Source organism: Carassius carassius, chromosome 9 (genome assembly GCF_963082965.1).
Source record: "Carassius carassius chromosome 9, fCarCar2.1, whole genome shotgun sequence".
Taxonomy (NCBI): domain Eukaryota; kingdom Metazoa; phylum Chordata; class Actinopteri; order Cypriniformes; family Cyprinidae; genus Carassius; species Carassius carassius.
Window position 1 is genome coordinate 9,365,236 of NC_081763.1, and position 121,896 is coordinate 9,487,131.

Here is a 121,896-nt window from a genome sequence, read left to right on the forward strand (position 1 = left end):
AGAGAGACGGAAGAGAGCCCTTCGTGGTCAGCAGCAGGGATTTCTGGTACAAATAAACAACGGAAGAAATCATCATTTTGGGACCATTTTGATTATACTATAAGCTTCCATGTATATTATAGACTTTATATAGTTCTTCTAGCCTCCTCATTTCCTGCTTGAACTTCTAAGCCAATTCTTCCCGCTCAAGATTTGAAGAGGAACAGCATAAACCTCCCATTGTTGGTTATAATTTATTGTGCATTCTTGCTCAATTCACAATACTGACTTTCATTCTGATGTTTTGAGGACATTATTTCTTTCAGATACAGTCTCAGACCCAACATTGAAAGGAACAGTTCAGCCAAAAATGAAAATCCTGTTGTGATTAGCTTCCTCAACTTCACAATGAACTCTGAAATAGACTACAGAAGTCATATGGAAGTCAAAAATGGGACACACATGCCATTTAACAGCACACACCATTCTGACATTTCTCACCATTCTCATGTTGTCTAAAATTACGTTTGATTTAAGATACAAATGATCAGTGAAAAACTCATTTGGGGTTTATTTCTCTAAAACCATGGCTTCCGTTTTTCACTCACCATTTGACAAGCATGATTTGAGAACATTTGGTCGTGAGAAATGTCAGAATGGCGTGCTGTAAATACTTGAAAAGTAGTGAGGAAAGTCAGATGGATTACTTATATGGTGTTTTTTGTGTCAGTTTAAAACTTGATAGCCACAATTACCATTAATTGTATGGATAGAGTGAGAGTAAATGCTGCGAGATTTGTTTTTTTTTGGGGGGGGGGTGAACTATACCCTTTGAAACCTTCCCCCGTTCCTTCTCTTCCACATTTGTTCTGCTTTGTTCTCTATCAAACACATTCTCTGATAAGCCCTGGAAGTCACCAGAGATAATGTGTCATTCCTTTCTCGTACACACACAATGTCGGCCCTCTCAGTTGACAAAATAGTTTCACATTCTCTATTATTTATTCATCGTTTGTCACTTTAGATTCACACACTTGTTGACTAATACCAAGCTAACACAGTGGTCTGTGACATTGTGCCGTCCAGCAACCCCACAGCTCCACATATCTGGGGGCGGATTTTTTGTATTTAGTCATTAGTGTGGGATTCAGTCCTATGAACAAAAGATGGAGGGATTATTGGGGAAATTTCGCTTTCCCACATTCAAAGCAGAGGATTACAGGAGCGGATGGCTGTGACTCATGAGAATGCCTTTTTTAAGAAGTTTATAAACCCCTCTTTAAAACACCTGAGGTTTATGAATTGTGTTTTTATAGTTGAATTGACTAGGCTATTTGTTCATTCGATGCTGTCAATCTACTGATCCGGACTTTATTTGTGTCATATGAATAACGTATTTAGACAAATATTTTGGTCTGTTTGAAGAAAAAAAAAAAGTACAATTTTGTCATGGTTCCAATATGTTAACCAAACTTATTATAGTCTCATAGAGTCGATTAATCGTCACATTAGGATATCAAATTATAAAATACTTAAAAACTGTTGTGAATGTGTATCATGTAATTACTCTCATAGGAAGAATCAGTCACGAATCTGAAGTTGTAGGCTGTCACAGTTAGTCGTTTCTAAGAAAAATGACTCACGGTTCGGTCAAGAGTCAGTTCAAGAGTCCGCTCTGAAGTCTGATTCAAACCGCCTCACTCACGAGTCACGAACGAGATCGAGGCTGCCTTGTAAATCTTTGACTGACTCATTAAAAAGAACCGGTTTCAAAGAGTCATTTGTTCGCCAGTCGGACATCACGGCTCGCTCTGTGTTCGTTGTTGCGCACAGGAAACTCTGACACGTGTTCTAGCGAGATGACATCTGATGAAAACGCGCGTGGACGCAGGTTGGTAAAGCTAGATTTTAAATTTGCATTGGAAATTTACATTTTTTTGTGTCTCATTTGCAGTTTAGTCATAGTCTGTAGTCTTATTGAATTTATCTTAATGGCCCGTATGTCGCTTTTGGAAGGAGAAAAGTCACGAACTATGGGAAAAATGCAGTGTAGGCCTACAATGTTTTTCTAAGATGCTGAAGACATCCATCCCCATGTTTACACATGGTCCTTCTCATTTTCTTTCTTTTTTTTTTTGGTAGTTTCCTCATAATCAGATCCAGACGCCAATGATTTGGCACTTAAGGCTGATTCAGCTCCAATGACCAAAAATATTTCTGACAGCTAGTTGTGCTTAGTTCGGGGAGACAACTAAGGGCGTCTGGCATAGTAGAGAGATCGAGTGTAAACATTCTGTAGAGGAATGGCATATACACATTTTGATCTAGAGTTTATTTGCTCAAAAGAAACAAGAAATCAATCAAAACAAAGATCCAAAGTGACTTAGGAAATTAATATAAATTCACATTACATTAGGGGTCGTAGATGGAGGAGAAATTCAGTGTTTAGACCGTTCTCATCCAAATATCCTGTTTTGTTTTTAAAAAAAGATGGCAGCTGTGAGATGAAAAACCTTTCAAAGTGGTTATAAAGATGCTTGAATGAAGCAGAAATAGGGCGGTTGGTAAGTTGTGGTTGGTGCGGAACGCTGGTAATTCTGGGATGACTGCATAAACTAGTTGGTAACGATATAAACACTACATCTATTTTCTAATGAAGTCACATCACTAAAAACGGACAATGTCCACAGGCTAGAAATGCTAAATGGCTGATAAAGAATGGACAAAAGTCTCTCTGTTGGTAAATTTTGAAGTGTCTAGATGGTTAAAAAAGAGGTGTTTTACGAAACCAGATGAGCGAGTCTTACACAAGACTTTTCATATTTGCTCTAAACCCCTTTAACGCCTTTCAGGGCCATTTGTAGGGTTCAAAAAAGTTACATTTATTGGGTTTCATGAAAGAAAGGTTGCAGACTTGAGGGATATGTGGCTTGATATTCCTAAACAACATTAACACCGATTGAAACCATGTTTTCCAGTGGATTACGCATCTGGTGGATCTTAGAAAACATATGATATAGTGTAAGAGTTGAGCCTTAAAAATATTTTCAAAACTAAGAAGTCAAGCCCACAATAATGCATAAGTAAGTACAGACTTTTCTCGAATAACATTTGGCATTCCAAACGAAAGTTTGGGAGGTCCGTGTTCATGTATTCCTGCCTTAAACAGCTGCTTACCTCATATTTTTCCAGAATCGCTCCATTACCCAGCTCCACCTTTAATATTAGGTGAGGGAGTGGATTTATTCATAGCTTGTGTCTCACTGTTATGTACGACAAGTCTTCACCCTTTATATGAACACCTGAACTCTGTTAAAAACCGTGTGATCGCCCATGGACTATGGACCAGGGCTCTATCCGGTCACAACAGCACTGCAGCAACAGGAAGTGAATTACTCTTCCTTTAATGGCTTTGTTGTTATTGGCTGACTCAAAGAGTGCCTCTGGAAATCATTAAAGCTCATGTAGTCTGAGTGAACTGTTCATTAACAAAGAAAAAAATAACTTTGTTGGTTTATTTTTTGGCGAGGCGAGGATAATGTGGGGAATTTCTGTAAAACACTCAAGCGGTGTACTCTCTCTGAACTCTTTTGCAGGACTTATTTGGCTTTAAGACTGGAATATTTCCCCTCCCTAGTGAGAGTGCACACACAGCAGTGTGTAACTGACAATGCACACTTTTAAAGTTAAACCCATTCAAATGCTTAATTTAGCTGTTTGTAATTGTTTCTAGTGGTGACAGTGGTTTTTTAACTTAACTTAAAAATTACATACATCATAGGAGGATAAATGTAGATTGTGGTCCATAGCCACAGTGAGCTAATGCATGCTAGCAGCTTATAACATAGAGACTAAATATATAAGCCCAAAAATAATGACCAAATTTAATCACATGCTAAATTAACATGCTTGAATCATAACTTACATCGTTTCATCGTCACCAATAAAGACAAAAGGAATATATGAAGATATTATTTCACAGTTCATTGGGAGCAGATGTGCTTTCCTGTGACTGCTGTCAAAAGTGTTTACATTTGTGAAGAGGCGAATTAGGAAATATACTCAGCTGGCAGACAGAACTGGAATGCTGATGTCATTCACATAATGTCTTTGTCAAACATGCTTTAAGATGGAATATAAACAAATTCCATTAGCCTGAGAATTACATTTCCTTTCAGTAAATACCATACCACAATAGACTCTATTTAGCACTGATGCTGTGACAAAGGAAAGAAATAGAACCAGTTGAACACACTATTGAATCGACAGGGCAAGTTGTCACATGTGAAAGTAGGACTAAATCTCAGAAACTTAGGGTTTTGAGTCAAAAGAATGGGTTTTATTTCTAGTTTTTTTTTTGCTTGTAAATGTCAGGTTGGGACAAGTTGTCATATTCTTTAATAACAGTATTGATAATTTTGCATTGTAGCGTATATATTTTTTGCCATTTCATTAATCGTTTTGTGGTTTGATCTGTGCTTAAAACAAAAAACGAAACACTAAATAGCCTATGAATGTTAATTTCTTGACAGATAATTACCAAAATGTTCAATTGCCAAAATTTTATGGTAACCCATACAGAAATTTAACATATAGTGCAGTTCCCATCAAAACGTCTGGCCACATGCCATGTTTATCATTTCAACATTTTTTGTGTATTTTCGAGTGGTTTTCAAGCTGATCTGGACTGTGTTAAGTTAATTGACCAGCTGGCCTCTGCTTATGTGCACATGTGAATGGTGATGACGGAGCTCCTTATACAAAATATGAGCCCAAGACTTTGGTCTTTCCTTCTCATCTTCCTCCAGACTCCAAAAGAGTCTCTAAATAGATGACCTATTTTTCCTATGAGCCACATCACTAAAACTCACTCTATATCTCCATATCAGTGATCCTCAACTGGCGGGTCACAGGTCTGCTCTCATGGGATTGGAGAAAGAAGCATAAAAACTATGCAGAATGCAAAACAATAAAATGCATTTAGCCATACAGCCACACATTGGGTTGCCACATTGTAACATGGACAGTACTGAAGCAAAACCATTCGGGAGCCACTGATCTAGTGCATCCTCACCCTAAATTTCCTTTTCTATATTACCCATAAGTCCTTTCCCAGCATGTCTGCTTTGTCCTTGGGGATTTAAATGGCAGCCAGACATGTTTAAATACGCAGACAAAAGTGGTCCTGTAGGATTTCCTGAGGAAAAAGAAAGAAATAGGGTCACTGAGTTTATTGTTTTCCATTTGCGTGGACTGGCATCTGTTGACCAAGTCTGTTTGTTGCTAAAAAGACACACTTTGCCTGAACCTGAACTCTCACCCTACACACTAACCACTTTTTTTCTCAAATGTAAGCTCGGTTGCACCGACACACCAACTCTTTACAACATGATCATTTGCCAACTGAAAGAGTCTCCATCCAAATATCCACTCACCCATGGAAAACTCATTTTTCTGATGGTGCCTCATTATATAAATCAAAAACAATAAGATTTTTGTTCTCTTATCTACAAGTTGCCAATGGCTATACCAACGAATCATTTGTATTCAAATCATCGTTGGGCAGTAATCAGTGAGCTCCTGGTGGAAACACAATGCACAGGTGTAACAGATGAACTTAGCAGAGAAGATGTGAAATATGTCACGTATGTGAAAGTTAACTTCTGTGAGCATGTAAGTGCTTCTCACCTCCAGTTCACGCTGAAGAACTGAAAAGCAATATTGTCCGTGATCCAACACATATGGTGTGATCTAAACATCCAGCTCAACTACATTTTGTTTGCAAATCCGAAGTTTTTTTGTGTGTAATATTGACCAGTAAAATGGACATGATTTGGATTTTGAGTTTACATTATTTTATATTGTGGGAAGATTGATTTGAGACATGGAACTAGCACAGCTATATATGAAATCTTTGAAAATCTAAAATGTTAAAATTATTAAGAGTATATTCTGTGGCTGAAGCATTTCTTACTCTATAGAGATTTTCGGAGAAATCATGATGGAAAAAGATTGCATGCTGGTTAACAACTTCTGCAAAAGCACAACGCAATGTTTATAAGGTGTCACAGACCCTTAGTTAGATGCTAAGTGCGATCACGTTCCACTAAATGCAACCTGTTACCGAGCGCAGTTCACACATTTGTGTTTGTGACATTGTTTCAAGCAAACATGAAGAACTGTTGAAACTGTGGTTTTGAGAGTGGAGAAGCTGTGACTTTCAGCACCCTTTCTGTGGCTAACTTTTTAGATGCTAAAGTTACAATTCTCAGGAACTATGACCGTGTTAACTATAGAAGAAAAAAAAAGCATAAGCAATTTTTATGTCATTTAACAAAACAAAGTCACTAAAACATTCATGACAGTATTAAAAATATACTAATCAGCATTTGGGAAATGCATTGGGGGGTGGGGTGGGGTGGGGGGTCAGAGGCTATCATTGTCTGACCTGATAGCACTAACAGTGAGGATCTCCATACACTGATGTTATCGAGTCTGTTATCAAGAACATCCTGTTATTCATCAGATTTGTTGTATTTCTTTTTTTTAGCTGTTGCTGATTTATGTTTCGACCTCTTGTTTAGGCTCATGCGCATGCAAGGCTATTTCCTCAAGACTCATTAGATGCTGTCCCATGCATTTCTACCAGAAGTACGCAGTTTTGCTTGGATTTTTTTTTATAAATGTTAATGGTGTTTGCTAAGGCTGAAATCACTTTGAACACATTAGCAACTGCAGCTATCCTCTGGGATCATGATGGGGGCTTTCACACAGGTAAACGCCACTCAGATTTTCTTCACATAATGTACAAAACTCAAATAAAAGAATGTTTCTTCATTTGAAGTGCTTGTAAATGCGCCTACACGTGGAGTTATTTATAAATATAGAATGCACTTTTATGCAGATGTGTTAGAGAGAGGTGTCAATGCTTTCACTACACATACTAAAAGCTAAATGTTGAAATTGCAATGAGAACCACACAGGTTCATTTCCTCTCAGTGTTAGTCTGGCATTAACCTCTGCACAGCCAGTAATTTAGTAGACCCGGGGATCCACCAGAGATTCATCTCTGTCTTTAACAGGGCAATTTCCCAAACCTCTCCACCCTTTCCATCCTTCTCACCCCTCTTTTGTTCTCTTCCCTTTTCTCGGCCCCTTGTGCTCTCCTCCTTTTTTGGCCTTGCGTCTGTTCTGTTGGTTTTGGGGGTTGGAGAGTGAGGCCTGTCATTATATCTCTAATGGTTCTGAGGAAACCAATCCCTGCTGCGTCCTTTATATTTGAGATGACTCTGAAACATATGGAGGCCTGGATGGGGACAGGAATCTCTTTTGAAAATGTAAAAAAAAAAATATATATATATATATTAGTAAATCTTTACTCACCAAATAAGACTTATTCCATTACTTGAAAAACAGAAGCTCCACATCACATACCTTTACCAGTAATGATGCCATAAAATAGACATAAATATAATCACCATGTTAAGACTGTGTCTTAAGAACTAGTCTGACTAACTAGTAAATAACCAAGTGCTTATCACTCTTACTTTTTAGATTCAAATGAGATCAGTCGATGTTTTTATATAACTGACTTTTAAAAAGTTATGACCATAGTCTTGCAGAAAAAATAGGTGTCTAACTTTTAAGACTAGTCTAAGCAGTTCATGCAACCGTCCACATGTCTTCTAAATTCACGACCGATTTTTTTGTGAAATCAGAATGAATTTTAAAGTTTAATGGTGCATCAATAGCACCAATAAATGGAAATGCACACATAATGACTGTTTTCCCAAATACTCCAGTTGTCTGAAACTGGTTGCTTTGAGTTTTCACTCTGCAGTTGTTGTTTTTTTTTCACAGTCAGCTGATGAGTGGTAAAATTACAGTTGTCTCTGCATGTTAAGCAGGTAAATTAAATAAAAAAATGTTTTAAAATGCACAATCTAACAAAATTTTTAATTATTTAACTTCTGATCTGGCCATATCTGAATATATGCTTCATAAGGGACATAACTTTTTTGTCTGTTCATTAACTATTATATGGCTTCAGAATATTTACTGTATATAGCACAGAATACCATTTTAATTACGGATGCAAATGATCTGATTTTTGCAGATATCTGATATGCCAATATTTTTCAACCCATTTTAAGACACCAAGTCTCTCCTGTGCAGAGATTATAAATTATTTTTCAGTTTGGTTAGTTTTTTAACAAAAACTTTGAATTAAATAAACAACAATGAAGTTCTTGTATAATGAAAGTGTAACGACTGGGTGAAGGAGTGGCAGGAAGCAAGTGTGAGATTAATGAGATTTAATGAAGACAATGAAACAATACAATACTGAGACACAAATAACGCTGGGAGGAATGCACAGTCCAAGATGGTGGTGATGAATGATGAATCCGGAAGGCGGAGGTGAGTTGGCAGCAGGAGAGGGTGACACAGGAACTGCGGGAAAGCGAGCCGAAGGTAAGTGGTGTTGCTTGGTGGTGGGTTGCGTAGAGTGGACGGGGTTCCGGGGAGACAGAAACACACAAGAAAGCAAAGCATAGGTCACAAACATGAAACAACGCTCTCACGAACACAAGACGCTAGACAAGCCAATATATAGGGATGAGTATTGAGTGACAGCTGTTGCTGATGACAATTAACGGAGACGCCCACAAACTAATCAGTGCTGACGCGTAACACACAGACTTCACCCACAAAGTGCAAAACCAAGAGATCACGGTTTACCAACCGTGACAGTACCCACCCCCCCCCACCTCTAAGAACGACTCTTGGAGTTCCTAGAAGGGCCTACCTGCTGATTGTAATCATCAATAAGGGAGTGATCCAGTATGTCCCTAGCAGGTACCCAACTCCTCTCCTCCAGACCGTAACCTTCCCAGTCCACCAAGTACTGGAATCCTCGTCCCCTACGTCTCGAGTCCAGAATACGATTCACCGAATAGGTCGGTTCCCCATCTACGAGACGTGGCAGCGGGGGAACCGGGGTAGGCGGATTAATAAGTGAATAAAACACGGGTTTAATTTTGGACACATGGAAGGCGGGATGTATCCTCCTGTACGCTGGAGGTAGTTTGAAGCGGGCTCTGGTCCAGGTGCGGTGGCACCTCTGGACAAATGCGTGAGCAGAGGGGACCACGACTTCCGATTCCAGACTAGGAAAAGCTGGTGGCTGGTAACCTAAGCTGCACTGAAATGGAGAGAGGCCCGTGGCTGACACTGGTAACGAATTGTGAGCATACTCCACCATAAAGAGTTGTTGGCTCCAGGAAGAAGGATTCTTGGAGACCAAACATCGCAACGTTCTCTCTAAATCTTGGTTGGCTCGCTCAGACTGCCCGTTACTCTGGGGATGATAACCCGAAGACAGACTAACCATTGCTCCTAGCAATTTACAAAATTCCTTCCAAAATTTGGGTATGAATTGGGATCCCCTGTCAGAAACCATGTCTACCGGGAGGCCATGAAACCGAAAGACGTGATCTAGGACAGTGACCACTGTCTCCTTGGCTGTAGGTAATTTGGGCAAAGGAATGAAATGTGCCGCCTTCGAGAACCGGTCCACTACGGTCAAAACGGCCGTCATTCCATTAGAGGGCGGTAACAAAATCTAGTGTGATACGTGTCCAGGGTCTCGAAGGGACAGACAGCGGTTGAAGAAGCCCATCAGGAGGCCGGTTAGACGACTTACCACTGGCGCAAACTGAGCAAGCCAAAACAAAATCTTGGACGTCACGAGCCATAAGTGGCCACCAGAATCGTTGTTTAACTAACCCCTTGGTTCGTCTTATCCCTGGATGACAAGCAACGTTAGAGCAGTGACCCCACTGAATAACTTCGGACCGTAACTCTTCCGGCACAAATAAACGATTCGGTGGGCAACCGGCCGGAGGCGTTACCTCTTCGAAGGCCATCATGACCTTCGATTCGACCTCCCATACGAGTGCTGAGACGACTATTTTCTTAGGTAAAATACACTCGGGAGTCACCGGGCGGTCGGAGGGATCAAAAAGACGTGACAAAGAATCGGGTTTGACATTCTTGGAACCCGGGCGGTACGAAAAAAAGTGCCCCCCGAGCCTGCCTGGAATTGAGTCTTTTGGCAGTTCTAATGTACTCTAAATTCTTGTGATTGGTCCAAACAATGAAAGGTAGCCCTGACCCTTCCAACCAGTGACGCTTCTCCTCTAAAGCTAATTTGACGGCCAACAATTCTCTGTTACCAATGTCATAATTGCGTTCAGCAGGAGATAAACGATGAGAGAAAAACGCGCAGGGATGCATCTTATCGTCCGAGGCAGCACGTTGGGAAAGAACTGCTCCTACCCCTGCCTCTGATGCATCGACCTCCACCACGAACTGCCATGTGGGATCAGGGGCTTCAAGGATGGAAGCCGAAACAAAGCGTCTCTTGAGGTTGGTAAATGCAGTCTCTGCTGCCTCCGACCACCTGAACGGAGTACTGGGGGAGGTCAAGGCCGTCAGAGGTGAGACTAGTTGGCTGAAATTACAAAATGAAACGTCGATAAAAATTGGCGAACCCCAGAAACCGCTGTAGGGCCTTACGGGAATCTGGAGATGGCCAATCTATCACAGCCTTAACTTTCTCAGGATCCATACGTATTCCCTCGGACAAGACGATATACCCTAGGAAGGGGACAGACTGTGCATGGAATACGCATTTCTCCGCCTTGACAAAAAGCCCATTCTCGAGAAATCTCTGGAGCACTCGTCTGACGTGTTGAACATGTTCCTGGAGAGATGAAGAAAAAAATCAGTATGTCATCCAGGTAAACATATATAAACTGATCTACCATGTCTCTCAACACGTCATTAACGAGTGCTTGGAAAAACCCTGGCAAGTTGGAGAGCCCGAACGGCATCACCAAATATTCAAAGTGCCCTCTACGGGTGTTAAAGGCGGTTTTCCATTCATCCCCCTTCCTGATGCAGACCAAATGATAAGCGTTACGTAAATCCAATTTTGTGAATACGGATGCTCCCTGTAACCTCTCGAAAGCTGAAGACATCAATGGTAACGGATAGGTGTTCTTTATTGTGATGTTGTTCAGCTCTCGGTAGTCAATACAAGGTCGCAAAGAACCATCCTTCCTACCCACAAAAAAGAATTCCGCCCCCGCTGGAGAAGAGGAAGGGCGGATGAACTTCGATGCCAAGGAATCAGAAATGTATTTCTCCATGGCCTCCCTCTCCGGAATAGAAAGAGAGTAAAGCTTGCCTTTAGGCGGAGACTTACCTGGCACTAAATCTATAGCACAGTCGTAGGGACGATGCGGAGGAAGAGAAGCAGCACGGGACTTACTGAAACACCTCCTTCAGGTCCAAGTACTCTGCGGGCACGTTTTGATAACACCATGGTCTCTTTCTGAAAGACAGAAACAGGCACAACAGGACAAGCAGAAACCAGACAAGACTCATGACAACTTCATGACACTCCACAAGGTGACTGTGTTGGAACCCCAATCCACTCGTGGATTATGTTTGATTAACCAGGGGTGACCTAAAACAATAGAAGCTACAGGGGAGTCCATGAGGTAAAAGGATATGGTTTCACTGTGGTTGCCTGAGGTGAGCAGAGTTATGGGTTCAGTGTAGTGGGTGACATGTGGCAGTTCCTGGCCATTGAGTGCGGTGACATGGATGGGATGAGACACAGGAAGAACTGGAAGGTTCAGGTGACATGCAAGGAGAGAGTCAATGAAATTACCTTCGGCCCCAGAGTCCAGAAGGGCGTGACAGTCGTGAGTGTGGTTCTCCCACCGCAGTTTCACCGGAAGGAGAGTCGATGATGTAGTTAATCCGAGCGTCCACCCGGAGTGCCAGGTCGATTAGGCCGTTGAGCATTGGGGGCAGCTCGAGGAGGTAGGTTTCCTTCTGAAAACGGTCGGCCAGCCCATGCAGGAATCGATCCCACTGCGCCGCCTCGTTCCACTAACACACGGCCGCCAGGGTGCGGAACTGAATGGAATAGTCCGCCACTGATGATTTTCCTTGTTTAAGGTCCGAGAGCTGGTGAGTGGCCTCCCTGCCGGCCGCGGCTCGATCGAAGACCCGTTTCATCTCTTCGGAGAGGGAGTGGTACGAGGCGCAACACGGATGTTGATTCTCCCTCACCGCCGTCCCCCATAAGGCGGCTCTGCCAGAGAGTAGGGTAAGAGCAAACGCAACCTTGGACTCCTCTGTTGCGAAGGTGTGGGGCTGCAATGCAAAATGCATGGAGCATTTGTTAAGGCAAGTCTTGCAAAAGTTTGGAAGTTGCGGCTCTGGCCGGAAGTGGTCCTGGGAGGTCTCCTGGGGGACGGGCGGCGCAGGCGGAGTGGTGGGCGCAGTGGGAGAGGTGAGTTGATGAATCCGCTGGGTGAGCTCGGACACCTGTGTCACCAGCGCTTGGATCACGCGTCCGGTGTTCACGATGCTCTCCTGCTGCTGATCCATACGGTTGACGCTGTGGTGAATGAATTCAGACAGTGAAGTGGCGCTCGCTGCTTCCATGTTTGGTGAGAGCGTTCTGTAACGACAAGGAGTGGCAGGAAGCAAGTGCGAGATTAATGAGATTTAATGAAGACAATGAAACAATACAATACTGAGACACAAATAACGCTGGGAGGAATGCACAGTCCAAGATGGTGGTGATGAATGATGAATCCAGAAGGCGGAGGTGAGTTGGCAGCAGGAGAGGGTGACACAGGAACTGCGGGGAAGCGAGCCGAAGGTAAGTGGTGTTGCTTGGTGGTGGGTTGCGTAGAGTGGACGGGGTTCCGGGGAGACACGGACATCCAACGCAGAAATACACAAGAAAGCAAAGCATAGGTCACAAACATGAAACAACGCTCTCACGAACACAAGACGCTAGACAAGCCAATATATAGGGATGAGTAATGAGTGACAGCTGTTGCTGATGACAATTAGCGGAGATGCACACAAACTAATCAGTGCTGACGCGTAACACACAGACTTCACCCACAAAGTGCAAAACCCAGAGATCACGGTTTACCAACCGTGACAGAAAGTGCATTGAAAATAAATATAAATCAACTATAAATCAATCGCTGCATTTGTCTAAACATTTGTAGAGGTCTAAAGCAAAATACTAGTAAAAATGCAGAAAATCTTTTAGAGCTCCTTATTTTTACATTTTCATAATACGTTTGAAGAATAAAAACATTACACATTAAGGAATAAATCTGTATATATAAAATTATTTAATTTCCCTGCGTCATGTGATTTTTTTCATTTTATTTTTTTATGTAAGCTATAGCTTCTGACTTTTAAAATCAAAGCATACTGTTGATTTTATGACATCAATTACTGTTTTATTTATTCAGAAACACAATCTAAATATTATTTGTGTATATTACTTTCATTTTACTACAAGTAGGCGCCCCCTACGTAAATAAACCAGAGGGGCATTAGGACCTGGGACCCTTCCGAGCCATTATCGGTTGATTCCGATATCATTCTGATAATATGTGCATCCCTAATTTTTACTGTTTTTTTTTTTACCTTGACAGCATCCATCCCCATTCACTTTCATTGTTTGAAAAACCTTTGACTTGCTTCAAAGCAATGAGAATTTCACAGTGAATTTTCTCATCCTTTTGTTACTCCGAAACAACGCTATAAATATCAAATACTCCTGAATTACTTCAGAAAACCCTTTCAAAGGCCTTTGCCTGTTTCTACAGATCCTGAGATGCTCTTATCTAAATTGCGTCTTATCCTCAATTGACAAAGCAGAAATCTAGAATGCATTGTGCTGTAGGAAAGATGAGTTTGCAGACTGATAAAATTCTTGTTTTGGATATGAGCTGTGTAATCGTACTGCCACAGGACACCGTGGGCCACATGGGTTGATCTTGACTTGGGTTTACTTCTTTTGATCTGTAGTGGAATGCAGCTGTCGTACCTTTGATCAGGTATTACAGGTCTTTGAATTCAGTTGGCTTTTTGTAATTGGTATTTTGAAAAAAACGGTCACCAATCTTTACCGGTTACATAATTTAGAGAAAGCAGTTATACTGTGTGTGTATATATATATATATATATATATATATATATATATATATATATATATGTATGTGTGTGTGTGTGTGTGTGTGTGTGTGTGTGTGTGTGTGTGTGTGTGTGTGTGTGTGTGAGTATGTGTGTGTGTGTGTGTGTGTGTGTGTGTGTGTGTGTGTGAGTATGTGTGTGTGTGTTTGTGTGTGTGTGTGTGTGTGTAATTAATATCTAATGTTAGACAACTAGTGTGAAAAATCCTACAGTTAGTATCAGATACTGAGGGAAATCAGTGATTCAGGAATAATATCTGTTGACATAATAATGTAGGCCACATTATTATGTTGCATTATGCTCTGAAATCGTGTCTGGACAGTTCTCCTGTCAGCAGTCATGACATGGCTATCATAAATAACCTCAGGCATGTCAAAACATAAAGCGATAGCCATAGTTGGGATTTTTATATCTAAACACTCTCAACCAAACCCTTCGTCTTCCACCGTATCTAATCAAGTCTTGTAATCAAATACACTTATCTTCACATTTTCTCTGAAGGAAAGTTGAAAACAAACCAACCATAGCCCCTTTGTTATTTTCCCACACTTACAGATGAACAAAAGATAGAAGCTTTTTTTTTTTTTTTTTACTTTTTTTTTTTTTTGTATATAAGTCCAGGCTCCACCCTCAAGGCAAAATAAAACTACATTTTTGAGCAAGGCAAAATAAAACTGACCTACATTGACTCTGATTATTTTTTTTCCTCTCTCTATGAAATTTATTTGTGTGTGTATATATATACAGTATACAGACCAAAAGTTTGGACAAAGTTTGGAGTTTTCTTTATTTTCATGACTATGAAAATTGTAGATTCACACTGAAGGCATCAAAACTATGAATTAACACATGTGGAATTATATACATGACAAAAAAAGTGTGAAACAACTGAAAATGTGTCATATTCGAGGTTCTTCACCTTTTGCCACCTTTTGCTTTGATTACTGCTTTGCACACTCTTGGCATTCTCTTGATGAGCTTCAAGAGGTAGTCACCTGAAATGCTCTTCCAACAGTCTTGAAGGAGTTCCCCAAGAGATGCTTAGCACTTGTTGGCCCTTTTGCCTTCTGTCTGCGGTCCAGCTCACCCCTAAACCATCTCGATTGGGTTCAGGTCCGGTGACTGTGGAGGCCAGGTCATCTGGCGCAGCCCCCCATCACTCTCCTTCTTGGTCAAATAGCCCTTGATGCCTTCAGTGTGATTCTACAATTTTCATAGTCATGAAAATAAAGAAAACTCTTTGAATGAGAAAGTGTGTCCAAACTTTTGGTCTGTACTGTGTATGTGTATATATATATATATATATATATATATATATATATATATATATAAATACAGTATATATTTACGGTATTTACTATAATATAACTTTAAATCTGTGTGGAAACATCATTTGTATGATGCTTCAGGGTGTAAAAATTTTATTTTACTTTGTTTTCTCTTTCGTTTTGTGCACTCTGTGCCCAGAGTAATTCTACTTGTGATGGGCTGTAGGTAAAAAAAGAAAGGTGCTGTTCTGCCTTTTCCACAAAAATACAGTCTCCTCCAATCTGTGGGGAGCAGCTGTGATTGTAGGCGAGTGGTGTGGAGGTCATAAGGTCAGAGGTTGTGGGGTTAAGGGGTGTTTTGGCCTGTGTTGGAGGAGCATGGTGGATGCTCAAGTGCGTGTGGATAGTCAAGATCTGACACAGCTCCTTTTTTGGGAAATGAGCAGCACACTCAGTTTTTCCCCATCACGTACTACGCCTGCCAGTTTGACATCACAGACCTCGTGCAACTTTAACAGCAGTTTATATTTTTATATTACACAGCATGAATATGACCATTTAGAATCAAACTCTCAGAAAAAGGCAAACAAGGGAAATTGGAGCACTGCATCCCACATTCAGTGCAGCGACTGTAATCTGGCCATTGTCACAAGGTATACTGTAGTTAGTGCTGGTTAATTAGCAGTGGTGAAGAACCAGCACACACAACCAATGGACATTATAATTAAACACAGTAGGAACAGGCACAAGTATATAAGGAAGCTGTGGTATTAAAATCACACAAGAATGACTCTCATGGGACTTTTCTAACCCTCTTTAATAATATAAAAGTTGCTTTCACAATCAGCCCACTGGTTAAAGCCTTGTGGTGTCAGGAGATATGGTCTAGTCAGGCCCATTATAATTAGACCATTTTGGCTGTTTTGAAGTTATCGTATTGGCTGGTATGTTGACATGCTTGTTAAACAGTTCAGAGTTTAGAAAATATAGTATAAAGTGTTCATTTGATTTCAGAAATCCTCTATTGTAATTTGTTATCATTAAATTGTATTATACATCACTGACTGTATCATCAGATATTACTATGGTCTGGTGCTACTTTAAATGGTTTACACTTTTACCAATATTTCTATTCTGTTTGTTTGTATATTCTATTTCTGTCTATATAAAGACTACTGTTTAAAAGTTTGGGGTTGGCAAAGTCTCTACCAAAGCTGCATTTATTGGATCAAATATACAGTACAAACAGTAATATTGTGAAATATTATTAGAATTTAAAAGAACCTAGTTGTCTATTTGAATATGTTAACATGTAAATTTAGCAAAAAGCTCAAAAGTACAGTATAATATCTTAAAGACTAGTTTAACAATTTTATTTTAATAAAAGAAAATGATTAACAAAAATATGACGAGTCAGTATATGTGAAAAGATTTGTAATGTGCAGTGTCTGAAAACGCTGTAAGTAAGAGTAAAATTCCCTGGCCAGTAAAACTGAAACTGATGCTGATGTGGATACAGATTGGAGATGAATATGGTTGATAAATAAATACCCTAATGTTAGTTCTGTTACATCTTATCATAATTGTGGCTGGTTGCTTTGGAGTATGTTCTCAGGGATTTCAGCTTATTACTATGAGGTTGTAAGGGCATCCTGGGTGATCGATAAGTGCTAAATCACAATTGTTTGTGGCCTATGCTCAGCTCAAAATGTTTACATTTTAAAAGACCACAAACTTTAGATAGGATGTCTATCTGTGTTACTATAAAGAAATTTGCACTAATGTGAAGAACTGATATTACCTTTTGCTTTCTCTGTAGTGGGAATGGGAAAGTTTGCGCCCACCTCTGCAGTGTCATTTTTAATGCCTTGGATTGGCCCTTTGACACTGTTGTGGTCAGCTGTTGGCTTCTGGGTTTGCTATGAGCAGAGCTGAGGGGAAGCAGCAGGATTTAACCAAGTGTGGTCAGGAGGAATGTAGTGCAGCGCCTGGGGCCCCGCTCAGGAATGCTGACCACTAAGAAGGACACTTAAAGAGTAACTGTGGGAAAAAAAGAGCTGTGTTTAAAATCTCATTCTAACACCTTTTATGTTCAAAGGGACAGTAAAGACATTTATAATGTTACAAAAGATTTCCATTTCAAAGAAATGATTTTGAACTTCTTATTTTTTGTAGAATCCTGAGAGAGAGAGAGAAACGTATCATGGGTTTCATGATAATATTATAGGGGTCATATGATACTTTTTTAAAGATCATGATTTTGTGTATTTGGTGTAACAGAATATGCTGACATGCTTTAATGTAAAAAAAAAACACATTATCTTTCAAATACTGTATTGTAGGTCCTCTATGCCCTGTCTCTCTCAAACTGTCTTTTTCTACAAAGTCCCTCCTTCGGACAAGCGCAGTCTGCTCTGATTGGCCAGCTGACCCAGTGCATTGTGATTGGCCGAACACTGCAAGCACTCATCTTGTAACGCCCCTTTCCAAAATCGCGAGCTTCATTCTTTCAAAATAAATGTAAAGACAGTTGATAAAGTCCTTAGTTTTACCATCATTTCAAGCCTGAAAGAGGAACAGAGTCACGTGACAGACACAGTGATGAAGCTCGAATGGGTTTGCAGTACACAAGCCACAGACAGTTAAGAGAGCTGACTCCACTGTGTGACTCTCTCTCTCTCTCTCTCTCTCTCTCTCAGTAGCAAATACTTAAACTAATAACATACTGAAGGAGCTGATTCAGAAGTGCCAGATTGTCGTAGCAAAGTCAGAATGACCTCCCCTCCTAGATTCATGAAACGAATGTCCATAAAATGCGTTGCTGTTGTGTTGTAATCTTAAAGATACTTAAATGCTTCTGCTTTCGTCTAGATACACACAGCATCTCCCTGACATGACTGCTTCAACACTTCACTGCGGTTACTGAAACCACACTTTCTTTCTTTGCGTGAACATTTGAGTGGCATTACGCAAATATTTCCACATAGTATCGTCGACATGTGGGTGGGGGCGTGTTTCAACGAGCCGTTTTAGGGGGCCGTGGCAGAGTCTTAACTTTGATAAAGAACAGCTCTTTGAGTTTGACTTAAGACTTTAGTCTCTGCAACTACAGATCTTCTTTATGCACCAAGAGCTTGTAACACTCCAAAGAGAAAGCAAAAATGTTTAATTGCATCATATGACCCCTTTAAGCAGCAATGTTTTCAGCTATGATAATAATAAAAAATGTTCTTGAGCAGCAAATCAGCATGATTACTGAAGGATTGTGTGACACTACATTTTACTGTATATTACAATAGAAAACTATTATTTTAAAGTGTGTTACATTTCACTCTGTTACTTTTTACTTTATTTTTCTGACCAAATAAATGCACCAAGTAAATTAACTTTTTCACTAACAATTTCATCATAAAAAAAAATGTTTCCCTGCAGGTAAAAAATTTGACATTGCATAATTTATGTTTTATTAACAAGGTTCGGGAGGAGCATGTTCAGATGATCAGTTCTTATATACTATATATTGAAATTGAATGTGAGCTTGTTAAAAGAGTGCAAAGTAGATATTTAATTAATATACTTTTGTGTATTTCTGTCCCCATTAATGACAAGGATTGTCTAGCCAAACTGCTTTATTTGTGCTTCATGCATGAAGTCATGAAGGAAGTGAGTAAATGACAAAACCTTCATTTTTGTGTGAACTGTTACTTAAATTTCTTGTCATGCAGGTTCAGGAATCTTCTCAGATTTCTGAAACCAACGGATCCAAACATAGATAACTCAAATCCACAGAGCTCAAATAATATGTATCTACTATAATAAGTAGACCACCATCACTGTGCTCTACAGCACACTTTACCACCAGCCAACCCTGGAGCAAAGGCTCACCCATATTTAAAATATTTTTGCAGCTCTTGAAAGAAATGGCCCTGAAACTCAGACTTTCAACACAATAGGAGTGAGTGTTTGTGTATCCGAGGCAGTTTTTCATTCTGGCAGGCAAACAGGCCCAGGCTGCTAGTTTTGCTGCGGTTGCTTTTTGCCAAGGCCTGGGAAGCCCATGGAAGGATGTGTTTGGGGGCGGATGGAGAGAGAAGAAAGAAAGAGTAATAGTGCAAAAGAGAAATGGAATGAGACAAAAAGAGAGCAGTGCTGCCAAGGAAAGCTTCCAAACTCATTGGTCATTTTTCTCAAGACTTTGATGTAATTCCTCCATGTTTTCAGGGTTTAAGACATGCGCCCATGTCCACATGAATCAGGCTTGGCCAAGTAAAACAATCCTCAAATCATTTGTCATCTCAATCCCAATGATTGTTTCCAAGACCGAATGATAAGCACCGGCAGCAACAACAGTAGTAAAGAGCTACTGGCTGCCATCTACTAGTTAAACTGACTTCTTTGTTTTACATTTTGTGTTTTGCAACCTTTTCAAAGTGAAATGTCCAGTAAGTGGAGTTGAAAGGACGTTCAGTTTTATCCAAAACAGATGAACTTGAATCTGGTGATGTTTTATTACAAAGGTTGTTGTACCTATCGCGGCAGTTTGTAAGTGAAATGTCTGGTCAGTGTGACTGAAAGGTTAATGCTCTATCGTTACAACCTACAGTAGACTAAACCCTACTGAAAACCTGACCGAAAGTGTTAATAAAAGTAAATGTGAGAGTCCTGAAGCAAACATGCAATTTCTGCATTCTGCATCGCAAGTGCAAAACCGGGTGAGCTACCGAGTGAATTTAATTCAGAAGTGCCATACAGTAGTATTGTGCAAGGGGGCATGCAGAAAAAAGTTCTAATCTGTCCCTGTAATCATAATTTGTGTCGAAGAATAAATATTTTTAGTGTTAACAGCTACAATGTGTTCATTTCAGCTGAAAAATGAAGTGAACTGTTCTTAAAGTAATGGCTCAGATCCCTCCTTCAATAGAAGTTTATGGAAACCTTTCTTCATTTTATCATCTGCTTATCACATAAATATTGTAACTGTGATCTCTTAGAAAGGCAATAGTGCAACTCTATTACACTGCTCAGTAAGCGGAGTGATTTGCATGTCCATTGCACTTATGGTGCAAGATGAGTTGCTTAGCAACACTAGTTACAATTTGTTGAAAATTGCATCATCCGTATCAAAGAGTTTCCTTTGAACAAATTATCCATATTGCCTTAAATTTACAGTTATTCTCCTGATTCAGAGATTATTCACATTTCCAGTATTTAATTGGAAATCAAGTGATTTATATGCTGCCATAAAAGTGTGCAATAATAATACATTTAGCTTAAAACCTAGTGTACCTTAAAATACTAATATTCCCTTTGTGATATTTTGAAGACGGTTTAGTGTAGCTATGACTTGGACTGTCTACAAATAATGCAGGATGAGTAACTTTAATAATGCTAAACTTCAATAACTCCCTAAGGTTAGGGGAATGTGCCAATGATGAAAACCATATCCTTAAGAAGAGTTGTGGTCGCATTTGCATGTTTTTCAACAATTGTGTGAAAGTTGTGGGTTTCATTTGTTCTTCTGGGGTGAACATGATGAAATTCCCATCTAATATGCAGCTACCTAGAATGCTTCAGATCATGTACAAAACACAATGAAGACACTGTGTGGTATACCCTGCCTTCATAAATCTGCCATGTGGAACAGTGAAAAGCTGCTGTGGACAATTAAAGCCCAACTAAACACTTCAAAACAAACTTTCTTTTTCTATCTCACTGCCAAATCAAGCCACACAGTTCGCTATCTGAAACTACTGCGCAGCAATCATTTCGACATAAGTGGGAATACTTGGGAGTGAGATATTTTGGCATATGCCCACTCGTCATAATTTACTTCTTGAGAAACTGCCAACTCTTTCATATCTTCCCATTCTTCCCTATTACTCTTCTTCCAGGTAAATGTTTACTGTAAAGTGAATGTCCTCAAGGAACTAATTTGACCTAATTTAGCCTTTAAAAAGTGCTAATATTGACAGTATGCTGTGATCATCAGTGTGATGTTTTATTCAGTCAATTAGAACAAATATATTTAACTGAATTAAATCTTTGAAAATAAAGTTGCATGATTATTGTATCAAAAGAAAAGTATATAAAATATATATAGAGAGAGTACTGTATATATAGTATGTTACATACAATAGCATATACATCTGTATATATATGTATATGTTTATGTAATCCAGTGCCTTCAGCAGTTAGCCTATTTGTGGCCCGTATTTCTGTGGAATAAACTAGCAATGCCACTCTTTCATGATTTAATTATTCTTTTGAGTAAGTTCTCTCTTTCCGGTGAATTGGCCAAGCGCGATTGCATAATGGTGGATTGGCATTTGTTTGCATTATGAATAGTTGTGTAGGCTGAGCAAGCCTAAGAAAAAGCCACCAAATTGGACAAAAATGCCCTTGCACCAATAAACAATCTATTATGGCTGTCGCAAATTAAGTGAAAATTAAATGAAAAGTGTTCTCATAAAATTTTTATATCGCATTCTTTTTATGCTTTTTTACAGTGTTGCACATTATAAACCAATCACACACAATTCTGTTGAGTTAATGAAGGCAGTGGCCAATTTGAGTCGTTTAGATGAGTCATCGCTAAAACGCTGGAGTTTTTTTTTAGTGCGCACGCTCGCTGACTGAATTCTGAATCAGAAACAACTAAGTGCAGATGTACATATTATCTAAGAGATTTATTTTTACAGTGTAGAAAGCTTCATCGATTTTCGAGAGTGCTTAAACTGTACGTTTTGATAATTTCATTTCCTAGTTTGAGTGAAATAATGAGAAATTAAAAGACAACCCGTTTATTTGTTTTATGTGTACAAACAGAATATGAGATTGCAGCTAGATTTCTCATGTTTTTATATGGTTTACAAATCAGTTTATAGTTGCAAATTTTCTTTCGCACACATGGGTGGCGTTGAAATTTGGGGAAGTTGTGGCCTAGTGGTTAGAGAGTTTGACTCCTAACCCTAGGGTTGTGGGTTCGAGTCTCAGGCCAGCAATACCACGACTTAGGTGCCCTTGACACTGAACCCCCAACTGCTCCCCGGGCGCCGCAGCATAAACGGCTGCCCACTGCTCCGTGTGTGTGTTCATTGTGTGTGTGTGTGTGTGTGCACTTTGGATGAGTTAAATGCAGAGCGCAAATTCTGAGTATGTGTCACCATACTTGGCTGTATGTCACGTCACTTAAAACCCCTTTCATCTGATTGGTCAAATCACTCTGCCTTCAGTATGAGCTTTCATTCAGACAGAATAAGAGTCAGTACGATCGTAGTCTCGCGTAGCCAGAAGGTCTGGAATCTATCGCAGCTTTCACTGGCAAAGGCCGTTGAGGCTGTTTGTAAATGCGACTGCTTTCTTCTTTTGTGAGGGGGTTTGACACCATTGGCATCTTTGTTTCCAGGCGGAACATTAAAGAACGTGACACACGCATCTTGCAGAAATCCTGTAGAATTCAACCAATCCTATGACGACTTCAACACTCCTGAAGTGTTTCCACTTTTGTGTCCCATACGCAACAGACTTTTAACCAACGGTTCTTGGGCATGACATCTGAGGCTGAGACTTGTACTGTCAAGTGTGGTATGAATATTGCTCTTCACACAACCCCCACTCACTGTTACCTGCGCATAACATGTGAAGCAGGAATATGTTGCTGGGCACATAATTTCTGCTGCTCTGAATTGCAAGCGACACCTTTAATGTGAGCTATACAGTAGGTCTATGCTGACAGATCAGGTGTGTTCGAACTTGCAGTAATTTGATCGGTCTGCGCAGTGCTGCTTTAAGTCTAACACATATTTTTAGGCTATAACATTGAATGGATATTGTATCACCCATTGATAAATGCAGTGCAAGTTCCCTCTCTCTGGATAAAAGTGGAAATACTAAATTGGTTGATGTTTCTTTAATCTTTGTATATTACTAATTATTATCACGAGAGAGTAATTGACTCCAAATAGAGCTTTAATGCTTCACCAAACTCAGCTCAGACCTTCAGGCTGATCTGACTCATGTTATCTTTTCTAACTGGTCTGACTTTTTGGGTTTCCCAAAAAATCCAATCGAGTTGGTGTAATTTGAGCAATGAAGACTGTAATACTTAATGCTGTCCACTAGAGGGGGTAACAAGATAAGAAATCTTTTCAGTCTTTTCTCTCTGTTACATCAGTTTAAAATACAAATAAATGCATGGATTTCATTAGTACTGACATGAATAGACCAGCTTCATTTTTAAGCTGTAAAACTACTTAAAACTCTCCATTTGGGCATTCTCAAGCAAGCCTATCTCAAAATTTGTTCACAAACTTTATACCCTGCTGAAACATCCAGTATAAAACTGTTATGAATTCCATGCAGGTCCAGACTTGGTTAGTGATGGTTTAGAGTTGGTGTAACTGGTGGACAAGGATAATGGAGCTGGATAACCAGCATGGTTTTCCAGTGTTAAGTGCAAAAAAAAGTTGTCTGTAAGCAATGTGTTTGGGTACTGGCATTGTTTTTACTGCGTATTTCTATTTATAACCGATCAATGATGCAGAAACCCTACAAGATTAAAACATGATTCATTGTAATATTACAACTTTGTACAGTAATTTTGTAATAGCTCCCTCTGTTGACAGGACATCTGAACATTTTAGTTGTTCTAGTAATGATTATATTATTAATCCAATTTAAATAAAGTTTTGAATCAATAGCATTCCCCTCTAGTGGACAGCATTAAGTATTACGGCCTTCATTGGTCATATAATGCCAAATCAGTGGGATTTATACAGTCTAACCAGATAGAAAAGGAGTTAGACAAGTCTGAAGTTCTGACTCTGATAACTAATAATAATGTTTAAATATACGTTGGCTTGCAAGCCTACATTCACTTGCATTCATAAATTTAAACTATTTATTTATTTTATTTAATATTTACAATTAGGCCTGTTTATTCATGTGTCATGTTTTTTTTTTTTACATACATTGACATATTTATCATTGTACTGTTCAGCCTATTATTGAGGTTTTACTTCCATGTCACTTTATTCCAAAGAAACTGAACTATTTGTACTGCATTTACACATGGGGCTTGCAATATCCATACAATGCTATAGCCAAGAAATCATTTCTCAGCGTATAGGCTTGTAGGCCTATAGTTCGCTTGCAAGTCGCAGCAGCAGTAAATATGTGCCCAGCATCATATTCCTGCTTCAAATGTTATGCAGGTAAAAATGAGTGGGGGTTTCATACGAGCAATATTCAGAAAATGTCTTCCATAGTTTAGTGAAAGATTACAGTCATCTACTTGAAAACACCTTTAAAATTAAAATAACGTGGAATTTCAACTAAAGACACTGACTAGATGAACATCCCGAGGAGCTTTATTACACTAATGTACAATCATTCCAATATGTTTTTTTTTTTGTTAGATGTACCAAGTGTGAATAAAGTCATCAAGTGTAATGTCATTTAGATGAAGGGGACACTTTTTTTATTTATTCAAGCAAATGTCATTTGAGGTCCTGAAATTCCCTGAACACATCACAGGGGCTAAAATGACCCTTACTACATAAATAAATAATGTCATTGAGCACAGAAAATAATTTTGAATCTCATTCTCTTTTGTTTTAATCCTAACAGCTGAATGTGCTTGCTTACTAAATTATTCAGTTACTGTTGCTATAGACTGTGAGATAACCAATAGGCTACGCTGAAAACCATTTTGTTATCAAAAAAGGTACTTTTCAACATGAACTAAATCCTGTACGTATTTACCTCGAGCTGACGTGGTTCCTCACGCTTTCTTAGGGATCTATAACATCTGACCCTAATTACCAATTTCCCTGCAATAATATTTGAGACTTAAATGTCCAACAAACACACACAGAAGTTGCTGCCGACTTTATTTCAGTGTAGTGATGTATTTCCATCTGAAACGGAATATTGAATAGAGGGATAGTTTTATGTTTGCGCTCCTCCTCCCTGTCTCTCACTAATAGCAATCTAACGGTTGGAGGGGTGTGTTTTAGGATATTCTGCCCAAGCCGTCAAACTGACGTCATCAGAAAAGGAATGCCCTTCCAGAGCGGAAATAAATGTTCAGATTTTAGTGATAACGATCGTACTTAATCTTATTCTGTCTGACAGAAGTAAAAGCTCATACTGAAGGCGGAGCGATTTGACCAATCAGATGAAAGAGGCGTTTCAGTGCCACCCACGTGTGCGAATGAAACATTGCAACTATAAACTGATTTGTAAACCACGAACAAAACATGAGAAATTGAGCCGAAATCTCATTATTAGTTTGTGAAACTCATAAACGAGCCGTCTTTTAATTTCTCGTTATTCCTTTCAAATTAGGAAATTAAATTATCAAAACTATAGGCTACACGGACCTACAAGGGGTCATATGATGCTATTTAAATTTTCCCTTTCTCTTTGGAGTGTTACAAGCTCTTGGTGCATAAAGAAGATCTGTGAAGTTACAAAGACTAAAGTCTCAAATCCAAAGAGATATTCTTTATCAAAGTTAAGACTCGCCCAAACCTCCTAAAACGACTCATTCAAACACGCCCCCACATCTCTATGTCACTATGTGGGAAGATTTGCATAACGCCACCCAAACGTAACGTACGGCGTAACGTTTATTCTCTCTGTTGCTGCCAGAGCCATGTTGTGGTGACACTGTGTGTTTTGTTGTGAAAGTGAAACTACTTTGTTTGGTCTTCCAAAAGAGGACACGACTAGAAATCAGTGGTTAAGTTGTATTTCAACACTACAGTTCAACCCAAATATTCAGATGTTTGCTGCACATCTTATGGAGGATGATGACTGAACCAGTAGCCTGCAATGTTTCTGTGGCACAATGGCTGTTTCTATAAAGTTGGGCAGTTCAAACAGTCTGGCGCTTCTGACTCACAGCCTGTAAGTACATTATTTAGATTGAAATAATTTGCCACTGATTGTTCAAATGTGAGTTTTGAGCAGTGTAGAGTAGGTTTGTTGTTTGTTATTTGTCAGATCACAAATACAGACATGGTTTTATGTGTACGCAGCGCAATACGCAATGCAACGCATAAAAAGACAGTAATTCTGTCCCCACTGGAAGCAAAAAATGCCAATGAGATTTGTAAAAATCGATGCCTTTCAGAAGGCAGGGCATAGAGGAGAAACAATAATGTGCATTATATGGAAAATAATGTGTTTTTTTAACCTTAAACAGCATGAACACATTGCATTACACCAAATACACAAAATAATGTTCTTTTTAGCAGCATCATATGACCCCTTTAAACTTTCGACTACAGTGATAATTCTATAATGTTAATATTCTTTGCCTAATTTATTTGCTGTTTGAATAACCTTGGAAATTAAATTGTATATATAGCCTATTGTGATAAAAAAAATATTTTATGACATGATACACAAAGACCTAGGCTATGTGGAAATGATATCTGTATAAACATTTTGAAAGTAACTTCAAAAGCTTCTGCTGTTGCTGAGTCATGTGAATAAGCAGCCATTCACACCGAAACGGTTTGTGTCCACCTGCGTTCATTTTTTTTTTTCAGGGTTAAAATCATTATAAACGTATCTGAGACGCATTCAAAAATGTCTAAATACACACAGCTGAATTCCTGCAGGTGCCCCTGTATATTCTGATCTCATGAATGTGTGTATCAGTACCACGTTTTTCCATTTCTATTTGGCATAGCTATTTATACGCAGAAATTTTTTTTTTTTATCATGCATATGATACAGAGTGGTTAGGATTATTGTCTTTGTAGGCTATACATTTCAAATACCAAATATCGTGCTATTGATATACATTTTTAGATGTATTCGAATTTTAGATGGTTTCATGTTGTATAGATATGATGTAGACTAACCATAGGGATGTAACTTGATAAAAAAAATAATTATAAGATAAAAACGGCCTTGACATGAAGTAGGTTTTCGGGAAAAAAAAAACAGTGTACAGTAAAGTTTTAATTGTTTTTGAACATGATTTGTTTGCTATCTGAAGTTCACTATATTGTTAACTTGTCAAAGCTGTCATTAAATTACAGGCTGGTGAAAATGCAACCATAAACTCCACGTCTCTGCGCAGTTTCTCCCTCGCTGGAAGGCAGAGAAATCCAGAGAAATACTGAGATGAGACACACTGGTCCAATGTAGCAGTTTTTGCCAGTGCTTATTGAGAAGCATCATGCACTGAAAATGAATCGTGGTTGGAACAGTGACGTTCAGTAAGTGCTACACAGTTGATTCATCTTACGTGGGCGTGTTGCCACTTTCCCACATGCAGATATCAGCTGTGTCATTTCAAACCTGTTTTTAATCAGCATAACCATGAGCTGCTGCCAGGAGGCGGGACACAAGCTGCAGTTTGTGTGAATTTCCGTGAATAGCTAGAGTCGCTTGGCAGGTTGATTAACCAAGCCTTCAGGTTGAGAGGGAGCTTGTTCTGACCTGTCACAGGGTTCTTGGGTAAAGATAAGATTAGTTAAATTCCTCATCTGTTACCTTTTGTGGTTTAGATGACAAGTGAATTAAAAGTTAACTCCACTTTCTTAAGAACCTTAACTCTTCAAGGTGCAAAGCAGGCTGTAAGAGATGTTCAGCAATTCTTTAATGTCAAGTGTGCTATTCAACATGGTAGGAAAACTCAATCCATTCACTCTTAATAACTGTCTAATTGTGAATGATTCATCGGTGCATGTTATTCCAAAGAAAAACTGTTTGCCTTTCTAATCTTTTATCAGAATGTAACAACTTGCTCCACCTTGACCTGTCTTTCCAATTTGGCTGACATCATTTAGGATGCCAAGCTGTTGGACAATGTTAACCAACAGCCAAATAATAAAACCAAGTCTTGACCTAGATTTGATTTTACTTAATAAATATCCCTTTCACTTGGAAATGCATTACATTATGAAAGTAAATAGTTTGAAAACAACATTTCATCTTATTGCCTTTTAGTTACAAGAGCAAATACATTTTTTTATACTGCCATTTGTCTATTTTTTTTTTTTTTTTGCCTGAATTGCAAAATGTATCATACCATTGTTGTCGTATTTAATTGCTGAAGTGAAAACATAATTTTGAAAAATTAATACTGTTAATAAATGAATACACGCATACATACATAAAATTTTTCTGTTAGATTTCTGCTTTTCAAAATTTTCAGAAAATGTGCTTAAAAATGTACACCCCCTCAGGCCATACAAGATGTAGATGAGATATACCCTGTATATTATTTTTGGTCAGATCAGATTTAAAGAAATTTTGCATTGCATCACTTTAACTGATGGTCTAGAGTCTTATGGATTATTTGTGAATTATAGTGATGTTTTTATCAGATGTTTGGACTCGGGTTTTGACGGCACCCATTCACTGCAGAGGATCCTTTGGTGAGCAATCTATATCTTTTATGGCTTGAGGGTGAGTAAGTTTTAAGCAAAAAAAAAAAAAAAAACATACCCCCCAAACATGGCTCAGATGTGTTTTCACCCGTTTTGTTGTTCACCAAGAAAAATGTAGAATTCAAGTTGCATGATTAAAGGTATGATTCATGTTTGTGGTGAGTTATATGCAAAAGTTTAATACTTACAGTTAGAAGTTTGTTCAAACACCAACCCTATTTTGAGCAATAGTAACGCTTGCCTTAGCAAGTAAATGTAAAGGTCAATTTAGTTAGATTTTTTTTTTCAAGCCTTTTCTACTTTGTTCCCAGGCAGCACTTGAGAACAACTGTGCTGACTCATAAAGAAAAGCAGAAAAGCTAACTTCAATTAATCACACACAAGTCAAACAAATTGACTTTCTCACACTGCAGAAGTGCCAGAAGCCCTCAAGACAAATTAATGAAGCCATTCTCAAATCATTTCAAGAGTTTGTCACCTATTTCTTCCTTCCCAGAATCAGAGCTTAAATCAGAGTTTAAGTTTAATATGTGATTCGCCCGACTGCACAGACTCAATGATGCAAATCATAAACAGAGCTCCCGTGCGATCAGTGTATGAGAGCGAAGACCTGAAGTGAACTGCTGAGTAGATCTTCTCACAGGATAACAGTTGTGGGAATCTTATGAACGCACAGGTGAACGTGGGTCAGCAGCAGTTGTTTTTGCCGCATGGATCTATGCTGAGCTAAGGAGAGAAACAACCTGACTCCAGTATGGGATAGTGACCCCCTGCCCTGGGGGTCGTGACCTTTGGCACACACTGACAGCAGCTGACACTTGTCCATGTCTGAGTCTTCCACAATGACAATACAATGATTATTATAGATAAAAACCAAAGGAGGTTAATGTTTCCTAATGCACTTTTAAGTTGTTGTTTACAAATATTCAATGACATCAATACTTTATTATGCAGCACTCTGCAATACTCAATTCTGATTGGTCATTTGCTGCATTCTACAGTCAAATATTTTTATATAACAATGCTAATGCTATTATATTACCATTATATTTTATTATATTATATTATTGTACTGAATATCCCATGAACAGCCAGATGTTGTCACAAAATAAATCTCTTTGGGATCATACAGGACACCTCCATCCGGGTCCTGATTGCCCTGTCTGGGTTTATTTTGCAATAAAATGTGGTTCATTGCCATATCTTTGTTGTTCATCAACATTTGAAAAAACATCTGAGTGCGTGTACAGTAAACGTACCCACAACAAAGGCAGACAACTGCGTTTATGACATTAAAATCTGATTTTCCCTCACAGCCCTGATGTTTCAGTACTGCTCCATCAATGATTCTCTGAAGGTTTTAACAGATCATGATTTTATTTTCATGATCCCCGACTCCACATGAACGAAACGGCAGCTCAAGCCTCGCCGTCAGTGTTTGTTAACTGGAATGATGAATATGATTCTGTTGGATTTAGATTAAAGATATGAGCAAAACTACACTATAAGAAAAAAAAATCTAATTTTCTTATAAGCTTATGGGTATTTTCTCTGAGCCTAAACCGAAAAGCGATACTATGCATATTTCAAAATACCAGTGAAAAATCAATGTTGAAAAATCGTATTAAAAATGTACACTGGGCCGTGTTTTTACAAACCATTTTTAGAGCATTTTAGATATGGGTTTAAAGTAGACTTCTCTACAGACAAGAAATATGTACCACAGAAGTTTTCATTAAAAGTTTCTGAATGATGCAGCCTAGCAGTTCAGGATGAAAGATGTCAGAGGACGTTCTGAAAAACATTTAACATTTTTAGTATTAGTATTGTCTATTATTGCAAAAAGAAAATTATTTTATAGTATTATAGTATTATTTTTTTAACACTGAAATAATGAGGTAATAATTTCTTTGATTAATGGAATGGAAAGGTCAATCCTTGAGCCTAGTTTCACAGAAACCACCCATCCATCTATCGGCGGTGGTAACATTACCCTACAATCATCGTTGCCCTGGACCTTTCTTTCTCTTCCAGGATCTCAATTACACTTTGTCTCCAAAATCTACCATTGTATCTCATTGCTCTCATTGTCTTTTCACAAAATTCAACTTTTAACAATAAAAGTCTTATTGTAGTGTTGGCTGCATTTGTGAATCTCAAGAATTTTTTATTTACTATATATATATATATATATATATATATACACACACACAGGTGCATCTCAATAAATTAGAATGACGTGGAAAAGGGGGGAGGGGGGGGTTTGTTAACAGTTGTCAGGTTAACGAGGAAAGCATGAAGCAGCAAATCAAAAAGTGTACAAGGAGTTAAAGAAGAGTTGGTGTTAAAAATCCATCAGAAACTGTCACCTGTCACTTGTTGGGGTGTGAGAGTAACAATGCACATGTGTGGGAGTAGTTTGATCCCTACAAATTTGAAAGTGCACAGGTCTATAACAGGGTTTCTCATTGCTGCTACTCTTGCCCCCCAGCACTGCACATTTTTTATGTCTTCCTCATATAACACAGGTATTTCAGCTTATCATATCATCAGCAAAGACTATGTGTCATGAATTGGGTGGGTCAGATTTATAAATCATACGAGAGTGCAGTGCAAGAACCTCCAGGAGCTAGTCATTTTTTATAAAGATTGATGACAGGGGAACTGCTGCTCTAAAACTATTTAAGACTAAGGTCAAGGTTTGGCTCTCTTGTAATGGTAGAACCCAGTTTGCCTCTGCTGGTAGATGCCGAAAGTGCACCATCTGGACCCCCCAAAAAGCATCTCTCTTCGTTGACATTTTTTCAGATTTCAGAGGTATACATGTTATTGTTTATTTCATTCCAAGTTTTTTCCAACATAGAATGATTTTTGATGTTTTTTAACAAGTCTCATATTATGCTCATCAAGGCTGCATATATTTGATTTTAAAAAAAAAACAGTTAAAACAGAGTAATATTGTGTAATATAAAAATTTTAAATAATGGATTTCTGTTTTAATATACGTTAAAATGTATTTATTAATTTTATTCCTGTGATCTAAAGCTGTATTTTCAGCATCATTACTCCAGTCTTCAGTGTCACATGATCCTTCAGAAATCATTCTGATATGATGATTTATTATCAATGCTGGAAGCAGTTGTGCTGCCTAATATTGTTTTAGAACCTGTGTTTATTTTATTTTATTAGTTTATGAATTTATTACTTATATTTACATATTTATTTCCCCCTATTTTAATCAAAGATATGTCACAAAAGAAACATCATGAATTCAAATTTAATTATTTCACTCATGTAGCCTATAGGTTTAAAAATGAAAAGTGAAGATGTCTGACATGTACTTCTAATTCATAGAAATACTGAAAAATAACCTTAATTACATTAAGTATTAAATTAAAAAAATAACGACATGCCACTTGGTGCCTTCTGTGTCAATTCTGGCAGGGCATCTTACCCCAAAGGTCTAATTTTATCTTTTTACTTCAAAATTTCAACTATATATTTTTACTCCACAAATGGAAAAACTTGAATCTATCATTAAAAAATAGAGACACAAAAAAAATGTTGGTATTCAAAAAAATCATTGATATTCAAAAATCTTTGATATTCAATTCAACATAATAAAATGTCATAGATCACTACTGTTTCCACTGACTACATCTCACAAATGTTGATATTCAGATGAAATGACTAAATTAAAAATAGCATATTTATCAAGTGTTTTTGTGCAGAATATGGTCAAGAGAAAAACTTAAGGTTGTTTGCATCCTACCAGTCCCATACTTTTTAAATATGTCGAATGCATTATATTACTAAATAATGAAGCTGTCTTCCATGTTGCAGCTCATAACTGTGAATAGAGGCGCTCAGAGCTGCGCGTGCTCTTGTAGAGCCATCAGACGCTAGTCAAAAGTTTTAACAGTGGTGTTTTGCTGACACCTATGGACAAAGTATTGATCAACATGAAAGTCGAGACATTTTCAACTACAGTGACCATTTTCTTAAGGAAATAAATGAATGAATGAATAAAGCGAAATATTTTATTATCCAAATGATCCAGAAATCGAGACGAAAATGGAAAGAAGGATGCCATATCAGATATCCACATCCTTAGATTTGAATGCACATTCAAATACATAAAAGTTTATCACAATTGATTGGTATTCAGATTACATTCATTATACTATACTTAAACTTTAGCTTTATATAGTCTAAGTTTAAAAAATAGCTTGCGTTGTTGACATCATTTGTTTTATACCAACATGATTTTCTTTAAAAGCTGTACAAAAGCATTACATGTGAAAAAGCTGAACAGTTTTGTCTGCTGTTGAACAGAATAAGACATAACATAAAGGACAACAAGCAAGGCAGTGGCTAAGCCTGCACCTGTAATGTGGCATTTCTTTAAGAACTCTATTTAAAAGACGTTTGTCTCGATATTACACAGATGCACAGTTTTTCTAAAAGCTATTTCCACAGTATATTTGACAAACGTGTTTGAGGTTGCCATATTGGGAACCAGCTGTCTATTGACGCTGCTTTAAGAAGAATAGCTGTCTTTTATAGACTAGATACAGGCCTATGTGAAATATTTAGTAGCCTATATTTAAGTCCTCTTCCACAGCCGACAACTTTTGTCCCAAGGTGACACTGTTTATTTAGGCTGCAGATATGCCACCAGTGCATGTGCTCAAACACCGACACGTGCAGCCTTTTCAGTTTGAGTCTAGTCGACTCATTTATTCATACCATCTGCACAAGACAACATCTCTATGAGGACAAGCATGAGCAACTTGACCTCAAGATAGTAAGCTGTTTTGAACACAAGACTAAAGACAATCAATTCATTGTGAACTGGTAGACATCTATTAGTTCTGTAATCAGAAATAGAGCCTACGTTAAATGAATCCGCGAATCTAACAGACTTTGTCTGCAGGTTTTATTTTTTGTAAAGATGTGTTTTCAATGTTTAAGACGGCAAGGTCTCTCACGACACCCAATTACGCTACATTTAACTACATTAAACTAGGCTATATAGCCTACAAAGTCCCTGTCGACGGTGCACCCCCTGAATAAAGACGGAAAGACAGATATTTTAATAGGATCTTAAAAAAAGAAAGAAAATAAAAACCTTATAGCAGATATCTACTGTAATTAAATCACATTTTATAATATATAACCTAGGCCTACTTAAAATTATAACGTGGTGACCGTTTGCACCTGAATTTAAATAAAATAATTGCTAAGACAAAAGTAAAAAAATAGGCTAGGCCTACTGAGAACTTTTGTAGCTTTATTGCGTTTACCCAATTAGATATTGCAAAAAAAAAAAGAGAAAAGACAAGAGAGAGAGAGAGAGAGAGAGAGAGAGAGAGAGAGAGAGAGAGAGAGAAATAACATTTTATATAGCAAGTCGCATTTGTAACCTATTGTCGTCTCCATTTGTAGAGTATGTTGTCTATATACATCAACCATACCACATTAAAGCACATTATCTGTGGAACTGCTGCGTCGGGTTTGTATTATTATGCCCCTTTTCGCTTCCAAACCCATCCTTCATTATTTCTGTCGTTGGGCCTGTTTCCAGTCTGAGGACATGCGTGATAGATTTGTGAAATCGTGTCCACGGGCTCCGGTATCAATAAGATTAAATGTGCAGGAAATGTAGAAATCATCAACAGAGAGCTGTAGCATTAAAACAAACACCCCACAGTCTTCAGCAGCCAAATGCAAGCGAATATGGTTCACTTTCATCTCAACGACCCGACTATTTTATATGATTTTCACCAAATAATTAAAGACAACTACTTTAGGTGCAATGGGAAATGCAAGATATTAAGATAGAGGAAACATATGTGCGAAGATCAAAAACAGTACGGCACTTTAATAAATATTATAAATCTGTTTCTTATTTTAGCCACTTTGCATCAAAGCTGAACGAAATTCAGGCTATTTCATATTCTGAAAAAAAAAATCTGCAAGAATTTGCAGCCATTTTACTTTATTATTATTATTATTTATTTTATTATTATTATTATTATTATTTTGTTGTTGTTGTTGCTTTAATTGTCTATTATTTTTACTTTCAGTATTCAATTATTTTTTATGTTATTGTTGTTATTAATTTCTTAACAATTACTAAAATAATAAAAACATTTATACTGCTATAAAAATATATTTCAGATCTTAATGCTGTTCAGTATTCATCAGTCATTATTGTTATTTCATAATTTGTTATTTATTATTTAAAATATAAAACAACGCAGACACAAGTAAAAAAGAATATTAAACATTAATTAATAACAATATGATGACAATACCCCAAACAATATAGTCCTAGGCCTATCCCTTTGTGCAATATGCAACCCAAATATGAATACTGTTAACTGATTTGCTGCATTTCTTAACTTGTGTCCTGATTTAGCAATTTACATTAAACTTAGTCGATTTGAAACGCTATGTGAATAGAGAAATAAATTAAACCTTTTGGTGTTGGTCGATTAGGCTACTTACAGTAATTATATATATGCTGAGATGAGAGAAGGGCTTTTATTAGTGCATGCTAATTTCACCTTTTAATATTTAAAGCATTCAAAGGAGCAGGTAGTTTGTCTTTTTAATTCCTAAAGTTAAGCGACGTAATACCCTGGTGACTTGAGTGCCATGATATCAATCACGGGTCCTTCAGAGGACTGTCTGCGGGCAGAAGCTGGTAGAGTCGCCCGGTTTTCATTGGAGTGGCACTTCATCCTTAGAACTCGGTCATGACATCATCGTCATCCGATTCCCGAACAGCTGCAGGAATCCAGTTGCGTTGGAGTGGACGATGGACACTGCTGCATACGCAGCTCTCCAGTCCTCCTGCGCTCGAATCCTGTGTGGCCAAATTAAATCTCGTGTTGTTAGCGCGTTCGTCTCTTTATAATCCATCTTCCAGGGTGTTCTGAGGAAACAGGGACAGCCCTTTTCAAGTGAAGGAGAGGTTAAGACTCCTGCGCGTTGCCCGTTTCGCGCCTCCAATTTGTGGATTATGACCCTGGACACTGATTTAATGGATGACCTCGTTGTGGACGTGGTTGGAGAAGGAGGCAAGGAGTCTGGAGACGAACATCTTTCGACCTCAACCCTTTCTGTATCCGACCAGGTACATAACAAGCAGGTTAAGGACCGCGTCCCATCTTCCATATGTCCCTCAAGCTCGAGCAAAAGCACTTCGGTGAAGCCGCCCTATTCCTACATCGCTTTGATCACCATGGCCATCCTCCAGAGCCCGAAGAAGCGTCTCACCCTCAGCGAGATATGCGACTTCATCAGCCACCAGTTCGTGTACTATCGAGAGAAGTTTCCAGCCTGGCAGAACTCCATCCGACACAACCTCTCCCTAAACGACTGCTTCGTGAAGATGCCACGCGAGCCCGGTAATCCCGGGAAAGGGAATTACTGGACGCTGGATCCCAATTCATCGGATATGTTTGAGAACGGGAGTTTCCTGAGGAGAAGGAAGCGATTTAAGCGGCAGCATTTCAAGTTTGGTGTGTTTAAAGCTCAGGCGCTGCAGCCGAGTGTCTTTCCGAACCTGTGCCACGGCGCGTACGGGCTCGGCGCGTCCTGCGCTCATTTACCGGGGCTGGATATCTACCCGTTTTGCTTCCATCAACCCATCGGTGTAGCACCTGTTGGGAGTATTTTACCGGCTCTGTCCACGCTTTTCTCGAGGAACTCTGTCACAGCCAAGTCTTTCCCACAGTCCCAAACAATGGCCATCGAGTCTGTAACCCCGGGTCTCGCCTGCGCAATGGACCCGACCTCTCCATACGCGTCCTCAGCACTGTTCAATCCCAGTGGGCTTCCCTCGGGTCGTCAATTTTCAGTACGAGTACCAGAAGCTGCAAGATGTGCACAGTCACGTGGATTTATCCACTAAACACAGACACCTGGCCAGTGTCAGTGACTAGCAGCGCATATTTGGACACTATTTTTTTGTTTGTTGGTTGTTTTTTTCTCAGGAACTATTTCATTTATCCAGAGGTATAACATGTGTAGAGCATCGCGTCGAATGTTTGCGAACATTATATCGAACTTTTGAGTTTAGCTTCTATCAGGAATTCATCTAGTGACGTGTTTCTGTTTCATGCTGAAATTGTTAATTGATGCATGTTATTTTATTGGAATGATTTAATATCGAACGGATCAACTATTTAAATGACGAATTTTCTGATCGCGTTTTGACGGAAATAAAATGGACTTAATTGATTAAATGGAGAAGAAATGTCGTGATTTGTTTATGATTTGGCATGGACACTATTTCCTTTCTTAATACAACCAGAAAACGGTTATAAGATTGTTGAAAAACAAACTGTTTTACTTGCAAAAATTCTCTTTAAATGTGCTGTACATACAGGGCCATTTTGCAGTTATTTTCCAGACGCATCTCACTCATTTCACAACAAGGATAAATAGTTAAATAAGCAACAACCCCGCAAAAAGTAAGATCAGGGAAGATATCGATTGCTAACATTTTAAATACATTCGTTTTAATTATTCATCATAATGTGAATTATTCGCATTAATATGAATGGAAAAAAATAGGAATGATAACTTTTTATCATAATTCCTGATTTTATAATTTTTATCGTAACTCCTGATTGTATGACCATTTTTATATTTATAGGCATAAATCTAAATACAACGTGTGTGTAGCTGTATATAAGTCAGAAATAAATCAGGCCATAGAAAGTTACAATAATTAAAAATATTAAAAATGTGAGGGCAAAAAAGTGCTTTCCTCTGTTAAGTCAGATATATCTCTTATAACATTTGATAAAAAAAATCTAATCTAGGCCTTAATGGTTAGTAATAATTATAGGATTATAGGAGGGGTTTTAAATTGTATCTTGTGCATTTTATGTAATTTTATAACAGCCATGATCATGCTTATTAATATTCAGAATTTATTGAACTGATTCAATTATACATTAATTAATGTTATGTGTTTTACATGGCTAAAATAATGCCTTGATAAACTTGTATCATTTACAGGAGGACATTTATATTGTCACTTAAAGTTTTTGCATAGATCTAAATGGCTGTTAATTTATATCCATCATAAATAATCAGAAAAATTCGAAGTATAACACGTGTCTTGTGTCGGTTTATTTATTTAAGCTTGTTAAGCGGAAATAATCAACCCGATTAGTTTCAAAAACGCTTTACAAATATACATTATCTCGCCTGAGCATGAGCAGATTTCCATCTGAGCGCACATTGTTAATAAACATCAGGAGTCTTGACAGCTGACTCTGACTCAGGTGAATGTTCACACTTCTTCTATTAGTCTGACAATAATTTCAATCGTCAATGTCAAAAGCTCTACACATCATGCATCTATACAGCCTATGACCGCAAGTCTTTATCCCTCTTCTGAGTGCTTTGCCGGGATTTTAGGGCCTCAAATTTAGCTTGAAATTATTCAGTAATAACTTATATTTCTCCCGGGAAAACAACATGCAGGCCACAGATTCGGAAAGAAGAATAATGACACCCTTTTGATATACAGATTTTATTTCATGTGTACTGTGCAGTGTGCTGTTTGTGTAAGTGTTATGTCATAAGTGCATATGATTTCTAAAAGTTTCAGAATACTGCTTCAGTCAGGCTACATAATGAGTCCTATCAGAGAATTTCAAATTAACACAGAATTATGGAAATGGAAATGAAAGAAGCGCACTAGCACTGCTATTTCCAATTAAAAGCAATAAATATAAAGCAGAGGGCAGAGTGTCTTTGATGAGAACTAGAATAAGAGTTTAATCCAATGTGCTGTATGTAGCCCTATATATTCATATTTATTTATATATGTGCGCGCGACACACATCTACCACTGTAAGTCACTGATATAGCAGAGTATTAATTGTTTGTGTTTTCTCATAAATGTAATAGTCACTTTAACTCCGACCACTAACCTTTTGTAATTTTTATTAATACTATAACGTTTGGAAAATGGCATTTAAAATCGTCTACTTATGAATTGTGCATTTTATGTTGCAGAATAGGCTATATAACCTACAGTGGGCCTATATAGCGTTTCAATATATATATATTTTTTTAGTTAATTAGTCGATCCCTAATATTTTGTCATAGGCTACTGACAAACAGTAAAGCAAATTCATGCCTCGGAATTATTAAAATACATCTGAAATAAAACATTCAAAATAATACGGTAGCTAAGGAGCAAAACACCTCGAGAGAGTCACGCATGGCAGAGTCTGCGTGCTGTAGCTATCACTAAAGGCATGTCATCAAAGCAGAGGAGCTCGTAATCTGGAGGAATTCATCTCAGCTGGATCATGAAATCATGTGCCTTAAACCTGCTTTCTGTTTAAATAAAATATATTTAAATAAAACGTCAAATATATGTTTTCATATATGAAACTGAAGGAAATCGTTAATTTGTCTGTAAAACCCGTGACCTCCTTGAATTTGCAATCTTGTTTATTTGGATTTGACCCGCGCTTTGATGTTTGACGCTTTCTAGTCTTTCAGACTTCCTCTTTCTTTAATTCGCGTGACTGGACCATGAGCGTGAACATTATAAGCCTAAACGGACTGCACTGGATTCATTTGTGAGAAAATAAAATAATACAATCGTAGAAGAGCCAGAACCAAAGTTGAGGCCAACCTGAGATAACTCAATTTCCCGCTGGCTGCACCTGACAAAATAAAGGAAACAAAAGGAGTGTGTCTTTGTGAGTGTGTGAGCACAACAGTGTAAATGTGTCCAGCTGACGTTTAGCTCGCCCACACACTCCTTCATAAAGATGGAAAGATTCCTGTTGTTGGCTTTGAATAGCTGCCTCTATTTATCCGCGTCCCAACAGAGATATAGAGACAAATATTTATTTCTACAGTGACCATATCACAGCGCATCTGTGACCCAGCTCCCTCATCCAGCTTAAAGACTATCGTCTTTCCCAGCTGTCAGTCTGTGATCCTCAAAAACAATCTGCGAGATTATTTTCTCCAGTCAAATGGCCGTCTGAGCGCATAATTTAAACAAAATAAGCCATTTCATGTACGAAGACAGAAATCATAATAAGCCCTATGCTACATTTGTGGTCTGAAACTGGATACGTCATCTGTGAAAACTCCACTTCACGCTCCATCAGTGTCACATTAAGCATGTTAATAATATTGTGATTGAGATGAATTGCTTTATTTGACAGCAACCAGCAGCGCTGCCAGCGCGAGACTGAGTCAAACGCTTTATTAGCAATGACGTAGCCTATTATAATTCATATTTTACCCTCCGATACGGTTTGCTTTTACAAGGGAGCAGTGGCGGCTCCAGACAATGGGGGGTCCTGGTCATTTCAACGGGGGTCTCACGAAAACCAACAAAAAATACAGTGGACACGGCTAATAACTGCATATTACTGCATCGAAAATACATTTTGGTCCAAAAATAGCAAAAACTACGACTTTATTCAGCATGGTCTTCTCTTCCGTGTCTGTTGTGTGAGATTTCAAAACAAAGCAGTTTGTGATATCTAGTTCGCGAACGAATCATTCGATGTAACCGGATCTTCTTGAACCAGTTCAGCAAATCGAACTGAATCGTTTGAAACGGTTCGCATCTCCAATACGCATTAATCCACAAATGACTTAAGCTGTTTACTTTTTTAACGTGGCTGACACTCCCTCTGAAGAGGGCCGTGCAGAGACCTTTGGAGGGGCAGGTTCTCAAAGTATAAAAGGGGCACATTGAACAAGGCTTTAAATGGTGCTGTTAAAAATATCAATTCTATTATTCGCGTATTGATATGGATGATTATGTATTGATACAGCAGCAAATGCTTTGATGCAGTTTTGAAAAAGAAACAATAGGGAAGACAATTTTAAGTTTAAAATAATAATAGCTCTGGGATCAGAAACTGAAATGTCTTAAATTGTCCCAACCTGATGGCTTTTTCTTCTCTGTTCTACAGAATAATTAAGAACAGCGGTTATAGTAAAAACTATAGAGAACACTTGTGCCTCTACATTTTCCTCTTTCTCACCAGCCTCTGTCTCCTGGCTTGCTGTTCCCTGCTCTCTTTCTGTCACTTGTGCCTCTACATTTCCCTCTTTTTCTTCCTCTATCTCCATCTCCTCATCTGATCTATTACTTTCCACTCTCTGTCCATCTAGGAACAAGGCTCAATTTACTATTTCAGCATTAATCTATTATTTTAACCATCACTACTACGCTTGCACCTAATCAATATGTCCACCTTAAATATTGATAAAAAAAACTGATACACTGGAATGTAGTGATTAATATTATTATTACTGTTGTAGTTATCTAAAATTGAACACCTTTGCAATGTAAACAAATGACAGGTTACATTTGTTACTCATATTCTTCACACTGCACTTTTATGTCAGGTATATTATACTTTTTTTATTGACATTGATATCTATACATTTATTTTCAGAGATATATGATTGCGTTTACAGGCTAAAGTGGTCTTCCTGTTGTAAACACTGTTGCTTTTGTAGAAAAAAAAAATATTTGTGTCACATTTAAAATATAATTATATTTTAATTCATTTCTGAATTGTTTTTATTTTTATAATGCTAATTCAGAGAATGAGAAAATCTGAATAAGGCTTACCAGTGTTGTGATAATAATTTTTAAGGCACTCTACTTGTTAAAAAATAAATAAGTACTGTAATAAAATAATAGTTCAGTCAAATAACATAAAAAAGGCCAGACCCCTCGATGCCTGTGAAACTTTTCTCCCTCAAACAGCACGCTAGTGTTACTTCTACACTACAGGCTACACACAGCAATATAAACAACATATCTGCATGTTCTCACATTACATCGTTCTTGTAAAATAATAATAAGTAAGTAATCATCAAAATCACTTCGCTGAGAATGAAACACCACTTACCAGCTGCCATGGTGTTGGAAATATCCTCTAGCAATTAAAAAATGTGCGTGCGGCGTGAGGAATCGTCCCAGTCGGATGAGGTCGTCATCGTCAGGTGAAAGGTCATCATGTTGGTCATTTTATTTACGGCTAAATTATTATTAATAAATTGTACTAATATTATGATTGGGCGTGGGCAGGCATTCACAAAAGCGCACTTAAGAGAGCAGATGATCAAGTGAACCGGTTCTTTCGGACAATTCGATCAAATAAACCAGTTGAAAAAAAAACGGTTCACCGGTCCTTTTGCGCTCGATGTAAAGTCATTGGCCATGACTGCCCTTCATTCTAGCCTTCGGTTTACCCGCGCTTATAACATTATCACAGAATCAGTTCAGAGTCAATCACCAAAAGAATCAGTTCGGTTCAGACGCTCTGTGTGTCAGTTTGCTTCACGCTGAATCACACATGTGCAGTATCATCAGCTCCTCGGTTCTCGAATCGGATGCGTCTGACAGAAACGGTTCTCGGTTCAGTGTACGAATAAATGTCGAAATAATTATTATTATTGTTCTGAGTAGTTTGAAGAGAAATATTTTAAAATCTTTATCCCGGACCCCCCAAGACCCCCCCTGGCGCCGCCGGTGCAAGGGAGTAAACGAGCAGGTTCGGTCTGAAGGTCTGCTTGTAACTGACCCGAGAGGCACTTTCTCCTGTCTCCTCATGCCAAGTTTATTTATTTTATTTTATTTATTTATTTAGTTTGACAGGGACATTGTACATTAATAAAAACATTCCTGTAAATGTACCAGAATTAGCCAAGGGCTATTTTTCATCCGTAGTCCCTGGACAAGATGTTACAAGTCAACCTAAACAAAATATGATTAAGAATACATAATAGAAATTTTAATAATTACACAATACAATAAAAAAATCTATTTAAACAATTTAAGATCAATTAAAAACAATGCAACAAAATACAAACAATAAGAGGATGTAATAATATTTAAACAGGAGGTTAAAATAGTTAAAATATAATAGTTAAACAGGAGGGTTAAAGTCATGTACCAGCAGAGCTGCAGAGGTGCTCTGTGGGATATCATGCTCTTTCCAAGCAGTTTCCTAAAAGGGATATTCGGTTCCCTCATTATATTCCTGTGTGTTTGGGGTGTTGCCTACTTTGTTGCATTTGAGCTGTGAAGGTAATAAAGTGATTCAAAGGGTGAAGCAAAAGACATTCATTTAAAATTAATTTGCTCAGAAAGAGATTTCTAATGATTACATCCAAACCTTTCCAAAAAATATATATATATTGTTTTAAGGAACTACACTACCCATAATTCCACAGCAAGTTTCTGTGCTAACAAGGTAACAAGTCTCTCTCTCTCTCTCTCTCTCTATACCTAAGTTTGGTGCTTTGGGCTGTATTTGAAGTATAGAGCTTCTGTCCTTTGTCTCATTGATAACCTCTATAATTGAGACTTTTCAAAGTATTGTAATAAGTATTTATTATTTAATGTCTTTTTGTTTGGTTTAGGTGGAAGGTGGGTGACATTTTGTTTTGCGTTCCTTCTTTTCATTATGCTAGTTTAGGGAGTTAGTTTAGCCTGCTGTATTTTCTTTTCTTTTCTTTGTAGCTTAGCTAGTTAGTTGTAAAAGAGTTAGCTTGTTATGTGTGTTATTTTTGGCCTTGCCCCCTTATGAAATTGATCCCCTTTTTTTATTGGTGAGCATGATTTCACCAAGTACAACATGTTCCTAGATCAATATCCTTGTCGATCCTGGAACAACATTCCAATCAACCAATCAGAACTGAGATAGGTTAGGAGTTAGGTTCTTCTACACCTTGTTAATTAGCTATCATTTCTCACTGATTTTAGGAATAAATTATGGGTAGGGTTAGGTTTAAGGGCAGGGATTTGGTTAAGTCTATATTTGGACATTAATATTGATCCAGGATCATCAAAATATGTTGATACAGAAACATTACTTACTTGGCAAAATCACGGCGACCTTTTGTCATTCTTTTTCTGAATTATGTAAATGAAACAACTCTCTTTTGTTCCAGTTTATTGTGCTTGTTTGGATTACTGTAGCCATTCTGGCCCTGAAGACAGGGTTTTCTCTGCCGTTGCACATCCACTCACCACCAACCATTTATTTCTGTTCTGATAGACTAATATAGTCTAGACCATAACAAAGAAAAGAAAAAACACAAACACACTTTTATTGCTGCCTTAAAATGTTTTGTTACCTTGACAATTCATTTCTTGAAATAACTCCAGTCAACTAATGTGGTGTTGTTTTAAGTGAAATCATGTCGACTTTGAAATATTTGAAATATTTTGAAAATATTTGTTATTTATAGATTATAGAAATAATAGTTATATTTGATTAATCTAAATCACATTTGTTACCTCGCTGCCTTAATATTTTTAGTTAAGATGATAAAATATTTTGCCTTGTGTCAACTTAATGATTGAGACACTTTTTCCATTCAGTTTTTAATTGTTTAAAATCTATTAAAATATATATATATATAAAAACAAACTGTGTCAAAATAAACAAAATCTAAAACCAGTAAGGGTTTACATTAAGTCCCACAACTCTGACAAAAGCAGTTGGTAGGGGTGTAAAAATATACTGTGCTACAATATACAGCAATAGCCTACAAAAATGCGACAATATGTGGACAATTAATTGCAACATAGAGAATAATTCACCCAATAAATAAATAAATAATAAACAAAACTGTCATCATTTACTTACCCTCATGTTGTTTTTCCAAACCCATATAACTTTTGTTCATCTTCAAAACACAGGTTAGAATGTTTTTAATTAAATAAACACTGACCAAAACACACAAATCAAATTCTCATGAGTCAATTCATGTAGATTCAATTTATATTCAATTTATGAGTTTTGAAGCATGGACTTTTTCAATGGAGGGTCTGAAATATCTCTATCGTCATTTGTCTCTCTATCTTCAGTTTTGAAGATGAATGACATGAGGGTGAGTAAATGATGGCATTATTATATAATTATAATTTTGGGTGAACTATCCCTATTAATCTTGCTGTAGAGTTAAAGGTCATTCACACAGATGCAGACTAGTGGGATAAAAAAAGCCAGGTGTTTTTTAAAAAGTAATAAAAGGCAAAAAAAACAACAAAAAAATTGTTTTTATTCCTGTCAAAAATTTAATATGGTGCCAGCCAGACTAAGGTCTAGTGATGCACATACATGTATACATGAGAAAGAAACACACACACACACACACACACACACAAAACAAACCCTCTTTTGATCCATGATACATATAAGTTGGAATTTGTGTGAAGCACAGATTCAGGTGTTTGGCTATAACAGTGATCATTCTGACCAAAACATCATTTCCTTTTGTCACTTTAACAGCTTGAGGCAAAACACTGACATAGTAAGTGACACAAACGAGACCCTGGCCATAACGAATCTGAGATGCATGTAAACAACCGCAGTAAACAGCATCTGTCTCAGCTGTTCACTTGTTATCGGATCATTAGAGACAGTTGTAAACAGTCTTTTTTAATCTGACACTGAAACATAATTGCCCTTTAAAGGCACAATAAAGATCTACTAGTACGACTATGACTGAGTAATGCACCTCCTTAATGAGAGGGGAGATATTGTTTGATGTCAGCACTTGATGTAACACAAATTAAATGATCAGTTCCGCTCACACACACTTTTGCCAACACCACACACACACACACACATTTTTCCTGGCAAAATGTGTGCTGCTCTGTCTCTCCTGTTGCAGTGAATTGAGTTATAAATCACCCCACACCACACTTCATCTTTCGTCAGTGGGCTTGATTCCTTTTTCCAGAACTAAGGGGCCTCTGCTCACTATTTTCCCCAGTTATTTATTTGAGGTGTGACCAAGTAGTGCACATACATTTTGTGTGCACACATATGCCAGCAGTGTTTTTCAATATGTATGTGGGAAATGTGTGCATGCATATGCCCCCTCCCAATTCCCACCCCAGCTGGTTTCTTTGCCAAAATCACTTTGCCAGTAGATGACAGTGAAATACTGCAGGAAAGCCACCCAGAAGGGAAATGAGCTAACACCCCAGCCATGATCCTACACCAGTGGGCAGAGCATATGATTGAATGGCAATGGCAGAGATGGAGAGAGAAAAACGGATGTGCAAATGGTCCATAGGGAAAGAAAATTAGAAATTTAATTAGGATTGCTTAATGTGTCCATGTTACGAAGTGGTGTAGGGTTGTCTGCTAACCTCTGAAGCACCCTGCTGCTTCCATGATGCTCACGCTTAGTGCATACTGGGTAAAGAAACCTGGTGTTTATAAACAGCTCAATAAAACAGTATACTTCTTTCTGCAGTGTGTATTTTTGTATAGTGTGCACAAGGCAGTGTGCTTGACTTCATCATCCATTGTTAAAATTATGGACCAGAAGTAAATAGAGTGACACTGTTTTGTTTTAAACAAATATGTTTTTAGTCACTTTCTAAATAGTAAAAATAAAAATAAAAATTCCACATGAGGGCTTTTGCAGAAATTCCATAATTAATGGTTTCCCAAAGAACCTTTCAGTGAGCAGTTCTTAAAATAACCTTTTATTAGAATATTAGAATGTGGAATATTTTAAAATTCTAAAGAGGCTTTTTTTTTTTGCTATACACTCTTAAAAGTAAAGTTTTTTTTGGCCATTTATAGTTCTGTGATGAATCTTTACATTCCATAAAAGGTTCTTTAGTGGAAAAAAAATACTTTAGCTTTCAAAATGTTCTTTTAAGAAAAATAGATCCAAGAACTGTTTACTGAATGGTTCTTATGTGGCATCACTGTGAAAACCCCCTTTGGGAACCTTTATTTCTAAGAGTATAAAGAACATTTTGTTGAATGAAAAAGTTCCATGGATGTTAAAGATTCTTCATCGAACTACAGATCTCAATAAGTTACCTTTATTTTTAAGAGTGTAGTGTAGTTTCTTTGAATAAATCATGCAAAACCACCATGCAAGACGCCACTAAAATGCAAAATAAGAGTTTATGTGATACACATGTTGCATGATACTATTTAAAAAAAATGTATTCAATGATAAAAAAAACTAAAAACATACATATGCATAACTAAAAATGCAGTATTCAGTACTATGCTTTATTTCCATTCGGAACATTTTTGGTCACTAAACAATTCCCATACTTTTATTTTATTAGATAAAAGTTACAAATATATATTGGATAAAAGTTATTTTTGTGGGTATAGGAATATACAATGGGTAGAAAACATGTTATGTTGTTATGATAGTATATAACAATATTTGACATATTGCAATAGTAGTGAGAGTAGCGTGGCATGGAATTACATTTGCTTCAATAAAAATGAACGAAACGTTATAAAACTGAACGTTACATTTTCAGAAACTATCAAAAATATGCCATTACTAAAGAAGAAAAACACAACGAAAATAAAAAAAATTAACTCAGTCGCACAAATTAAACAGGCTCTTCAAATATGCTTCATTCTTTGTTAATGTTTTTCAAAGTTTCGTTTCCGTTAATCGTGGATTCTGAATGCATTGCCACAGATTTCACTTACGGTTTGCAGTTTTTCGTTTGGTGTTTTGACACAAACCTCTCGTGGGGGCGGGGTTAACAGTGATCTACTCTGATTGGATAGTGAGCTTTTGATGGACAGGTGCTCTCTGACCGGGAAGTACAGATCCCACTCAGTGGCGCACATATGCAACAAAACGATGTTTTGTTTCCTAAATGAAAAATGTTTTTCAACTAAAAACTGAACAAACTTCATCAAATGGTGCTGCTTCAGTTGCTAAACTGGAGCTAAATTCTGCTGTCATCTAATCAGGAAGGGAGCAGGAAGTATAATTAACACATGGGTCAGAGGCTACAGAACCGGGTTAATGTGCGTTTCAGTCTCTGGTTACTGTTGGCGTGTTTTTCTCAGTGAGCCAAAAGCCTGATTATGGTGATGGCCATGCTGCCTATGGTCAGGTGGTTTATTCGAGATCTCCTTCCCCCTCAATCGCTGGGTGTTGCTAATGGAACTGAATGAGGTTTGTGGACCACCAGCAGTGAGCTACAGCAGGAGATTGGCTCTTAACCTTACCAATTCCTTAACCTCAACCTTACGCTTTGATTTGGTTTTCCGCTCTTCTATGTTAACGTCTGCAGCAGTGTAGAAGAACTTGGACCTGGACTTTTAAAAGGCATTGGAACGAGTTTATAGAAGAGAAAAATCATGAGCTGGCATACATAGTGGACACTTAGCCAAACCTCACACTTTGTATCAGATGAATAAAGTATGCTTATTCCCTTCTGATCCTTAATGCAATTAATGCAACGCTCAAAGAAAACTAGAGAGGATTTGGTGTAAAACATCTTTTCTCCTGTACAATCAGTCTCAAATCCCTCATTTAAAAAAATACTGGTTCCCCTTCAAGTCGTGATATTACTACACCGGTCTTTCTCTCTCTAAGTGTGACCTCACTGAGTTGAAACATTACACCATGTTTTAGCAATTGATTACTATGAGTATCAGCAAGTGTGTGAAATGCCACCCTGCCACCCAAACTGTCAGCAGGGCGAGCATGCACTTCATTTCTGCGCTGCCTGCCTTGGTGGTCTCTGGTGTTTGCTATATTTTACCCTTGCCTTTCTTTTTCCCATTTTTTATAGCAAAAAGAAAATTGTTCCTAATTCACTGTTGCTAGAGGGGGGTAATTTGTGGCTTTTGGCAGAGTGTCACAAGCTCCAAATTTGAAAAAGCTGCTGTGGGGAAGCTGTTTTTTACAGCCATGAAGGACACGTTTTGGCAGCGAGAGAGCCAATCACTTTTACATATCAAGGAAAAAACAGAATGAAGCACAGGACGCACTGGAACTGAACAGAGGGTGCAACAAGACAATGTATTGATCTCTGAGGAAGGAAGTAACCCTTGTCTAACATAGTTATCTCCTGTTTTGTATACCTCTTTAGCACTGTTTGCAGCCCATACATTTGATCTTCAGATGTTTCCATGAAGTTTCTGAGAGCCCATGAGATCAAGAACCTGTGGGGCTAACAATATGAAGTGTAAATGAATGAATGTAAACTCTCGAACTTGAAGTGTGCGGTAGCTCCAAATTAACTTGATTTTGAGTCCTGGGTCCTGTTAAAGACGGTGGGAAAAATCATACTTTTTAGAGTTAATAAATGGAACCTCAACCCATTCTACGTACAGTTTTTTATTTTAATGTGAACATACTTAAAGGGATAATTCACCCAAAAATGAAAAAAAAAAAAAAAAAAAAAAAACTGTAGCTGGTAGCCATTTTTCCAATACTATGGAAGTTAATGGCTACCAGAAACTGTTTGGTTACCAACATTCTTCAAAATATTTTCTTTTGTGTTCAACAGAAGAAAGAAACTCATACAGGTGTGTATGGAACAACTTGAGGGTGAGCAAATAACTGACTATCCCTTGAAGGCATGTTCACACCAAGAACGACAACTATATTAGTTCTATCAATAACGGTATCCAAACCAACATACACAAAAACATTCTGTTTAATACAAATACTGCACTTACGTTGTCTGCCTACTGCACAGTGCAATCAGCATAGTGAGATTCATGTACAAATGTTCAAAAAAGACTGAGGAGTTACAATGTGAATCAGTCTGATGAATCCTTCACTGAACATATTATTGAATGAAATCAAGTAATAATTAAGTCATAATTTCCAGTGTTGGAATATTCTAATATATTACTGAATGGATGGATCGAGTATATATACAGGTGCATCTCAATAAATTAGAATGTCGAGGAAAAGTTAATTTATTTCAGTAATTCAACTCAAATTGTGAAACAGACTGAAGTAGTTTAAGTCTTTGTTTTTTTTTAATTATGATGATTTTGGCTCACATTTAACAAAAACCCACCAATTCACTCTCTCAACAAATTAGAATATGACATGACAATCAACTAATCAACTCAAAACACCTGCAAAGGTTTCCTGAGCCTTCAGAATGGTCTCTGACATTCATTGACACCCTTCACAAGGAGTGTAAGTCACAAAAATCAATTTCCAAGAAGCTGGCTGTTCACAGAGAGCTGTATCCAAGCATGTTAAAAGAAGTTGAGTGGAAGGAAAAAGTGTGGAAGAAAAAGATGCACAACCAACCGAGAGAACCGCAGCCTTATGAGGATTGTCAAGTAAAATCGATTCAAGAATTTAAGTGAAATTCACAAGGAATACATTGAGGCTGTGGTCAAGACATCAAGAGCCACCACACACAGACGTGTAAAGGAATTTGCATACAGTTATCGTATTCCTCTTGTTAAGCCACTCCTGAACAACAGAGGTGGTTCACCTTACCTGGGCTAAGGAGAAGAAAAAATGGACTGTTGCCCAGTGGTCCAAAGTCCTTTTTTCAGATGAGAGAAAGTTTTGTATTTCATTTGGAAACCAAGGTCCTAGAGTCTGGACGAAGGGTGGAGAAGCTCATAGCCCAAGTTGCTTGAAGTCCAGTGTTAAGTTTCCACAGTCTTTGATGATTTGGGGTGCAATGTCATCTGCTGGTGTTGGTCCATTATGTTTTTTGGAAACCAAAGTCACTGAACCCATTTACCAAGAAATTTTGGAGCACTTCATGCTTCCTTCTGCTGACCAGCTTTTTGAAGATGCTGATTTAATTTTCCAGCAGGATTTGGCACCTGCCCACACTGCCAAAAGCACCAGAAGTTGGTTAAATGACCATGGTGTTGGTGTGCTTGACTGGCCAGCAAACTCACCAGACCTGAACCCCAGAGAGAATCTATGGGCTATTGTCAAGAGGAAGATGAGAAACAAGAGACCAAACAATGCAGATGAGCTAAAGGCCACTATCAAAGAAACCTGGGCTTCAATACCACCTCAGCAGTGCCACAAACTGATCACCTTCATGCCACAATGAATTAAATGTAATTAAAACAAAAGGGAGCCTTACATGTACAGTAAATGAAGATACTTTCCAGAAGGCCAACAATTCACAAATTGGTTTTATGAAGTATAATAATTTGTTGAGATAGTGAATTGGTGGGTTTTTGTTAAATGTGAGCCAATATCATCACAATTAAAAAAACCAAAGACTTAAACTACTTCAGTCTGTGTGCACTGAATTCATTAAATACACAAGTTTCACAATTTGAGTTGAATTACTGAAATGAATTTTTCCTCGACATTCTCATTTATCGACAAGCGAAATATATATATTAATGGAAATTTAGAACTAAAATGTTTATGAATTTAATATTTTTTGTGCAAATTTAATTGTTTTTTATTTGTATAAGAACAGTTTTACACAATGAATGCAATTTAAAGATTTTGATGTTGATTATTATATCTGTTACATAAATATCAATTGCATTGCATTGTTTGGGTCCTGTTGTTCATTGTAAGCCTTTTAAAATAAATATTTCCATTATGTAGAGGATTCCTGATTTACAGCAGCTGAAAGTAAATTTCTTTCATGGGCCAAATGCACACTGCAAATGAAATCTAATTTGAATCAAACTAAAATCAGAATTGATGCCCAGCTCTAGTTTCCAGAGACCCTAACTATTTCTTTATAGTTCTTACTGGTCGTTTCCCCTTTAAATACATTGTTTTCCATTTTGTCCAAAACTATTGTCCGACTCTCTCCCCTTTAATCACTTTCACTCTTCAGGGGCTGCTGAAGCATTTTAGCATCTTTGACTCCAGCAAGGTTTTTCACTTTCACAACACTACGTCATTATCCTGGGAGGTTAAATACTTAAGAAAGGTTTAAAGAGCAGGAAGAGAAAAAAACGGAAAGTTGTACATTAAGTCCGCATTACCCAAAAGAACTGTAAAACCTGCACCCTAAGCAAAATGTGAATAAATAAAACCTGTGCCTGTCAGAGATCTGGAACAGAAAAGTGGACTCAAACGGGAATTTGAGTGTTGAAATTAGAAGCACTAAACTTAGAGGGTGTCTGCTGTAGACTGTGAGACCTTTAGACCAGTTGTTGTCTGCCAATAACTAATGATGTCGGACACATTGCCAGCCGAGCCAAAAGTAGCAAAGTGTTTGCATCTTAAAAACTCATTTTGTTGAATGACACAACACAGTTGCCATTCGCAATGGGAACCCCATCATAGAATATGACCCTCCCTGTGTCTACACTCACTGGAGGTCTTACAGCTGTGAAGAGCATATCCAAGAGTTCAGTATAAGTCTAAATGAATCAAAACTCGACTGATACTTTGACGTCATGTTTAATCATGCCACACTCTGAAATATCGCAGCTAATTCTTCACCGCATTAAATTAAATCACTGGACTGCCAAAATAATAGCAACTGTTTGTTGTTCTAACACCCTCCAAACATCTGTTTCTGGTGGGAAACTCCATTGGAAAGTTATATCAATTCAGAAACTCATGGGCAAAAGCAGAAAGTTGGAAGAACGATACCTTACATATCTTCTTTACACATAAACCGTTTACGTTTTCTAGGCACACAATAAAGCTCTTTTGATGGATGGACACCCTGGAGGACGCTGCAGGTGTTGTGTGGGATACATATATCACACACTAAATCAAGCCGGAGCTGTTCCTCCTGGATTGAGACGAATGGAAAACAGCATTCCACGAGTCTGCATGAAAGACAGCGGAGAGCTGGGGGCTGTATACTTGACAGGCCTCCATGTAACAAAGGTGAAAGTTTGACCTCCTTATCTGACTATTAGGTTTACCGGAGAGGTTGAGTGGAGGAGTGAAGAAGGTAAACTATGCATTAAGTGTTCCATGCATCACATATATGGGATGCTGTTACAAACTGCACACTTTGCTGTATCTTCTGGCAGTGAGTTGTTAGAGATATCCAAACTGGTCAGTGGCTTGGTGCTTTAAACATGTTCTGATCCCTAGAAAACACACACCTGCTCCAAAAAAGTTCCACCTGTAACCGTTATAATTGCTCATATCCTGTTTGGGTTTCAAGCAAAACAACAAATGATAACACCTTGTGAAAATTCACATGAGGTGGCGAAGATATCACACAAATTGGCTTGTGGAAAAATATATAACTTTTTTTTACAATCTGACTTCTACAGTTTCACTCATTATTATTATTTATATATATATAATATATATGTATACAGTATCTATCTATCTATCTATCTATCTATCTATCTATCTATCTATCTATCTATCTATCTATCATTTACAATAGGAAAAAATACACTGGGTAAGCTGGAAGATACCGACTTTTTTTTTTTTTTGGCGTTACTGAATTTATTACTCCGAGGCAGTTTTAATCTACCCTCATATGTGTCTGGCGTTTACAAACCCCAATTCCTTTATGGCTCACATCTTTCTTTCAGTCCTTTCCTCCATCTCATAGGAGGTAAAACCCAGACCTGAACCACAATTCTCTCTTATTTAAGAGGGTCAGGTCGAGCTTATCGGTCTCCGGAGAGCTATAAAGCGCCCAGGCTCGTGTTTTCATTCCGCGCTTCTGGATGAGTTGCGGCGCGTGAAAGGCTCGCGCTTTGGGCACACGGGGAAGTCTAGCGCGCAGTTAAATTGAAAACAGTGGCTGTGGAAAGAAAATATGAAGACTTGTGCGACCTTCGGAGTATTTGACTCCTGTGAACCTGTGAGGTTCCAGCAGGACATGCTCCTTATTTTCCTTATTTTCCCTGTCAAAGCTGCGGGTCACGCTGGAAAAGAACGTGCGCGCACACAACCGTAAACACGGGTATGACAGGTGTCGAGGAAAAGATGTGTGTTTGTGTCCTAGCTAACTAAATTTGATGAAACCTCCTTTGTGACACTTCCTGAAAATTGCAATGGTTCACAAAGAGAATTAGCCTAGGTATATGCTATATAACTTTTGTAAAATTATAAAGGCTATTTAGTTTCCAAGAAAATACCATGAAAAATGTTTATTTAACAAAAATACCACCTCTACTACAATTATCACTAACGAATATTGTAAAAAAAAAAAAAAAAAAAAATCAATTTCATTGTTTTTTATTTAACCTTTATTTTTAGCTTATATTAGATAGATAGATAGATAGATAGATAGATAGATAGATAGATAGATTTTTATACATGTATAAACCCAATACAACAGAAAAAGAAAAAAGAAACAATATGGATAAGTGCCTGCAAAATCATTTTAAATAAAATAATGTTCTAGTCAGCACAGCAGCAGATCGCAGGCTGTCTTCTGAGCCTATAATGGTAGATCTGCAAAAAAAAAAAAAAAAAAATTATTAAAACCCTTCCACGTCATTGATGGCCGTTTTAAATGGTTTTAACCCTTTCACGCATAGTGGTCACTACAGTGGACAGCTATTAAAAAAGCATTTTCTTGAATTTGCACGGGTTTTTATGGCAAAGTTGCACATCAATCTCTTCATTGGACCCTGGTGCATCATCCTATAAATTGCAACCAAGTGGCAAGCCTTTGTGTTTCGATTTTTTCCCCCTCCAAACCAAGATGGCCAAGGGTCAGTCAGACATGCCAAGTTGCTCCAGAATATCCACCTATTCCTTCTATCCTAGGAGACTCTTGTAGGTAAAAAAAATATTGCAGCATAAAGCAATATCTAATGAGTCATATCACAGTAATATTTTCCAAGTTTTGATTTTAGATTGAGAGAAAACTCTGATTAATCACATGTCCTCTGTAGTGGACGTCATGCATGCAATGGCTATATTTCAGCTACAATTCATAATTATAATGTGAATATTGTTTTTGAAATTTAAAACTTAAAAACTTAATATGCATTGACTTTTTCTACTGTAAATAAATGTATTTGTATTATTAGAATGTAATTTTCATTGACATCGAAAAAAGTAATGTGATTACATAATGTATGACACTTGTATTGCATTACTTTACTTGTTAGATCAAAAAGTAATCTGATTTTATAATGCATGTTATTGTAATGCGTTTTTTTACTAATAACATCAAAAAGTAATCTGATTACGTAATGCATGTTACTTGTAATGCGTTTCCTTTCTCATAACATCAAAAAGTAATCTGATTATGTAATGTGCATTATTGTAATGCGTTTTTTTACACATAACATCAAAAAGTAATCTGATTACGTAATGCATGTTACTTGTAATGCGTTTCTTTACTCGTTACATCAAAAAGTAATCTGATTAGGTAATGCACATTACTTGTAGTTAATTACTTGTTAGATCAAAAAGTAATCTGATTAGGTAATGCATGTTACTTGTAACACATTACTTTACTTGTAACATCAAAAAAGTAATCTGAATGGGTTATGCATGTTACTTGTAATGCGTTACCCCCAACACTGATCATTTCAGATGAGATTGAAAAAACGTATCGCTAGGTTTTCTCAGAGGAGGGCTATGATAGAAATGTGCATGTCCATCTTGAACATAATCATAATTATCAGCTAATAAGGGTAAATCTCCATACTCTGGTGCACTGGAGGCTCCCTGAGTGGTTTCCACAGTTGTACCTTGACAGGCTGTAGAAAATTCTGATGGAATCACGTCCTCATGTTCTGATATCATAGATACGCGAAGTGCAACTTTTATGAAGTTGTATGAAGCCATTGCAATATTTTGCATTTATATTTTTTGCATATATTTTATAGTTTTCACATTATTTTATATAATTGCATTGATTAGTTTGTTAAATTCACATACTTTATCTGTTTGATTATTGTCTTATATTTAATACAGTATATCTTCGGTTTAAACCAACCGCATGCTGTCCACTCAAATGGACATCTGAAGATCTCTTTGAAAAATTTGTAAAAAAATAAAATAAAAATCAATTCTTGTTTTTCATGCCCTAAGAGCAATAAAAACACATAGGAAAAAAATCCTGACTGAGGTTATCATAATTCATGCGTGAAAGGGTTAAAATAAGTGCTGGGGTTACTTCTCAGGCAACATTTAAAATTAAATTTACCTTTTGGAAGTAGCTTAAAAACTACTCCTTTAATTTATTCCAGCTCATTATGCAACAATGCTGCCCAATATAAAACATCTGGAAAGACCTAATTTACGAATAACAATGCTTTTGTAAGAAACAAAATAATACACTGTGGTTTCATTGTATGAACTCAACCACGACTATAGATTTCACAAACTGACTCATTTAATGTTCCATTTCAGGCAACAGAAGAGCTGCTCAGAACTTAAGGATGCATGGAAATGAGTAAGAGGAAACAATTATTTTGTTTAATATAATTTATTCTTATTTGTTATATTTTATATATTCGTAGATCCCAATGAAAGAGCAATCGATATATCACCTGCTGGACCACAGACACACAGAGCGGGAGTGTAGACATTAGCTGTAAAGAGAGGAAATTTATGTGGTGAGAATGGGAGGGCGGTCAGGGAATGAGTGAACGAGGAGGGGGCTTGAAAAGAGAAGGGGGTTTTAGATAGCATGGGTCTGGAGAAAGAGAATGTTTGGATAGAAGAGGGGAAAGTCATGCTAATTTATACTCTCCTAATTGGAACCAGGTCAGGCCCTGCACCTGAGATGCATTCCTCAGAACTGCATTACGGGAGAGTCTACATGTGTGTTTGAGAGTGCATCTCTGTGTGTTTGCTTAAGTCAGAGGTCAGTTTTTTTTTTTTTAACAAAGAGCAAAAGGTCAGCATCAATGGTGTCTTTGTGATCTAGCATCTCACAGTGGTCGGAGTGTGTCGATAATTGTTCCACCGTGACAGTCGCACAAGCTACTCAGAGCCAGACCACCCTGGTTTTGCTCATGAAATTTCTCCAATCAGGAAAATCTGGAGCGCACAGTCACTATTATAATCTAACGACCGGGCCTTTATAGTGGCAGATGGACATCATCATGCTGAAATTCTCATTCAAACATGGATGCTTAAGTCATAAAGCAGATTGCCAGATGTTAAGCAAATATCACAGTACCAGTCCAGCTGGTATGAAATTAAGTATCAACTTTGGTTTCTTCTGCCATCCTGATGCTGAAAAAAAGCATCTGATAGCAATTTTAACCATTGTATGGATGATAGTCTTTACAGTGGTGATGATGTGGCTGGAATTAGACATCTGCCAAGGAGGCTTCGAGTTGTGTTTCAAGTCATTATTCAGTCTGGTCTCACACAGCAACCTATCAATAACCTGAGCTGTGAATGGATGGCCTGGCAGCATATACACGCTCACTGAATACACTAGTATAAATCTATGGAGAATAAAAGCTAGATAAATAGATATGGGGAAGAAAATCCAAATTCTATTAATATATAAAACATGAGCCGGGTTAAAAGACAGCAGCTGCAGTCAGACATATGGAGAGCATATTGGTCACACAATGCAACATCCCCTCCTTTTCTGCTTTTTTCATCTCTTTCTGGAAAGGGAAGAATTGTAACAGAGATTCAGATGTGACAGAGAGTGTTTTGTTTCCCTCTGGGAAAGGCTGCATCACTCAGGAAGTTCAGGACAGGGCTTTTTTTCATGCTCTTTTGAAGCTATCTTTTCTAGTTTCATTGGCCATGACAGACAGCTCGATAGTTTGCACACATTAATGACTTTGAGTCACTGGAGAGTGAAGGAGCGTCGTGCTCGGTTCATTAGTGGTTGCTGCACAGACGCAAACTCTCCCAGTATTTTTGTCTCGTGTCTATTCCGAATGCCTGACTCAAAGTTCATCAAAGAGGCCGCATGGCCTTTCATGGCACACATACACAAACACGCTAGTTTTGCCCCGTTTCAGTAAGATCACAGGGCATTGTGATAACAGCTTAAATAAAAACAGACTATATCCTATGTAAAGTCCAGATCGAAAGGCCTCCTCTGGATGCAAATGTAAGTGTAAAAATTATAAAAAATAACAGACATATAAAAAAAATGCTAAATAAATAAAGAATAAATATTTATTTGCAAAAAAATGCATTAAATACATTTTGTAAAATCAAGTAAATAAGTATAACAATTTTAGGACACAATATGATATAGGATTAAAGTCAGTAAGAAAAGGTTTTCACAATGCATTCATAACCTGTTAGAAACAGTAATATTCTGTTTCACTTGGTAATTTTAGAGACAAACATAATATACAACAAGAAAAAAATACGGTAGGACTTTAAGTGGACTAAATGATTGGAGTCACTGGAAGGTCAAATTATGACATTCTGTTTAAAAATTATCAGGTTAAAAATTGTGAATCGTTCACAATAAGATCATGAATTTTCATTTCATTTTGACTTTAAGAAGTCTTTCTCTATTCTCTTTTTTTAAGCTGGGTTAAAGCTTTCTTTCATAAATAGTGAACAGTATTGAGGAATTTTCCCAGGGCATTATTTCCTACCCCCATAGACAAATTGCAGCCATTTCTGTTTTCTATTTTTCCCTCACTCTCAGTCTTCTGTTTAATGCATGCTTTCAAAAGGACCACAGTGAAAATCAGAGGTCTGGCCCTTGGGCCCAATACACTGCCTTTCATTTGAGATTTTGGATGAAAGACGTAATTTTCTCTTTCTGCCTCCCTCTCATCATTTTCTGTCTTCCTTTTATTGAATAATGAGAAACTTAGGGTTGGGGTTCTTATATGGTTAGTTCACGCAAAAATTAAAACTCATTATTTACTCACCCTCATGTCTCTCAAAGCCTGCATGCTGTCTTTTTCCCTCTGTGGAACACAAAGGGATAAGGTTGAGGAATATGTACACAGCTATTTTGCATTCAGCAATGTCTGTGAAGCATTTTTAGGTGAACTGCTCCTTTAAAAGAGACCAAAACTGGATTCAGCAGCATTTCTCCCTGCCTTGACACCAGATGATTGCTGTTTCACAGACCTCATCATCACCAGGTCTCGCGTGTGCATGTTTTGCATTTAAAATAACACAACTTGATAGTACTTCTGAACACAAGTTCTAAAGTATCTAACAGCCGGAGCATCAAAGAAAATGTGTTTCACAGGCTTCGTTTCTTGTTCAAACCCCATTTGTTTTATTTTTAGGTTTTGCCCTTTTGCTAAGTGTTTTAGAACTAATGTTAGCCTCTTGATCATACATATCCATCAGAAAACAGATCTGCTGTATTGGACAGGAGCAATCCTGGTCAGATCTGCATTGTATTAATTCATCCTTGAAGCAGTATCCAGATCTCCATGGTTGTGTCTGGTAATGGTAGGAACAGTATGCTTGCTTTGGCTTGCCCCTGAGCCGCGATCAGACCGCAGAGTGGAGTCCATTACAGCAATCTCTCTATGGTATGTTCAAACACATCCCGTAGGCCTGCACTCAAGGCTGCATTCAGGCTGAATTAATTCAGTGATTCTTGATTCACTGAAGTGATTTGATAAATTGGCTAAATGTGTACCTTGAATACAGAGTACTGTACATCGCTTCGAAAAAAAAGTTGCATACATGTTGCTCATATAAAAGTACAGAATAATTAAACACATACAAATAGAAACACTAAAATATTCTACCAAAATTATTTTTTTTGTTTATCTATAATATCTTAACTTAAATAAATACTTTTAGTTAGCAAGACAGTGATAACGTTACAAAGATTTCTGTGTCAAGATCGTTATTTTGAACTTCCTATTTATCAAAAAAAAATTAATGGTTTCAAACTAAGATATTTAGCTATTTAGCTATTTAGATATTTAACTGTTTCATCAATTATATGTTTCTTGAGCAGCAAATCATCATATCAGAATAATTTCTGAAGGATCATGGGATGATGAAGACTGGAGTAATGATGCTGAAAATTCAAATTTGCATCAAAGGAATAAATCAAATTTTAAAATAAATTAAAATAGAAAATAGTTATTTAAATTTTAATAATATTTATTTAATAATATTATAGTTTTACTGAATTTTTTATCAAATAAATGCAGCATTGATACACATGAGACGTCTTTCAAAAACATAAAGAAATCATATAGATCCCAGACTCTTGAATGGTAGTTCATATTAACATTACATATTCTGCAATATTATGAGAATATCTACATAAGATTGTATCAGCACATCTCTTAGACTGATTTTATTTCTGTTTATTGTAGTACTTCTGTAGTTAAACAAAACATTTCCAGCTGAATGTTGACACTGCAACGGAAACCTTTAAAAGTAAAGTGCTTTTGAGAGCACATACCTCATAGCTAGGCTTCAGCTGTGTTCACAGATGTAATAACACCACCATTTTATGCACTGAAATGTTTCAGTTCCTAAACATTAAAGAGCAGGTCTTATCGTATTTTAAAGTGTTCTAATATTGTGTTTGAGTCCCCTATAACAGGTTTAAATGCATCTAAAGTCAGAAAACATTGTAATTTTCTCAGAATATACATTTAATATTAGAATAATTTTTCAATGTTTTCGAAACGATTCGTTCGAAGCAGTTCTGAGCTTAAAGGGGTCCTATTATGCCTTTTCACCTTTTCAACTTTAGTTAGTCTGTAAGGTTGCTGTTTGAGCATAAAAAAGATCTGCAAAGTTACAAAGCTCAAAGTCCACTTCAAAAGGAGATATTTTATTGAACAGAAATCACTTTTCAAATACTACAACGAACGACTAGTTTGGGCAACAACACATTTTTCCTGGATTTGTGACATCACAAATACCGACGAATGGGACAAGACCTGTTTGAGCTGCACTAGAGAAGGCACCAAGTGTTATCACTATGTCGGAGACACGCTAGCTTTCCCAAGGCAGAAGAATTTAGAGTGGTTACAATCATCCGGGTTTAAATTGCGCTGAAATTGATTTGATTTTGACGCAATATTTAAACTGAAGCTCACAGCAGGCGGCTATGGGAAGTGCATGACATTTTCGAACCAGGCACCAAGTGGAGCCAATCACAACACTCACTGGCCCAGCTAACCAATCCCAGGACACAATTGCCCAGCTAACCAATCACAACACACACTGGCCCAACTAACCAATCACAACACACACTGGCCCAGCTAACCATTCCCAGCACACAATTGCCCAGCTAACAAAACACAACACACGCTGTCCCAACTAAGCAATCGCAGCACACAGTGGCCCAGCTAACCATTCCCAGCACACAATTGCCCAGCTAACAAAACACAACACACGCTGTCCCAACTAAGCAATCGCAGCACACAGTGGCCCAGCTAACCATTCCCAGCACACAATTGCCCAGCTAACAAAACACAACACACGCTGTCCCAACTAAACAATCGCGGCACACAGTGGCCCAGCTAACCAATCACAACACACACTGGCCCAACTAACAAATCACAACACACACCGGCCCAGCTAACCATTCCCAGCACACACTGGCCCAACTAACCAATCACAACACACACTGGCCCAGCTAACCAATCACAACACACACTGGCCCAACTAAACAATCACAACTCACACTGGCCCAGCTAACCAATCACAACACACACTGGCCCAACTAACCAATCACAACACACACTGGCCCAGCTAACCAATCACAACACACACTGGCCCAACTAAACAATCACAACGCACACTGGCCCAGCTAACCAGTCACAACACACACTGGCCCAACTAACAAATCACAACACACACCGGCCCAGCTAACCATTCCCAGCACACACTGGCCCAACTAACCAATCACAACACACACTGGCCCAACTAAACAATCACAACTCACACTGGCCCAGCTAACCAATCACAACACACACTGGCCCAACTAACCAATCACAACACACACTGGCCCAACTAACCAATCACAACACACACTGGCCCAGCTAACCAATCACAACACACACTGGGCCAACTAAACAATCACAACTCACACTGGCCCAGCTAACCAATCACAACACACACTGGCCCAACTAACCAATCACAACACACACTGGCCCAGCTAACCAATCACAACACACACTGGCCCAACTAACCAATCACAACACACACTGGCCCAGCTAACCAATCACAACACACACTGGCCCAACTAACCAATCCCAGCTCACACCGGCCCAGCTAACCAAGCACAACACACACCGGCCCAGCTAACCAATCCAAGCACACACTGGCCCAGCTAACCAAACACAACACACACCGGCCCAGCTAACCATTCCAAGCACACACTGGCCCAGCTAACCAAACACAACACACACCGGCCCAGCTAACCAATCCAAGCACACACCGGCCCAGCTAACAAAACACTACACACCGGCCCAGCTAACCAAACACAACACACACCGGCCTAGCTAATCAATCACAGCACACACTGACCCAGCTAACCAAACACAACACACACTGGCCCAGCTAACCAAACACAACACACACTGGCCCAACTAACCAATCACAACACACACTGGCCCAGCTAACCAATCCCAACACACACCGGCCCAGCTAATCAATCACAGCACACACTGGCCCAGCTAACCAAACACAACACACTGGCCCAGCTAATCAATCACAGCACACACTGGCCCAGCTAACCAAACACAACACACACTGGCCCAGCTAACCAAACACAACACACACTGGCCCAGCTAACCAAACACCACACACGCTTTCCCAACTAAGCAATCGCAGCACACAGTGGCCCAGCTAACCATTCCCAGCACACAATTGCCCAGCTAACAAAACACAACACACGCGGTCCCAACTAAGCAATCGCAGCACACAGTGGCCCAGCTAACCATTCCCAGCACACAATTGCCCAGCTAACAAAACACAACACACACTGGCCCAGCTAACCAAACACAACACACTGGCCCAGCTAACCAAACACAACACACACTGGCCCAGCTAACCAAACACAACACACACTGGCCCAGCTAACCAAACACAACACACACTGGCCCAGCTAACCAAACACAACACACACTGGCCCAACTAACCAATCACAACACACACTGGCCCAGCTAACCAAACACAACACACACTGGCCCAACTAACCAATCACAACACACACTGGCCCAGCTAACCAAACACAACACACTGGCCCAGCTAATCAAACACAACACACACCGGCCTAGCTAACCAATCACAACACACACTGGCCCAGCTAACCAATCACAACACATTTTGTATTTCAGAAGGCGGGCCTTGATTTGATACAGGAACTATTTGAGCCGTCCATGCCAGACTGGGGGAGAGAGCTGTTGTAATGTAAAATATGAGAAAAATAATTGATTTTTCAAACAACCTAGTATGAGAACTTGTTCTAGTACACCCCAAAGCAAAATCAAGACTTTGTAAAATAGCATAATAGGCCACCTTTAAGATCTGTAAACCCCTCCCTTGGTCAGTTGGCCAAGTCTGTTGTGATTGGTCTTTCCATATACAATTACTATTATTTTTGCTTTGGAGGGTTACTTGTAAACAAAGTTGGTGTAAGGTTACAAGAATGGCATTGATATTACCTTATCTAATCGAACCCGAGTCCGAGTATGATACCAATGCATCGTTCAACTGGACTTGATCAGGACGTTTCTCAGTGGTAAGCTTAAAGTACTTTACATGATTTGACAGCTGTTTCATTGCATTATTATTATTTACTTATTTGAGGTGCAAGTGTGGGATCTGTGTTAGAATGCACAGCGAGGCTGAAAACCTCTGCTTTCACAAAGTATGACAGGTCAGCACTAAAACAAAAGGTTTGAGTTGTATTGCTGTGGTATCTTTTTAACCACTGATTCTTCACATTATCGCCTTTCGGCAATGAAAACAAAACAAACTTGCTTTCACAGCAAAGGAAACAGTGTCCTCTAGACATAATGTAAACACACTAACTAGCTGAAGTGTTTGTGGGAAGGTCAGAGTGTTTGTATTTCGTGGCAGGCGGGATTATGCAAATGTTTTGACGTGTATAGGTAACAGGCAGAAGATTCATTAATATGACGACTCCTAAAGGCAGTTCAGAGTCGACTCTTTATTTATCATGCACTTTTTTGATTAACAACTTTGCAGAATGTTTACACTGAAGGATAGCAACGTTACAAACTGCAAAAGAGATATTTTTTCGAAAACCCATATGACCTGCTCTTTAACAGTTTGATTGTGCACATATAAAAAATTAAGCACTCAACGTGTTATTATGAAAGCAAACTTTTGTTGGTCCATTTTTATTTTGTCATTTGGCCAGGACTATTATCAAAGCTTTATAGGTTGCCTAAAAGCCACACACACTGTTACACACTCATTCTAAACAATCACAGCCACCCACACACACGCTCACGCTACGGGGAGGAACATGAAAATAGAACTAATAGGAAAAAGATGAGGGAACTTAATTCGGGTGGAGTGCTCCCTCTGTGCGCTGGAGATAATGTGTTTCAGAAGATTCACGCTGTTTACAGTCAATCAGCAGTCGTGTGCTGTGGCTAAGCATCGTGTAGTTCATCTCCAGCATCTCTTTGATTTACAGTAAGTTATATGGATCACGTTTTAGGGCTTTAAGGCTGATTTCATACATATGATAGCAGAACCATATCCTATTATACAAGTTTTAAAATCTCTCCAATTATTTTTTATTTATTAGGCATCATAATCTATTAAAAGAACATGATTGAATTAATATGATTAAAATTGTTTTATACAGCATTTTTTAAACGCCGTTTTTCAAATATATTAAAAATTGTATAAACTTCTGTCTCTGCTGTAAATTATATAACACCCACTAGCATCACTATAAAAGCTTTATGTTAATTTATTTCAATTTATTTGAATTTTGCTTTACATTTAGATTTGTTTTCAATTTATTAGATTAATCAGATTTTTTTTTTACAATCGTTGTTACTTCTATGCTATCTTGATGTATCTTCATGGAAATACAGTATAGTTACATATTACCATTTTATTTTGCTTGATAAAAAAGCATTTTTATAAAAAAATGAAAAAATAAAAATGTTTGATCATGTTTTTCATTGATCATGGCACATAAAGGTATCTTTATATGGATTTATATTAGTATAATATGGCACTAATTGACCCTTCACAAAGACTTATCCTGCATCCCAATGTTCATTCTATCCATCCTAAATAGTATGTGAGATTATAATTAGTGTGTCACAATGGATAGTATTTTGAAAAGAGTATGCCAAAAGCCCCCGGACAGTATACTAGTTTTTGAAGTGTGGATCCATGCACACTAATGGCTAATATTACCCACAATCCATTGCGCTTTAGCAAATGATTTGGTTGAGAACTACAAAAACGAATAAAAAACTACAAATATGGTGGATGCAAATGAAAGTTAATATAAAGAGAGATCTCTGCATGAAGACCCGCAGCTCGCAGGTCAACATGCTACTTCTTTTCTCTCTGATATGGTAGGAAGTTAAATTAAATTAAATGTGGAAGATATAAACTGTGGCAAGATGATTGACAGGCCAGTTTACAGTGACAGGGTGCGTGTAAATATGCGACAGAGCGGTCCGTTAAAGACGCAACTGTAAGACTTTAAAGTATATCCCAAAGCATGCCGATTCTTTACCACATGCTCAAAAGTGTGTACTTTTTCTTCACCAAAAAAGTACATACTTTAAAGGGATACTCCACCCCAGAATGAAAATGTTGTCATTAATTACTTACCCCCATGTCGTTCCAAACCCGTTAAAGCTTTGTTTGTCTTCGGAACACAATTTTGGATGAAACCAGGAGGCTTGTTACTGTCCCATAGTCTGCCAAGTAAGTTACACTGTCAAGGTCCAGAAAAGTAAAACATTTTTATGGCATGTTTCTGTGTTATGATTGGTCAGATCGCCTGTCAATCAAGCTCCCAGCTACAGGTGAATAGACACTTTTCACTGAGCGTCCTTTAGAGCTTCCTCATAAAGATAAGCCAGCTCAAAAACTTTGAGTGAAGCGTCCTTTGATGTTGTGGTATATATATAGATCACAAAAACCTTTCCTGCTTAATTCTTGTCAGAAACTAAGAAACAAAATAACTGCAAGTTTAGATTAGATTCAACTTTATTGTCATTATGCAGAGTACAAGTACAGAGTTAATGAAATGCAGTTAGAATCTAACCAGAAGTGCAAGAATATAGTGTTTTATATACATAAAAGTGCAGAGTAAGTGAAGGTATGATTTACAGAATGCACAGCGGAGTTGATATATACAGTATTAAACAGAGTATGTACAGAATATAAATAGGAATGCAATGTAGGGATCATATGTACATTATGAACAGCAGCAACGAACACTGTATTCCCCGGGAGAGTATACCTAGACATGTGCATTTAAATGCTGACAACTAAACATGAACAGTTCAACCTAATGTTAGCTAGCTAACAATGTTGCTATCTCATAAAGACATCATAATTGTATTTTTGATAATCAACACATTTTTAAAACACTTATAAATATTTGAAAGCCTTTATTATTTCTCAACTCTACAGCTGTGCAGTAATATTTACTTTAAAGATTCAATGTTGATTCATTAAGATTAAAAAATGTGCCAAAAATGTCTCCAGGTGGAAAACAAAGACTTTTAAGATATAAATGACATGAAATTACCATTATAACCAGTAGATGCAGCAGAGGATCACTCATTAGCTCAGCTGCCATTTCAACTCTCTAACTTAATCAAAGTCTTGCTTTTGAATATATTATAAAATTATAACAAATACTGTAAGGAAGTAGAAAGTACAGCAAGTGCAGGAAGTCACAAAGTCCCATGTCATTTAAAAAATAAATAAGTCAACAGCCTATGGTTATTTATTTAAATACTTAACTAGTTAACTACAAATTTACTTGATATTTTACACACTGGCATTTGTCATTCCTTAAAATGTATACATGGATGTTTGGTCCTCATAGAAAAACAAAGATTTTCTTAAAATTGTGAATGGATTATGTAGAGAAACCGAGAAAAGGGCGCTCCGCAGCTGATTTAGACAGCAGACTGGAAATGACTGAGCTGGCTTATCTAAAACCAGGAAGTAACTGTGTGAGACCTTGAAAAAAATTTGTGAGTTGATTTAATTTAGGCCTTTTGTAAACAAAAATCGATATACAGGATAAATACTTCATTATTTCAACCATTTATTAACAACTTCTACCAACTAAACACAGCTACTTCTTAAAGGTTATTTTTTATTTTATTTATTTATTTTTTATTGTGACAAACGCAAGTGGGAAGTCGTGGCCTAATGGTTAGAGTGTCGGACTCCCAATCGAAAGGTTGTGAGTTCGAGTCTCGGGCCGGCAGGAATTGTGGGTGGGGGGAGTGCATGTACAGTTCTCTCTCCACCTTCAATACCACGACTTAGGTGCCCTTGAGCAAGGCATTGAACCCCCAACTGCTCCCCGGGCGCCGCAGCATAAATGGTTGCCCACTGCTCTGGGTGTGTGTTCACAGTGTGTGTGTGTGTGTGTGTTCACTGCTCTGTGTGTGTACACTTCGGATGGGTTAAAGGCAGAGCACAAATTCTGAGTATGGGTCACCATACTTGGCTGAATGTCACTTCACTTTCAAGTGGCAAAACAGTGTTTCCTAGTTAAAACTGTAATCTTATTATATTGCATTAATAATTAAAAAAATAAATGGCTAGAGATCCTACATTTGTAATCAAATCCGCAGTCCTTTGTTTGCACTTTAGCATGTGTTCACGGCTTTTGGCTTTTTGATTTTGAAAAGCGTGCACGAGCTAACGGCTAAAAGATGACGTGCGCACTGTGGGAAAAGAGTGCGTGTCCCTCCTCGGTTTCTTTCTCTTCGGCTTTGACTTTCTCAGGCCTCAGGCCACAGGCCGCGATGAGAGCGATGTCAAGGAGTTTGCAGTTTGCTTCTGCTCCTCACCGAGTGGACCACAAGGCTCATAAAAACAACCCACTGAGGGCCGCGGCGGCATAACTCATCCTTACCGTTTTAAAGATGGGTGACTCCGCAAGGCTCTGGCCTGTGCTACACATACTGGCACCAATCATTACAATGTCAGTTCTTAAGGACATCGGCTCCTTTGAGACCTAACTACAGTATATCACCGAAAACAAAAGAACATTCAGTGTTTTTTATTGTGGGGAGAACAAACTCGGGTGTTTACATTATTTTCCTCCATATATATTTTTATTTTATTTTTAATCCACAGTCCCTTCCTTGTCATTCTTTCCATTGCTTTCTTTTACACATTTCTACCTCATTTTCTCATCCCTCTCTCTCCCTGTCCTCTTCCAGATGCATGACCAATAAGACAGAATAATATTTGGACAGGTGTTCTTTTTTAAACACGTTATCCACAAGTCCAAGTGTGCAGGGGACCGCACTACATCATTCCTGCATCGTTTTTCTAAGATGAATCAGAGGTTAAAATATACAGTACTGGCTGAGTCATACACAGCCTGCTAAATATTGTAATCTATAGAGCACTACACCCGTAATTCCTGACAATAAAAATCTGTGTAGCACCAATTTTCCTTTATTTTTTAAATGTTCTTTTTTCCTGTTTCGAACAATTGCATGAAGCCACATCTGGAAGACAGATGTACATCCCACAGCAAGCTCTCTCTCTCTCTCTCTCTCTCTCTCTGTGCATAGAAACATGAGAGCAGGCTTGTGTCTATCACTCTCTCCCTGGGCGGACCACCCACATGAGGAAACGCCTTGCCGTACTAAAGGCAGAAATACAGGGTTGGGTTGTTTTTTTGATGGATGGATTTAGCAGACTATCACTTATGTCAATGTCAAAACCATAAACCTGCTCTCGCAAAATAGGAAAAGAGGCAGAGAGACGTCTTTCTGCAGTGACATAAAAGTGTTTTCACAATATTCTTGTCTGTTTGTGGCTCCTGAAGCTGTTAAAAGACTAAGCTAATGTGCCGAATGAATTTATCATAGATCTGTGTCTTTTCAGAGACACGTCCTCTCTGTCCCATACAAATCCTACACAGAAATCTGATGTGTGCCAGACAATACATGTACAGTAAATACATGGATATATGATACAGCGGCCCCAAACATTTTCGGGACACTAGCAGCACTTGTGTATTGTGTATGGAAATCTTTGTATTGTATATAAAAAAGCATGCATTGTTTTAAAGAAAGATAGCACAAGCACACTTTCAAGCAAAACATTGCACATAACACACTTTGTGAAGTTATAAATGCTAAAATAACAGTACACGATATACATTTGGACACTTTCTGGTTATTAAACACTAATGGATCATATTCATAACTAATGTGATGAGCTACACATTCAAACTTGATGACATTTTACTTAAATCCACTAAAAATCACAACATTCAGCAACACTTGTAAAAAAGTGTGACTTTAAATTGCACAAATGCTTTGTGCCACTGAATTTTATATATGATTTTTAACTGTGCAACTAGCATTTATTTAATGTACATATATTACAATACAGTATAACATTATATATATATATATATATATAGATAGATAGATAGATAGATAGATAGATAGATAGATAGATAGATAGATAGATAGATAGATAGATATATAGATAGATAGATAGATAGATAGATAGATAGATAGATAGATAGATAGATAGATAGATAGAAAATCTAAATTCTACATATAATTTAAACAGATATAAACAGAATGTTTTTATTTAAAAGAAAAAGAAAGTCATAGGGTAAAATGAATAAGAAATATTTTAGTATTTTGCACTTTTCCTGGGTCAGAAATTAAACAAGCAAACATGGACCTGATCATCAGTTTTACACAGACTTGTGTAAAGTGCTTTTGTCATTAAATCAAAAGGTGGACACCCCAAATTCTAAGACTCTGAAATTAATGTTAATTGTTCAAAGTTGATAATACAGTGAGGGAAAAAAGGGCATGTATTCAGTGGAATAACATTGCATTAGCGTTTGAAGTGTCTTGTGTAGCTGACTATATATTCATAGTTGAATGTTCATGACTGATCTGTTTTTTTATAGACCCTAATGAAAATTACAATAAACGGTTACTAAATGTTCAAGTGCTCATTTGTTTTTTTGTTTCTGTCTACCCACCTCCGTCACCACAGAGCCCACCGTTGCTCCCATGGCCCCTCCTAAGGGCCCCCAACAAACAACCCTATGATCGACCCCAGTAAAGCACTGCCCCTCACCATATTCGGGAGCCACAGGAGTCACCCGACCACACTGTCCCACGACCATCCACACTTTTCTCTGCTTCGACCCTTATTCCCTTCAAATCATCCTCTCCTTCTTCTCTCCTGCTCCTCATGATCTCCTCCTCCTTCTCTTTCACTCTCCTCTGTGCCTCCTGCAACAGAGTGCAGGTGTAGAATTGTGTCCCAGTTTCTTTCACCATCTCCTCTACTTTTCTGAACAGCTCCTCCACATTGGATCCCGGCCGCAGCGGGTGATGTCGGTCCCTGCACTTTTGCACGAGCTCTAGCAAGTCAGGCCGTCCAGTATGGAGATACTCGTCCAGAGAAACATCCTCAGGCAGTCGGTCCATGGGAGTGAAGAGCACCATTGCGTGTTTACTGACAGATTCAGGGCCAAAAACCTTCTCGATGGTCTCCAAAATCTGGAGCTCTAGGTTGCTGGGCCGGCGAACAGGGACACAGAGCAAGAAAGCATTTTTTATTTAATATATTTGGTACAACTTATATGCATATTTAATTAACATTAATGCATTAACTAACATTACCCAGCAATATGCAATAGATCTGTAACCGTATCTATTCGTCTTTGTACATGTACGTAACTAAAACTGTTCAGTCTTAGATCATGTTAGGTGAGGAACATTCAATCATTTTTCACAAATACAACATTTGATTTTAATAATGTATTAGTGAATGTTGAACTTAACATTAATTGAGATTAACTTACTATTTATTATTAGAATTATAAATTGTAATAATATAATAACTAACAATTATTAAATTTTCATGTTACATGTAAGCAAATGGAAAATTATTGTTATATATTATGCTCAAGTGTACACTTTTGATGTTAATTTTTAAAATTATGTTTCTCTTTTTGAATCAAATGTTTAAACTAGATTTCCAGACAAATATACATTTTTGAACTACTGAACTACTCGTTGTTTTTTAATCGCACCAAACAAAAGGCAGTTAAAGTTTGCTGAAAGTCGCTTAAATTTTTAAAGTACATGTTATGGTTTAGGACATAAACGTCAGTTTATGAAATGCTTTTGATGTGCCTAGTTACAGAATTACATACATGACTTGATGCAACTTTATTTTTTAATTTTTTTTTAAATATACAAAAACTGTGCAGAAACTGAGCGTTATTACAGACAGAAATAACTTACAAAGAGCCCCCCCCCCCCCCCAATAAATTATGTTATAAAATATTTCTGTTGACTTATTTACATTTCAGATAATGGGAAAAAAATGCTTTTATGAGGGTTCATTCAATCTCATCTTTAAATTAATACATTTAATTTCAGTATTGGCATATTAAAACATGAAATTTCTAACTGCATGGCAAATTAATTTTGCACTTTTTAAATCCCGATTTGATTTGCGTTTAAAACAATCAGAGTCTTATTTTAAACTATTTGAGTGGTCTGATTCAGTATATACTATACAGACTGTATTGTATATATTTAAAATTATCCAATACCAGCTGGTTTGTTGTAACATATTAAACATGTGAACATAAAGTTTAATTTAACGTCTTTTGATATTTAAAGAAGAAACAGATTTTGATCAATGTCAGTTGATGGTGTGACAAACTGATACAAATATGGGTTTAGCAAAGCAAACAAAAAGCAAGAAATGTTTAATATGTATCCTGTTTAAGTGGAAATGCACGTTTCACAGGCTCAACAGTTCGCTATAAATAAATGAAAATAATCTTTCTTTTTTTTTCTACACAAATATTGGAACTTGTAAGTCCACATATGGGTGGACTTCATAAAAACCATATAAATAAACTGGTCCTGTACAGCACCAGATCTAACTAAAAAAAATGATATAATCAATGAAAAGAATCACATGTGCATAGCGACACACACACAAACAACAACAACAACTATTTAAATATTTTTTATATTTTATAAAATATTAATGGGCTACATGGTAATCCATGGACAACAGGTTAAAATGAATGCTGAACATAAGAAATGTCTGGAGTAACAATTATATTATGATATCAAAGATAAAAAGTGAATTGTGCTAGTACTTGATACATGAAGTTTCAGCAACAGCAGGGTCTTTATGATGTATTACACTCACCGATTATCAGGATATAATAATATGAATGCCAATTTTGACTAGTTCTGCATCACATAATTTTGATGCAATAGCGCCACCTTAAGACTGAACTGACACATAACACCTTTCATGATATAAAACAGAAATATTTAATAAAACAGTTTAAGACTGGATTTGCTAAACGCAGTGTGTTATGGTTACAACCTTTTAAACACAGCTCAGTTACTACACTCCACTCATGTGAGTCAGCTTTTTATTTTTAGTAAGGCTGTTTCCTGAATAGGAAAGTATCCTCCACCTTCTAATGGGTGGGCCGACAGTTTAATGACGATGCTTATTAAATGATTCCCTTTTTACTTTGGGTGGTGGGAGAGGAACATACTATAAGACGCTATTTGCGAGAGAAAACACCAAAAAATAAATTTATGTTATGTTTTAAAAAACAAAATTATGACTTATGTATTTTATGGTACATATACCATATGTCTACTTAAAGACTTCATGTAACCCACGATGTAGTTCATGCACTTTGGTATTTATATGCACTGCAAAACTGTTTTGCAACCTGGTCTTTTGCTGGTTTATGCTGGTCTTTTGCTGGTTCATGCTGGTGCTTTGCATAATGGTCCTTTTCTGGTTTATGCTGGTCTTTTGCTGGTTTATGCTGGTCCTTTGCATAATGGTCCTTTGCTGGTTTATGCTGGTCCTTTGCTGGTTTATGCTGGTCCTTTGCTGGTTTATGCTGGTCTTTTGCTGGTTTATGCTGGTCCTTTGCTGGTTTATGCTGGTCCTTTGCTGGTTTATGCTGGTCTTTTGCTGGTTTATGCTGGTCTTTTGCTGGTCCTTTGCTGGTTTATGGTGGTCTTTTGCTGGTTTATGCTGGTCCTTTGCTGGTTTATGCTGGTCCTTTGCTGGTTTATGCTTGTCTTTTGCTGGTTTATGCTGGTCCTTTGCATAATGGTCCTTTGCTGGTTTATGCTGGTCCTTTGCTGGTTTATGCTGGTCTTTTGCTGGTTTATGCTGGTCCTTTGCTGGTTTATGCTGGTCCTTTGCTGGTTTATGCTGGTATTTTGCTGGTTTATGCAGGTCCTTTGCTGGTTTATGCTGGTCCTTTGCTGGTTTATGCTGGTCCTTTGCATAATGGTCCTTTGCTGGTTTATGCTGGTCCTTTGCTGGTTTATGCTGGTCCTTTGCTGGTTTATGCTGGTCTTTTGCTGGTTTATGCAGGTCCTTTGCTGGTTCATGCTGGTCCTTTACCAACACATGACCATCATAAACCAAAAAAGGACCAGTATAAACCAGCATCAAAACATACCTAATCCGCATATGCTGTTTTTTTCAACGGGCAGTTTCCTCTCTCAGTGTGCTTTACCAAACAACCGATGTATGCTTCTGATTATGTGAAAGCTGATACACAGACTTGAGAAGCTTACCTTCAAGTCAGGGACTGCTCTTTTGTGTACAGTGTGCTTATGTACTGGCCTGGTCTGTGTTCCTCTGTACTTCCCGTTTCTCCTCTTGCTGTTCAGCTGTGTGTCTCTGCCCGAACATGTGATGCTGTTGGGCCTCCCTCCTTCTCATTGTCTCGGAATCACTCCTCTTTACAGAGACTTCTTAAAGGGGTGTCTGTTTTCATGAATTGGTGGATAAAGGGCTACAGATACCGCATTTATATCAACTGTAATCACAAACAGGAAGTTGAGCACTCTTCCTCGGTTCAGTCAGCAAATGCTTCAAACATTTACATGCTAAATGCAGCAGTTCATCTTATCTTTCTAATGTTTAGCCTCTGTTGTGACATTGTGTTGTCGCTTTTGTAATTTAATCTTGAGGCAACACAAAGTTTTCTTGGAAAAGCTACAATAGGAATTTCTGGCTTGAAAAGGCATTAAACCCCTAACAATAACTCTGTTTTTATCATAGCAACACATGCAACATAAATGCATACATACAATGTGTTCTAACAAAATCTGATGTTCCATGATTCTTTGGCGTTCTTTAATCAATTACATAAAAAAGTTGATTGTCTGAACTGGTTTTTAAATTATAATAATAGACACACTCTCTCACAACAGACACACGGAAGAGAAGACAATGCTGAATAAAGTCGTCATTTTTGCTATTTTTGGACCAAAATGTATTTTCGATGCTTCAAAAAATTCTAACTGACCCTCTGATGTCACATGGACTACTTTGATGATGTTTTTCTTACCTTTCTGGACATGGACCATATACTGTACACACAGTTTCAATGGAGGGACTGAGAGCTCTCGGACTAAATCTAAAATATCTTAAACTGTGTTCTGAAGATGAACAGAGGTTTTACGGGTTTGGAACAACACGAGGGTGAGTTATTAATTACATAATTTTGCTTTCTGGGTGAACTAACCCTTTAAAGAATATATTTGGAGAAATGTTGGTAATCAAACAGTTTTGGTTCCCACTATCTTCCATTATATTTTTGTCAGTGCAGTCAATTGGAACTGAAACGTTTCTCCAAATATCTTTAATGTTCCACGAAAGGAAAAAAGTAATACAGTTTTGGAATGAGTTCATTTTGATGGAATTTCCGTTTTCGAGGGAACTATGCTTTAATGGAACATGATCATATTTAATGTGATGTACTACATAAATGTAGTTACACTTGAAATGTAATATCTAGCACATGTGGAAAAAACTCCCTTTATAAAAGTCTTTTATAACAACAAACCCACTTAAGTTCTTTGAGATTTAATGAAAATAAGTTGATGCAAAATACACATATATCAATGCAAATATATTTTACTTTTTTCCCCATCTTCTAAAACTACCAACAATCACTTGTTTAAAATGTGTTCACTTTAAAGGTAAATTAAATAGTTGATGCAGTAAGTTTTTTACTGCATCAAGCAAAAACCTTTCCATTATTGATTCAATTTAAAAAAGATTTCATAGGCATATTTGATAAAGTTATACTAAATAAGGGTTATGTGAGGGAGGACCTTGTCCACTGGTTTGGTTGGGGTCTTCATGCCTGTGCACATTATTATAAAAATATCTGTGAAATTTGAATTAATTGCCTAAGGTGTAAAAAGACAAAAACAAAACTTACTGCACCTTTAAAATGATATTTTACATGCTTGCCCTGTAAACGTGCTAAAACTTGAAAATTATAATATTATCACAACATTTGCATTACAAAAATACAATATGCAAGACATGAAATTATGACAGTGCAGTTAAACTGCTGTTGATATAAATTAACTCAACACTAAATTAGAAAAAACAACAACAACAACAACAACAACATTTGGCCCTAAAATGAAACTGCACATATATGTATAAAACATCAAATGTTTTAGACATTATGAAAGCATGTGAATCAGATCACTCTCACAAACACATCTTAAAACATTGAAACTAAACACATCTTTAATCTTTAAAAGTGTCCTCTAAAATAGAAGATCTTTTTTTTTACAACAATAAAAAATGACCTTTTAAATACGATGATGTCAGAGGCGAAGAATATCCACTGATCAGAAAAAGTTAAAAAAAAGAAACTCCGGTCCTCTGTTTGGTGCTTCTGGGAATGTGTCCAAATGTAACCCAGTCTGTTGTAAGTGCCTTTCAGGAGATTCATAATCCAGGCATTATGTAAGCGATGTTGTCCAAAGTATTCGACTGCAAAAAAAAAAGTGGGTAAAGAGTGGAAATCATACAGTACACTTTCTTTTTAAACAGCAAATAGGAAACTTTTGTTAAGGTTCTGGATAAAAACAGTGCATTTGTAAGGACCCCATAATAAAAAAAACTGCAGTATGTGACTCACCAAGATACTGCGTGGACATCCGTTGAGCTGGGGAACTTGTGCTGTCAAGCAGGTCAATGGACCAAGAGCACATAAAATAGAGTCTAAAAGCACTGAAAGACTGCCAGACACCGCCACCATCCCCTACAGGACGAACAGAGACGTTTATGGACATGACCTCTTTGTGAACAGGCCTTTACAAGGGACAGTTGTGCGACACAAACCTCCGTCTCCTGAAGTCGATGTCCAATCAGAGACAGCGATTCGCCCAGCAGCTGCAGGTGAGCTGCTGCATCTATGGGATCCACATCAGGTATCCGCGCCGGAGACAAAGACATTCCCAGAGACGAGCGGCCCAGAGGGGCCAACCCTGCTCCCAAACTGACAGCTTTACTGGAGCCTGAGATAAACAGATAAGTAGGAAACATGTTGATGCATGAGTACAAATTACATTTCTAAGATAGATAACTTGGAATTCTGTCATGAAAACGCTCGGAGAGTTTAGTGTGGTAATGTACATGACAATGTTAATGTGTCTTGGCAGAATGGATCTGCTACGCTGCTGCTGCGGCAAAGCAAGTACCAAAACTTGTTACTGCCAATACATCCAGAGACATGCTGCTGTGAGCATGTCGGAAAACTGCTGCTGCTATATAAAATTACCCCCATACATAACATACATGAAATCACCCTTTAGCAGATCTAGCAGAGGTGTGTTGTAACTGAAACATTCAAGTGTTTGAATGTTGAGCAGCAAGTGCATTGGCTGCTGGTGTGAAATGAAACCAATCAGCTGTGCCAAGTGAATAATAATGTGATTATGAGACTGAGTAAGAAACTATCGGTCTGCGCCGATAGTTTCATGACTGAACTTTGTATAAACTGATCAGCTTCGGTCTCACCTTTACTTTTACTGTCTGAGGTTGCTAAAATTTTCCGCTTGACCGTCATAGCTTCAGCTTTATTCTGTTTGTGCTGGAGATATTGAGCTTTCTGTCTCCAAACCTTTGGTGTGAGAAAGAGGACAAAGAGAGGTAATGCATCACTGTCCCACAACCGACTGAAATGACAAAACAAGCACCGCTCAAGCACTTGAACTGTCTGGTTACCAATGTTCTTCAAAGAATATTCTTCCAGGTTTGGAACAACATGAGAGCGAGTAAACGTTAGCAATATTTCCGTATCCCTTTTAACTCTCCCAAAATAAAGTCACTGTTTATTTGAAATCTATAAAGTAAAGCTAAAAAGTGCTTACCAGTTTGTCTTTTTCAGGCAGCTGATTCCACACTTCTGCAAGTTTCTTACTCAGCTCCCCGAAGACTGAGGCGGAAAATTAAGCTAATTTCAACCAATGGCTAAACAGCACAGATGATTGACAGATGTGCACACAAGGACAGCACTCACCTAATCCGGGCTGCTCCGCGTTGATATTGACCCTGTACTCCTTACAGAACACCTGATAGGCCGTCGTGTTCTTCTTCTTCGGCTGACAGGATGTACAGAACATTAATTAATGATTAAAACCTCAAGGCATTTCCACTGGTGGAGGGAAGTGATTTAATTTACCTTGTCCTTGTCATGTTTGTCTCTGTCCTTTTCCTCCTTCTTTTTCTTCTTCTCGCCCACCAGTTCAATGCTTTGATGGTGATGGGATGAGGTGGGTGGAGCCATCACAAACATCCCACCAGAAGAGCTGTGATTGGAGGAGCTGTGAGAGTGGGCGTGGCTTCTAGACTGATCACCTGTTTTGCAGAGAAAAAGATATTTAAATAGAGTTAAACTCGTTTTCATGTAACAATGACAATACCAAATAATCAGTAGTAGCTTTAAAAGAAGTTGAATACTTCTCACCTGGACAGCTTTTCTTCCCTCCACTTCCTCCTTTGCTGTGTTTCTTCTCTCGGGATCCTTTCTCTCGGTCTCGCTCTTTATCTTTTTTCTTTTTGCTCTTCTTGCTCTTTTTCTTCTTTTTAGAGAGATGTGTGTAGGAGTCGTCAATCACCAGCTCGCCGGCCTCTAGTTCTCCTGCTGAAGACGAGCTGCCTGCGTAAGACCCGCCGTAATGACCTGTTGAACACAAACACACACATTTAATACTGCTATCAATTGACGTCAGGGCTTAGATGATGATCTCAATCAACAGCATGATCTTCTCATTTATGCAGAAAATCGATACAAATTCAGTGCAGACAAAACCAGAGCATTTTGAACATTAGTGGTTAGTGTCTGAGGGATTTATTTTATTTTTTATATTTTTAAGTTTTTTTTTTACGACTGAAACAGATCATGTTTGTTTCAGTTAAACAGGACAAGGGAATATTGTTGCGCTCAGATGAAGGCTGGTTGTAAGTCCAGGTGCGTGAAAACCAGTAAAATGTAGAAGAGACTGTTGATGGTTCGCACTCTGAAAAACTAGACAAAGTCTTTAACAAAAAGAATCAATCATTTTATTAGAGCAAGAGCAGTTTCAGTTAAACAAAAATATGATTTGGATTAGCGTAGATATTTCTCAAAAACTAATTATTTGATTTTTACTTTCATTTAGGTTTTATTTCCGATTTTGGACAAAAAAAAAGAAGAAAATCATTAGAATACAAAATAAAAACAGTAAAATAAAAAAATGAAACTTTTTTAGTCAATTTATTACGTTGTAAAAATTATTACTTTTGTTGATATTGATGGCATTATTATATTATTATATTTCTGCAGAGCTGTTAATGTTCTAAATTAATCAAAAAGCATATTTTTATGCTTTTTATAAGTCTCTTGTGCTCACCAAGGCAGCCTTTATATCATCAAAAATACAGTAAAAACAGTAATATTGTGAAATATTATTACAATTTGAAATAACTGCTTTCTATTTGAATAGATTTTAAAATTGAATTTATTTCTTTAATGAAACGCTGTATTTTCAGCATCATTACTCAGTATTCAGTGTCACATGATCCTTCAGAAATCATTCTGATATGCTGATTTTTCTGCTCAACAAACATTCCTGATTATTACAAATGTTGAAAACAGTTGTGCTGCTTAATATTTTTGTGGAAACCTTGATACTTTTTTTTCAGGATTCTTTACTCAATTTCATTGCATGTGAATACAGTTGTGTGGTGCTTCTCTTGAAAGATTTTTCAGCAGACCTGCTTTTAAAGAACCGATTAAACCAAAAAGTGAAATACAGGTCAATCTTTAATCATAGAGATATATAGATATATAGATATATAGAGTTCTTACTCACCCACCACCTCCACCTCTTTCCCCACTTCAGGCAACGGCTCTCGGCTGTGCTGCTTTTTCTTTGGTGGCTTCGACATCATTTTATCTTTGTCTTTCTCCTTCTTTATCCCTCCTTTCTTTGAGCTGGAGGAGGGATGATGGCCTACGACACCCGAAGAGGAAGAAGAATGTGTTGGGAAGGAGAATCCCTCGTTCACCCCTACACTTTCGTTCTTCTCTTTTGAGGAAAGGACGAGCTTCATCTTGAGGCCTTCAGCTTCACAGAGCGTCAGCGGCTCTCCTTTCCCAGCTCCTCCGTGGAACAGCAGAGACTTCGAGGAGGAGGAATGTTTTTTAGACGAAGATGAGCCGGGCGGACGAGAGTGCGAGTAGGAGTGACTGCTCTTGGAGCTGCCGTCATGTTTGCGGTCTTTGGAGGAGTGTGAGGAGGTGTGGGGAGGGTAGGAGGGTTTTTTGTGGAGGTGAAGGGGGGGCTCGGAGCCCGTGGTCAGCGGGGAGGTGATGGCCTCCAGGAGGCCCATAGCGGTGTCTGTTGAGTGGGACGGATGAGAGGAGGACGAGGAGGAGAGCGAAGGCGAGCGATCTGAAGACTTGCGCTTCTTCTTATGTGGCGTCTGACCAGGGCTCTGATGATCTGTGGGGAGAGATTAGAAGTGATTTAAAATCCCAAATCATATGTGACCCTGGAGCACAAAACCAGTCTTGAGTCGATGGGGTATATTTGTAGCAATAGCCAAAAACACATTGTATGGGTCAAAATGATCGATTTTTCTGTTATGCCAAAAATCATTAGGATATTAAGTAAAGATCATGTTCCATGAAGATATTTTGTGAATTTCCTTCTGTAAATTTATTAAAACTTACTTTTTGATTAGTAATATGCATTGCTAAAAATTCATTTGGACAACTTTTTCCTCAATATTTAGATTTTTTTTGCACCCTCAGATTCCAGATTTCAAATAGTTGTATCTCGGCCAAATATTGTCCTATCTTATCATAGCTTATTTATTCTGCTTCCAGATGATGTATAAATCTCATTTTTGAAAAATGTACCATTATGACTGGTTTTGTGGTCCAGGGTCACCTAATTGATTCAGTGAAGGTGCCTTTTTAAATATTAAAATTTAAGAAATAATATTTTATATTATATAACAGTCGTGCTAAACATAAAAAATATATAGATACAATAATATAGCAACAAAAATATAAAAGTCATATAAAAAAATACTATTTTGTTTGTATCTTTTTTTCGTGCTTAAGATAATAAACATGCAGTTGTCTGCTTTTAAACTCTACTGAAATAAACAGCAAGTGCGCTACTTGCATGGTACGCATGAGAGGCTGTTAAATGAGCCCATAAAAGAACGCTTCAATAACGTCTGTGTAACTTTAGAGGATTGATTTCATTTTTAAAGCTCCCATAGAAAGTAACATCCTAACGAGAAGTTTTGAAACACTTTTAACTGAGCTAAAGAGACAAACCTCCTCACCTCTGTCATAGTGGTCATCACTCAAGTGCTTCTTTTTTTTCTTGTGAGAATCTCCTCCTAATAGGAAAAGCTCAGAATCCTAAAAAGACAACAGTGCATGGTGAAATACGCACCACAAAGGTAATGTAAGTGAGGAAACAATCCACATACGGTTACTGATCTACTACTACGACTGCACAAACAATGGGAAGAGTAGGGATGCTCTGACCAGGCTTTTCGCAGACTATACACTACTGTTAATGCTCTTTAATCTGGAGATCTTTAATAAAGACGTCTGAAGCGTATTCCACTTTGGATCCCACGTTAATATTGTTCTTACGCTTAAGGAAAACAGAGGAGTATACATATCTCATCTTTCCTCAACACTTATCACACTGGTGATGACTTAAAGTAATGCTAAAGTCTTACAGGAGAAGACTTCCAGCTGATTCACAGGAACTGATCGCAGCATCCCTAAGCAAGAGTCAATGACAAGTGGCCTGAGATGGAAAAACACAGGTCCAAATCCTTCTCAGACCAGAAGTCATATCTACCTGGGTAACAAAACATCAAGTTGCGTGTTTATTAATGCCATTTGAGTTTACAAACAGACTCTGTGGTTATTATTTCTGGCACAACACAGTTATGGAACATATGTATATACTGATAAATCAATGGATGACAATAATTCCTGTCAACCACTTGTTGAAATGATGCAACTTGATGTAAGATGTTACCGTAACTCCCTGCTGTTACCTTGAGGTGTTTCTTGGAGGTTTTGCGCACCTGCGCTGCGATTTCTTCTTCCTCTCTCAACAGATCTTTATACGAGCGCCTCTTCTCTCTTTGGCTGCGACCTGCAACAAGACCGACCTCTCCTTCCATAGCTGAAATATCTACAAGGAGAACCATGTTTCAGAGTAGGTTTGGACTGGACATATCTGACAGTATTATGACAATCATTACCCATCATTCGTTTCTTCTTGATCTCCTCAAAAGCCATGGTCAGTCCTGGTCTTTCAGGTGGGACTGGTCAGTGTTGTGATTCTAGTGCACAAGAACAGATTCAATTCATAAAGTTCAGCCAAAAAAAACTTCATTCAAAACTTACTACAACCCGAATTCCGGAAAAGTTGGGACGTTTTTGAAATTTTAATAAAATGAAAACTAAAAGACTTTCAAATCACATGAGCCAATATTTTATTCACAATAGAACATAGATAACATAGCAAATGTTTAAACTGAGAAAGTTTACAATTTTATGCACAACATGAGCTCATTTCAATTTTGATTTCTGCTACAGGTCTCAAAATAGTTGGGACGGGGCATGTTTACCATGGTGTAGCATCTCCTTTTCTTTTCAAAACAGTTTGAAGACGTCTGGGCATTGAGGCTATGAGTTGCTGGAGTTTTGCTGTTGGAATTTGGTCCCATTCTTGCCTTATATAGATTTCCAGCTCCTGAAGAGTTCGTGGTCGTCTTTGACGTATTTTTCGTTTAATGATGCGCCAATTGTTCTCTATAGGTGAAAGATCTGGACTGCAGGCAGGCCAGGTTAGCACCCGGACTCTTCTACGACGAATCCATGCTGTTGTTATAGCTGCAGTATGTGGTTTTGCATTGTCCTGCTGAAATAAACAAGGCCTTCCCTGAAATAGACGTTGTTTGGAGGGAAGCATATGTTGCTCTAAAACCTTTATATACCTTTCAGCATTCACAGAGCCTTCCAAAACATGCAAGCTGCCCATACCGTATGCACTTATGCACCCCCATACCATCAGAGATGCTGACTGTTGAACTGAACGCTGATAACATGCTGGAAGGTCTCCCTCCTCTTTAGCCCGGAGGACACGGCGTCCGTGATTTCCAACAAGAATGTCAAATTTGGACTCGTCTGACCATAAAACACTATTCCACTTTGAAATAGTCCATTTTAAATGAGCCTTGGCCCACAGGACACGACGGCGCTTCTGGACCATGTTCACATATGGCTTCCTTTTTGCATGATAGAGCTTTAGTTGGCATCTGCTGATGGCACGGTGGATTGTGTTTACCGACAGTGGTTTCTGAAAGTATTCCTGGGCCCATTTAGTAATGTCATTGACACAATCATGCCGATGAGTGATGCAGTGTCGTCTGAGAGCCCGAAGACCACGGGCATCCAATAAAGGTCTCCGGCCTTGTCCCTTACGCACAGAGAATTCTCCAGTTTCTCTGAATCTTTTGATGATGTTATAAACTGTAGATGATGAGATTTGCAAAGCCTTTGCAATTTGACGTTGAGGAACATTGTTTTTAAAGTTTTCCACAATTTTTTTACGCAGTCTTTCACAGATTGGAGAGCCTCTGCCCATCTTTACTTCTGAGAGACTCTGCTTCTCTAAGACAAAGCTTTTATAGCTAATCATGTTACAGACCTGATATCAATTAACTTAATTAATCAATAGATGTTCTCCCAGCTGAATCTTTTCAAAACTGCTTGCTTTTTTAGCCATCTGTTGCCCCCGTGCCAACTTTTTTGAGACCTGTAGCAGGCATAAAATTTTAAATGAGCTAATTAAGTGGATAAAAGTGTAAAAATTTCCCAGTTTAAACATTTGCTACGTTATCTATGTTCTATTGTGAATAAAATATTGGCTCATGTGATTTGAAATTCCTTTAGTTTTCATTTTATTAAAATTTAAAAAAACGTCCCAACTTTTCCGGAATTCGGGTTGTAGTTACAATGACCTTTCCTGCTTAGATAACTGATAACGTGTGATTGCACTTCTGTATTTACTAGTTATCCATGCTACTTTTTTAAGCAATGAATATTACACAACAAAAATTACAAATTTGTTAAATTTACTCAGGCCGTCCAGGATGTAAATGGGTTTTTTTCTTCATGGGAACAAATTTGGGAAACGTAGCATCACTTGCTCACCAGTGGATCCTTTGTAGTGAATGGGTGCCGTCAGAATAAGAGTCCAAACAGCTGATAAAGACATCACAATAATCCACAGCACTCCAGTCAAGTGAAAAGTGCTTGTATGAAACAAATCCTACATAAAGGCATTTTAACTTTAAAATGCAGATTCTGTTTAATATATGAGTGCATAATCCAATAAGTCCATCCACTTGTTGTCCTCACACATCAACATCCACCAACAAATTTGGTTAGATCTGTTTCGGTGTGTTTTTGCTTTTAAACACTGCTTGATCTATGCATATTTATCTCCTGATTCAGACGAGACAACTTTTTCACTGGAAAAAATGAAATTATGGATACAGGATTTTAGACAATAGCCAGTTTAAAGTCAAAAGGATTTTTTTTTTTAACACGCAGCTTTTTGCTTCGCAAAGACATTAACTGTTGTGGAGTGGAGTGGTGTGAATTACTAGTGGATTATTGTGCTTTCACTTGTGATTATCAGCTGTTTGGACTCTCATTCTGACGGCACCCATTCACTGTAGAGGATCCACTGGTGAGCAAGTGATGCAATGCTGAATTTCTCCAAATTTGATCCTCTGAAGAAACAAACTCATCTATATCTAGGATGACTTGAGAGTGAGCACATTTAAATTTTTGAGTTGAACTATTCCTTTAAATCACATTGTCGTTCAAAATAGCATTTTATTGGACAGACACACCGACAAGCAATATATATATATATATATCATAATTTATAAAATGTCCTTTTCACTGCAAGATAATGAAATACATTTTGATCATGGACTAAAAGCAACAACAGTTTTCTTCAGAACACTGTTTTGCAAAAATTGCTACACAAATAAAACGGAGTTAAATTTAAGTTTTCATTCGAAAGCCATATAATTAGATGCTTAACATTAAAGACATAAAACCAAATAAATAATCACTAATACAGGAAAAACTACGAAGAAAACAAATCTCATCACAAAAACCAAACTAAATAGCCCCACCTTAAAATTCTAATAAAAGCTTCTTCTAATTGCAATAACGCTTCGTGCAGACGTGTTGAACAACTCTGAAGATGTGCTACAGAAAGCACACACACGCACTCATTAGTGACAGATCAGAATCAGCACCACATCAGCTTGCTAGCTTTCCAGAAGCCACAACTTTAGTCAAGCTGCCATTGACATTTGCACGATCGAGAAGATCAGCCTCAACATGCATTATTACACTTTTCCCGCCTACTTTCGAAGAAATGCACACTCACACACCCCCTTCCCCTCTCTTCATCAGGATCCAGCGCTTCCCTGTTTCAGCTCAAGAGGATTCGAGCAGCTGCGGACGTGTCGCGAGTCTCTGCCGGATCGTCCCGCGCGCTCGGTCCCGCGGCTGCGGCGCACATAGGCCGGTATCGGGTTACAACTCGGTTAACGGTGCCTTCCCACCATGCAATTTTAACGGCTTTCTACAGTACTGCAATAATGGCACGGCATGCATGCGATTTATGTGAAGATATTAGAAGTTTTGTGCAATAATCAGTGAGATATTACCTCGGGTTGGATGTGGGTTTAGTTGGCGCGCGACGCCATCTTTGATAGGAGTCAACAACAAAAGCAGCCAGAGATGAGGAGGAGGGACTTTGAGAGCAGAGAGTGTATCAAAGCAATGAAAGCAAGCACCCATTTTTGCACACATTTAAAAGGAGTATATAAATCAAATAAAAGCGATTTGCATATGCACAGCTTATACTTTAGTGTTAAAGTTACTACATCGTTGTTTCAAAAACAGAGTCCACATACACTCTTGGCATTATGTCATTTATTTGGCTCTTTCAGTCACTTACAAAAATGAATATACAGTAAACAGCGACATAACAGGCTACAATAAAGGCATAACAGAAACGAATGAGAATTGTTTCAGTAACAAAAATAAAATGAAGGCAATTTAGAATTTTCTCAGGTAAAGTTGGATTTAAATGACCACAATTACACAGTTGTGCTGTATATGTAGGCATGTCATTATATATATATATATATATATATATATATATATATATATATATAGTTTCTCCCGATTTCCCAGTTTTCTCATCCTCCATGTCTTTTCTTCCATCCATCTCTACCTGTCTCCTGTATTCTGCATCTGAATACTGAGAGACGTGAAGCTGGCCAGTAAATCGGTCACCTCGTCCACCTGTGGATCATATGAAAGGAATTACAATGTCCCAAAACTACTGTGTAATCAAACATACAGTATTGTAGAATTAACACTATAAAGCCTACCGTACTGTATCGTATTTGATACACAACGTTCTAAGGCCTCTAAATCATCAACACAGACTTGGCTGAAAAACCTACTCTACAATCTACTTTGCACTACAATCTGATTTATAATTTATACTTTTGTTAAACAAGAAAAAGGACTTTCAGTTTCATTTTAAAAACGCCCCTTTAGTGGTACATTTCCCATTAAACAATATCGTAAAGAAGAACTGGAGTAAATCAACTCAGGTTTACCTGATTATCCCAAAATCATGTTAAAATGTGAATGTCAAATATGATACATCAGGCTTGAGGAATTTGCATTTGTACGTTTCCCACCATATTTTGCCCCCACAATAAAAACTACAGAGCCTTAAACATAAAACATTACTATTCGCTTACTTGTAGCATACAAGCTGTAATGCATTTCATTTTTACTAAAAAAATAGATAAATGTACATTGATTATTTTAATAATTACTGGCTTATCAAAAAAGGCCAGAGTTTTATAACCTATGCATCTCTATAAAAGAGTTTACATACTAAATATGAAAGATTTCAGTTGTTTCCCTGAAATATAGCTCTTGGAACTGAACAGTCCTCTTTAAAATATCGAAGGGAAAGAGTAGGTGAACTCAGCAGCTGTTACCTGTTCTCTGGTGCGAGTGTTCTGCAGCTGGTTTGAGATGTGCTCCAGTTTCTCCCTCTCTTCACTCTGTCCCATTACATTCAGATATTCCCGCAGCATCTGAATAATCTACAGACATATTCAGACATCATTCTGGCACTACAGCACAAAATTAGGAATCAGTATGTTTACCTAGAAGTCATTACATCATGCATTTGTTAGATTCTTTTACCCCAGGTAATCTTCATAGTAGAAATATTCACAAGAAGCATGAACGTCGCATGTGCATGACGTCTCTCAGTCATCTGTTAATCACCTGTGTGACCTCTCCTCTGAGAGTTTCTAGGCTACGTGAGTCTCCCTCTTGTAAGATGTTGAGCTTTGAACGGGCCAGATGAAGAGGAGTCCTTCCAGCACGGTCCAGAGCATCAACACGGGCACCTGAGGGGACGTTTAGAATCGTTACGAAATAGCAGAAAAACCTCAAATGAGTAAGATTTAGATGCATAATCAATCGCACCTCCCCGCAGTAAGGTTGTGATGACAGGCACATGGTTGGTGCAGGCAGCTGTAAAAGACAATTTAACTCACCATAAGCTCTGACCATAGATTTAATCATACAGAATTATGTTAAAGGGTTAGATCATCGAAAAATCATACTTTTGTTATTATGTTCAGTTCGATTTGGTGAACTGGTTCAAAAAGATCCGGTTACATCGAATGATTTGTTCGTGAACCGGATATCACAAACTGCTTTGTTTTGAACTCTCTCACAACAGACACGGAAGAGAAGACAATGCTGAATAAAGTCGTAGTTTTTGCTATTTTTGGACCAAAATGTATTTTCGATGCTTCAAAAAATTCTAACTGACCCTCTGATGTCACATGGACTACTTTGATGATGTTTTTCTTACCTTTCTGGACATGGACAGTATACCGTACACACAGCTTCAATGGAGGGACTGAGAGCTCTCGGACTAAATCTAAAATATCTTTAACTGTGTTCCGAAGATGAACGGAGGTCTTACGGGTTTGGAACGACATGAGGGTGAGTTATTAATAACATAATTATGATTTTTCGATGAACTAACCCTTTAATTATTATGTGAATAAAAGAATCTGCTTCTGCACATCCTTACCCAGATGCAGTGGTGTATTTCCAAGGGTGTCTCTCTGGTTTGGGTCAGCACCATAACTCAGCAACAACTGAACTACATCGTTAAAAGAGGAAATGAGAAGAGAAAGTAGAAAGAGTTCAAATAAAGTGGAAAACAGTAGCCTCAAAAAGTATTTGGATAATTAAGCCATACTTAAAGGAACAGCTCAAATGGAAATGAATTATGAAAGATTTACTGAAAATGTACTTACCTCAGGCCACCTCAAAGTAGATGAGTTTGTTTTTTAATCAGAACTGATTTGGAGATATTGGGCATATGGAGATATTACATCAGTAGCTCATCAATGGATCCTCTGCAGTGAATGGGTGCCGTCAGAATGAGAGTCCAAACAGCTGACGGGAACTGATGGATTAGAGTCATGTGGATCACTGTGATGTTTTTATCAGCTGTTTGGACTCTCATTCTGACGGCACCCATTCACTGCAGAGCATCCTTTCTCCAAAACTATTCTGATAAAAAATAAAAACTTGTGTTAACACTGTTACTTGAAAATATATGCCACTCGGTTTGATATTTTGTTATGCAATGGCTTTTATATATTTTCAGTGTTTCTTATGTGACTTAATACATTTAGACACCAATGAAATTCATTTTCATGCACTGAATGCCACTATGAAAAGTTAAAGGATTAGTTAACTTCCAGAATAAAAATGTCCTGATAATTCACTCTCTCCCATGTCATTAAAGATGTTCATGTCTTTCTGTCTTCAGTCGAAAATAAATTAATTTTTGAGGAAAATATTGCAGGATTTTTTCTCCATCTAATGGACTTCAATGGTGGCCAAAGGACTGATGGTCCAAATTGCAATTTTAGTGCCACTTCAAAAGAATCTATATGATTTGAAGTCTGGATTGTCTGGAATGTTTTCCTCCAAAACCTTAATTTCTTTGCGACTGGAGAAAGTAAGACATGAACATCTTTGATGATATGGAAGTGAGTAAATTATCAGGAAATGTTTATTCTGGAAGTGAAGTTCTACTTAAATGCTTACCGATACTCTTGTTCCCATTGCAGGAGGAGAAGTGTAAGGCTGTCCTGCCCTTGTCATCAGCAGCACAAGGATCGGTGTCCTCTTCCAGCAATCTACGAACTAGAAAGGAAAAAAGCAGACCAACTATAATTTCAAATCTTAGCACCAAGAGTGACTACTTTTGTCATGCTGATGATTCTCACCCGTGTCAATATCATTGGAGTTGGCAGCTTCTCTGAGCCTCTTCACAGCTTAGAGGAGAAAACAAGGCATTGGTTTATATATATATATACATGTCTAAAAATAAGTTTCTTTCCTTTTAGCAAAACATACAGCTCATGTATTACTTAGTCATTAAAATTCTGAAGGTTGTGCATTTCCTATCATTTATGTATATATAAATATATATAAAATAATATTGAGAATATGTTAAATGTTAATATTGGCATTTGTATCACAATGCATAGTTTCTAACATATTTTCATTGATAAAAGCCAATTTATTTACATATAATTATTAGCAGATGTGACATACTTTTATTATTTTGAAATTTACCAATAATCTGTAACCAATGTTTTACATGTAGATTTATTTCTCCTCTCTAAACTGTTTCTCAAGCGCGTTCTCTAATGTCCTGGGAGTCACACAGAACATTTATTAACATTGCAGAGATAGAGCTGCATCTTCCACCAAATAATTACAATAAGCCAAGGAAATAAAAACTATGTGCACCATACTGAATTGCATAGCATCATATTTTCCATTGCATCGTACTGCATCGAATCAGTTGCTGCTTCATATGTATATTTAATGTATCTTATCGTTGGCAATGCATCGATATTAGAATAGAAGTATTATTTTGTATTAATGTATGCCATGTCTGTTCATGCACACACCATACAGGTCTTTTCCCATGGGCCCCATGTTCCTCCGGGCTCTTCCCAGCCGCCTCACCCTGCTCGATGTGATCTTGCCCGGAGAGCTCCGTCCCGCCTGCAGCAGCTCACCGGGCTGCCACAGCAGGTGCAGGTACCGGAGCTCGGTGTCCGCGCACGCTCGTCCCCGTTCGAGTCTGCGCGCGCTCAGCGTGTCCAGGCGCGAGATACTGAACCCGACCGCACCTGCAGCCTCAGGCGCCTCCTCCTCCCGGTTCTCGCCGTCTCTCACCGCAAGTCCGTTCGCTACCGTGTATTCTCCCTCCGAACTGGACCGGTCGCCATCCGAGGCGGCGGTAACTAGTGGGCTGGACACGTCCATACTAACAAGGCGTATGCTGCATTAATGTCAGCATGTAAGTGTCAGAACCGCCAGGATGTAAATACTGTATCTGTTGCACAAACCTAATGCGGCATTTTTACACTAGCAGTATTCTTCAAAACTGCATTTCGAGCTAAGTTTTAATTTGCTTATGCGTAAATTTCATTTCTAATTTAATTTTGTGATATTGAATACAAACCGTTCCGTGTTCTGACAAGCACTGAGCCTATTTGAGCCAAAATGGCGCTGTTTCAATGTTTTGCGCCTGTTTTCAGTAAAACACGTCTGCACTGCTTAGTCTGAAGTCATCGTGACAGAGGCAGCCAATCAACATCGATGTTGTTAAAGTGCTCTTCCAATCAGAGAACGTTTCGTCACAACTTTGACGTCCGTATTTATTTATTTTTATTTATTTATTTTTTAGAAAAAAAGTGATTTCTTGCTTATTTTATTATGTTATGAAAAAGATTTGAGTCTTGAATTTAATTTGAATTGAATTTTAAAGGATGGGCCCTCATACCTACACAAGAGCCACAAAATGTAAAGGTGAAGTACATTCAAATAATTTAACAAATCACAGCTAAAAATAAAATAAAAATGTCCTACTCTGGATTAAAATCGGGTACTCAGAACATTCTTATCTTGACAGCATTACACATAAACTAAACTGACTGATTTTTTTGTTGTTGTTTTCTTTAAGACAAAAATGTTTGAAGTTTATTTAATTTTCTGATTTGCAATACTGAGATTGAATTATTGCAGAAAGTGCACTGAGAGATAAAATAATCAAGAAATATAACAGCAGATATTCAAAACGTATTAAATAATACTACACCAATGAATAATTAAAAATATACATATGCACACATACACATACTTCCATCCATTCATGTTTTATTGTTTAACTAACAATATTTCAGTGGTGTTTTATGCTACAAAATATATAACCAGAAACACTTTTCTGTAATTAATTATTGAGATGTGATGTACATGCATGTCAAACCAAGAATTATATATATATAGAATTAAAGAATTAAATATATATAATATATATATTATGCATTGTAATGCAACACCATAAAACAGTATATATATATATATATCTATACTTTGGCTTATAAAAACTATGGCAAGGCAATAATCATTATTTAACTTAACTGTATCGTAGTCTCAGGATGCTGGATGTGGGATGTACATTACATTACATTACATGTACAATGTAAGTACATTGAGAAATGGAGGTAGATGAGCAGGATTTTAGCAGGTCTTTGGTACGATTAATAAGGTCAAAGTTCATAGTTTCAGGTATTCAGATACTGAAGTGTCTCCCTGATGATCTTCCTCAAGGACATGTTTCCACAGGTGGCTGTTTCCCACAATGCCCTGCTTTCTTAAATAACCCTTGATGGCAGAAGAGGGATGGGGTACGACTGGTGAGGGACAGAAGGAAACAGGATTCTGAAGAAAAAAGACACATAGAGGCACATAATAAATTATGAAGTCCTGCAAGAACAGCAGCAAAAACTAACTCCTCTATATTGTTTTTTATGACCAAGACCAGAAGACCATGATCTGAAAGGACCGCCCAGACAGAGCAGACAGCCTTTCTGATAAAAGCGAGGTGTGCTCTGATTGGCCAGCTATCCAGTGCGTTGTGATTGGCTGAATGCCTCAAGCGTGTGATGGAAATGATAGGCCTGTAAACCGTGATGCCAGGTGTCTCGATGAGACAAAACCAATAAAACCCATTACAAACAAGGCATTTCTTACATCCAGTGGGGACATAATAACTGATTATAATGAATTAAACTGTCTTTATACGCGTTGCACTGTGTATACATAAACATAAAACCATGTCTGCATTTGTGATCAGAGAAATGACAAACAACAAGCGTTACTCTACACTGCTCAAAAGTCACTTTTTAACAATAAGTGAGAAATTCTTTAAATATGTAAATGTTCATACAGACTGTGAGTGAGAAGCGCCAGACCTTCCTTGCAATGTTGGAACTGCCCCATTTTATAGAAACGGATACGGCATTTTAGGTTTTGTAGGCTACTCTCACAGGAAACAGTCCTCGTTCTCTGTAAAATGCATTGCACACATCTGAATATTTGGGTTGAACTGTTCTGAAACAGTGTTTTTTGGAAGTCCAAACAAGTAGTTTCGCTTTCACAACAAAACACACAGCGAATCCACAACATGGCAGCAGCGGCAGCAACAATACTACAGCGAGAATAAGTTACACGTTTTTTCTTTGCGTGAACATTTGTGCAGCATTATGCAAATCTTCCCACATCCTGACGTAGAGATGTTTTAAGAATTTAGAGAATTTAGGGAATCGATTGTTTCATTGTAATGAAAAGATGATTGATTAACATGCTGAGGCGTACACAATACACAGCGTGAAATGTACATTATCGTAATACATATTGTTTATATTTCACTATAAAATTGCAAGAATTTGAAAGGTGAAAATTTGTATTATATTTAAAGTACCAAAAGCACAAAGAATATTGGGTGGCTGGTGCACTACAAATAATGAACGCATTCGAAGACATGAAGTATTATTTTCAAGCATACTGTCCTTGTGAGTGCGACACATGGTATGATTTCTGCTAATAATCCAACATATATTTAAGTTCTTTTTCTTTTTCATAGAATTTCTTTGTGATGCATGCAGATTCCCTCATGGATATTGTTTGTAGACTTAACATATTTTGACTATAAAATAGAGAAAATAATAGAGGTCTCGTTCCCTGCGTTCGCCGTTGCGCTTTGTTTGGCTAAAGGTTGCAGACTCGCCTCCAGTGGCTCTGGTAAAGCGTCACAGTCTGCTGTGTCATGTTTAGCAGCACCAGTACTGAAACAGCACAGTCATGAAATCACAGTTCATACTCAAACACTCACAACATGGAAACATTTACATACTTGATCTTTGGCCATCTCTAGTTGAATTATTAGACTGGAAAGAAGCCCGGTTGTTACCCCACAAGTAGGCTACTGCATTCCCAATAAAATAAAAGAAGTTAATTTAAAGATCAGAATTCATAAATATATACTTGAATACATTTATGTAGATAAGCACCTTCATTTTTGATCCAAGGAATTGAAGCATTCCTTAAATAGTTTAGGTTGATAAAAAGCATACATATGCTTTTTAGCATACATATGTGTGTGTGTGTGTGTGTGTGTGTGTGTGTGTGTGTGTTTGTGTGTGTGTTATCTTATTTTATTCATTTATTTTGTTGGTGAAACTTTACAAGGTGTGATTTTATTTATTTTTTTATCCTCTAGGTTCTACATGTTCTGCCTTTTATGTATGTTTAATGTTTGATGCATAATAATAATAATAAACAGAAACATTTGTATCTTTATAAGATTAAATACATTTAAGAATAGATTAAATAAACACTTTAACCCTATAAACAAACCGATTCAGACTTGTTACGCTATAGCCACAGTACTGTGGGTTTGTTTAACCTCATGTGACTCACATTGCTCTGTCATGAGAAACTGCTGAGATTTCTAAATCGAGAAAATGTCTATTCATGGTTAGTGTAAGCATGTGGTACTAACTCAACATTTTCACTTCCTTTCACACTGAATCCAGTGACTCAGATGGGAAGGAGAAGGTATAAAAGTGAAGTGAAGCGGTCAGGGGAGTGCAGTGAAGACGGGACAGGAGCATCCACCCACAGCAGGACATCTGCAGCACAAGTAGGAACATGACAAAACTTTATTAAGATCTGCTACAGGGCACAAAGATGATATCTGATGAGAACAAACATCTGTTGTTTTAGGGATGGATTCCATGAAAAGCAAACCAAGAGAAGCCACTGGCAGGTAAAATGCTTTCATTTCTTAATGATTCATTTCATAGTGATTATAAATGCATTCCAAGCCTGAAGTAAATCATATCAAAAATACAAGTTGAGTCTGTGATGGATAAAAGCTTAAGTATTAAGAAGCTTATCTATTTAGTGAACTACTTGTGGGGAAGTCGTGGCCTAATGGTTAGAGAGTCGGACTCCCAATCGAAAGGTTGTGAGTTCGAGTCTCGGGCCGGCAGGAATTGTGGGTGGGGGGAGTGCATGTACAGTTCTCTCTCCACCTTCAATACCACGACTTAGGTGCCCTTGAGCAAGGCATCGAACCCCCAACTGCTCCCCGGGCGCCGCAGCATAAATGGCTGCCCACTGCTCCGGGTGTGTGCTCACAGTGTGTGTGTGTGTGTTCACTGCTCTGTGTGTGTGCATTTCGGATGGGTTAAATGCAGAGCACAAATTCTGAGTATGGGTCACCATACTTGGCTGAATGTCACTTCACTAACTACTTGTGATGGATTGTGTCGTGTTTCCTTCACAGTGATCTGTCTGAGCAGATAAAAGCAGCCACCAAAGACGTTCACGTTCGAGCTGAGAACACACAACTGATGCTCAACTACCAGAAAGGACTGATCACACAAACACAGTACAAGGTAAAACTACAGAACAAAAATTACATTATTATAGATCAAGCAATAACAGGAGAACATGAACTAACAAAAAGTACCAAAAATGATCATGACAGTAAAAGCACATGGCAGTACTATGGTTTTAAATTATTTAAATGTACCATGGTACAAACATTGTATGCAAATACCTTAGAGTCCTACATAAGTACTATAAAGTAACCATTTAGCACATATCCAAGTACCTCAGCTGATAACTCAGCTGAGGTATGATAACTCAGCTGAGGTATAACTGTACCTCAGCTGATAACTGATTATTTATTTGAGTTATTTGATTCAATTAAAAATATCTGCATTTTATTTCCTATAAACTTATTGAGGGGAAAACATATTTTGCACCATTGCTGAATATTATTTATTTATTTGAGATTCTTCTGTTGAACACAAAATAAGTTATTTGGAAGAATGTTGGTAGCCAAACAGTTTACGGTAGCCATTGACTTCCATTGTATTCCGAAAGTCATACAGATTCGGAGCAACTTAAGGCTGAGTAAATTATGACAATTTTTTCATTTTGGGGGGTGAGCTATCACTTAAGACGTCTGAAGTACAGCCACAGTAATCTTTTGAGTACTGAAAGCTGTATTAAACATGTTTCCAGCTCCTGCTGTGTTCTCTGTATGAGATCTACCGAGCGCTGGAGGAGGAGCTGGACAGGAACGCCGCTCATCCTGCGGTTCAGCCCGTCTACTTCCCTCAGGAGCTGGCCAGACTGGAGGCTCTGGAGCGGGACCTGGAGCACTTCTTCGGACCCCAGTGGAGGACGAGGATCACCGTGCCTGCCGCCACACACAGATACACCCAGAGACTGAGAGAGGCGAGTCTGGGAACCATCTCTTTGAGGAAGTGAAACTGCATTAGATTCCAGCGATTCTCATTCTAACTCTGTGCTCTGGGTTCCCCTTTAGATTGGCAAGAGCAGCCCGGGTCTTCTGGTGGCACATGCATACACCCGCTATCTTGGTGATCTGTCAGGAGGACAAGTGCTGGGAAAAATTACCCAGAAGTCCTTGGGACTGAGTGGGAACAAGGGGGTTTCGTTCTTCTCGTTCCCTGGCGTGACGAGCCCCAACAGATTCAAGCAGCTGTACAGGAGCAGAATGAACAGCATTGAGTTCACGGAGCAGCGGAGACGGGACGTGCTGGATGAGGCCACCACAGCTTTTGAGCTCAACATCGAGGTGAGCATTGACACCTTACACCTGTATGAGGAAATTAATGCTGTTATTGAGCAAAGATGCATTAGTTTGATCAAATGTGCTTTTCTTTGAACCTTGTGTTTATCAAAGAATCTTGAAAAAAAATGTATTGGTATCAGTTATCGGTTTATAATAATACATGTTTCTTGAGCATCAAATGATTATATTAGAAAGACTTCTGAAGGATCGAATATCAGCTTTGTTTCACAGGAATAAATTGTTTTACGGTATATTCATTTAGAAAACCATTTCAGTTTTAACTGTATTTTTTGCTCAGATAAATGCATGCCTTCGTGAACTTGACTGGTCAAAAACATTTAAGATCTCACCAGGCCTAAACTTTTGAGATCTATAAAGAACAAGATAAATGCTGAAATTAAAGAGAGACTTTAAAAGGTCAATGCGATGCATTTGCCATTTTCAACAGGTTTTTGATGATCTTCAGAAAATGCTGAACATCACAGAGGAAGCTTCAAGTGAGTTTCAAGAAATACAAGTCATTGAATTCTTTAAAAACAGTAGTAACTGTAGAAGATAATACTATTTTGCCTTTGTTTAGGTGAGAAAGGAAATGACGCCACATCCAAAACTCTGTCAAAAACCTTCTCCAGCTCTCCAGTGCTTCAGTTCGCCTTAGGTGTGGGAATCACGATGGCAACGGTTGCAATGGGAGTTTATGCATTTTAATTTATATCATTTTTTTAATCCTTATTTTTTGTAACATCTAAAATCTACAGGCTGATCTTGAACAAACATGGACATTATAAAACATCCACCCAGGAATAAATCAATGACATCAAATAGTTTTTTTTTTTTAAAGTATCACATTAAAAAAATAAATCTTTAAGATTTGCACATTTTTAAAATGCACATTTGTAATTGCTTTCTATGTATTTATGTGAAATGCAATAAAGCTATTTTTAAATTCAACACTGTCTTTTTTTGCCAAGAGATGCAAAAATTTCCTAACTGCTTTGTTTCCATTCAAAACATAATAATTTTACTTTGACACGGAACAGACAAATCAAATTATATTTTTAATGAACTCTTTCCACTGAGAGAAACCACAAAGACGGTAAAGCATATAGTCATGAGGGTAACACACTTGAATCATACCAAGCTTCGAGCAAGATGAAGACAACTTCTCAGCAAACATTAGGAATGACAAACAGGACATTTCTCCAGCAATAAAGAGGTCCAAACAACTATGTACAATAAATCTGAACTCGACATCATTTTTGCGATGGCTTATTTCTGCACATCGGTCTTCAGACGCCCATCAGATTGAGCGGTCATCGTCTACTTGACCCTGTAGAGAACCTTCCTCTGCATGCGGTGCTGCACTTCACCCCTCCTCATCATCAGATGAAGGACTTTGTGAATGGCGTGCTCTGGATATTTCTGTTCAGACGAGAGAAACACATTTTATATACACGACTTATGAACTATAATAGTGATTGGAGAAGCTGTTAACTCACCTGTTTGGTGAAGTCCTGTATGATGCTGTGTTCGGACACCTGGGAGCCGATGGCGAAGCGTCTCTTCAGCTGTTTCTCGATGCGAGAGATCAGCTCTTGATCCTCCTGAGTGGTAAATCCTTCAACACCTACAATCATACAGCTCTGCTACATCAGACTCTCCAGCTACATTTATAGCAGCTTAGACAGTGAGAAGTGACGTTGCAGTTTATTCCCGTCCTGACAGATCAACACACTCACCAGAGAGACTGCCGGACATAGCTGCGTCCAGCGTGGACACCTGGAAGAGTCTCAGAGCCTCGTCCACCTCTTCCTCTCCAGCGATGGGCTGCAGCTTCATCTTCGCCAGAGACTCTGCAATACGCACCACGGCCTCAAGCTGCCTGCAGGACAACATCAACAAGTATATACTGTAAATAACTACATGCAGGATGTAGAAACAGATCTAGGAACAAAATGAGTAGAGGCAGGCATCCTAACACTGAAATGAGTGTTTACCTGACAGTGATGGGGATGGACACTCGTCTGTCGGTCTCTCTCTCGTGTTCCTTCGCTCCGCTCCTCATCACCACGTATCTGTTCTTCAGTTTCTCTGCAGCCGCCGCAGACAGACGCGGGCCACATTTCCTGCGCGAGTTAATGCCTTGTTATTTTGATAGACAAACACGGATGAACGCTATTTGACGCTGTGTTTAAAGACTCTTAATGATTCAGACTCACGTTCTGCAGTAGGCAATGTATTTCTTCAGCGTGGCCAGAGAAATCTCCCCCTCGACACCCTCCATCTGCGTCTGAGCGCTCAGGTGAACGTTCATCACGTGCCGGGCCAAAGTCTTGTGAAACACACAGGGGATTGTGCATTAGTTCATATAAAATCTAACTCTTCAGTGAGATGTGTGAGCAGAGGTTGTTTTGCTCACCCACCATGTCTCTCTGTTGGTCATGATGGTCTTTGATGATGAAGATCATGTCAAATCGAGACAGGATAGTGGGCATGAAGTCTATGTTGTCCTCTCCTTTTGTATCATCCCAGCGGCCGAACACGGAGTTGGCAGCGGCCAACACAGAGCAGCGGGAGTTCAGAGTGGTGGTGATGCCGGCCTTGAGGTGAACACACAAGCGTTACTCAAAGAAATGGATCGATGCAGTCCGATAGCTGAAGAAATAGTGGATTGGTCAATGCAATCGAGTAAAAAGGCCTGGTACCTTTGCAATAGAAATGGTCTGCTGCTCCATGGCCTCATGGATGGCGACTCGGTCATCCTCTCTCATCTTTTAAAAAGAAGAACGCAACAGTTCAGCATGAGGGAAAAAGCTTTTCTGAAGAGTGCATGAATGTTCTGGAAATTGCAAAGTCCAACCTTGTCAAACTCATCGATGCAGACCACTCCTCCATCAGCCAGCACCATGGCACCACCCTCCATGACGAAACCACGAGTGTGCGGGTCTCGCAGCACTGAGGCGGTCAAACCAGCTGCACTGCTGCCCTTACCAGACGTGTAGACCTAACAGAGACAGACCACATTCACTCCAATGCAGATTCTTCATTATAGGAAACATCCATGCAAGTGAAGACTGATTTTTGCACACTCACATACACAATTTATAATTATAAAGTTACAAATTGTGATCTATAACATACTGAAAGAAGGAAAAACATCTCCCTTTGTGTTGCACGCATGAAGAAACTCATACGAATGACAGTGCATCTTTGTCACAAGTCTTACCCCAATGGGAGAACATCTCTCCACAAACTTCAGCAGCTGAGACTTGGCAGTGCCTGGATCTCCCAGCATCAACAAGTTAATATCCCCTCTGCGTGTCAAACCATCAGGCAACCTAATAAAAACGGTTTCACGCAGATCAGAAAGATGGCAAAAAGACATAAGCTGGGAAGAGGAGGCAGTTTCTGTGATATCTCACCTCTTCCTGGAGCCCCCGAACAGAAGGCACGCGATGGCTTTCTTCAGGTCGTCGCTGCCGTAGATGGACGGGGCCAGAGAGCGAGCGAGCGAGTCGTAGACGGAAGGAGAGGAAGCCAGAGCCCTCAACTCCTCTTCCTCCTGAGGAGAAACGGACCCAGAGGCTCCACGGCCTGGAAGACGGTCAGAAGGACATGACAGATATGAAGAGAGATGCCGTTTTCAATCAAAAAACAGGTGTTTAAGCACATGCTCACCTGCTCCTTCAGTATCCACTTCAATGCCGACGACACGCAGGTACGCCGCTCGGATGCCCACACCTGCTCCCTTATCACGACCTTTGGCCTTGGCCTGCGCCACCTTCTTGATGGAGTAGATGCCCATGATGGTGACTCGGTTGCCTGGAACTACACGGTCACATAAGTACCTGAGAAGAGTGGTTAAAAAAATGAGGGGCTTGAAATCTCACGATTGGATTTGCTTATTGAGGTCACTGTTCAATTTGAATCCGATTCTTAGTTTAGAATCAATACACAAACTACTAGCAAAAAAAAAACATTTAACTGAATTTAGTCATTACATTAAATAAGACATTATAGGCTTCTACCAATCAAATGAAATCAATAAGTCATCTTTGCACTGCAGAGGTGGAACTGTATCTGAAGTGGCTTTTAGGTACATTTACGGTTTAATGTAGTTCAGAGCTGGCATAAACGCATTTACTAGATTACAGTTGCTTTTAATTAATGTTTTAAAAATATGAAACTTAAACCTCCATTAGGTGGCAGAATACAATCCCGTCTTAATGAGTGAGTCATTGAATGAGTTAAGTGCTATATAAATGCCTCATTAGGTTCAGAGCTAAAATATGCATCTTGAAGTTCACGAAGCTCTTCAAAGAATATTTTACCTAAAAATGAAACCTCATTTACTCGCTTACCCTCATGCCTTTCAAAACCTGTATTCATTTCTCTTTCTGCAGAACACAACAGTTTCGGTTACCATTGACTTCCACTAGTTTGTTTGACCTTACAATGGAAGTCAACAGGAACTGAAACCATCCGGTTTACTAACATTCTTCAAAATCACTTGCTTTGCACTCCACAGAAGAGAAACATATTAGTTTGGAATGACACGAGGAGAGTAAAATAAGGAAGTGTAAAAAATAAAATAAAAAAAAGTTAATTGCATCAAGAGACAACTTGTACCTGTCGCAGTACAGCTGCATGTGTCGTGGCATCTCTCCGTGTGGAACGGCATCAGGAGCTTCCTGCAGACGCAGAGTTTGGAAATCCACACAAATGCATCTGTCCGGAATAATGAAATACGGATCCATGGGGCACTTGACACGGCCCGCCTGTTCACTGTGCGCCAAAACAAATTACAACATGTTACACGTGCTCATTCTCTGTATCAAGACAGATGTGGTTGTGTTTAAGTTCACGGTCAGCATATAAACCGTTAGTGCTACATTATTTCTAAACAGAATGAAGCCGGTGAAAATAAATCAAATATTTTGCAATATACTAACGTGTTGCACTTGCGGGGCAGAGCGTAACCCTGCAGTCCCGGTGGCAGAGGGATGTTACTGATAACTGCTCTGCAGCCACGGCACTGAAGACACACTTTGGTGGCTTTGGCCCTCACAGCCGTAGCAGATATGATTATACCGGGAATCTTCACGAGACGGGACACCTGCTCCGACTGCAAAAGATGAGAGAAAAACACTTAAAATCTTAATGTAGAAGTATAAACGTGGCGCTCTAAGGCACACTTCAAGTTAGCAGGAGAATAAACAAACAGGTTGCCATGCATCTGTTTTTATTTCGAATGGTCTTGTTGAAAGTTTATTTCCTCACTTTCAGGTTACGGATGGAGGCCGGGTGGGCGTCGCTCTTCAGCATGACCTGGATGTCCTGTACAGTCTCTTCTCCTATTGGCCGCGGACGTGTGACCTCATCAGCCACTTCCTGCGCTGCCTCCTCCAGCTGTCAATCAAAACACAGCCAAATATCATAAACAGCTGACATTTCATAAACATAATACAGCATCTAGGAAAGTCATATAAACTTGATAATAGATTAGTCTGTAATAATTTGAAATTTGAGAATTACATTGTGTAAAAACAAAATTTTTCTTAGTTTAAAAAATAAAAGCAAACAAAAGATAATTACCATAAGTAATTACTTTAAATTGTATGCTGTAAACAAAACCAACTCAATTTCAGATTTCCAACATTCATTTGAGAAGTTGTTTTTGTAAGTCTGTCCTTACCAAAGGCAGGTTCTCAGTGGGCAGTTTGTGCAGACAGTCTGACAGATCTTCATCAAAACTGGCCAGATCCTCCATCTCCACCTCAATCCAGTACTCTCCCAAAGTATAGTGCCTCTTGAGTTCATCTCTGAAAACCAAAAACACAATCAACAGTGTCCTAAAGAACTTCAACAACATAAACAGATGAAGATGTCAAACTCGGTTTAATAAAAGTACATTGTTCATTGTATTATGGGAAATGGATGTATAAGAGTGAATCGGTTCTTTTAAACATTTGAATTGAATCGACTCGAAAACGATTCCCCGCTTAGATAGTGCTGTCACTCATTTGCTTTCAGAATTATTATTTTTTGTAGTTTAATATTTGCACAAATCATATTTAATACAATGTAACATTAACGATACCCCAGCAAATACGTGATAAAAACCAAACATGCAATGAATCGATTCAACTGAATCACTCAAAAGAACAATGCGTTCACGAATCGGACATAAGTTAAAGGTGAATCTGCAACAACTTTAACACGGGCTAATAAAAAAATCGTTATCTTATATAATAAGTGACATAACTAAATGATGGCCAACGATTAATAGACCAACTATAGGTACAAGTTGTGCAAAACTGAAGACAGAACCACCAGAACGCATGAAAACACCTCTGATGTCACAGCACGTTACCTGTATTTGTAGGTGAATCCAGTCCGATCGGTGCCGACTCTGAATTGTCTCAAAAACTCTCGAAACTTTTTTTTGATCTGGCTGCGTTTCACGACCCCCTCATCACCGATGCCTTCGCCTCCTCCGAAACTGTCACTATAATAAACTCCTGGATCATCAAATCCCGACATGCTGTTAATATTCAGATTCCTAGCAATAAACGATAACTAAAGTGTTACTTAAATAAGTGCTGTGAATGTTAAATTTAAATATATAACTTTCTGTAGGTCATAGAAAACAGTGAAATCCCCGCTGCAGCACGCGCACTGGCTTTCGCGGCAAAACCTCTAATCCTGCCTCGCGCCGAGTTCAGACCCCGCCCTCACTGACTTCTCCGTCCCGCTTATTGGTCCACAAGGCGTCATGACGAGATACGTCACGAAAAAGGTGGAACCAAAGTGGAGTACTGGCGGGAAAAACACAAAGCAAAGTGCTGGGACCGGAACTGGCTTCTTTGATTGGCGCGGAATTTCAACAAAACCTTATTTATATGAAAATAAAAGTTGATAATTATGAAGTAGTAATCAAACGCTAATGTTTTAAGAGAAAAGTCTAATTCCATAAATATATAGAGGTGGTTTAAATTATAAATTGGAAAACCTTTAAAATTATTCTCTACACTAAAACGCCAATGTTATCATATAATTGTTACAGCAGTTCGGTAAACAAGTGAACGCAAAACCAAGCTCACATTAAGAATACAAAAGTCAGATATGAATAAAATAAAAAAATATATAGATTTTAGCGTAAAACTCAAACGGTGTTGTCAAGACAAAAGTTTTATATATAAATGTCAGATTTTAAATGTTATCTTAATGGTACAAAACAATGGTTTGACATTTATATTACCTTTTATATTTTAATAGTCACATACAACAAATTGTATGCATTTGTGTCAGTCTATAATAGGCTGTTGCTTCATAATGACAGGTTTCCATTGTGACAACATGCCCCACTTTTGGCATATTGTTTGAGAAATTGTTGCATGGACATTGCATTCCTTTATTCAACATTCAGATTTGGGTCTGATTTCATACAGCTGTGTAAGGGCCAGTATATCTCAGGTCCTGTATTTGTTTTGAAAAGTGAATTTAAGTAGTCAACTACCTTCATGTAAATAATCAGAGAAGACATTAAATGGCTTAACTTTTTTATTTTTACCCATCTGTGAACAGTTGCAGCAGCATCAGCATGATCAGTATAAACTTGCAAATAATGGTGATGAGACACAAAATCTCAACTGGTACATAGAAACATTTGGTACATAGCTGGTGTAGAAGACTGCCCTAAAAGAAGCAACTATTAATTTTAAAGGAAGTCATTTATTCTGTTGATTCCAAAAAAGTCTCCAAATATTCTTTGACCTTCACTGATCTCAGAAGATATATAACTTAAACCTCACTCTAACAGTCCACATCTTTGTCAGCTGTGTTTCTGGCATTAGGAAATGACGCCATGCTTCCTGCCGGTCTGTATGAAGGCATCTACAGTCCGATCAATGTCCTCATCAGTGTGAGCTGCAGAGATCTGGACTCGAATCCGGGCTTTTCCTTTGGGAACGACTGGGTAGGAGAAACCGATCACATACACTCCTGATAACAGAGAGAAAAACATTGTTTTAAACAGGCTGCTGGACTTGCATCATTTATTTTATAGCAAAACATTTAGATGGACTATACACGTCTGAATTCTAACCTAGTTTTAGCATATCATCAGCCATAAGTGAAGCCAGACGGGCATCTCCTAGCATCACAGGACAGATGGGATGAGCTGTGCCAGAAATGGTGAACCCTGCCTGTGTCATGTTGTTTCTGAACCTTTGGGAAAGAAGAAAAGGAACACAAAAGACCATTGTTCTAGCTTTGCTCAATGAACTCCAAAAATCCCTTATTCTTAAAAGCATTCCTACTTTCATACGGAAACAGCAAAAGTCAGCTCTTTTTGTTTTGACTGCAATGTCACCCCAGACAGACTTTGAAAAGCAAACTCTTTTTTGTTAGTTTTAACTCTGCTGCTTATCTTCGGTCTACAAAAAGAGAGCAGTAACGCGAGCTAAAGGGTGTAATTGAGTCTATAAATATCAGCGAGCGCCCACTCCCTCCTCCGATCTCACCTCATGGTTTTAGCTGCCATGGATTGAGCGATAACACTGGATTCCAGCAGCAGTTCCACGGCACGGGTGGCACAGCCCACCACAGGAGGAGGGAGGGAGTTTGAGAAGAGGTACGGACGAGACCGCTGTCTGAGAAGCTCAATCAAAGCCTTGGGTCCGACAGTGTAACCACCTGACAGAGAATTAGAAAAATATACATTTGAAAGAGCTAAAAAAACTTCAGCCTTAAAGTAAAGAAAATGAAACTTGCGATTTTATTTGTTATTTGGCCTGCCATAGTAGCGTGACTATGTAAAACTGTGCTTCAGATGATGTTTGATATCTATACACACCAGCAGCTCCTCCCAGTGCTTTTCCCAGAGTGGAATTCACAATGTGCACCCTGTCCATCACTCCCAGCAGCTCATCGGTTCCTCTGCGGGAAAGAGATGCATGAACATCCACTTGTAATATAATATGACATAATACTTTCTTACACAGTTTAAATAAGTCTTTATACATGGAAATATGAAACTCTCTTTATATCTGAACTAAGATGGGGATCTCTCTGAAGCGATTTTCACAATAGTGCGTCCTTGGTTCGAGGCCTGGCTCGTGGATCTTTTTTCAATCCAATCCCCTCTCTCTTTCTGCTACTTCGCTTTCCGTGAACTAACTATCCTATCGTTATAAATGCAAAAAAACCCGGCAAAGATTAAAAAAAAAACAACAACAACAAAATAAAAACGTATTAGTTAAAGAAAGACAAAAAAAGCAAAGTGTACTTAAAGACTTTAATGACAAAACTTCACTCTCATAAAGCATTGCAAACAACAACTGAAATAAAAACGACACGATTATTGATTTAAAGCTGTTAATTAAACATAAGAAACAATGCATTTTTTGTTTATTGCTAAATATTCAAACACAACAAATATTTAAATAATGTGTGAGGGGAGATTCACTATCATGTCATTTGCAATGCTTTGGTGTTGCTACAGAGCTCTTTGCACAATTTGCTTGTTTTGGTTTTCTTATTGTTGGGGCTGTCTCGCTTTTATATACACATACATGCATATATATATACACATACACAAACATAACCTTGTAGCTCACAATGGTCTGTCTTTTAACAGTTTTTAAGTTATCATTAAAAATTAAACCCCTGAATGTGAAAATAAATGGGATTCTTACCCAACTTTTGCACTCAGTTTTGCTAAAAAGTGTTTTTTTTTCATCTGTCCACTCACCGGCCACGGGCACCCATGAATCCTGTGGCATGACATTCATCAATGAAGACCAGGGCACCGTACTGCTCAGCTAGATCACAGATACCCTGCAGAGGAGCCACATCACCATCCATGGAGAACACACCGTCTGTGACCACCAACCTCAGACGAGAGGACTGTAAATAAATCAAGAAATAAAGTGAACGAACCAAGAAATCTTTTTTTTCAAATGCTTGAGTTGCTGAAGCTTAGACATTTGTAATAGCTAACTTAAATTGTTGCATTATATATTTTTAGTTTTTTCATCAAACAAATCATTATCATATCAAAATATCAAGCCACCACACATTCAGTTTAATCCAAGCATTATTTAAATATCACCATGCACATAAACCACTTGAAGCTTGCTGTGCAACCTCTGATTTGTATGAAATCCAGTAACATGAGTGACAGAATCTACCTGTGATTCTTTCAGCTTTTCTTCCAGGTCATTCAGGTCCATGTGTTTGTAGCGGAACCTCTTGGCACGACACAATCGAATGCCATCGATAATAGAGGCGTGGTTTAGTTCATCAGACAACACGGCATCATCGGGACCCAACAGGACCTAAAGCAAAGAGTACCAATGTATTGTTCCAGTGTATTGGCTGTGGTGCTTCAGTATATCAGAACGAATGGTTAAAGCAAACCTCAAACAGACCAGCATTGGCATCGAAGCAGCTCGCATACAGAATACAGTCTTCTCTTTCATGAAACTGGGCTAGTTTCTCTTCCAGGTTCTTGTGGATGCTCTAGAGAACAGATAGATTAACAAATACATCTTAAGGCATCAACAAGCATTGCTATCAGTGTGTGTTCAAATACAGTATTTGTCCACACCTGTGTGCCACAGATGAAGCGAACTGAGCTAAGGCCAGCGCCGTACTTCTGCAGAGCATCTATTCCTGCCTTCACCACCTCCGGATGATTGGATAAACCCAGGTAGTTATTTGCACAGAAATTCAATATGTCTGAAACAAAGAGAGAAATATGGGATCAGAAGATGAAGAGAAACAAAAAATAAAATATTTAATTTGAGCTATTGAACTCTGCCCACTATAATTTAATAATATAAAATAATAAAAAATATTAGTAAATAGAACTTTGTAAATATAGAATTACTATACTACTCCTTTCAAGCATCTACGCATAAAACTTGAGTTATAAGAAAATAATAAACATTAATTCAGTCATATGCATTAAAACTCCAAACTTCAATTCTATTCAAAAATACATTATACAATATATAATAATAATAATAATAAGAAATAATAATAATTATATATAATATATAATACTTTAAAATATATATTGTGTATACAATAAATATACAATACAATTTTATTTTGATATTGTTAGTATAAATATAACGTTAGTAAATATAGGTTATTTCTCTGCGCTACTCATTTCAAGCATCAAACATAAACCTTTAAGAGAGTTTTAAAATATCGATAATCATAAATTCAGTCAATTCATTCAGTTTATTTTTTGTTATGAAATAATATAGGGCATTTGCGTAAACGGGAAAAGCTTTGAAATCTTATAATAACAATCAATTAGGTTAACAATAAATAAAAAAACTAGTAATTATATATATTTTTTGTCTGCTGCACTACTCATTTCAAGTATCTAAACATAAACCTTAAGAAAAGAGTTTAAATAATATAAGGCATAAATTCAGCCAACCCCTAACCTCACTTTTATTTTTTAGACTAAGATATAACTTTATAGGAATACATTTGATAAAATAATTGTATAGAAATATATATTTAATTAAACAAAGTACATTTGCGCAAATGTGACAAGCTTTAAATTCTGAAAACCACTTTTCATTAATATTGTATTACTGATTATTTGAACATTTTAGCCTCTGTTAACCAGTTTATATAACGTGTTTGTTACGTTTTTGTTTTATACATTCCCATGCAGTTACAAATAAAAGTTGAAAACTGAATTTTTCATTGACTTTCTTCCCCTAGGGTATGTGCCTCCAGGAACATTTAAGGAATATATAATTGTTGTATCTAGTGTTTAACTGACTCTTTGGCTAGGCTGTCCTCCACACACTGCTGCTCACCGCCTCTGCTGCCGTCCACGCAGATGTGAGGCCCCTGGCTGGACGTGATGACCCGCTCCCCCTTCCACGTGCCCGCGGCCCGGATAGAGTCCAGCTCGTTCCCCAGCACCGACAGCGCCTGAGCCACGGCCGAGTACCCTCTGTTTGCACCAGCAGAGCAGGGCTGTAAGACACTCCTGAAGGGAGCCCCGAGTAGACGAACAGCTGGGCGAAGTGACATTTCTCCCGCACTGTCACAGTCAGCAGTACAGTAAAAGTAGTACGTGCAGCGAGAGCGAGCGGATATGGATATACGGTATGTCACTTACATGGGCGTCGACAAGTCAGCCAATCAAACGTGTTTACCCAAGCAGGCGGTGCACTCTTTGTCCAATGATAGCGAGGCTGAGGTGCACGCATTTTAAAGAACCTAGGGCCCGTTTCACTAAGGAGGTTCAACCAACTCTGAGTTTAAACTTGAAACTCTGAGTGTTCGGTTACAGAACAGCTGAAATGAGTTGGTTTAATCAACTCTAAATTGACTGACTCTGAGTTAAGCGCGTGCACCACAACTATAAAAAGCCATTATCAATGGAGCGCCGATATTACGATTCACCATGGCAACAGCTCCCGCCAAAAAAGCCGTCTGCATACTTCAGACTCAATACAAATGTAATATTTTATCACTGTTATAATATCACAGGTGAAAACTGCCAGAACGTTAGATTAATATAATATAATAGCTAATCATTTTATGGTATCTCATAGGCAAAAAAAAAATATATATATATATAAAATAATAATATTAATAATAATATTTTAAGTGCATTTTTATTATTTTACAAATGATCTGCCAGTAGATTAAGAAAGTTACGGCAGTGGCTATTTACACTAAGTGGAATTAACATACTTTCTTAGCGATAGATCCTATTTACAGTAGGCTAAGCAACTAGCTCTAGATGCTATTTACAGAAAAAAATGTACAGTGAAAATTGTGATATATTCTATTTACCGTGTAAAAGTAGCAGTTAAGTGTAAATAATAATTATATGCTACTGGCAGATACATTTGCATTTCAGTATTGTTATACATTAACAGGATGCAATAATAACAGATTGTAAATGATTATATTTATTACAATTATAAATAGTTGTATCATTAATAAACACTCGTTGGGCACTTTACTTCCACTTTTAGAACATTTTGTTCATTTTTATTGAAAATAAATTCTAATGTGACATGTGATGGGAGAAGTGAGAAGAACAAGCTCTGCAAAACCGGACTCTAAACCAATCAATTGCCTTACAAGCTAGTTCCCTTTCATAGGTCACTTCGATGCTGCGGTGACGTCACCACGTATGGGAACACCTTCGGTGTGACGAATGTCTGAAGCCCTATACCATCCCGCCAATCCTATTGGCCAAATAGCGCGTGGCACCGCCCAGTCATGCGTAGGCATATATATACCTGGTGCCGCGCGCCATTTACCTCAGATTTCATTCCTTCAGTACGAAGCGAATCTTCTGTGCCCTATTGTCTCGCGTTCTCAGCGAATCATCACGAGCAGTATACTCCTCTCCGCGGACGCGATGAGTTTTAAGAAGTGCAAGGACCCGTGTACCAGGTACATCGTTCAGGGGGACACTCATGGCTTACACCACGCACAGGAGGCGCTTAGCGGCCTTTCTTCATGCCCCCATTGCGATGGCCTGCGACTCAGGGTCCTTCGCTCGAGGGTAGATGTATTCTCCGATGTCGCCGTGTCTAACCCCCGCCACACCACTTCTGCGACTGCCGAGGCACCGCACGAGGTGATAGCTTGGGGTGACACGTGTGACATGGAGCTCGAGGACAGTTCAGCGATGGAAAATTACTCTCCACATCGCTCGCTCTCCCCTACCCTAATACACAGGAAAACTTTTGAACCTGTCGTTTTCTCCTGTGAGGATTTACGGCCCACACCGGGGGCATGTAGTGCCATCTCCTTCGGTTGTGACCGCCATGATGACGACGTTCTTTCCACTGCGGCCTCGGGGTCTGAGGACTTCGCGGCCGACACGAGCCCTCTCCCTCCTAGTGGACAGGAGAGGCGTGTTTCCCCCTCCTACAGTGAGCTGTTGGATGTGGTTTCCCGTGCAGTGGGTACATTGGGGCTGGAATGGGAGGTTGAGAAGGCCGAGGCCCAACCTTCTTCGAAGCTGGACGACCGTTTTCTAACTAGTCGGACACCTGCGCAGCCCCGGAGGCCTTTACCCTTTTTCCCGGACCTCCACCAGGAGGTTTCGAGGTCCTGGAAACAGCCGTTTGCGGCGCGCATCACGAACGCTGCAGCCGCGGATTTCGCCACCATTTCGAGCATGGCGAGTCACGGCTATACAGCGATACCGCCGATAGAAGAGACTCTCGCCGAACATCTTGCGCCTAATTCGGCCGCGGCGTGGAAGTCCCGCCCCCTCCTCCCCTCGAAGGCGTGTCGAGTCACGTCTAGCTTAGTGGGAAAATCCTATATGGCCGCTGGTCAAGCGGCTGCTTCGCTTCATTCCATGGCGATCCTTCAGGCCTACCAAGCGGAGCTGTTAAAAGGATTGGACGAGGGGGACGGCATTACACCTGAGGCGGTCAAGGAACTATGGCGAGCTACTGATTTGGCGCTTCGTGCTACCAAACATACTGCTCGAGCAGTGGGCCGTTCCATGGCTGGATTAATTACGGTTGAGCGCCACCTCTGGCTTAATCTCACCGATATAAAGGAAAAAGATAAATCTTTCCTCATGGATGCCCCTGTGTCTAAGGACGGTTTATTTGGAGAGGCGGTCACTTCAGTGGTGGAGAAGTTCACAGCAGCGAAACAACAATCAGCCGCTTTCCGCCAGCTGATTCCCCGCAGACCCAGAGAGGTTGAACGCCGTCAGGCGCCCGCGCGTTCTCGCTCAACCTCCTCTCACCGCCAGCAAGTGCCCTCTCGGGAAGAGCCTTCACCTATGGCGCCCCCTCGCAAGGACTGGGGCCCTAGGGTTGTTCCACCGGCTCAACAACGCCAGCGAAAAAGATTGAACCTGAGTTCGACGGCCAAGGCCTCTCGCCCTCGGGCACATAACAGCAGCTCCTGATTTTTTCGCTGCCTGCCAGGGACTGTGCCCTCCGCTAGAGAGCGCTGTTGGACCGCTTTCGCGCATCCAACACTCTCATTGCAGTCCCCACGCTCAAACCCTGACTGTTTCGCCGCAAACAGCGCCTCGAACAGCATTGGAGCCAACTGTAACACCAATCGCTTCCTCAGACACTATGCACGATCCAGTTTTCAGAGCTCGAGGAGCGCTTCAAAGGGTCTTCATCGAACGGCCCGTCATGACGGCTCGCTCAGCCGCCGCTGTTTCGCTAGCGGCAGAGCCCGATGCTCAATCTGTTGGCCTAATTCCTGCCGTGGACACGTTTCAGGATTACGTACAACGAGATACAACGCCTGCTCTGCATATACTTCCCCTGTGCACGAACACCATGAGTCTTTCGTGCCCGGACATTTCTATGTGTGCAACAGCGCTGCAGGAAACGAACATGTTGAAACCGCTAATATTGTTTCGGGCCGCGTGGGAACGCTTGCCCGGCATTTCTCAATGGGTGTTACGCACAATTTGTCACGGATACACCATTCAGTTTCGGAAAGGCCCGCCCCCTTTCCGCGGAATTCTCTCCACGGTGATGAAACCGATGGACATGGCGGTGCTGAGACAGGAAATGTTAGCTCTACTGAGCAAAGGGGCTATAGAAGAAGTACACCCCTCTCAGATGGAGTCAGGGTTTTACAGCCGTTATTTTGTGGTACCAAAAAAGGACGGCGGATTACGACCCATTCTGGATTTACGCCGTCTAAATCTTGCACTCAGGTCGAGCAAATTCAAGATGTTGACGGTAAAATCTATTTTGTCTCAGATTCAACCAAACGACTGGTTTGTCACGATCGATCTGAAGGATGCTTACTTTCATATTCAGATCATCGAGAGACACCGGAAGTTCCTCAGATTCGCTTTGGAGGGCAAAGCGTATCAGTACCGTGTTCTTCCCTTTGGCTTAGCGCTAGCTCCCCGTACATTCTCAAAATGCATGGACGCAGCTCTGGCCCCGTTGCGGCTCCGGGGCGTCCGTGTGTTAAACTATCTGGACGACTGGCTGGTGTTAGCGCATTCTCAGACTCAAGCACACTCTCATCGAGATATTGTGCTAAATCATTTACACAGCCTGGGTTTACGCACAAACTTCCAGAAGAGTGTATTAATCCCCTCTCAACGGATTACCTTTCTGGGAGTAGATTTGGACTCTCGCGCGATGACAGCAAAGCTTTCTGTCCCGCGCGCTCAGTCGATTACGTCATGCGTTCAGCACTTCAGGGCGGGTCACACAGTGACAGTGAGACTGTGCCTCAGACTACTAGGTCTAATGGCGGCGGCGCTTCCCGTGATTCACCTGGGTTTGCTTTACATGCGCCCGTTTCAGTGGTGGACGAAACGACAGAATATTTCACCCCGTTGTTCTCCGCATCGAACGATCTCGGTGACGCGGAGGTGTGTGATGTCGTTAAAGCAATGGACATCAGCCGAATTTCTCCTCACCGGGGTTCGGCTGGGAATTTGTGCTTCCCGAGAGACTGTCACGACAGACGCGTCTTTGACCGGGTGGGGAGCTGTTTGTCAGGGGCGCCCAGCCCACGGAGTGTGGACAGCGGCACAACGCAGCTGGCACATAAACAAATTGGAATTACTGGCGGTTTTTCTGGCTCTCCAGTATTTTTCGAGTCTACTGACCGGCCGTCATGTGCTTCTCAGAACGGACAACACTGCGGTCGTGGCTTATCTGAACCATCAGGGAGGATTACGTTCTCGCCCTCTGTGCAGACTGGCGAGGCGGATTCTTCTTTGGTCTCACGACAAATTTCTGTCGATCCGGGCTGTTCACATCCCCGGACGACTGAACTTCGGAGCGGATTTATTATCCAGGCAGACTCTGGAACAAGGGGAATGGAGATTACACCCCCAAACGGTGAATCACCTATGGCATATTTTCGGGGAAGCGGAAGTGGATTTATTCGCGTCGAGCACGACTACGCATTGCCCGCTATGGTTCTCCCTGAGCCCTCCATCACCCCTGGGTCTGGATGCGCTAGCTCACAGCTGGCCCAGGACCAGCTTGTATGCGTTTCCTCCGATTCGGCTAGTCCCAGCGGTATTATGCAGAATACGGCGGGACAGAGTGGGACAGCTGTTGCTGGTGGCTCCGCGATGGCACACACAGCCGTGGTTTGCGGATCTCATCAATCTGTTAGCGGGCTCTCCGGTGGAGATTCCCCTCAGACGGGATTTATTATCGCAAGCACAGGGACGGATCTGGCATCCCAGACCAGATCTGTGGAACCTGTGGGCGTGGCCTCTGAGCGGAGTGAGTTGATATGTCCCGGTCTTTCTGCTGAAACTACCGAGACTATATTGAACTCTAGAGCAGTTTCTACGAGACGCTTATATGCTTTCAAGTGGAAACTGTTTATGACATGGTGTGAAACTCATGATGTGGATCCAGTTTACTGCCCTGTGGCTTCAGTACTGGAGTTTCTTCAAGACCGTTTTTCGGAGGGATTGACACCAGCCACCTTGAAGGTTTATGTGGCAGCTATCTCAGCTCACCATGAGCATATAGGTGGTGTTTCAGTGGGTCGTCACCCACTGGTTTCTCGCTTTATACAGGGTGCGCGACGGTTGAGGCCTTTCCGCCCTGTGCGAGTTCCTTCATGGGATTTATCCATTGTGTTACTGGGTTTGTCAGGGCATCCGTTTGAGCCCCTGGAAACTGTATCGGATAAGTTCCTGTCTCTGAAGACACTTCTTCTCATGGCTTTATCCTCCCTTAAAAGAGTTGGGGATTTACAGGCTCTCTCTGTCTCACCCTCGTGCATGGAGTTTGCACCAGGCTCTGTGAAAGTGTTGTTGCGACCTAGGCCTAATTATGTTCCTAAGGTCGCGTCTAATCCTTTTTTATTTTCAGCAGGTGGACCTGGAGGCCTTTTCTCCTGCTGCGACAGAGTCTGGAGATCTAAGTCTTTGCCCTGTGAGGGCGTTGAAGACTTATGTGGATCGCACTGCCCCATGGCGTGAGTCTGACCAGCTGTTTGTCTGTTTTGGACATAAGAATAAGGGCCATGCAGTTACGAAACAGCGCATGTCCCATTGGCTGGTGGAGGCTATTTCCTTGGCCTATGAGGCGCGCGGGCTCGCTTCGCCCTTAGGAGTAAAAGGTCATTCCACAAGAGCAGTGGCTTCTTCTCAAGCCTTTCTCAGTGGATCTTCTATGGATGATATCTGTGCTGCGGCAGGTTGGTCCTCACCGAGCACTTTTATCAGGTCTTACAGTCTGGATGTGAGGATGGCCCCTGGCTCCCGGGTTCTCTCCGCTTGAGCAGATGCTTCCTTGGATCCAAGCTATCAGGTACGTCAGGCGTGATGGTATAGCGTTCCCATACGTGGTGACGTCACCGCAGCATCGAAGTGACCTATGAAAGGGAACATCTCGGTTACGTATGTAACCTTGGTTCCCTGAATGGGGAACGAGATGCTGCGGTTCTGGCCGTGCCGTACCTTGATAGTTTTCTTCCCTTCTCGTCATGAAATCTGAGGTAAATGGCGCGCAGCACCAGGTATATATATGCCTACGCATGACTGGGCGGTGCCACGCGCTATTTGGCCAATAGGATTGGCGGGATGGTATAGGGCCTCAGACATTCGTCACACCGAAGGTGTTCCCATACGTGGTGACGTCACCGCAGCATCTCGTTCCCCATTCAGGGAACCAAGGTTACATACGTAACCGAGATGTTTTCCATGCACAAAACATTACTGCCTAGTGCCTACACCATTGAAGCCGTTATTCACATGTGTCGTATTTAACCTTATGTGTCGATGGAGGGCGGAGCTGCAGTAGATTTGCAGTTAGTAATAGACACACAGAATAATCTTGTTTGCCATTTGCATTAAGATTATTTTTATTACCACACTGGCATATAATTTTACTGAAGTAAAATGCACTTAATTTAAATCCCCCCAGGAAACAAGACTAAGTATCTTATATAATTTTCTTATATAGAAAATCAATCTTTATTTTATAATTTTTTTTATATTTGTACTTGCAAAAAAAAACAAAAAAACACTCTCAGTCCCTTGAAACTGTGTGTACGGTCTACTGTCCATGTCCAGAAAGAAAAACATCATCAAAGTAGTCCATGTGACATCAGAGGGTCAGTTAGAATTTTTTGAAGCATCGAAAATACATTTTGGTCCAAAAATAGCAAAAACTACGACTTTATTCAGCATTGTCTTCTCTTCCGTGTCTGTTGTGAGAGAGTTCAAAACAAAGCAGTTTGTCATATCCGGTTCGCGAACGAATCATTCGATGTAACCGGATCTTTTTGAACCAGTTCACCAAATCAAACTGAATCGTTTTAAACGGTTCGCATCTCCAATATCCACAATAATCCACAAACTACTTAAGCTGTTAACTTTTTTAATGTGGCTGACACTCCCTCTGAGTTCAAACAAACCAATATCCCGGAGTAATTCATTTACTCAAACAGTACACTGACTGAACTGCTGTGAAGAGAGAACTGAAGATGAACACAGAGCCAGTGTTCCCAATTTAGCAATTTTGTTGCTAGATTTAGCAACTTTTCAGACTACACTAGCAACTTTTTTTCCAAAAAGCACCTAGCAACAAATTTAGCATTTTTTTACATTTATTTGGCAACTTTTAGCAACTCTTGGAAAGTGACTCTAATCAAAACGGCACATGTACAAGCTAGCTAAATAGACTGAGTGGTTGATTCATAATTGCTGTGGAAATAGCGGTAAAAACCGGAAGACAAAAGACAACGAGTGGGGGCGGGGCTACACAAGGTCTATATATAGCCAGGCATAAATTATTTGTTGAGTGCAGTAGCACGCACGCATTTCACATTTTTGGCAAAATAATTTAAACGCATTAAGTTCAGAGTACAATTGTTTGGTTAGCAAGTCACAATTGTTTTTAAAAAAAGGACAAATTGAAAATTTCCTACACAAGTACCATTACCACTTCAAAAAGGGCTTGTTAAGATAAGTTAAGATGCTAGCTGCAATTGTTCAATATAGCCTAATTGTTAATTTACTGATACACCTTCTTATTAGCTTGTTTAACTGTTGATCATTTAGGTAGTATATTAACTACCACAGGGCTTTAATTGTTCAGTTCATGTGTAGTTTCACTGGTTAAAAGGAAAATAGCCTACATAAAATGTAAATGTTCAAAAGTGTTTAAATGTTCAATATCAATGTTGTATTTAATAATAAAAATAAATCTGGTCATGAAAAAGTGTTGTTTGTATTCATTTTAAAAAATGTGTTGTGTGTGTGTGTGTGTGTATTTATTTTACAAACAAATGTAAATTAGCATTTCAAATAATATCTATGTAGTTTTGCGTTGCGATTACGTAATGACGTCATGGCGCAATTACGTCACGATGTCATTTAGCATCTTTTAGCAACAAAACGATCTGCCTTTAGCAACTTCCTCTGAAAATTAGTTGGCAACACTGCACCGAGCCGAGCCAGATAATGAATGAAAGATTGATGCATATCTTCCTCTAAAGGGCAGTAATACTGGAGACTTTTTGGAAGGCTTTGCATTGGATTTTTGATAGTCAATAGCGTGACTTCTGCATCACTTTTGACAATGAAAACTACTGCACAATGTTCCATAAGATATCTGTAACAAGACACAGCCTTTGAAGCTAAAATAAAAGACTGTATTTATTTGAAACTAAATGATGTATTGGTTTAATTTTCAATAGTATGAGTTCTATTATAGTTCTGTGGCTAAAACCACCATCAAAATGTTCTTCTAGGAACCAGTAACAACACACACCCTTTGAAGTTGAGATGGAATACGTTTTAAAAATGAGTGTGTTAATGGATTCAAATTAAATTAAATAGTATGCATCCTGATTTACATGTTAAAGTAAAAGATGGCTGTAAATATTGTTCTTTGAACAAATAACAAGGCACACCTATTTAAATTTACATATCAAACTGTATGCATTCTAAATTAATTTATTTAAACTTCTGAATGTCAGACTTGGTCGAAACAAGTGCAATGTTCTTCTAGGTGACGGTAAACTGCACAATCTTTGTAATGCTTTGCTAAGCATTTTCTCAGTCGGTACATTTACATTTATTCATTTAGCTGACGCTTTTATCCAAAGCGACTTACAATTGCTATATATGTCAGAGGTCACAGACCTCTGGAGCAACTAGGGGTTAAGTGTCTTGCTCAGGGACACATTGGTGTCTCACAGTGGATTCGAACCCGGGTCTCTCACGCCAAAGACATGTGTCTTATCTACTGCGCCAACATCACCCCATATCAATAACTTTTAGTTATGTGAATCAAACCAACAGCTAAATGTTCTTTTATGAACAGATAATAAGACACATCCTTTTGATTTGAGATTTATTATTAATACATTTCACAAGTGAAGCATTTAGATGGAATATTTCTCTTAGTTTTGCACTTTGCAGATAGTCCCTTTCCTGCACTTTTACATTATGAGGTCTATCAGTTATAATTCCTTAAGGCAGATTAAAACCAATAAAACACAATGTGTGTTCTCTTATACATTTGAAAACAATTACAACACAGTATGTTTCTTGTCAATGTGCTAAATCATTAAAGAATTATTGAAGATCTCCGAGGCTGAATCTCTGACCAAATGTCAAACGTCGAACCAACTTTATATCGGTGCCGGAGATTCCTGTGCTGCTGTGGACATGATGAGAACTCTGGTGAGGACGAATACTATTCTTTAAGAAATTAAAAAATAATGAAAATTTAAACACACTGAAGGCAATCTGACTAAAGGTAATGTGAACATGTGATGCGTTAACAGAAGTTCAGTTCTCAGTTGAAAAAACAGCTCCATCTCTTGGTGTCAGCACTGTGAGACCGTGGAGTCATGGTGAAGATGAATGTATTATCAGCACAGTTTAGGTGAGAAACACGTGACAGTCTTACATTCACTAACTGGATATGCTTTGATCAAAATGAAATTATTTGCATCTGAATTTATTCATTTTAAATAATTGATGACGTCGTGTTTAAGTGTTAAATTGTACATTTCTAATGGCCTTTCCGTTCTTTTTCAATACAGAACACTTGAATCAAGATTGATAAAAACTATAAGTGTAGCACTTATACGATAGAGGATTGGCCCACTTGAAATCATTGTCACAGGTATACCATCCTTGAATGTCTGTGGAGGCCACTAGTAAGAGTCTGGAGACTCCTGTCCTGCCATGTGACTGATGACTCTGGTATGTAGGGAAAAGGATTTCCAAAATATCATTTCACTACACTTATACGCTTCACAGATCAGATAACTTGCAGTTGCAGTGTACGTTCTTGTTATTTATAATCTTAAGAAACACAATGAGAACACGTGGCCAAAGTAAATTCTATATGTGATGTCTTACCAGAAATCAAACTTTCAGAAGAAGAAACTGAACCACTGTCCATCATCACCAGCGTCTCTAGCTCTGTCCATCCATGGTTTGAGAAATATAGAGAAGATGATGGAGTTTAGTGTGGAGGGCTGAATACATTGCTTCATGTGTTATTATGGTCATTGCTCATGGCTATTATTACTCACTTCAAATTACACATTGGATTTGGTTTGATTCATGCAAAGCAGCATTAGAGCATTATCTTTCTATTTATTGGTAATAGCGAGCCATGCCAAGTGTTGTCTCAAAGATTTAAATCATCATAAGCACGAATGCAGGGCTGGAATACAGCACACAATTGCAAGTGTGTTTTTTATATATACAAAATATCAAGGAGAAAATATTTAGTTAGTAAGCATATATTACTAAGAAAATAGTTCCAAAAGAACCCAAAGCGTCAAGCTTTTCACGTTACCAACTGCTCAGAATGAATATCAACTTTTCACACCTTCAGAGAGGACTTGACTGAAGGTGGGAAAAGTTACTATTTGTTTTCATATTTATTTTATATATGACTTAAGTTATTTTTTTAATCTAAATCTGCTGTAAAAGGCTGATCTGTTTAGGTTCAGTATATAAAATGCTTGAATGTGTATGTCTGGCGCATTATGTAAACCCCCTCTTCAAATTTTGCACGTTCACCAATGACTCATATAGCGTTGTGAGCAAAGCGAAAGTTGGCTTCAAACAGTTCTCTCAAACAGTTCAACTTGGCACCCGTTGGCATGATGTCTGACTGCCTTGAACACCTTTCTTAAACGTTACTGTATGTTTCTCAGTGACCCATTCTGTGCAAATCTGCAAAGTCGGGCATTTCAAACTACAGCGGCAAATTCACAGCAGCTTGTCTCTTATTTAAAGTAGTCTACAGGAATTACTTCGAAGATCAGTGACTGTCATGGAAATCAACCACGGAGGTGAGATTTCTAACTAAGAGATTTCTATCTACTGACGAGTTACAGTAACTTTACATGCGTGCCAAACACACCTTTCCTCCCGCTGCGTAAAAGCAATTTTCAATACAGTTTAAAGTAGGCAATTTTATTGACATGATTGTGTTTACACACAATATTGCCAAAGGATTATTCACACAAAAAAAGTTGTGAAAATAAAATAAATATACAGTGTAAATTATAAATGTGCTTCTGCGGTCTATTCAGAATAGACCAGCGCACTCTTGAGATTTTTTTTTAGCCTCTCTCTCTCTCTCTCTCTCTCGCTCTCTCTCTGTCTATCTCGTGTTGGTTGGTGTTTGTGCAACGGGTAATGTAACCTACTATAGAAAAAATATATATTAATCTTACCACAGGTACCATGCTTGAATGTCTGTGGAGGCAACTAGTAAGAGTCTGGAGAGTCCTGTCCTTCCATGTGACTGATGACTCTGGTATGTAGGGAAAAGGATTTCCAAAATATCATTTCACTACACTTATACGCTTCACAGACCAGAAAACTTGCAGTTGCAGTGTATGTTCTTGTTATTTATAACAAGAAACACAATGAAAACACGGCCAAAGTAAATTCTATATGTGATGTCTTACCAGAAATCAAACTTTCAGAAGAAGAAACTGAACCACTGTCCATCATCACCAGCGTCCCTAGCTCTGTCCATCCATGGTTTGAGAAATATGGAGAAGATGATGGAGTTTAGTGTGGAGGGCTGAATACATTGCTTCTTGTGTTATTATGGTCATTGGTCATGCACTATGTATTAGGAGCACATGCCTTCACTGTGGAACCACTCGCGATGACTCTGAAGGACAAGATTTCCCAAAAGGGCCAGACTGTAAAAACTGCAGTGGGCATTACCTCCAGTTCATTTGTTACACTGTAAATGGAAAACTGAGTCAAGCACATGGTACTGTTATTCTCCTAAACTGTAAATTCATGAGTAATCAAACTTGATGAGTATTCATTTTTATTGCCTGGAAATGAGTGTCTAAATGTTTTTTATCTAAAAATGCAGGATGTCATTTTTAACCCAACTGGATTGGTTTAGGAAACAAATACAACATTGAGTCACACAAAAATCTGGCCAGTGATAATGTATTTTTGCAGGGCCATCCAAAAATGTGCATAACCCTGGTTCCCTTCAAACACAATTTCAATTGGCATTCAATTCAATTCTGATTATTGCAGAAAATATGCTTTGTGGCCAACAACAGTTCATGTTTCTTACACGTTTTGTAAGAATAATCTTTACGATGAAGTCTGCTTCGGAAGCTAAATACAACTGTCAGAGGTAAAAAGCCAAACTTAGACTATAAATGAATTAAACAATGGTCACATAACTTTAACGTCACCACCACTAAGCTTTTTCGGTCTTTATTTAAATAATTTTTTCTCAAATTTGAAATTGAATAGTTTACAAGATCATGATAATGAACACGTTGGCTGTAAAAGTGGGCTAGTGTGAGAAGATGAATTTACCTGTTTGACGTCATGATGTGTAATGTACCCAAAAACCTCTGTAATCCCATTTAGCCATGCAAACCTCCTTTTTCAAGATACGTAAAAACATGAAAAAAAAAAATGACAAGGAGTCATGGAATAAAACGTGAAAATGTCTTCACCTTGTATTAAACACAGACTTTTTTTCAGACATCAGACAAAAAAAAAAACACATTTGAAAACAAGAAACAGGCACTGTTGCAACTCTTGTCTTTTCAGTTTCCATTACATCCAAAGATCTTTTAGATGTCAACCCAGTTGGTTTTTTTCTGCACTGTTTGTTCACTTCACTGGTTTGCACTCTATCTGCCATGTGCCTTGTGCTGCTTTATTTAACTTGATTTTTAATTGTATTATTTGTCTTTTTTAGATTCCCTTATTGTATAGTTGTATCTACATTTTATATTTGATCTAGATTTTTAGGCTCTACTGTTAATGTTATCTGTATGCACCGGGGGTCTGAGAGTAACGTAATTTTGATTCTTTGTATGTATGTACTGTACATGGAAGAATTGACAATAAAGCAGACTTGACTTGACTTATATCTGTTTTTGATTTATGATATTTATGGGGGTTTTATTAAATGCAGGTGTAAACATTAAAAACAAAAAATTTTTTTTGCACCATTTGTATATTTTATGTAATGAAGCAAAACTGTAGTTTGTGGTTAACTAAAGGGAAATTCCAATTTGTCATTGGCATGCAGCACTTCCAAATAATCACAGTGCACATTTTTTGCTTTGTTTTTTGCATAACAGTTAATTCATACTAAATTATTACTAAAAATCATTACTAAAAAGTTAGACCTAGGACATGCAAATATCAACAGATTTGCTTGAGGTTATGCAAAGTATTGCATGCAGTTTTCTTTCTTTTTTTCTTTTTTGTTCCTTAGCCTACAATGGAAAATGGTGAGTAGCAACAGCTATTGTATTCAGCTAGGTATTTTTTTCACACAGTTCGTAAAGCACATCCTCATCAGAAAATGAATACATTACTTTATTTCTCAGGAACAAAGAAAATAATTTCACTTGAAATGCATGAAATGCTTACATGAAGTTAAGAGGTACAGTTCATTGAGACTTTGTGGTTAGGTTGTTTTTGTCAGTGTAGTCTGCAGTAGTGATACTAGAATCCGATGAGTCATTCTCTGACACATATTACATCCGCATAGGTCCATGCAAAGTTCATCACTAATATTTTTCATGTATTTAGCCCACAACATGATCGTTTCGATCATATAGTTTAATTTCTTATAGTTGTATTTTTGGGGGGGAGAGGGGGTGGCAGGGGGGAATTCCTGTTACACAAGATATGGATATAGATATAGATATAGATATGAGGAACACAAAGGCCAAATTCCCTTAATCACCCATCACAAAGAGTAAAACCCGAGAATATAGTTTTGATGTGCAGAACAAAATTGTTGAGCTTCCCAAAATAGAAAGTGGCAGTAAGAAAACATCTACAGCATTTCCACCATCAGGGCAATTATTAAGAAGCTCTAATCAACTAAACAGAGATAAAAAGTACCCCATGCCCACAGTTAAATATACTGCTGGATCTTTGATGATGTGGGCCTGTTTTTCTGGGTGGTATCATCGATTCTATCAGACACCAACAGATAAAAAAAAATCTAAACCTGACCGTCTCTGTGCTCATAATAGGTTGTATGGATCTTTCATCAGGAGAATTATCCAAAACAATCATCAAAATCAACACAAAAATGTGTCACTGAGCACAAAACTTCTGCCATGGCCGTCCAAATCCTCTGATCTGAACCCTGTAGAACAGTGGTTTTCAACCTGTGGTCCATACCGGTGTCATAACATAATAACATAATTTCATATATATATTAAAATAAATTAAATAAC

The 121,896-nt window shown here is 38.6% G+C and overlaps 5 protein-coding genes, 3 long non-coding RNA genes and 2 pseudogenes across 11 annotated transcripts; 5 read left to right on the top strand and 5 right to left on the bottom strand.

Annotated features, from left to right (window-relative positions):
• Positions 1-35,355: 35,355 nt before the first annotated feature.
• LOC132148522 (forkhead box protein D1-like) lies at positions 35,356-37,002 on the top strand (annotated as a pseudogene).
• A 32,564-nt stretch (positions 37,003-69,566) lies between these two features.
• Positions 69,567-70,176, bottom strand: LOC132148731 (uncharacterized; annotated as a pseudogene).
• A 4,317-nt stretch (positions 70,177-74,493) lies between these two features.
• Positions 74,494-85,219, bottom strand: LOC132148877 (HMG box-containing protein 4-like). 4 transcript variants are annotated; one of them, XM_059557637.1, is made up of 13 exons: positions 84,737-85,219; positions 81,239-81,301; positions 81,059-81,168; positions 80,294-80,372; positions 78,805-79,437; positions 77,418-77,633; positions 77,133-77,308; positions 76,971-77,052; positions 76,822-76,886; positions 76,469-76,571; positions 75,791-75,966; positions 75,588-75,710; positions 74,494-75,439 (listed from the first exon to the last, which is right to left on the bottom strand). In XM_059557637.1, the coding sequence occupies exons 1-13, from the start codon at positions 84,879-84,881 to the stop codon at positions 75,395-75,397; spliced, it is 2,016 nt and encodes a 671-aa protein (XP_059413620.1). In that variant the 5' UTR covers positions 84,882-85,219; the 3' UTR covers positions 74,494-75,394. The 4 variants fall into 4 exon arrangements, with proteins under 4 accessions (XP_059413620.1, XP_059413619.1, XP_059413621.1 ...); XM_059557636.1 differs by having other exon boundaries at positions 81,029-81,168; XM_059557638.1 differs by lacking the exon at positions 84,737-85,219 and adding an exon at positions 84,458-84,704 and having other exon boundaries at positions 81,029-81,168.
• Positions 85,220-85,245: 26 nt separating this feature from the next.
• LOC132148878 (ankyrin repeat domain-containing protein 54-like) lies at positions 85,246-89,732 on the bottom strand. Its single transcript, XM_059557640.1, has 8 exons — positions 89,120-89,732; positions 88,427-88,474; positions 88,245-88,343; positions 87,214-87,285; positions 86,595-86,642; positions 86,391-86,515; positions 86,096-86,203; positions 85,246-85,379 (listed from the first exon to the last, which is right to left on the bottom strand). The coding sequence occupies exons 1-8, from the start codon at positions 89,478-89,480 to the stop codon at positions 85,305-85,307; spliced, it is 936 nt and encodes a 311-aa protein (XP_059413623.1). The 5' UTR covers positions 89,481-89,732; the 3' UTR covers positions 85,246-85,304.
• On the top strand, positions 89,378-91,008 carry LOC132148880 (uncharacterized). The gene is made up of 2 exons (XR_009434973.1): positions 89,378-89,514; positions 90,843-91,008. It is a non-coding gene; the product is annotated as an uncharacterized LOC132148880 (long non-coding RNA).
• A 2,091-nt stretch (positions 91,009-93,099) lies between these two features.
• LOC132148879 (heme oxygenase-like) lies at positions 93,100-96,001 on the top strand. The gene is made up of 7 exons (XM_059557641.1): positions 93,100-93,201; positions 93,285-93,327; positions 93,850-93,961; positions 94,596-94,811; positions 94,903-95,175; positions 95,621-95,669; positions 95,753-96,001. The coding sequence occupies exons 2-7, from the start codon at positions 93,287-93,289 to the stop codon at positions 95,878-95,880; spliced, it is 819 nt and encodes a 272-aa protein (XP_059413624.1). The 5' UTR covers positions 93,100-93,201; positions 93,285-93,286; the 3' UTR covers positions 95,881-96,001.
• A 210-nt stretch (positions 96,002-96,211) lies between these two features.
• On the bottom strand, positions 96,212-101,888 carry LOC132148881 (DNA replication licensing factor mcm5). The gene is made up of 16 exons (XM_059557642.1): positions 101,546-101,888; positions 100,868-100,994; positions 100,453-100,581; positions 100,125-100,297; positions 99,802-99,957; positions 98,851-99,020; positions 98,595-98,766; positions 98,399-98,510; positions 98,033-98,176; positions 97,878-97,943; positions 97,596-97,772; positions 97,392-97,504; positions 97,170-97,298; positions 96,912-97,054; positions 96,672-96,799; positions 96,212-96,594 (listed from the first exon to the last, which is right to left on the bottom strand). The coding sequence occupies exons 1-16, from the start codon at positions 101,713-101,715 to the stop codon at positions 96,493-96,495; spliced, it is 2,211 nt and encodes a 736-aa protein (XP_059413625.1). The 5' UTR covers positions 101,716-101,888; the 3' UTR covers positions 96,212-96,492.
• Positions 101,889-102,717: 829 nt separating this feature from the next.
• LOC132148882 (2-amino-3-ketobutyrate coenzyme A ligase, mitochondrial-like) lies at positions 102,718-107,274 on the bottom strand. The gene is made up of 9 exons (XM_059557644.1): positions 107,022-107,274; positions 105,785-105,915; positions 105,595-105,696; positions 105,366-105,512; positions 104,927-105,081; positions 104,030-104,112; positions 103,698-103,869; positions 103,280-103,401; positions 102,718-103,176 (listed from the first exon to the last, which is right to left on the bottom strand). Exons 1-9 carry the CDS (start codon positions 107,239-107,241, stop codon positions 103,025-103,027), a joined length of 1,284 nt encoding a protein of 427 aa, XP_059413627.1. The 5' UTR covers positions 107,242-107,274; the 3' UTR covers positions 102,718-103,024.
• A 9,539-nt stretch (positions 107,275-116,813) lies between these two features.
• LOC132148523 (uncharacterized) lies at positions 116,814-117,298 on the top strand. The gene is made up of 3 exons (XR_009434925.1): positions 116,814-116,854; positions 116,959-117,059; positions 117,220-117,298. It is a non-coding gene; the product is annotated as an uncharacterized LOC132148523 (long non-coding RNA).
• Positions 117,299-118,258: 960 nt separating this feature from the next.
• Positions 118,259-119,859, top strand: LOC132148524 (uncharacterized). Its single transcript, XR_009434926.1, has 3 exons — positions 118,259-118,488; positions 118,881-118,958; positions 119,116-119,859. It is a non-coding gene; the product is annotated as an uncharacterized LOC132148524 (long non-coding RNA).
• The last annotated feature ends 2,037 nt before the right edge of the window (positions 119,860-121,896 follow it).

What these genes read in the sequence shown, in the direction of transcription:
- LOC132148877 (XM_059557636.1), bottom strand. Translation starts at nt 84,881, where the DNA reads ATGTGTGCAAAAATGGGTGCTTGCTTTCATTGCTTTGATACACTCTCT. An exon ending in TGATGACCACTATGACAGAG is followed by an intron (nt 79,438 to 80,293) that starts GTGAGGAGGTTT and finishes CTCTCCCCACAG; the next exon opens with ATCATCAGAGCCCTGGTCAG. An exon ending in GATGTCCACGCAGTATCTTG is followed by an intron (nt 75,440 to 75,587) that starts GTGAGTCACATA and finishes TTTTTTTTGCAG; the next exon opens with TCGAATACTTTGGACAACAT.
- LOC132148881 (XM_059557642.1), bottom strand. Translation starts at nt 101,715, where the DNA reads ATGTCGGGATTTGATGATCCAGGAGTTTATTATAGTGACAGTTTCGGA. An exon ending in AGAGATGTTCTCCCATTGGG is followed by an intron (nt 98,177 to 98,398) that starts GTAAGACTTGTG and finishes TGTCTCTGTTAG; the next exon opens with GTCTACACGTCTGGTAAGGG. An exon ending in TATGTCCGGCAGTCTCTCTG is followed by an intron (nt 96,800 to 96,911) that starts GTGAGTGTGTTG and finishes GTATGATTGTAG; the next exon opens with GTGTTGAAGGATTTACCACT.
- LOC132148882 (XM_059557644.1), bottom strand. Translation starts at nt 107,241, where the DNA reads ATGTCACTTCGCCCAGCTGTTCGTCTACTCGGGGCTCCCTTCAGGAGT. An exon ending in CGTGGACGGCAGCAGAGGCG is followed by an intron (nt 105,916 to 107,021) that starts GTGAGCAGCAGT and finishes TCTTTGTTTCAG; the next exon opens with ACATATTGAATTTCTGTGCA. An exon ending in ATGGCAGCTAAAACCATGAG is followed by an intron (nt 103,402 to 103,697) that starts GTGAGATCGGAG and finishes TCTTTCCCAAAG; the next exon opens with GTTCAGAAACAACATGACAC.
- LOC132148878 (XM_059557640.1), bottom strand. Translation starts at nt 89,480, where the DNA reads ATGGACGTGTCCAGCCCACTAGTTACCGCCGCCTCGGATGGCGACCGG. An exon ending in TCAGAGGAGAGGTCACACAG is followed by an intron (nt 86,204 to 86,390) that starts GTGATTAACAGA and finishes ATATGTCTGTAG; the next exon opens with ATTATTCAGATGCTGCGGGA. An exon ending in ACACTCGCACCAGAGAACAG is followed by an intron (nt 85,380 to 86,095) that starts GTAACAGCTGCT and finishes TATGATCCACAG; the next exon opens with GTGGACGAGGTGACCGATTT.
- LOC132148879 (XM_059557641.1), top strand. Translation starts at nt 93,287, where the DNA reads ATGGATTCCATGAAAAGCAAACCAAGAGAAGCCACTGGCAG. An exon ending in ACACCCAGAGACTGAGAGAG is followed by an intron (nt 94,812 to 94,902) that starts GCGAGTCTGGGA and finishes GTTCCCCTTTAG; the next exon opens with ATTGGCAAGAGCAGCCCGGG. An exon ending in CATCACAGAGGAAGCTTCAA is followed by an intron (nt 95,670 to 95,752) that starts GTGAGTTTCAAG and finishes GCCTTTGTTTAG; the next exon opens with GTGAGAAAGGAAATGACGCC.